We start from the raw sequence: 114,496 nt of genomic DNA on the forward strand, positions 1-114,496 counted from the left end.
CAATTTAAATGCTTCAAATCATTCAGACGCCTGAACCTGAAGGGGAAAGTCCAGACCTGCCAGCAAGGAGCTCGCTGCCTGAAGCCGTAGTGTATTACCGCTCCGTATGACGTGTAAATGACAGGGTAAATAGTTATATGTCTCTATATGAGGTGATTTATTGCTTTTTATCACCAGGCTCTGGAATAAACACATAAAAAGATACTAATAACACGACCAGGTACAAATACAGGGTTAAAAATGTCATGACTGAATTGACCGGAATGAGCTGTAATGGTTTTAATGGACTTTATTGGGTAAAATTCATCCAGATTGATTCTTGTTACATGAATAAAGACGGGGGCATGTGAGGAAGCGGGTAGAAGGATCATACCCCAAGTGCATTGAAATAGAAATTCAAGTCTTGTGTTGTCAGTCACCCCTGAGAGCTTCACTCGGTATCAACACACGAACACCTGTGACACCCCCCTCACGTGACCCCCGAAAACTGTACACCCAAGTTGAAGGTTTACCTTTAAAAGTGGCTAGAGTGACTGCGGGTCCGAGGGGCCCGACCACCACCACTGGCAAGGGTGAACGTTTACGCTTCTCGCTCGGGCTCAGACTCGGGGTGCATGTTAATGTCAGGTCTAAACAGGCCAGCCACAGAGGCGGGGGGGGGGGAGATGGGGTTCTTTAACTCACAAACGATCTATTGAGGTAGAAAACAAAAGCTTCTACACCTGGATGCACCACAGCCCCCCGTCTCACAAACCCCAAACTCGCACCCCCAGGCGTCAGAAAGTAGGACTCTGGCTTGATAAGTGCTGAGAGAATACAGTACTGCAGGGCTGACCCTTTGAGGGAGCTTCTAAAGTGCACCGTGACTGAGAACACGGATCTCATGGTTCAGTTTTTCAAACCTGCAACCCCTCCCCTCTACCGAGACCACCACCCCTGTATCCCTGCCCGGATCATCTCGTGCAAAGCGAGCATTGAAACAGTGAAAACACCTAGACGGGAGCACAAAAGGCATCCAGTAGCCTGGGATGGATCATCATCCCATCCATCCTGGCACCTCAGGCTGTGACAGTTCAGTTTTCCCCAAACAAACCTTCACAGATAATGACAGGACAGTACATTTTGGGGGGGTTTCATGGGTATGGTGCCAGAAAGGGTGCGAGGGCCGTCGGTTGCGACTTCGATCAAACTTGGGCGTAGCGATTGAACAAAGCAAAGTCGGAAAATTCAAAAACAAAAAAAAAAAAAACGCGCCGGGCAGCTCAATGCGTGTTGGTTCAGCATCAAAAGTGGCTCTCGTGATTCCTGAAGATGTGAACATGGAACAAATCCTGAATGTGTTCCAACTTGCACCTTCCCAATCGCATCTAATCTGCTGACGGCAGGCTTGTTTATTGCAAGTTGTGCAAAGGTACTACATGGCGATGCGCTATTCTTTTTAAGCGCGGGAGGGGAGGGTCGGGGTCAGAACTGCTTTCGTCAGATATATGACTTGCATAAGAAAAAGACTGGAGTCGGGTTCGGATACCAAACAGACAGTTGTGCGGGAGGAGCGGCGGGGGGGCTACGCAAAAACAAGGCCGAACATTGCTTTGTGCAAATTTAAGTAGAACGACGACGACGCAGTTTTTCCCCTCTACTAGGGTTAATATGACAATACAGTAGGTGATCCCTCGTGTGTAATAACACTAATAACTCTACAATCCGCTCACAGGAGTGGAGATTTCAAATGAAATAAAAACTCGGGGCCTGCTCAACCCCAAGAGGATGGTCAGCTGCGGACCACAGCTGGGAGCACATTCTTGATGACAAGTGTGGACCTAAAGAACTCACTGTAGTTCAACTACAGGCTATGGCTTTACCCCTGAGGACTTGACGAGCGTCATAAGACGGATTCCTTTGTCAGGAATCCGTTATCTGCGGTGCGGAGATAGGCGAGTGTTAGCGCTCTGCCGCTTATCTCCCAGTCGAGCGAACTCAGCAGGCCAGGGAAAAGGAACTCGACCGCCGGTAACCAGATACCCTCGGTCTGGCGTCATGTTTCACCCAGTCCAACCTCGCAAATACAATGTTCACTTCGCACGTGAGGCAGGGAGTTGGGGGTGGGGTGGGGGGTTCGATTTCCTCGCCCGACTCTGAGGGTTGGACGTGTAAAGAAGATAAAACACAGAATTACATAAAATATAATCTTCCATAATCTGTTCTTAAATACAAGTGTCTTCATTAAACTCTTCCTGATGATAGCGATGCCTCATTTCAGACAAGCTAACAGCATTTCGTCGGAGGCATCTTGATCAGTTTCCGGTGGAAGCTGGCTGGAGGAAGCGAAGAGATGGAAAAATCTTGGGCACTTAGCTTCAAGAAAGTGGAGGTGACTTGTTTTGGGGACGAGGTGGCGCAGAGTTGGAGTGGAGTACTTTGCTCAACAGAGCTACCCTCCCAATCCTGCACTTCCTGTCCCCAGAGGGAGGAAATGAGTCTTTGTCCCTGTGAGGGGTAAACAAAGTCAAGCCGAAGGTGGAGGTGGTGGTGGGCAGGGATACCGGACACCTATTAGGGTCCAGAGAAGGGGAATTAAACCGGGATTACATCTGGGATTTGTGGAGATGACGAGAAAATACCATCCTTCTGGGGTATCGACGGTTTCCTGGGTGTCCTCCTTCAGGAACTCGAGGGAAGTCTTGCTAGGAGTTCCTTGCGGAAGGTGCCACCACAGCTAGGCTACAAGGGAAACAAGAGCAGCGCAGCCTTACTATGGCAGCTAATCCCGTCAACTGCTCTCTGGGTTACTCCACCGTAATCCTGTCACGTCCGCTTCCCGGGTCACGTGGATTCGTGGCTCAGCTTGAGATACACGTGCAAAGTCAGGAGTTCCCTTAGTGCTGTTTCTGGTGCTTTACAGGATCCCCCTTCGCCAGCTCATCCCTCTGCGGGCCGTAGACCCTGTTCGCGTGCCAGGAGAACCTGACGATGATGGAGATGATGGTCATCTGGAGGAGGAGCATGACGCCGTAGGTGGAGAGGGTGGTGGGTCCCGGCGGGCGGGAGAACGCCGGCCGCAGCACGGTCGGGCTCAGGAGGACAGCCTTGACCTCCGCCTTGATCATGTGAAGCTCGTCCAGGATGGAGAGGAAGGTGCAGCAGTGGAACCATTGGTGACTGTGGCCCCAGATGTCGAAGCGTCCGGGGGCCAGCCGCTCCGGAATCTTGCTGATGTTGAAGATGGCCGACACCAGGAGCCAGAGGCAGTGGCGGTAGAAGAAGCTGCGCATGGAGGTGGACGCGGCGAAGGAGGAGGAGGAGGCCGAGTAAGGAGAGCGGGTCAGGAGGCGGTAGAAAATGGGGGTGGAGGAGACGAGGAATGGCAGGAGGAAGACAAGGGTGCGGATGAAGTAGCGGTACCGCCTCCACTTCTGGCGGGTGCTGCAGCAGGACAGCAGGCAGATAATGGCAACAACGCACGCACTCGGGATGTAGAAGGTCTCGAAGAACAAGCGGAACTCTGAGGTTGCATAGGAGGACCCTAGGGGTTCGGGTGCGAGGCCCGGACCGGAGCTGTTGTGCGACCTGGCGTCCACCAATCCCGCCCGCGGGTGGATGTAGTAGTAGTACGCCAAGGAGGAGCCCACGGTGTAGGCGCTGATGGTGCCGTAATCCACAAAGAAGCAGACTTCCCTCACCACCAGGGACATGGAATTGAGCAGGTGGGCCATGCTGCTCGCCATGAGGAGACAGAACACGCCGATGAAGTAATTCCACAGCGGGTAGAAGAACGGGTCGCCGGCTGGCGGCGCCCCCTCCCACTCGAACACCTCCACGAAGTAGTAGGAGAAGATGAAGACGGGGAAGAAGTGCGTCCAGAAGTTGCCGGTTTCATTGGTGGGCCTGAATGCGGACAGCAGGCAGTCCCGCAGGCTGTAGTTGGGGAAGCGGTAGCCGGTGAGGATGAAGTTCTCGATGACTCTGGGTGGAACATCGGTGTGGCTCAACAAGGGAAGCCGCTCGCCGCACTTGAGGAGCATGGCGGCGTCCTTCTCGAGGCTGTTTCCAAGGACGGCGTTGGGATCTCCTGGGATCGGAGCGGAGGGCTGTCCAACGTTCACCGCCGCCGAATGGCGCGGCAGAGGTGCACTGTGGGATCACAGTGGGACGGGCGAATTCAGGTCACCTGCTTGGTTAATGTTTCCCTTCGGTTTCCTTCCGAGCAACCGCTCATGTGGCAAACGTGGACCGTCCGCTCACGCTCATGCATAGCGGTGACAACACCAGAAGGTCACTTGGTCCAGTGTTACTGTCACTCCTGAGTCCTTCCTGCGTGTCACGCTGCCAAATCCCTGCCCCCCCTCCCCAAACCACCACATCCTAGATCCTTAACTCCAACCCCCTCCGGTCCGTAGCGTGGAAACTCCGTGGTAAAAGACGACAGTGCACATACGCACGTCCGGAACCGGCGTTTTTTTCTTTTACGAGCCGGCGGGGGAAACGCGGGAGACCGGCCGGCTTCCAGCGGTGCAGCCGGGGAAGTGAGGACGACCGTACTTGACAGGTACCCGGAGTAAAGTCACACATGCAGTGACAGCGCTGCACTTCCGGTTTTGCCTTTCAAAATAAAAGCCGGTAGATGACGTAACACCTGAAAGCGGACGTCGCTCGACTCGTTTTTTTCCCCTGCAATATCATCGATGACCACAAAATGCCACAACTTCGATCGGGAAACCAAGAAAAATAAACATAAGTTAATCATTTCACGGAATCTACCGGATCCCGCGCAAAATATAAAAAAAAAACAAACGAGAAAAAAAAGGAGGAAGTTGGTTTTATTTTGAAAATAAATTTTATCGGCTTCCGGTCCCAAGAGCTTCAGTCTTCATGCGGCGCTGCGGCTGATCCGATGGGGGGGCGAACCGACGACGGGGATCCGACGAATGTGCGTGTTTCCGTGGTAATGCGTGTGACAGTTATGTTGCAAGAGGGAAGGGGTGAAAGGGTAAGAGAGAGAAAAGCGGGCTAAAAGTGGAAATAAAGCGTGGCGGTGGGGGCAAATCTTGCAAAGTAACGGTATTTGCATTCCCTGCTCGAATGCAGCAGTGTTGAGTAATCTCTTCGACCAGATCCAGAGTGTATGTGTGTGCGCGCATGCGTGTGTGTGCGTGTGCATGTGTTCCTCTTTTGAAGCCTTGTAACAAAACAGGATGTGCGGTTCGCTTTGTTTCGGTTTTTTTTTTTTTGTTTTTTTTTTTTCGCCCACCACACACTTGGCAGGCACCACGATGCCCCGCAGCGCCATCTTGTGAGGACGTTTGTGATGATGCATGCGCGTGCATGTGCGTGTGCGAGAATCTTGATCCACTCATTCTGCAACCCTTTTTTTTTTTTTTGACATCTTTGATTTCTGAGTCCTTCCTCACGATGACACAGCCATCCCTTCGGGGCGACCCTGAAATAGGCCCAGCATTACCATCGTCATGTCCTTTCCCATCTCTGTTTGTTGTCCCACAAATTGTGTGTCAGAGTCACTCTACACACTCTATTTTTGCTTGTCGTGTAAATAAACTGAGCACAGCCACACACACAAATGTCGATAAACCTGAAATACCCAGATGTACATGTCTCTGTATGACATGAGAATGAAAGAGTGAATGGTTGTATATGAAGTGTGAATGAAAGGACCTTATTTAGCCTCACTGTGTTTTCCCACCCATGAATGAATACCTGCAAATACCCATCTGTAATTCTAGTTACCGGTCTATAGGTACTCTAAGCTCGTAAAGTAAGAATAACGTAATTACCGGGGGGGTTCCGTGTTTCGAAGGTGCTAAGGTAAAGCTCAGGTTGCCCCCGGCGATACCGCTCAGTCTGACGCCCCAGTGCGCTTCTTAAGTCTTGTTAAGATCGTGCAACCGGGGGTTCCTGGCCCTACAGCGCCACCCCGGTGGGCGTTTCCAGAATCGCCACTTTGATGAGTGTGTTTCTGCCGCGCGGCATCACTTAGATTTCTCGCCGCGCCTCTCAGACGGCGCCTCCTTTCTCCTCCTTCCGCCGTGGCGCCTCTGTTGCGGCCAGTAGGTCTTCCTCGCTTGTGCCCTCTCCTTCTCCAGCACCACCGTGTCGTCTAGAATCTCCAGCCCGGGCAGCTGGCTGATGACGTACTGCCTGTCGGGGGGGGGGGGAGGCGACAAGGTTCAGTAATTTGTTCCTTTCTTTGAGCTGCAGGAGCTGTTAGTGCCATTTTCCATTTTTTTGTAATTTAGTCTCAGATTTGGATATGATATTGTTTAAATTATATTTTGGTGATTGTTGATTATAGCATGATTATAATTACTTTATTGTATTTGCTTTTTTGTTGAGTACATGCTTATTCATGTATTCTTGTTTAGGTTAACCAAATAAGGTTAGGAGCGGGCGCTGAGCTATGACGTGATCAGTTCGAATGTGTATAAAGGAAAAACGGTTTGATACCGGGCTAATCTTGTAAAGGACGGAGCGAACACACTGTTTTCTACCGTCGTCAACAGTAAACACACGTAGAGACCCGTTCTTTCCGTCTTAGAGTGGTTAAATGAGTGAATACTTTGGCAAATACTTAGAGGGAACTTTAGCCACTACAGGAGCCAATACTGGGGCTTCAGGCGGGGTTTGACCTTGGCCTGTCAATCACATGAGACAATTTAGTAAATACATTCAGGAACTAATTTATCCTTTATTAATCCCTGTAGGGAAATTTGTTGTCTGCAATTAACCCATCATGGATAAACCATGAGCAGTAGGCTGCTGTCCACCGTTGCCAGGGGAGCAGTTAGGGGTTCAGAATCTTGCTCAACAACACTTTCGACACACTAGGAGGAGCAGGGAATCGAATCCGGAATGTTCAGTTCCAAAGACGGTTGCTCTACCTCACATCAGAGTTCCGTTCCTGAGGCGCGACATAACGGTATTTTCGCCCTAAGTTTGAAATTACATAAATCAATAAGTACCTATGTCGCTCACCAACACTTAAATCATAACCTAGACCAGTGGTAGGCAACACTGTTTTCAAAGCTGCATCCGGTTCTTTGATTCCTCTGATGCATTTTGGAGTTTTGAAAAATTAATAACAACTATTTAATTAAAATGTATTTTATTTTGTTCATTTTTAAAATTTAATTTTCAATTTGAAGATTATGGCGATCTTGTAACATCCTGAATAAAACATGTTAAAATATTTTTGTCGTAGTTCATAAGTGACTGCAGGCGCCAGTAAAAGGATGACGGCGCACAGAGAGAGGATGGCATTTTTGGTTTGCTGCCGGAGGATAATTTAAGTTTGGCTTTTTTTCCCATCAATACAAGAAGGACTCAAATACACATTGAGTATTTTGCTCAAAAGTAACCTTTTACCCATCGTCCTTTTTTTTCGTAGTTCAAAATATTTTGTTGCATGCAGAAATGTAGTTTTGTTTCTCTGCAGATGTTCATTGATTTGAAAAAAAAAGGGCAGCAAATTTTGTCTATACACCGCATGAAGGCAAAAAAAAAAAAAAAAAAACATTATATGCCGTGTTAATTCATTTTAACTTTCAAAAGAGTTGTGTGGCTCCCAGTGTTTTCTTTACTGTGGGGAAATAGGTTCAAATGGGTCTTTGGGTGGTTGCTGAACCCCTGGTTTAAGAAATGAAAACACAACAGCAAAAATAAAGGCTTAAGCCTGGGAGACATGAGGAAGGGGAAAAAGTTTCCAAAAGAAAGCAAAAATAGCACAATCCAATATGGCGTATAATTGTTTGCATAATATATTCGTCTGCGCCGCACACCAACTGGTTCCCACCCGAAATTTGGTTTGACGTCACAATCCCCATACGCAGGAATGAGAATTTCTTTATAAATGAATGGGGCCGGGTTGGGTACAGGATTTAGGTCAAAAAGATCGCCCCCCCCCACCTGGGCCTCGCAGCAGGCAAGGCCTCGCGCATGCAAAACATGACGTGTGTCACATGACCGCCCCTGAGAAGCGAGAAGCCGTGGAGGCTTCGAGGTCGTCCATTCATCCCCTTACCCGGTTCACGGCGGGTCCAACTTCTCCAAAAAAAAGCACTGGAAGTTGACCCACCTGCCTTGAAGCCTGAAAGCCGATGTTCTGCCAATGCTGTAAATTTGAAATAAATCCTGTCCCAATTTGTCGATTTGCACCGGAAGACGGTTGCGGCGATTGAAATTGTAATTCCTCCCACCGTCCCATGACGTGCGGTCGGCCAACTGAGGACTCCGAATTGCCCCTGTGACCAACCGGCTCCCATGCATGAGTTAAGTTCTCCCCGTTGCCACGGTGATATGGACAGTGTTCTCGAGGCAGGGCTGATCCTTGAGATCGGATGTCAGCAGAACAGGAACCGACAAAGGAACGGAGGTTCCTCCAGGGAACGACGCCGTCACATGACCGCTGCAGTGTTCCATCAGCCAAGATGCCCTTACAACTAAGTAATCATGAAGTAACTAAGTAGGTGAACAGTAACTGAGTAGTAGCTATGCACTCAAGCTGCAAGTAGGCAGTAACTAAGCAAACAGTTACAAGAGGTAACCAGTTACCAAGTAGTACGAAAACAGTAACCAAGTAGGTGAACAGTTACTGAGTAGTAACTATGCAGCCAGTAAGCAGAAATTAAGCTGTAAGTAAGCGATAACTAAGAAGTGGGTAAACAGTAACTGAGTAGTGACTATGCAGCAATTAAGCGTTACCTAAATAAGCAGTAACAAGTAAGTAAACAATCACCGAGTAAGAACTACACAGATATTTAGCGGTAACCAAGCAGTAACTAAGTAAACTAACCAAGCAGCAAGTAGGCAGTAATTAAGTAACAGATCAGACCATTCATTCATTCTCTAAATCAGCTTTACTCCACAGAGGGTATGGAGCATACCAGCACCAATCACTACTGCCCGTGGTGGCGAGAGGCAGGGCCTAACTAGGACTGGTCACCGGTTAGTCACAGGGCGTGCAAGCAGGAAGCAGAAAGCTCACCTGTAGTCCTTGTACTGCGTCAGACTCCCGCCATTGAAGTAACTGGGCGCCGCTTGATTGTTCATCATACTGAGGATCCTGCAGTCGACATGCCCATATAAGGACCTGGATGAAGGGACGGAAAATGTGCACGAAAGACGGGGGAAAATCACAGCGTCCGCCGGCTCACTTGATATTGGGGAACTTGCGTCGCACTTCTTCCACGAACACCGGCAGGTTGTGGATCTTGTTCTTGTTGATGCACAGGGCGTTGACGCTCGCCATGTAGGGGAACTTCACGTGCGACGTGTAGTTGTTGCAGTCCAGGATGAGCGTGCTGAGCCGCTCCAGCTGACCCAGCAGCGCCGGGTTCCAGTAAGGACAAGGTGAAGGACAACAGGCGCCTCCTGTCTGCATGCCGAAGTGCCCTTTGGCAAAGACAACCAGTAGCACTTTGTATGGCAGCTATGCGTGGGAATGGGTGACTGTGAAACTACTACTTTTGAATATTGAGTTTTAATTAAGATATTTCAGTTTGTTAATTTTTAAAATGTAATTTTGAATATAATGATTATGGCGATCTTGTAACATCTAGTTAAAATGTGTTTATATTTTTGTTACTCTTAATAAGCAACAATACTCGCCAGTAAAAGGATGACAGCACACCGATAGAGTAACAGCATTTTTGATTTGCTGCCGGTTCGGCTTTTTTATCATAGATACAAGAATGACTCAAATAGACATTGGGTATTTTGCTCTAAAGTAACCTTCAACCCGATGTCTTTTTTTGTAGTTCCAAATGTTTTGCATGCAGAAATGTAGTTTTGTTTTATCTGCAGTTGTTCATTGAGTTTAAAAAAAAAAAAAAAGCAACACACATTTTGCTTATGCATAGCATAAAGGTACAAAAGAAGTTATGGCATGTTAATTCATTTTAAATTTCAGAAAGGTTGTGTGTCTCCTGGTGTTTTTTTTACTGTGAGGAAATGGGTCCAAATGTCTCTTGAGTGTTAAAGGTTGTCGACCCCTGGCCTAAGTGGACATACTGTAGCTTATCCTTGGGTGTCCTGCCATGTTAGCATCTCTGTATGTTTGAAAAAAATCCACACATCAAGAGTGCTCCAGATTTAAATAATTTATTTTACATAGAGTAAAGGAATGACAGCATGAGGATTCGAGCATCATATTTTGGTAATCATGGGAAGAAGAGTAGATTTGTGCTCGAAACATTATGGTATAAGAAATTTTCTTTACTCTATGTAAAATAAATTCTTTAATTTGAGCACTCTTGATGTTCAGATTTTTTTTTTTTTTCCAAACCTTCGTGTGTGTTTTTCTTTTTTCTCAAGCATCTCCGTATGTAACATGGCTAATAAATTGTCAGTGGCTTACTGCTAGCTAGGCATTAGCCTGCATTAGCATGCTTTAGCTTAGCGTTTTGGTTTCCCATCCTACACAGAGTGATGGTCAGTACACGTCAAACTTGACGGGAGCGGTCTGGTTTGTTCTCTTCAGGAAAGGATACTCATCCAGCAGGTTGTAGCTGAGGTCCAACACCTCCAGGGTGTCCATCTGGTTCAGGATGGCATCGTATGGGATTTCGGTCAGGCCCTGGTAGGCAAAAGAAAGCCACTGAAAGCTGGAGGCGTGGCCCGTCTGACTCTGCTGGCTGGAGGTGTGATGATCCATCCCAAAGACGAAGGAACTCCGTGGCTCCTCTCCGCCTTGGGACAAAAATCCAAGCTGCAACGCATCCAGAATTTCCAGTTAAATGAATCTACAAAGTCAGCACACTGGTAGTACAGTACTACCAAGATAGTCCATTGTCTTTCCAGTCCCATATTGATGAGATCACCTGGTAAGTGTCCTTCTATTATTAATATCAATGGGTCCCACCCCTTCCTCTCTTTGTCCATTCTCTTGTCACCCACTGGATAGATTACTACAACTTGTTCTGCCTGACAATTCCCCCCACAAAGTCCACTTCCTCCAGAATTCTGTGGCTGGAACCCTCCAAAGAGAACACCTCCCCAAGTCCATCTGCTGCTCCGCTGGTCTATAGAATCCGGAATTCAATGTTTCCACGCCCTGGCCCCGCCATACCTGTTCCACCTCTCCTCTGCTCTCTCCAGTCTTCATCCACCACTCAACTTGCTTAGTATTATGGGATACAGAGCATTCACTAGCTCTTGAACTCACTGTCCCCCTGATATCAGACATGCCGACTCTCTTCCACAGTCCAAATCCTGCCTGCTCTCTTTATTCTCCATTCTATCTTTATGTCCTTGTAATGTCACTGCGGAGATGAAACGATGATTTCATTTCGTCCTGCTGGAAGACGCGCGGGCCAAACCCATGACGGAGCCTCGCTGGCAGCGGGAACGAAGTATCCTCAGACAGATATGTCACACCCCCGGGGTCGCTGTGTTCCTTGTCTCATTCCTCTCCTCCCCCTGCAGGTTCAGACAATTCACACCTAATAATGCACACCTGCTTCCTATCTCGAATCAACAACCCCGGTGTACTCAAAGACTCAAACTCCTTGCTTCCTGTACCCTGTGTTTTCCCAATATGTGAAGATCCTGGGGGATCCTAAATGATTCCAACTTCTTGTGCTCCCTTTCAGTCCCTGACACCCCTGCGCTATGCACTCCCTATACATAAAGATCCCGACTGGCTCCATTTGCCCCTTGGCTGACCTCATGTGCTACATTGCCAACTTCCTGGCTCCCTTGCACCACTCCCTTCTCCCTGTAATCTAGCTGATCTGTATCCCGGGTCTTTTGAGTGAACATCACAAGATATGAGCATTTTTCCGTCCATTCATCTTCCACTCAGGGTCGCGAGGGGATACCGGAGCCTATCCCAGCTGTCATCGGGGGAAAGGCGGGGTACACGCCGGACTAATGTTCCCCTCTAAATTGCGCAACTGTGCAATTGCGCACTGCTCACACACTCTCACAGACAACATTCACTCACTCACTGTTTCACAAATTTCCCAATTTGTTCCCCCGCTGCATGTTTGTGGACTGTGGGAGAGCCTCGGTAAACATCCAAGCAAAACATGCAAACTCCACACAGAAATGTCCCCTTGTCTGAATCGCCACCATGAGCACTTTATAAGTCGCTCTTATAAGGCGTCGCGGGAATAAACACGGCAAAAGAATTGACAAATTCCAGACTTTCCCCTGAAAATCATTTCTGTGGTTCATCATCAATACAGTGGTACAGTGCCTTTATACCATAATTTCCGGATTATTGAGCGCACCTGAACATAAGCGTCACTGGCTAAAAATAATAAATGAATACATGTGCACAAATATAGGCTGCACTTGTCTATAAGCTGCAGGTGTCCACGTCGTAACATGAGGTATTTGCACAGAAATATATTTTTTTAACATCCATAAACACATACTGGAAATGCTTTTTTCCGAACAGTGCCTGTAACGTGGCTGATTAATGATAAATAACACAAGGAGAATTTAATCCGTCCATCCATTTTCGATCCCCAGCTGACCGCTATCTTCCTACTGCGCACCAAATCCATTAAAGTCGTCTTCTTCGATATCGGAATTGATCAGCCTCAGAATTTCACAGTAATTTCATTGATCCGATGTGATGACGTTAAGTGTTTTGTTTGCATGAAGCTCGTAAGCCCCCAAAAAAATCCATAAATTAGCCACATCATCATTTAAGCCGCAGTGTTCAAAAAAGTAGGGTCTCATAGTTCGGAAATTGCAGTAACTCCGAGAAATAACATGCATGCATTTCAATCAGCTTCGTTTTCCTTTTAAGAAGAAATTATCCAGCTCTTTGAGCCGCCCTACCGGACTGCCATGGGTTACCTGGAAATGCAGAGCTTTCTTCAACATCGCAACCTGGATCTCATCAGATCTGATCACCAATGTGGCAGCGAAGGAAAGATGCACCAAATCCGATTTGACCGTCCCGCCCCATTTCACAAATTGTCTTTCTGCAGCATATTCATGCAAACATCGATCCCCGGCTTGACTCACCGATCCCAGCGTGGTCCCAGTCAGGCAAACCTCTGATGGCCTCCAGCTCAAAAAAAAAGGCCTCTTTCATTCCTCGGCTGCAGATCACATGACGGGAATAATCACATTGCTGCTTAATCTTGTGTTTCACAGGACCTGATGCCCTAGATCTCACTGTTGGTTTAGCTTCTCTCCCACCAAAAAAATCAAGATAAAATTCATAAAGCTGCGGCTGTGACCAACCAACACGGAGGCGTCAAATCAATGTTTCGGCTTTCAGGTTGTCCAACAAACTCAGAATTGTGAAGAATACACTGTCTGGGATTACTAAGGACCTCAAGTCTCGCATCAGCCTAGGGCAAGACCTCTGCCCGTTTACGACTTTGTAAAACAGGAAAGAGACCATCAAGCCAATCACTTCTTTTTCCAGCTATCATGGGACTCCTGCTGCAAATGATACACAGCTTCGGCGTTGTTTCCTTGGATGTCAGAGTGCGTTGTGTCTTTGACCCACTCCACGGCTTCCCATGCATGCAAAGAGGCGCTCCGTCTCTGCAGAAGTGTCAATTTGGACGCAAGATTCCAAGCAGGCCCATGTTACATAACCTAAACGGAACTTAGGATACTTCTCTTAGCATAAGACATGATAAACGGTGTGTGTTCGCAATCATCTTAATACTTAATTGCATAATGGCCATGGGGTTGATAACCATCACAGTGTGCTATTGATTCTAAACCACAGGGAATAACTGATGGGTAGAAAAACACAAAAACAACTAAATAAGGTCAAGGGAGATTAATTCTCCAGCAGTAACTGGCTCAACTGTTTGATAACAGTTCGAGTTTGTTAACTGCATTCATTCATTAGAGAACCTGCTTGTGCAGTAAACAGAGGCAGGGGAGGCCGGGCCTCACCTGTCATCATGGGAAGAAAAAATATGTAAATGAAAAAATAAATTAAATGATTATATTTCCTCAATGATTTGTACTAAAAAGTTACTTTCTACTTAACTTCACCATTATTAATTTTGTTTTTCAAAATCGCTGAAAAAAATTCACATTTACGTTTCAATATGAAGAAGAGACGTGCGGTGACACAGCTGAGCCCACCATGGATTACACAATGATTATGCTGACTGGCATGCTATGCACTGAGTCTCTGTGTATTGCAATTAAAATTTTCAAACACTTTTAATATTAAAATAAACTGAAAGAACTAAATTTCCATGGTTAAGCTGATGTGTATAATGCTTTTCGTCAACAACTGTGAGTGTTTCTTGTGCTGAGCAATCATGAAACAATTGCCAAGAGACATTAAGTGAGGCACACAGTGATGGTGCCTCACAGTAGGGGGCACCACTGATCCCAGGGCTCCTTCTTACTACTCGGCTACAGAATAATAGAATTAGCAATAGCAAGCTACAGTAAACAGTTAGCAAGTCAAGTGCAGCCATACAGTCATTTTTTTCCCGATCTCACCGGGCTGTATAGCTCACAAACGGAGAGGGATGAATGTAAATCTCCTGGGCAGCTTTTCAACTTTTTGGTCCAGAAGGATCTCATTCAAACTGTTCCAGAGGCGACAAAATTGCTCTGGCTGGTGGTCACCGTTCTGACTACGACAGCATCGGCGGAGCGCTTATTCTCGGCATTGAAAAGACTCAAAACATACAGTCGGAACAGGACCGATCAAGGACGACTGTCTTCCCTGGCAGTGATTTCCAATAAGACAGAGAGACTTTTAAAACTAAAGAAAGATAAGGAAGACTTCTACAAGCAAGTTATCGATGCTTTTCTTCAGAAGGAAGGGCGCATGGACTTGTTTACAAGGAAAGGTAAGAGATAATAAAGGTTTTTTTTAAAAGGGGTTTTTTCCCATGCTACATTTTTTATATGTAAAGAATGTTGATATGACATTTTAAACAAAACACTTTAACTGATGCCAAGAAAATGGTGAAAAAGCTTCTCTGTAGGGTTCATATGTTTGTACAGTTAACCTGACTGCCTCGCCAGCCATAAACCTCACTGCATGTCATTGGTGGGAGCGTATCGTAATTGCTTGCTATTGGCCAAGAGGCAGGGTTCATCCTGGACCGGTTGATCGCAGGAACACATTTAGAGACAAACAACATTCACCCTCTCATTTCTCTCATGCATTGGGCTTGGCTGCCCATTTGGTAGAGTCTGGGAGATGTGAATAATTCAAATGTGTGAGTAGAGCTGTGACGTGCTTGAATGGGTTCCTTGGCAGTATCATGATTGACATGATGGCCAGCTGCATGCCCACACGCACTTTGCACGCCACTTTACCACCAAAGTAATCATCTCGCACTGGATGTTTCATTGAGTGACAGCGCTGTTCAGTGTGGTCTCAGAACAGGAAATGAACGTAGACCCATGTGGCGGTCTGGTTAGTGTTTTGCGTGGCAGCTCAACTGCGATTTGTGTATGAACACTTTGAAACTACAATAACCTATCCTTAGATGTTAGCATCTCTGTATATATCATGGCTAAACACTTGTGAGCATCTAACTGCTAACTAGGCATTAGCATTCATTAGGGGACCGGGGTCGCCTCAGCGGATCTACCACTGTCTAATCCTCTTAATAACACACCACCCGGAGGATCATCCTCTCCTTTCACATCAACTACCTTCCTATCCTCCTTCTTCTCTATCTGTCATATCATGCAAGAGGTATATCTTTTCAAAACATCTTAAGTGAACAAGTTTAGGCGTTTATTTAAAATAATACTTCCAGTGACAGTAAAATAAATGTAAAGCACACAGTATTTCAGTGGTTGTGTTAACCTGGTGAAAAATAAAAACATAATTACAGATGTAAAGGCAAAGTAAACCAGAGGAGAAGATAATTCACATGTTAAGTAAACTTGACAGGATGTTTCTGAGCCGGAGTCAGAAACCGTGAGGTCTTCGTTCCAGTTGAATAATTTGTCTTAAGTATCGATGCATATTTATCACTTGGGTCTTGCTACTTTGCAGATGATGCGGTTCTGTCGTCATCTGACCGTGATCTCCGGCTCTCGCTGGTTGTGGTCCGCGGCCGGGGTGAGAATTGACACCTCCAAATCCGAGGCTGTCCCCTTCAGGCTGGGGATGAGATCCGTCCAAGCGGAGGAGTTCAAGTATGTCAAGGTATTTGTTCACAAGTGAGAGAAGAACGGAGCGGGAGATGGACAGGTGGATCGGTGTGAGTTCGGCATTGATGAAGCCTCTGCATCGATCTTTCGCGGTGAAGAAGGATCTACCAGTCGGTTTCTGTTCCCATCATCACCTCTGATCATGAGCTACGGGTGTTGACTCAAGAACCAGATCATGGAAGGTGGAAGTGAGTTTCCTCTATTGTATCTGGACCCCTTGGAGTTGAGCTGTTGCTCCTCCCAATCCAGAGGAACCAGATGAGGAGGCTCCATCTGGTCAAGATACCTCCCACCTGTAGGAGACCCTGGGGGAAACCCTGGACATTTTGGAGTTACTACTTCTCTGGATGAGCCTAAGACCGCCTCAGGATTACCCTGAAAGAGGTGGACTAAATGGATAGGGCCTCTCCACTTCGGCTGCCACCCCAGAGACCCCACCCAGGATAAAGGGAAGGAAATGGATGGAGTGATCACAAGCTCATTTTCAAGCACAACACCATGAAATGCCATTATAAGTACCACTTCTTGGTTGCACGTGTACCAATACTTTAGGAAACGAGGTACAAAGTAAACGGTTATTTGACAAATAAAGTCATAACGGTGCTCATGAGTCATAAATAAAGTGAAGTCAAATTCGCACAATCACTGTGGATCCAGATTTTGACTAATTTCTATACTGTTATAATCAAACTTTGGTGGCACACACGAAGCGATGGCCTCTGCCAGTCTTGCAGCCCCTTGACTGCCATTTTGCCCGTCTCCACACCAGGACGCACTTCTGGCCCCTCCTGCCTCTGGAGCGAGGGGGGATCCTCCTCCAGTTGGTGTAGCCGACCAGCTCCATGTCTGTCCACTCCCACGTTCCCTTGCCCTCCCTGTCATTCAAGCCTGAGAGAGGGGGAGCGAGAAGCGAGTGTTCAGGGGTTGGGCTGAAAAGTTCAAATTCACACGAACGCCTGCTGTAATACACCCTCATAAAAGTACGGCGTTCCATTCAGGGGTCGCGGGTTGGTGGATTATCTGAAAGCAAAGCTGGGGACTTCTTGCGCTTCAGCGGAATGACCAGGTCTTGCTTTGACGATAACAGTTTTCTCGTAGGCTACGCACCTATCCAAAAGGGTTTCCTGCCGCTGAAGTCCCACAGCCAATCCATAGCCACTTTAGACACAACGCTGGCCAGTGCGCCTTTATATCTGAAAAATCAAAAATCAAAATCTCCACAACTAGAATCACACTAAACCAAGGCCACAGTCTCCAGGTACACCTGTGTTTTTTTTAGTCTTATCAACAAGGCAAAACGCAAGATCTCTGCCATATTGGTTACAATTACTTTTTGGAATTTGGGTTGCACTGTCTCTGCAAATGGCGCCACAAGCTTTGCATAGAAAATGGGAATTTCCTGTGGAATCAAAAAACGCTTTGACATTTGTCAAACTTGACGAACAGAGCGGTGGTGCAAAGGCATACCTCTCCCTGCAGGCCCTGTTAGCCTCGTTCCATGTGGCTTTGCGCTCCGTGCTGAGGATGTAGCAGCGCCCACCGTGGAAGGTCCAACCTTGGGGACACCTCTGCACGCTCGCCATCTGTGCATTAACAGCATGATGAGCAGATAAAACAAGTCTGACGGTTGAGTTTGATGAAACTCCCAATGGCGACATGCTAGCCGTTGACGAGCATGACCTGGTCGGATTGTCGCCAGGTTTTCCAGGAGACGCCGTCGCAGTGGAGCATCTGATTGCCGGTCTTGTTAAAATGCAGCAGACCCATCAGCTCGGGACCACAGGGCCTGGGGACAGAGGGGTCTGCTGCCACCTGCTGGAAATAAAGAGTAGATCCCATCATAACTAACAGATTCCTTTTTGGAGAAAGCTCATCGTTAGTGATAAACTAGTCACTTGTTGTGCTGCCAAAGGCTCAGTCCACTTAAGGTTATCTCATGACCTCACATCATCTGCTTAGTCCTTTGGCTCTCTCTTGCAGGTTCCCAGGGGGTGTGGCTTGATCTACTGCAGCATCTCACCAGATGTCCACCATAATCATTTCTTTTATGAATATTATAGCTATTACTGTATAATTTCAGCTTGTAGCATGTGACTGTCAGCATTGCTGGTATTGGTAGTAATTAATCATTGGGTCTGTCCCTTCCAACCCTCACAGCCCCGGCTATCTCTGATGGGTCAAAGCAGAAGGCTTTGGGATTTGTCCAAGGTTCCTGTCTGGTAAAAGACAATGTTTCCTTGCCTCTGTCTCCAAATGTTTGCTCCTGGGGGAATGTTGGGTTTCTGTAGATCATCTCAAAGAATGTGATCTAGACCTGCTCTACACAACTGGGTTGTGATTTACCACTATATAAATCAAATTTGACTTGACTTATGATCAATTACACAGCCTTATTACGATGAACAGTGTGGGAAGGAGGAGGGCAGATTCACATGACTGATCTGGAAATTTTGAGTCACATTTTTTGTTTCTCATTAGCCTGTCGAAACCTGTAAGAAAGCCAAAAGTGCCACTAGGGGATGCTGGGGAGGGACAGCCACCTAAACAGATGGATGACATTGTCATCCATCTGTTATCTGCAGTATACTATTCATCCTGCACAAAGCAGCACTGGAGCCAACCCCATTGAGCATCGGGTGAGAGGCGGGATTAAACCTGTACAGGTCATCTGTCAATCACAAGGCCACCAATCGAAACATCCAGTCGTTCACTTTCTGAACAGGAGTGAATGAGCCTACCGATCCGGTGTTTCCAGGCTTTGTGAGCCTTCTCTGAGGAACGCGCCTTGACCCAGTAAGCACAGGAGGCCTCTGTCGCTGTGCACCAACATGGATGCCAGCTTTCCTTCCCCTCCTGGTTGGGGACACGTCTTCCTCCAGTTGCGTCTCCATGATGCCATGATACTAGAATGACAGGCAATGGGTTAGGACATCACAAAAAGCTGTGCAGTTTGGTAACCGCCGCGGCTGCTCACCGTGTAAACAGTATCGGTGCCATTGTGAAAAATCGATGATGGCGTGATCTGAAGGACAAAAGGGGTTTAACCGACAAGGAAAGCTAATGCTAAAGAAGTCTGAGCTTTTGGAAAAGGAAAAAAGAGGAGTCACGTACCGTTTTCTTATTGCCCGTAACTTTGAGTTTCTTTTGGGGATGGACTACTCGTGGCCCTAAAGTGCTGTCTCCACGAGCCCAGACACCTGGCTCATTGCTGAGCGGTAGCTTCTCTAGAAGGATGGCCCCATGCGGTCGCGTTTTGGGATTGATTGCTTTTCCTCCAAGAACAGGAGCTTTTTCATCCTGCTTGAGCCCACAGTGGTCTGTGAAGTGTATAAACACATACAAATTTGCACTAAAATTACTATCTACAGAGAACGGTAGAAAATTGGTACACAAACATGGCCTCTGTTAAAGGCTGACAAAAATTTCAATGTAATATTTGGTGGTTGGACAAGTGCGTAACATGCAGTGTGACAAATTGGCAGTAATCATCATTACCTAGTTTGGTTGTGTTTGAAATAAGCAGTTGTTTTGTAGTTTTGTCATGTTAATGTGTTAAGTTAGCACGCATCATCTCCAATGCTAAACCCAAAGATAGCAGGAAGTAACTGTCTTACATAGCAGCTACCAAGTAGCATTGCTTCAAACAAAGAGACTTGCTCCTCATTTAAAGTTTCCAAATAGTTGTTTAATCTAGCATAATTATATGATGTTACTTATAAAACAACTACCCTATTTTGCAGACCATAAGGCATATTGCATTATAAGGCGTAATATTAATGGTTTATTCTTTAGCAGTTTCTCTACTCTCATGATCTACTGAGTGACTGATAGTCTTGAGTTTGAATTCCGTTTCATAAGCATGTCTCTTAACAGTTGTCATTTTTGGGGTACTCATACACACAAATGTACAGTGATATGTTTAAGCACAGTATGTATCCGGATTACAAAAAGTGGCAGAGGTAAGCGTGCTTCATACTGTTTCTGATGGCCTTATAGCGAAACGACATTGTTGCTTACCAAAGTCGCACAAAAACGTTAACAGATTTTTGAGGGCAGTGTAGCACATAGCATTGGTTCAAGGTCAGCAAGCACAAGAATTTCAGCATAAGGTGCATTTTTGAGAAAATTTGGGGATTTTAAGTGTGCCTCATAGTGTGAAAAATAAAAATCTACACATGAATTTAGTTTAATTTCACATCTAGGCAAGAGGTAGGAGGCAAAACAAGGGGTTTACCTTGGTCTCCAGTCAATCACAGGGCCACTCCCTCCTCATGCCTTAAATATACATTTTAATCTGCTGCTTCTGGTGAACCCCTTCGTGCAGACACAGATGTTTTCTCACCTCCTCCGGAGTCCCGGATGGTGACTCGAGCTCTCCTGATCCTGCCCATCACTGTGCCCTCTGGGGAGATCATCTGAAGTTCAAACGTCTCCTCTGGCTCCTCAAGGTTATCCTGCACGACCTCAATGTGCCAGCTCCTCCTCAATGCTCCTGTGTGGACAAAAAAGGTCAGAGGTTGTTCTGCAAGCTAGTGCAGAGAAGATTCCCAAGACATTGTCTGGAGCCATCTGCACGCAAGATGTTGCTATCCCTGATACGTCTGATGATGGCAGTAGCCAGAGCACCATGTCTGGGGACAAAATGTGACGGGATACTTCCTTTTATCCCGCAGGCAAATTAACAGGATCCATCTGTCGGGGCTTATATATAAGGGGCAATAGTTTGATTGGAAACCCATTGGGGCACCAGTTTTTTTTGTCTTACCGGAGACCCTAAATTGTCAAGATCTGTAAATAGTTGTATGTCTGGATATATGGGCCTATGATCAACAGGTCTGGATCGAGCCCTTCCTCCTGCCTAATGACATCTGGAATAGCCTCCAGCTTCACACCACCCTGATTGCAGGACAAGCAGTATAGATGATGAATGAAAAAAAAAATTGTACTTATTGATTGCAACTTTGGGCTTGGCTTGCCGAACAGCCCCTGTTCTGTTGCCCAGGACCTAATGTGGCTTCTTGCCCTGCAGCTGGAATGACCCGCACCTCACTGTGGACCAGCTGCATCCTTGAAGGTGAATACATGTTATCACTGCATGTTGAGATTGTACCTGGATCAAACTGGATGAGCAAAGAATGGCTGGTGATGAAATCCTTCCGGGCTGTTGCAGTAACCTCTTTCACCTGCAGTCAGGAAGTAGCAAACATCCAACTTTTATTAAAAAGTAGCCAGAAGCTTGATTTCCATCCAAAACACGCACAGACCTTTAGACTGATATAGGACGACTCCGCCATATTTCCTTTACGAACAATCCCCACCGAGAGACTCCCTTGACCTTCGCACACTGAATACTCCGGTTGAGAGAACTCCACGCTGGACCAGCTCAGTTGAAGCCTATGAGGAAGTCAAGAACCATTAAGATCATCCTGTTCAAGCAAGAGGCCAAGAAATCTTCGGGATTTCGCTGCCTTACGTGTGAGTGGGCCCAGCATTCCCAAGAAGGTCGGACACTCTGAACTCCAAACTGTCCGACAGGGACTCCTTCTCCTGATCAATGACATAGACAACGGTTCTCCTGCTCAGGTCGCGCTGGGAGAAACGTTGTTTGACAAAACCACCTGCAGGAGCAAGTACAAGATGAGATATTTGGTTGAAATAGAGCAGTTTTCAACAATAGCACCACTCTGCTGACCTGTTGTGATGTTTTCCAGGTAACCAAAGTAAGGCTGGCGAACAATGCTGTAGATCAGCTCCTCCTCTTTGCTGTCCTGGCCCTGAGCCTTGAGCTCCAAGGACGAGAGGAAGATGCCATATCTTCCGCTTGCCAAAAGCTCTGCCTTCCAGAGGGGAAGCAGCTTCACGATCTCGGGTGGTGGCGTATCCAAAGGCTTGATCTGAAATTGGACAGACCTTGTGAATAGATTGTATCGACCAACTGACTGAGAACCGTCGGGGGACAATTTAAACAACAATAAACATCTAATGTGGCTCAAAGGCATCACAAATGTGCAGTTGTGCTTTTTCAGGAACAGCAATAGTGCTATGTCACCCCCCCCCCCCCCCGGTTTCATTACCTCAAAAATTCAAACAGTTTTTAACCACACACTATTTGTGAGGGAAATCAAGCTCCTACTTCCTCTCACAGATGAGTTCCTCAATGTTATGTCAGCCCGCACGATGAGATGGTCTGATCTGAATTTGTATATTGCTGTCACATGGGTGAGTTTAACTCTTTGCATTCTGTGATAAAAATCATCTTAATCATGCATCTATTTTTTTCCAGCATAATTGGCCACTCCATAGTAAGGAGAGAGCTTCTTCTCTTATTATTTTTGTGCTTTTGTACAGACAACTTTAAAATATCCATCAGAAAGAGCAATTCTTCTTTTGGCTATTCCCTGAAGGTGTTGCCACAGCCAATGAACCTCCTCCGTCAAACCCTATTTTCTGTCATTTTCTCTTTGGACTTCCTCCAAAGAGAGGAAGTCCAGGTATGTCCAAAGTCCGGCCCGTGGGCCAAATACTGACCGTGATCAAATTTACACCGGCCCGCAGCCTCTTTCATAAAATCAGTACTATGTGGCTGCAGCACTGTTGACCACAGAATAAAACAGTGTACAAAAAGCTATTTTCATCAAGAGATGGCAGTAGACCTGTGGCCACAGGAAACATTGACTCTTGTCACAAGGGTCAAAGGGCATTGTGTGATCCTTTCAAAAATGGTGACTATAACTCTAAAAAGGAAAGTTGACAGCGAGGGACGCCGCTTTCAGGACAAGTGGAAATTGGAATATATTTTTCGCCAAAATACGAAACAACTATGTCTGCCTAATATGCCAAGAGACTGGCTGTTTTAAAAGAATTCAACATTAAGTGGCAGAACCAGACGAAACATGCAAACTACAACAATCGAACTGGGAATTGTGGCGAAAAATCAAAGCAACAGGAGGCTGTTTTAACAGCACAGCAGCGCTTTTTTGCAAGAGCCTAAAAATCAAATGAAAAAGCCACAAAGGCAAGCTGCGAGGAAGCATCACTGATTGCCAGGCTCTGCAAACCTTTTCCTGAGGGTGAATTTATTAAAGACTGTGTGATGAAAATAGTGGAGAAAATCTGTCCAGATTAGAAGCAAGAGTTTGCTAATGTTTCCCTTGGTCATAACACTGTGGTACGGAGAACTGAAGATGTTTCATCTGACATCGAGAGACAATTAGAAGCAAAAAGACCGGTATGACTTTTTTTTTTGTTAGCTTGTGCTGAAAGCATAGATGCCTCAAAGAATGTCAGGCTGAATGGTCAACCCTCACACATTTTCACCTCACCAAATATGGCCTTCTTTGCAAAAAGTTCGGACACCCCTGGTCTAGGCCACCTGCCTGGCATTCCTCCACCAGTCAATCCAAAGAAGCACAATCCCTTGATTTCTGTTGCACTCACTGTCACGGCCTGTTCCTGATCTTCTTTATTGCGTTTCCCTTTCCTGCAGGTGAGTTTTGCACAGATGAGCTGCTGCACATCTGCTTCCTAGCTCTCCCATCACCAGCCCCAGTGTACATAGAGTCCCCGTTTCCCGAGATCGTAGGGAGGTACCCTATGTCTCTGTCCATTTCATAAGAATGGGTTCAAATTCTCACACAGGTGTGACAAATCAATGGGGTACACATTTCCTCAGTTCTTGTGGGATTCTTCACCCACATTAGGAACTCCAGATAGGTGATTGTTGAGCTTCACTGGGGAGGAGTTGGAGGTTTTGGACCAATACTAACAAAACTGCACAAGACGGCAAATATAGTCGGTAATTCCTTCGATCTCAGGTTGGTGCTTTGTGTGACAATGTACTGCTGATGATATGTTTGGGTATTTGTCAGGAGGTTTTTAAGAATTAGAAAGCCAGAGAATTCCCTCCCTAACGTACCTGGATGGTGAAAAACACAGGTTCATTGAGTAACTGTCCATCTAGCAGAAAACCGCGACTGGTGGTATCGGCAGCTGTGAAGGAAAATCGGTCGATTTGTGAAGGGCCTCCATCATTTTTATAAGTCAACTCAAGGTCCTGAATGTCTTTCTGGGTGAAGTTTGAACCAGTGGATAGTGTTTCTCCACGCAAAAGCAGCATGCCATACTGAGGAGGCTGCCGAAGCACAAAGGTAAGGTCGCTGGGAGGCGTGTCGGGATCAGACAGGGCCAGGCAATGTGGACCCAGAATCATCGAAAATCCTTGGGGAACAGCCAGGCCGCTGTTGGAAGACAAAGACGGCAGAACGCGGTCCACCATCTCCACCGCCACCTCAAAGCTTCCGTTTCGGCTCATCTCGCCATTACTGACAACAAACCTGGCAAGACACATAGAGGACACGAACAAAGCTATAAATGGTACCACCTCAAAGCCGGGCCAAAAGCAAAAATAAAGTAATAATATTTGAGGAAACACATTTAGGTATGCCATATGGTATAATATACACATTTGGTTAGTGAGGATATACAGGCGAGTACACGGCACAAACACAAACTCTGAGAGACCCCGGATATTAGTGCCACATGGGACCTATTTCTAATGGAGTACACCTGTGGTTACTTTCTGATTCAGAGTAAACCAGAATTTTGTATCTTTGGGCTCAGGCAGGTTGCACGACAGCTGAAGCTGCAGACAAAGTCCTCGCCAAATAGCTGAGTATAAGCTTGTTGCTTTTTTCCATCCAGCCTGAGATGAAGTGACAGCCTGGTGAGACTTGCAGTGACATTTGGACAGAAAGCAAAAGAACATCTTTTTTTTTTCGGCTGCTCCCTTAAGGGGTCACTGCAGCAAATGAATTTCCTCCAGTTGACCTCTCACTTTCTCACTTTCTCTTTGCGTCTTCTAAGCAGTTCCAACATCAGCATCTGTCTATCAATATATTCAATATCCCTCCTCTGTCCATGTCCAAAACATCCCAGACTTTTTCACCAGAACATCTAACCTGTGCTGTCCCCCTGATGGACTCATTCCTGTTTCTCTCCATCTTCCTCATTCCCAAAAGGAACCTCAACATCTTCATCTCTGCTTCCTGTCTCACTCGATGCCACTCTGTAAACTATACAGCATCACTGGTCTTATCATTCTGCTCCACCTTCCAGCTGATATTTTTATTACGCCTAACATTTTTCTCCACCCATTCTAATCTGCTTGTCGACTTCTTCTCCGCACTCTCCAATACTCTGTACTCTTGACTCCCATAACTTAAAATCCTTTATCTCCGCTCAAGGTCCCACTTGGGTCCTTCTCATTCAAACAAATTTACCTTACCTTCATTCCATTCCTTTCCAGGGCATACCTCCACCAATAGGGATTTTAGGGTGCTGAATTTAGTTTTTGTATCTTATGACTAAAGTTGTAATGTGAATAAATGAGCTGCAGCAAAGGAGTATGTCTATCTTGAGGAAGAAGCTGTCATGACCAGGACACTGGGCTAATTGGTAACACCCGTTCCCTCAGATTTTCCTTGATCATCGCCACCTGTACTCAATATCTGTGCAGGTATATATGGTCAGTGTTTCTCTTGCTACCATGTAGCTACATGTCAAAGTAAGGTTTGTCAAGTTGGGCATCTTTGTTTGGTGACTGCAGCCCCACCATTGTTACTGATTTTCTTTTGCCATCTGTCAGCTTTCTTGTTGGAAGGGATATTATTACAGGTTATTTAGTTAAAAATTTGCCTTAAATTGAGCTGTGCTGAGTTGTGAGTGGATGCTATATGGTTGCAAACAAGAACATACTAAACCGAGAAAAAACACCCTTTCTTTAGAAATAAACTCATCCACCAGGGTAAGATGTCCCATATTAGAGTTTCATCTGCTATTTGTTTAGGCTGCTATAATCATTTGCCTTTATCCAACCCTATTCTCTGCATCTTCTTCTCTCAAGCCAACAAACTCAATGTCCTCTTTCACTTCTTCCATAAATCTCCTCTGAGCCTCCTGCCTGGCGGTTGAAACTTCAGGATTCTTCTCTCCCTCCTGCCTCTGTCCAAACCAGCTCTGCCTCCTGTGATTTCCAACTCAGATGTCACTTAGAGTCTTCAAACTTTGCTTCCATTCTTGTTTCTACTCCTATCACATTACGCCTGGCAAACTTCTACACCTGATCCAGATAAAAAGAAAATTAAATTCAATTATACTGCATAATCTTGCACATTGATGCTGGAGCCAATCTCAGCTCTGTGAGGGGCTGTTTGACCTGGAGCCTAGCTGTCAATCACCAGGACACATGTAGAGACATGAAAGTATTCACTCTCATATTGAGCATTTGAAATCGCTAGTCAACCTATTGCATGCCTTTGTGCTGCGGGAGGAAGTCCAAGAACTTTGGCAGTCACAGGTAAAACATGCAAACTCCACACGGTGAAAACCCCAGGGATTGAACGGGGAACCTTCTTGGTGTGAAAGAGTGTCTTGTTTTGCTTATTTAATTGTCTTCATTGTCTTGTTAACCTAGCATGACACTGCTATTGTACTGTTGAATAGCTTGGTTGTGTGATCATTTTATTCTAAAACATGAACGTTGTGGTGTTCATACTTTCACCTTGGCTACACTGTGCTCATGAGCAAAGGGACATTCGACAATGCAGGTGGCAAAGACAGAACTTGCGATAGAGTTTGAGTATCGGCTAAACGTTAACATTTTCTCATGTTGGCCCAAAACCCGAGGCATTTAACGAGTGAGATGCAACAAGCCTTCTGGACTCACTTGAAGGTTTCGATTGATGCTCTGGCTTGGTTGTCGTGCACGTAAGCCACAAGGTTTGCCGCAACATCCAGCTGGCTGAAGGCGGAGATGACCAGCCCTGGATTTTTGATGTACTCGATGTGTCCGTGAACCGGCGGATCGGTGATGACATACAAAAGCTCCTCAGGCTTGTCCGTGCCGTCTGTGGCCAAGAGTACATCCGTGCTGAGGATCGCGCGATCGCCTCGGCTTACATTCAAGCGCTTCACGAAAACGGCAATATTTCCTGCGGAAAAATAGGAAACCTTTAGAGTTTAAAGGGAACCCATAGTATCATCCAGATGTTGGGAAGATGCGAAGGCACACACACACTTCAAGCATATTGAAATAAGGTAGACATTAGGAACAAATTGCATTACCTTTTTCCAGATCTTTGACAGAGATGTGGAAGCGTTGTGGAGGTGACTGATTCTTTCCATCCAGTAAGTGGAAGACAAAGAAGTCCTGTGTTGAAGCACTGCGCAGTCGTCCTGTGTGCACGTAGCGCAGAAGGTTCATCTCCACCATTTCCTGGGTGCAATTTCTGCTGCCTGTCAGAGTCGTCCAATCTTCACCTTGCTGAGACAGGTTAAAGGTGGAGGTACAGGCCTTTTGGATGTGCATGAAGTTTTCTTTTTTAACGATGGCTTCTTGATTCGGTGGTACAAGTATTTATATTCATAATGCTAATTTAAAGAAAGAGCAGTTGTTTTAAATCAGCATGTTTCATTCAGGCATTTGGATGTAGAAAAAATAGCGTGGGCTTGCTTCGTCAAGCTCCTCCATTGTCACTGACACGGGCTACATGCTATTAGCCACCGTCAAAGCACTTTATCCCGGTAGCAATACTTTGCATTGCAAATTTTAGCTGGCGCGGCAAAGTCAGAACAACACTGCACCAACCTTCAGTTGCAGCAATCCTTGGCTAGGAACCGTTTCAAATACATAAATGAGCTGTGAAGGCGGGGTGTCAAGGTCCTGAGCAAAGAGAGCAACACTGGAGATGACCCTGGCCTCTCCTGGCTCGACCTCCAGCCCGTTGTTCCTGAAGAAGACAACTTTCTCTTACATTTTCACAACATTGAGCAGAAAATTTGACATAATTTGTGCCTCACCTTAATATATGAGGTTCTTCATCGTTGACCGGAAGAACTCTAACCATAACCTCTCTGAGGAGCTGGTGCTTGCCATCGGTTAGCTGGATGGTGAAGCGGTCCTCCACGGTCTCGGAGTCATCATGCACGTACATCAGAGAATTACCTGCGTGGAGGTGAAGATACAACTAGTAATACTCATGTCTGCAGTACTTTAATCAAGAAAGATCCTTCATGTACCATTTGTAATATCTGCCATTGCAAAGTCCGTCACCGTGGATGGAAATTGGGTCCCATGGTACTCTGCCAACGATCTTGCACTGCTGTGATGAGCAATGCTGCCATGTTGAGGGGCTTTAACCAGGCTGAAGAGCAGGGGATTCTTAGGAATATCCAAATCCATGACATGTAATACAGAGGAGTCCAACTTCCTTGTTTCTCCTTCAAGCACCTCACCACAAAAGCAAATCAGTCGTTACAATAGCGTGACCATCCTGGTGTCTGGTATTGGTTTGAGAAACTGAGGGTGAGAACGTACTGTCATGTTTCGAGCCACAAACTCGGGGATCTCGTCATTTGTAGGGTTTATGATGATATAGAAAGGCGTGTGGGCTGAAGTGTGTTTGCTGTCTGACACACACACCATCATCTGGTCCTTTGTTGGCTCTATCCTTTGGTGCCTGGACTGTACGTAGTTCACATGACCACTTATTATGTCCTGGTATGAAAAGGAGGCTGGAGACAAAGGAAATAGAAAAATAAAACCATTTCAAATCCCGTTGTTCCTTCACCTGTGAGTATATACAGTGGGGCAAAAATGTATTCAGTCAGCCACCAATTGTGCAAGTTCTGACACAAAAAGAATGAGAGAGGCCTGTATTTGTCATCATAAGTACACTTCAATAATAGAATGAAAAAAAAATTCCAGAAAAATCACATTGTCTAATTTTTAAAGAATTTATTTGCAAATTATGGTGGAAAATAAGTACCTGGTCAATAACAAACATTCACCCCAATACTTAGTTTATATACCCTTTGTTGGCAATGACAGAGTTCAAACGTATTCTGTGAGTCTTCACAAGGTTTTCACGCACTGTTGCTGGTATTTTGGCCCATTCCTCCATGCGGATCTCTACAGCAGGCTGTCGCTTGGCAACACGGATTTTCAACTCCCTCCCTCCCTCACATCAAGCCGTTTACCTATTGCAGATTCAGTCTTCCCAGGTCAACAATTTTGTTTCTGGAGCCCTTTGACAGCTCTTTGGTCTTGGCCATAGTGGAGTTTGGAGTGTGACTGAGGTTGTGGACAGGTGTCTTATACTGATAACCAGTTCAAACAAGTGCCATTAATCCAGGTAACGTGTGGAGGACAGAGGAACCTCTTGAAGAAGTAATTACAGGGAGTGTACCGATGATGAAAATTGAAGGCCTCTCTCATCTTTTCAGGGGAAGAACTTGCACAATTAGCGGCCGACTAAATACTTTTTGTCCCAGTGTATCGTAAGCCTTACCTATGCTTATGCCCACATTGCTTTTCTCAAAGCCTGGACTGGGCAGGATGTTTTCAATGTAGCCAAACTGGGGTGGAGTGATCAGATGGACCACCAGCTCATCCTGGATAGTGTCCGCATCGGACACTTTTAAATGGGACCCCGTTATCTGGGCAGTCCCACCCTCATCCACCTGAAAAATATCTCCTGCAAACAAGATGGGACAAAAGCCTGAAGTTCTCTTCAATGCAAGTTGGTACTTGAAGTACCCAGACCCAGAAGTCCAACCAACTTCTGAACATCATGCATAATATGGACCTACCTGTTGCCATTGAGGGCGGTTGGCTGTCAACTGGGTACACGGTGATCCGGAGGTCGTATGTAGGTAGACTGTTTGTCAGGTGGTCAGCTCCTCTGCCTCTGGCGGAATTTCCCCCACCGCAGCACAGAGCTGCATCTTCCGTTTGCTCGTCAGAAATGACAAAGGTGACGGTGTCATGGCGAGGCACAAGTCCGATCTCCAGCCCTTAAAATGCAGTCCAGAGCAAAAGGACATTTCAGCTCAGTGTTTTAGTATTGTGACACATACACACATTGTCTTAGAAGACTGTGAAATGCCCTCTGAAAAGATCTCAGTGATCTGACTCACTGAATCCCCCAAAACTGTAAATCATACACGTACTTGGGTTGGTTATAAGCAATTGCTAATTGAGCTCAAGGCTATTTTATTGATTGTAAAAGTGTAGATACAGGGTAACAATACACAATATTCAAATCTACACCTGGTTGTACTGGATATAATTTTTTAAAAGAATCAGTTCCTGTTGATCAAGAGTCTGGTACCAAACTGGTTTTATACTGGAGACAATGCGTAGTATGCTATTTGGACTTCTGGTCATATTGAACTGTCCATAAACATCTCTCATTCAGTCCCTCATCTCCCGCAATGTGTAAGATGCACTGTCCTCTAACTCTAGCTTAATTTTTGAATGTTAACAGGTAGCCAGCTTTGAGCCTGGAATGGGTTCTTCTAGTCTTTTCTGCCCCACCTGTATGTCTGTAGCTGATAATCCCCTCAATGATGTCTGCCTGGATGAACCTGTCCACGATGACTCCGCCTCTGAGCACCACGCCGTGGTACGGTTGCCGGGCAATCAAAAAGGCCAGACTGCCATTGTCACTGTCCGCGTCAGTGGCGTAGATGTACTCGGCTGTGATGGTAACTTCCTGTCCCTCGGCGCAGCTTAGGACAGGCTTCAAACCATCAACCATTACCGGGACCTCATCGTTGACGGGTGACACCTGAAACAGTGGCCAGGTTTTCTCTCCGGTGTCCCAGTATTGTCTGAACAGTCAACTTCTTTTTGTATATTTCCTCGCACTTACATTAACCAAGAGGGTAATATTGACAGAATTGGCGCCGTCTGTCGCAATCAATCCAATGTTGTCCTCCACGGTTTCTGACCCATCGTGAACGTACCTGAGAGAAGAAGCAGGAAGTCAGTTTCGTAATGTCAAGCGAGGTTCTTTATAAAGCAAAGAATCATGCTGTCTTGAGGGCATGGGCTCCAAATGTACAAATATTTGTTGTGTCTGAGTAAAGGGATTTTTAATCATGAGTAAACCGTGATGACTTACCTCACTTTCAAACTTCTCAGGTCACGCACAGTGAAAGCTTTGCCAGATTTCAGCGGCAGTACGCCAATTTGCAGAGTCCCATGCTGTGGGTACCTCCGAACCTCCAGCTGTAAGGCCTCCTCCATGGAGTCAACATCCGACAGCAGCAAATTATCCGGGCCCAAACGGCACTCCCCACCCTCGTCTACCATCAGAGGGCTGGTGACAACCTACAACAAGGCATGTTTCTCTGTGTGATTGGCTCAACTGTCATTTCTATTTCAGTTTGTGTGGTTGGATGCCACTCAGCTGCACCTGCGGGGGCTGGTTGTCCACCGGCATCAGGGTGACGTTAAAACAAATCCCAGTGACTGTTCTGCCAAGGTGGTTCGTCACGGAGAGTACAAACTGGACCGGCTGGGGGTAAGGACCGATGTCCAAGGCAGGAGGCATATACGCCACCTTCATGAAGTTTACAGCATGCTGGGAACAAGCGCACAGATAATACTCATTTCAAGTTTCTTAGGTATTGTGCTCTTTTGGCCCATTACATTTATCAACACAAAAAGGTCTCTTGAGGATTTGCGAATCCTGAGCCAAGGAAATAGAATAGTGTATTTTTTTCTGATGAAGTGGAGATACTCTACTCTGTTGCCTTCATGTGAGACAACCAAATGTGTCTAAATAGCATAAGAAAAGACCATAATCAACCAAAAATAGTCCCAAACACTAGAAGTGGTCGCCCAGCCCAGAGTTTGATGCGTCCAGGTTTCTTCATTTGGTTTGACCGATCACAGGTGTGTGATCCCTCATCTGCCGTTAAATTTCTGATACACAGCCTTTCAGTCCTTAAAGAAATCTGCTAAAACCAATCAGGAAATATAAACTCTAGGAACTGAAGTTTTTTTCAGCACTCAAAGGCTGTGAAAGTTTTGCAGTTTGGCCTAAGCTTTAGAAAATGTCCAATTAATGGCTTCCGGGTAAGGTTGGGTTGACTTCTTTTCCAGGTCTCTTCATGCTTGTGGTCCCTCCAGGTTTAGAACTGTAACAGAGAGACTTACCTGTGTGAAGACCCTCAATACTGGTGCATTTGAGTCCTTGGTAAATTTTGGTATACTGTCCACCAAAAACAGCCTCCCAGCATCTGCATTCATCCTGATCATAAAAAAAACAATTGTGTTAAGACTGCGTATAACATATTGTGGTCCTAGCATGTTCATGCCAGAAATCATTAAGAGACCTGTGAAGTCCTGTGAAGAACGGCGGCGTGGTAACCGTGTAAGTGAGCTCGCTGTCCGGCGACTCCAGGTCCACAAAGTGAAGTTGCTGCCGCGTTATATGAACCACCTCCGTCTCCTTGATCACAAGACATCGGCTGGCACCCGGGGCCTCTTTGGGCGGTTGGTCCGGCACAGGCTCGATGTGAACCATCACTACCTGTGCAACAAAAAAGCAGATGGAAAATCACCACTGATCCAGAGTCCTGTTTGAAGTGCAAGTCTTTGGTGGACTTCCACTGTTGGTGAGTTATTTCCTTGATGTTTTTTTTCCATGTGTGATACCATGAAAACCGGGTAATATCAATTTGGGACTTGGAAGTTCTGCCAAAGTGGGTCCAATTTGATGCATCATTTCCAGGCAGGTGGGATAGATGTGAAGAGCCAGTTTGAGGAGCTGGAGTTTGTGGAGGGGATCGTTTGGAAAACTGTAAAGCTGCAGTAATTTAGATATAAATAGGCAGACCAGGTGATATAGGTAGTATGGGGTCAGAAATACAAGGGACATTGTGGGATGACATCCAGCTTTATGAATGACGGAGGCTGTAGCAATGGGAAGAACTTCAGCTCTGTTGGTGTTAGGTTGGGGAAAGTTTGAGGACAACCATGATTAGATCCCAATGAGGCAGACAGAGAGGGGGGAAGTTGGAAGTGGCATTGGGTTTGGAGGACATGTAAAGCTAGGTGTCATCCATTTGACAATTTATGTTCTTCTGTTTACATTATGCACAGCCAAGAAGGAAAATTCAAATGATAAATAATGTAAGATTTCTCCTCAAATCTCTCATGTCTTAAGAAATTATGTGCTTTTTTTCAGCAGTAGTAGAAGTAGTTGTTAAAAAACAAGTTTTACCCACTTGCGGCTCTGACAGGTTTGGCGGGTCGTGGAAATCTGACAGCACAATATCAAAGGAGTCCTGAAACACCTCATTCCCCAGATGTCGGTAATAAATACGAGATTGGAACAGGTCCCTCTGCAGGAAGTGGTCAATTGGGTAGCCTGGATGACACCGAATTAAAGAGGAAATAAATTTACAATCAAAAACAGTTCAAGGTAGGAGACAACTGGTTTATATTTCATATTAGCATTTGTATCTCCTGACCTGTCTGCCCAGAACCTGGGATTTTTATCACCTCCCCCGCCTGTGGAGGCCTGGTGATGTTAAAAAGGATGTGGTCATCGCTGGAGTCCATGTCCGAAGCCTGGAGCGTGGAAGCCCTCAGCAGAGCTGTCTGGCCCTCCGAAACCTCCAGCAGCATGTTGGTGATGAGGAGCGGTGGGCTGTCGTCTTTAGGCAGCACCTTTATGGGGAACTTGTGCCTGGTTTGATGGCGTCCATCGGTGATGCGCAGGATGATGAAATCTTTGGCGAAGTCACTGTCGTCGTGATGATAGCGAACAACCCCAGCTTTGATGTCGCTGATCGTGAACACGAACCCCTTCCCCCCTGGAGTTTGAAAGCATCGCAGAAAGTAAGAACACTGACATTTGAGCATCATTTCATGTAGGACAAAGGAAATTTGTTGTCAGAAGGATCAGCATTTGGCTCAAAATCTAATGACTCTTTCTCATTATTTGGCAGTTTCTAGTAAATTGTTTTGTTTTAGCGATACAGTGGAACCTTGACTTACAAGTGCATAAACGTACAAATTTTCTGAGATACGAATTGTAACCCAGCCAATCTTTTTGGGGGTTTATGAAACGAACCATAATCTGAGTTAGGAGCAAGTGGGATGAGTATTTGACACCGACGTGGCCTCAACTGTCAGTGAAGTGGTGTTTAAAAATGCGCCAGTAAATGACACATTTACAGGGGATTTGGTGCTACAGATGGCGGAAATATCAACGGACAAGGTGATCGGAAAAGTCAATAGAAGCCAGTCAGGGACGGTTTAATCATTTTGAACAGAGGCATGCACTCCATTGCTAAATAAAGTTTAGCCATAATGTGCAGCAAAGTGTGCAAGTTAAATTCAGCAACACATTGTTGCATTAGGAATGTTGCCAGGAAGTTAAGTGATATAGCACAAATTGAAAAACTCCCCCAACCTCCTCCGCCCATCTCCTTCTCCCCCGCTGGCATCTTCATCCCATCTCCCAAGGTACTACTACTCAGTACATCAGCAGTACCCAACTCCCGGGCCGCGGATCAGAATAAATACTTACATTATTTCTATTTTCTTATTGAAAGTACTTATTGAAGTGTCCAGTACCTCTGACAGTCAGACGTCCATGCTGGAGTCCATCCACAGTGATGATTCGAACAGCATTCATGTCGTCATTATCCACAATTTGGAGCTGCTCCCATGTGATGGGGCGGGACTGACCCTCTAACAGACTGAGACCTGGGAGACCAATTGTTTATCAATTAGAAAATCTGAAACTCTCCATGAGCTCCAGTACTTCTTCAATACAACACTTGCCAGGCCATATTCTAAAGGACAGAGGAGCTGATGATCAATAACTGCCATGTTTGAATGAACATGAGTGTTTACTTCGTTGTGAAGGACTTCTCATGGTCATCAAATAAAGTGTAAGTCATTGATTATAAGACTATCAACGCTCATCTCCGTGACTACATAACTTCAGAGGGATCCTATGTTTCTTGTTTTGCGGACATACCCATGTTCCAAGACACTCGCGGTGCATCCGTATCTGCATTCCGCACGGATATGTGAACAGTCACTGGCTGGCTTTTCTCAAAGAAAAAGTCATGGACCTCAAATTCCACCTAAACAGACAGAAAACAGAACTTATATTTGACTATGTGATTGAAAATGATGAATATTTGTATTACTTACAGATCGCCAACAAATCCAACCTCATAATTCCTGCGCTGAGTGTGAGAGGAGTTTGGGGGTTGATAACCAATGAGCATGTCGTTGAGATCCAGCCAAGTGAAGGAGGACACCGGGCGAGTGTGATCTGACAGGTGAGTAATGAAGCCGTCCGAAGGGGGTCTGGTGATGTTGAAAACCAGCAGCCGTTTGGGAGTTTCCTCATCCTCGCCATCCAGCGTGGCGGTGGAAAGCGGCGTGAGGATGAACTGGTCCACCTCCAGGATGAATGTGGACATGAAGGACGGCTTGGGGGGCTGGTTGTGCATCGCACCAGTAATGTGTACAGGTATCCAAACCTGTTCAGACTGGACAGACACCACCATAGTAAGGAAAATTTTAAAAAATTATACATAACTGAAAAAGGGATGCATGGTGGTGCAGTGGTTAGCACTGCCGCCTCATTACATTACATTACATTACATTGCATTTGGCAGACGCTTTTATCCAAAGCGACTTACAATAGAGGACATAGGGACTGCAAATACACTTGCAAATACACGATGCACAGGAAATATACAGAACAGTAAGCTTGGGTTAGTGAGGTTTTTTTTTTTGACAAAGACATACACAAACGTACACACACACACACACACACACACTGCATAGCCTAACTTGCTGCCTAACCTGATCTGGGGCATCAGCGCAGATGTTCTCTCTCTGAAAGAGAAAAGTTTTTACCTGTTTCTTGAAGGTTGAGATAGATGATGCTAGGCTTGTTGCTTCTGGAAGTTTGTTCCACCACTGAGGTAGTAGAACTGAGAACAGTTTTGCCTGAGATCGCTTAGAGCGAGCAAAAGGTACTGGTAATAGGTTTGGCAGGTCATGGCAGGAACCTCTCTCATTGACTGACACTAGCTTAAGGTGTACCCAACAACCATTCCCCCTCTCATTTACACATCATATAGGCATACAATATTCACTTTCTTATCAACATCTGGACAATTTAGATTCTCCAATGCATTCATCTGCGTGCTTTTGGACTGTGAGGGAAATTGGAGAACCTGGAGGAACCCTAGACAGACACCACACAGAAAGGCCCCCTGTCGGAATCCGGCTAGGGACCTTTTTGCTCAGGTGGAAATGGTCACCGAAGCGCCATTGGGGTGCCTGGAATTGAATTAGGATCCTGTTTTGCCAACCCTACTCTTCTTGGAATGGCACGGGAGTGAAGAGAACTTTTCTCTTTCCGCAAGAAAGTAGCCCTATGGCACACTCTTAGGGCAACATACAGGGATTGAATAGAACAGCCGACCAGCAGTCACAACCCAATGGCATGACCATGATCATATCTGGGGAAAAAAAAGGTTGAGGATGAACCTCCAGACAGAATGCAGGTAGCCACATTACCTTGTATACGTTTCCGCTCCGGGTATCCTTTAGTTCCAGTCTGATGACAATGTAGTCGGTGTCCGGAGACGGCGGGTTGACATGCTGGTACTTGAGACCCATCACCAGAAAGTCATCACAGGGCTTGCTGGTGAACTTGACTAGCTTGAGGCCTTTCAGACAGGCTTCAGATTTGCACATTGCCCTGGCCTGGTTGTCTGGAATGTGATGCCAGAATGTGACACACACAGCCTCCTTTTGCATAGATTTCTTCAAAATGGGTGTATTTCTGGTGGTGTTTCCATTTGTTTGCCTTCAAGCCTTTTGGTTTGAGTATCTTACCCAGCTGCTGGCGTAGGTCGATGAAGCTCTCCGGCTCGTCCCCCCGCTTGGTGGCTTTCTCAGGCTCCCCCGTTACGAGTTGGCCCGCGACAGGCAGGTGGTTGTCGAGGCTGCTGAGATGGACGCTGCACTCCAAAGTGACCTTCCGCTCATAGTGGAAGGACACCACGTTGCCATCCACAGCGTTGGAGAGGCCATAAAATTCAGAAACCACTAATTTCTTGGGCCCGAGTCTGACAACGCTACAGTCGGGTTCGATGATGTCCACAAGGAGGGTAAACTCCTCGGTGTACGTCTCTATCTCGGTAAACCTATACAGAGGAAGACAATCTACATAGTCTGGCATAACAAGAGAAAGGAGCTGAACTCCACCTTTCCCGATTCTATCCAGGGGTCATACCTGTAAAGTCGAAGTCTGACTGTGTCCTCCTTTAACAGCGGGCAACCATTGTGGACATATTTTATCTCATCAGCCAGATAGTGGCAGTCGAATACCTGACAAACAGTCAAATTATTATTATTTTTTTTCTAATTGGCTGCATCTAAAATCTAAAAGACACCTCTTGAAAGCAGTCTGTGGTTGACTTTTTCTTTCGAGAGGGATTCTTCAGTTACCTGAGGCATTAATTTCCCCACTCGCTGCGTTATAGGTTCATTCAGCACCACTTCCACCTTGCATGTGTCCTTCTGATGGGGAATATGGAACTGCAGGTCTCCCTCCTGGATATAAGCCGACTGGCCTCGTTTGACCTTTAAACCCCTGTTGACTTTCACAAGGGAGGCCCGCGAGGAACTGGCAACTCCCAGCAGGAGCAAAAGAGTACAGGTCAGGTGTAGTCCCATTGGTCCGGTCGGTTGACCGATACGATACCTGGACCACTTAGATCCCCGAATGGCCTCAAACTGGAGGTCGCCTGTCCATTTTTTTGGGATGCTTCGGTGACTGCTCGGCTCCACTCGGCCGTGTTTTTTGTTCTCTTCTTCCCACGTGATCAGGTCAGAACTGTGAGAGACATTTTTAAACTGTTTCAGAATCATAAATTAGGAGGCTATAAGGGAAAGAACAAACATTATTATCTCTTCTTGTCTAAATTTTCTTGTCATGGCAACTGGGGTTTTTTCACTTGAAGATGTTTCACCCCTCATCAAAGAGGCTTCTTAGAATCTTATGACCTGTGGGGAGTTTTGGAATATAACACGGAAACGTCCCACATCTTTAAGGAAAGAAACTCAAGTCCAGTTGCCGCGACAAGAAGATTTCAACAAGAATTCACCATGACCTGGATGACTGAGAACCTCCACAGACTAATGGCAGCTTGCTTTTGCCTGAGGTGAGGTTTAACCTTGTCAATCAAAGGGCCACATACAGAGACATTCAACTTTTCTTTCTCTTATTCACATCAAGGGACCATTTGGCATCTTCAGTTGGTCAACTTTTTGGAGTGTAAAAGAACCCGGAAGGAACCCATGCAGTATCGGGACATTCTCACTTGAGTCCAAAATGTTTGCATTGGTAGGTCTGGTAACTAGATGAGATATTTCAGTGAAACCAAAGTGAAGGTCCTTTTGCACTTTGCCTTTTGACTTAAACACAATTTTACACGCAATTCTAAAGAACATGCTGTTGTTGTTTTGTGGGGTGGCTCGGTTTATAGCAGGGGTGTCAAACTAATTTCTCATCGCGGGCCACATACGGCCTAGGTAGATGTCAAGTGGGCCGGACCATTAAAATAATAGCATACTCAGCAATAAATGACCAAAATATCATGTCTTTCCTCTGTTTTGGTGTAAAGAAGTACAAGGACATAAGGAAAATGTTGGAATTTAATGAACAATCCTTTTACAAAACATTTCATGAAACACCTCACACTTCCTTAGACAAAAGTGCAATTTACTTTTATCATTCACATGTATGCATTGCAATCATGTGATCCCACTGATCTTGCAAAGGCACAAAACTTTAACAAGTAATTGGTATTGAAAAACATAGTAATGCACTTTAAGATTAAATGAGACATATAAAGAAAGGGATTTTTAAACTATTTACACATGTGCATATAAAATCTAAACTGAATCCCTGCCTACACGCTCCGAAAAAAAAAAGAGTGCTATTAAATGTGTAAGGAAGAAAGTATTTACCTGTCCTGTAAATGTGTAAACTTCATACATGAAACATAAATACATATACAATACATACTGAAAACGCATGGAGTTGCATGAACAGTAGAATTCCACCATACTCTTTAGTAGTGAACCTGGTGAATAAAATTAAATTGCACATTTTCGCTAGCAATTAGCTAGCTGGCTTTTACCAGCTGCGTCACTGATTTCTCGGCTATGGGTGAAAGTGAACCGCTGTTTCCTCAGACCCGCCAGCAATTCGTTGATCTTATCTCTTCTCAGTTGTCTTTGCAAGCTGTCATATTTTTCGCGGTGATGAGTCTCGTAGTGGCGCCGTATATTATATTCCTTAAATACCGAAACTTGTTGCAAACACGCCAAGCACAAAGGTTTCCCGTGCGTCTCCGTAAATAAATAGGACACTCTTTATCTACTTTTCTCTGTTTTGATAACGACATTTTGGCTAATGAGGGAGTAGCGGGGAGGTAGAGAACGGGGTAGAACAACGTCATAACAAGCAGCAGGTGGTACATTGATAACGTCTGCTGATTGGTCCGTCTCAGTGATGCGGTTGTCGTCTACTCTGACAAAATAGTGCGCCCCCTCGCGGAAAAGTCTCGAATTGCATTTAATCCAAAAAATTAAATCCTTGTCTTTTATGCATTTTTTCACTTTCAAATTATCCTGCGGGCCTGGTCGAACACCCTTGCGGGCCGGTTCCGGCCCGCGGGCCGTATGTTTGACACCCCTGGTTTATAGCAATGCTAATTCCATTCCTGGTTTGACTCCAGTAGAATAACAGTGGTTCTATATTAGTGTGCTGTGAGAGATCATCAGTTGTGCTGTGGAAAAATGCCCACTTTCACCTAAATGGTCCAAAAAATATTTATTCAATACAAGTAACGTGTCTTTGTACGCCTATCTATGTGGGCAGAATGCAGTGACAGGTAGAACAATTAAATTCCCTTCCACTAGATCACCACAGGCGGTGAATGAACCTGTACTCAGTCAGGACCCTCTGGTCCAGAAGAACATTCTGACCCGAATGAGGGCCCAACTATAGTGGTGGTCAGAAGAAAGTAAAAAAAAAGTGAGTTTGAAACAATACAATGAAAGTAGATTACGTTTGGATTCACTTTTACAGAGGAACCAACCGAGCAGACTCCGTTCTGCCTGGTGTACAGGAAAAAGCCGCCCCACAGTGCCATGGTTCGAAACGCCATCGCCAAACACCCTTTACTTCAAGATAAGAACATGGGCTATTTTGTTCATCTGTGTAAACAGATTAAGAAACAGACAGTGTTGTTGAACATCACCAAGACAAGTGAGAGAGCTCTGAAAGTTAGCTACAAAATTGAACTCATCGCTAAATCCAAAGAGCCACAAACGGTGGCAGAGACATTAATACTACCTGCCTGCAAAACCATCGTGGAAGAAATGCTCGGCCTTGTTAAAGAAATAGCCCAAGACTGCAGTTTAATTCTGTTCCATTGTTGTTTTTGACATTTATTTAGTGGTGTGCCATGTGACTTTTCTAATGTCAAATATGTACCTTGGCTCAAAAACGGTTGGGAAACACTGCAGTCCACTAAATAGTCCGTAGATGTGAATGAGAGGGAGGATGGTCGATTGACAGGGTACTCTTGCTACACTTTCAATCCATCAAAATATCCGCTATTATTATCCTCAACTATTTTCATGTCAATGCCCGAGACAAGTTCTGAAACTCTGAAACTGGGGGAGAGGTCAAATAGATCTACTCCTGCTGACAGGTTGCTACTAGAGACAATGTATGACGGGTCTGACTGAAGCCTCGGTAACGTGTTAACTTGCCATTTTTGACTTGCCGGTTTTCAGTCACTGTTTTCAACATGTTCGACATGCAGACACCAACATTTTGAAAATTATCTCTTTGCACACAATACCAAAGAAAACATCGATTACACTGCAGTACATGTGCCAGGCCGGTAGCTGATGGTGAGATTTTGTGATGAAGAAAGATAGTTGGCGATAGTTGATAGTTGTGATGGCGAGATAGTTATTGCTTGTTGTGACGCTGAACTACAACTAGGGTAAACTCCAAGAGACTGTAGGCTGAAAGTCATGCCAGTCCAAGTACTCTGGACTACTCTGGAGTCTACCATTTCGGTTATGGTTGACTGTCCGGCACATGGAACTAACTATGACCTTGTGTGCGGGAACATTTTAAAAGACTTTTGTTTGCCCTGTCTCCATGGAGATGGAGACAGAGGTATCCTTCTACACGTGTGGATGGACAGCCACGACGCAAATTTTCACCCAAAACTGCGATCGTGCAAACAAAGACAAGTCACCATGGTGACGCAAAATTAATTATATGATTGACATGTTGCAAAGAATACCCTGCTATTGTTTATTTCTAGTGGGTTTGGAGTAGAATCACTCCGAACATTGGCGTCTTTACTGGAGATGAGTTTTTATTTCTACACCAGAGTTAAAGGACCTCCAAGTATAAAATGGTATTGAGCACAAGCCAAGCCACATCGAACCTTCGCCTCATTTTTCATCAGTCACCCATCATCCTCACTTACGTGATAACAGATTGCCCCAGTTTCTAAGTTGTGGGAAAGGATGTTACCCCGCCACATTCCGGCGGCATTCGTCTTTAAGCGTTGGCCCCGTGCAGAGAGCACTCGTGCCGAGGAGCACCTTGTAATCAGGCGTGTTGTGGCACGACACCACGGACAATAGCTGCGTCTCAGATTGTGCTCAAAGAGCGGCATGCGAAAACAGAAAAAGTAACCGCTTTGGTGGTAAAAGGAAAACACTGTGAGATTGTACAGGTCCAGTCCAGTATCAGGATTAAAATGTGTATGAAAGAAGTCATCTGCATGTGTGCTGGAAGTTGTGTGTGTGTGTGTGTGTGTGTGGGTGTGTGGGCGGGGGGGGGTCCCTTGTGAAGCTCCCTGAAGGTCCTGTCAATGTTTGCAGTTGATCCTTTTCCTGTTTTGGCAAGGCTTCATGTTACAATGCTAAATAATATCAAGTCAACTGGAAGCATCCTGGGAAGACAGCGTGTTTCCTGTCCAGTCTGGTTCTCTGGATTTAGACTAGATGACCTAGATGATTAGAGACCATCAATCTCAGCAGACATTTGCCATGTTTTATTTCTTAACAAACAATGGTTCGGGCTAAAAAAGATTCGGAACAATCATATGTTGCTCATAAGTATTTGGTGATGTAGCTGATACACCACATGACAGCAACAAAGTAGAGTTGTCCTGAGCCTTTACCCGAGAAGCTTATACCCTCCACTGTCAATCTGGCCATTAATTTCAGTAAAATTGGCAAAGAACCCTATCTGGCTCTCATTCTTTGCCTCCAAACAAAAGCCACGGGCAAATCAAGTATGAGGGGTTCCGGAGTCTCAGACTGCAAAACAAGTTTGTTTACCCATCATTTCCAGGGGAGTCAGATGTCAGTGGCATGAATTAATCTGTCCTCTAGCAACACATTGAGTCACGAATAACAATAAGTGAGTTTCATGCCTGACATTGCTATCATGTGCATAGAAACAGTCAAGAACCTGAAGCAGAAGGAGGTGTGTCTATCCTGTGTTTTTCAACCGAGATGTACTGATAGCAAAAGGTGAAAATCCTCAGGTATGATTGGTGAACTGCTTCTAGAATGACAATGTAACAGCACCAGCTTTGCTATGTGCTCGTACTTGAACGGATCCACGATTTTTTCAGCCTGCGGTCGCCATGCATCTTCAAGCTGCTTCAAAACAGCAGGTGGCCAATGGTGTAATGGGATAAGTACAAAGTACAGAGGAGGTCATGCGCAGGAGGAGGAATGTGCACAAATGCAAGGAAACAAAGGTAGCTTTCAAAATAAAAGGTTTGGCTGCTTAAAAAAGAACAAGGAGAATGATGCAGAGGTTGTACCAGACAAGGAGGGGTGACAATATGAGGGCAGTAAATAAAAACATGGCTTAAAACACAAGCAACTGTATTTGAAAACAGGAAATTGGCATAGTGGACAAGTCACGATAGACAAAAGAAGCAGGAAACACTCTTCAAAGTAAAAGAGGATACATTTGGAAAATCATGATGGAAGCTATAATGCTAGGAGAACAACAATGGTGCACTTTGTTGTCAAGACCACACAAACCAAGACCAAGACCATTCATACACATACTGTACATACTGTATATGGAAGTTAGCTCTTGTCCAAGCCAGCTCTCCGAGCTTTGCCTTACAGAACTTACACTCTGCCAAGTCGTTTTCAAGTAAGAGCAAAGGTGCACAGGTCATCATCCCTTTTTGTTTATACAATCATGTTTAAATATAAATCAGTTGTGACAGAGTCACTTTGTTCAATGCTTAGACCCTCAAAGAGTTTTCAGATCCATCCCAAGACCATCCTCAAGTAGGACACCACTGGCTTTTTGGTGTGACCACAAGCACCGTCTATAAAAGTACCTCAACAGCAAACTCATTCACGGGTAAGCGTTTTTTGAAAAATAGTCAACGCCCTTCATTCCCCAGGTCTGCAGTGTACATGGTTCTTCCCTGATGGTTCTGCCTAGCGAACACACCGATGCCAGTGTTGAAGAGGCATGGGGATGGACTTGTTTATCTTGAATACCTGATTAAGGATCACGCACTACGTGATTGGACCCCTTCTACTAGAGCCACAGTTTGGAGGGTAAACAAACATAGAGGACGAACAGCTCGCTGTCACTGCTGTTAGAGCAGCAATCTGGTCTTTCCTTCATTACTGTAAACCAATTTGCTTCATCTACCTACTCCCTCCATAGTGGTTCATCATCTCTGTTTTGATTTTTCCAGCCAAATCCTGTCTTCTGAGGCTACTTCCTGTGTTCTGCCTCCTCTTTTCCATTGGCTATTGGTGGCGTGTGTTAGTAGTCAGGTTGGTGATCAGCAAACACTAGCTTATTGTCGGTTCAAAAATTCAAACATACTTGACTGACAACAACTGAGGTCGGGTTTATTCCCCTCACACTTTAACAGGTTTCTGTCCATGACTAGCCACACCCATTGTCCTCAACTTGTCTGGTGCTAACTCTGCTCGACTTGAGAATCCTTGGTAAAATTTGGTAAAACATCTGGCGATGTGTCCTCAGCTTTTGGTTGTAACAGAATTCACCGTAGCCTTTTTTACATCCTTTTTCAAGGGTTATTTAAATGTCTTTTGGATGGTCAAGAAAAATGTATGGATATTATAACTAACTGTCTGATTTGGGGTTGTAGCTGAGACTGGAGGATAACTGGATCAGTGTAGATACTTGACTTGTGTATTTTAGGAACCCTGACAAGGAGGAGGTATGAAGAATCTCTTCCCAGATCCAGGGAAGTTCTTGACACATTGTATGAATCCTGTCTGAATTTCTAGTTTTGGGAGTCGACTGCAGCTTTGTTAACAACAGTTCTTCCTGTCAATCAAAACAGTCACATTCACCAGGTGAACTCAGAACATGTCACCGTTCCAAACTTAACTAATATAGTGTGATGGGTAAAAACTAACAGTTCAACTGTATACTTATCAAAATCTTCTTGTCGTGACACCTGGACTTGAACTTCACTTGAGGATGGTTCGTCCCTCATCTGTGAGGTTTGTTCTTTTCAGAACTGAACAAGTTCTGAACCAAACGCATGCAGGAGGTTCATCGGAGACCCTACATTGTCCAGATGTGAGAATGAGAGCGTGAATGGTTGTACGTCTCTATACGTGACCCTGTGATTGATCGAGGGTGAACCCCGCCCCTCTTGCCCCATGACCGATCCAGGTCTGTTTCTACTCCAACCACTATATTTGCACAGAATAGTCCCCTCGCCTCCCGGAGTCTTGGTTTAAGTACTCCTATACCAGCTGTTTCGACCAACCTGCCATCTAGGAATTCCGACCCCAGCTGTCTCGCCAAGCAAGGGGAAGACTGTGGAAACTTCCTGCTGTTCAAGGACAGAATTCGTCTCTCCTCACCTCTCTCTCTTCCCTGGTAACGTCGGAGAATCATATCAGGACAAAACACAAGGAGGGGACACAGCTGGGAACGTCTGCCCCAGACCCAGACCCAATAATAACGGGGTCCATGGCAGCAGTGCAATTTTAAAAACAAACAAGTCAACCTGCCAGAAAACAAAGGGTCTGGCAAACAACATCTGGCTGGCGGGTCCAGAAAGTTGTGAGAACTGCATCTATTGTCTCAGAAAACTTATCAGTTAATGCACACCGGAAGTGATAATGTCTTCAAAATACCCTCTTGCACCAATGTGGGGTAACTTGAACTGGGCTGAAAGATGAATGAGTTACAGACTGTGATGAAAAGCAGAGATTAGTCACAGGAAACAAACACCCAGAAGCGAGTGGTGGAGGGGGAAAATAAATTAAGGAGAAAGATCCCCAGCGGGGATCACAAAGGCACAAGCGAACATGTCTTTACCTGATCTGGCGCCTCCTCTGCTACTTCTTCCGTTTCCCTCTGCCCTCCGCTACTTCCAAGAACGACTGCCTCATCGACAGAATCTGCCTCACCCCCTCCACCTCTTCACTTCAATCTCCACCCCCGGATGAGTGAGCCAGAGTGAGAGAGAGAGATACTGAATGCAGGAAGAGAAAAAATGGGGAGACTCCCCCCCCCCCCTGGATCGGCGCAGGGAGTGGAGAGGCCGACACCGGCCGCCCAGATCAAAGTTCCAAGAGAGGAGCCAGGTGGTTGAGAAGAACAGCTTTGTCATTACTGACCTGGAACCAGCCGAGATAAAAGGCTGAAATGTTTAGTAATGAAAGGCAAGACATCATCTGCGTAAGGACAGACCCTGCTGTGGATTGTAAATCTGTATCTGAGCCAGTTCCTCCCTCTCCAGGCCACAGGAATCAGATAGATGATCTGAATCTGGACCAGTAGCAGTCCCCTACCGAACTGGATCAAGCAGCATCGTGACAAGTTAGCTAGCTCACGCACCCGCTTCTTTTTTGGCTTGAACAAACGAACAAACTTCACAGTTTTTAATTTGAGCTGACTCACCTCTGTGCTCCATTTTAAGCTCCTGACACATTCGCTTCATCCGGTATTCTGATACTGAGCGATAAGACAAAGGTGCACCCAATTGCAAGGTTGGCCATTTGATTCCCGGGTCCTCGTATCTGCACGCCAAATTATCCATGGGATGATGGTTTGGTTAGCGCCTTGCATGGCAGCTTGCAATTTCAATCATACTCACTCACTGAGTTATTCACTCACTCAAGCACTAAATCAGAACGTCTTTGTCCAGTTATTGGTTCTGATTATTAGCACTAGCCTTAGCATTAGCTACCTGTCCAGCTACATTACCAACTGCCAGCTATTGTCATTATTATTACGTCTTTAGTAGCCTCCTCACACTTGTATCTTCCCCTGCTCCACTCTCTCGCTCTCTCTCTCTTTCGTCCCTTTGCAACTGGTTAAAGGAGATGGCCGTCGACCTCAAGTCGACCTCAAGTCGACCTCAAGTCGGCTTCTGAAGAGGACCTTCTCCATAGAAAGACCTTCAGATAACATCTGCTGGGATTTTGAAGGGTTGCTGTAGCTCAGTTGGAAGAGCAGGTGTCTCTCCAGTTTTGGGTTCCATCCTCTACCTTGGACGAGGACCAACTCCCAGCGGTCTGGCTGGCGCCTTGCATAGCAGTCCCAGATCCAGTGTAGAAGCACTTTGGCACTACAAGGTGATGAAGGCATTTTTTTTTTCATAGAAAACGTGGACGTCAAATACAGATTCTGCGCTGAAATCTGATTTTTGTGCCCGGTCGGTGCGGGTTCTGCTCCTCGTCTTTTCTAGACCGTTCTCAGGTATTGTAAGGAGCACTGTTTTTTCACTCCGCCGAATGATTTTTCGAGTCAGCGGGTCTTCCCCGGCGATTCATTAAGCTAAAGCATGGCGGGAGCGCCGCTCATTCCAGAAAGGAACATTCCTCAGGCTTCATTAAATCTGGGCAGCCCCTGCAGTTTAAGCAGACTGGGGGGAAGAAGAGACGCCGCGAAGGTTAGGAGCTGAAACATCTTAGTACAGAATGCTCCGAGGGGCCTGTTTGGGAGTTTTCGGTGTCCTGCTGGTCGTGCTGCTGCTGTGCTCCGTCACAGGGCTACTGACGGTGGACCGCCGCCGCGTCGCAGAGGACGACCAGGAGCTCGGTAAAGCCATCCTGGAGATGCTTCACATCGACAAGGTGTCTGCTCGACACAAAGCCAAGCCGCATCCCTACATGCGGAGGATCTACCAGCGCCTGGATTCGGTGGAGGCTCAAGAGTTGGTGGGGTCGGATGGAACTCTGGTCCAGAGTTTTCGGAGTGTTGAGGGTAGGAATTTAAAAAAAACTAAAGTTCCTGTAATTTGTAAGACGTTTATTGCATATTTAAATGAACGTGAGCTTAAATTTCGACTCAAGCGGAGAAAAAAGCAGTTGTTTAAACCCTGAGTGCCATCACTTTTTCAGCCTGTGTGTTACTTTCAAATGATCTACCTACGTTAAAATGCAAAACATGTATTTATTCATAAATCTGTAAATCGGCATGCTCAATGACTACAGTTTGGCACCACTGATGCTAGTTGCCGCTGCCACAAAGCGTTATCTAACTGCTGAAATACTCTGACCAGATCAGACAGATCGAAACCTGTGCTATTTGTGCCTGATAAAGAAAGCAAAATAGGAAACTGACTTTACATCCTTTCACATGTCATGTATGAAAATGTAGCTCCACATTTCCGCTCTTGGGAACGGTGATGGTCAATCGACAGATGTTGTTGTGTACAGATGTGTTCTTAGAATGTGACATTGTTGAAAAAATTGTGGTTGTGGAAGTGGTACATTTACAGCTTCTTACTCGGTGTGGCTCCCCCACTTATTTTTATATCCTGTAAGTTTAGTGTAAATGAACTGTAGGTTAGCCAGATGACACGTAGCTTGCTAGTTTTGCAGTATCTGGTACCAATGAAAGAGCACGTGTGGTGTGATGACTCGCAGGCTCTATCCTGTTTTTTGTTTTTTTTTTGTTCTACCATCACTACCTTGGCCATCCACTAGTAGGTTGCGATTGACGTCTTGGGAAATGCTGTTTTAAAATAGAATTTGGGAAAGCAAAGTCTCATTGAGGACTTTTTGTGAGGCTGAAAACTGGGAGTGACTTGGGGTAAGAAGTACTTCTGCTGTTAAATGTGCATTGGGGAAGTTGTCTTTAAATGTGAAAACAATTGTCAAATCATATTCTTTTTCTTTTCTCTTTGCAATTCAAAAATCAATAACCTCAGGCACTGTTCCACTGTTGCCTTAGCGATAGCGTCACCGGAGAATGTAAGGTTTTTATCACCACTGTGTTGCAGTATCTTGGATACTCTACGGGGTGTTTGTAAAGTAGATATGTGGTCACATGAGTGTCATCATCCATCACCAGACCCCAAGCCATTGTCATCTGTTAAGGGGGTTTTTCTTGGTTCTGCTGACAGTTAATAAGGCAGTGACTCCATCTGTGGGTGAGATGAATTGCTTTCAGACTTTTTCACCCCTTCACCATCACATCTCAAAGAACTCTTAGAGCCCGACCAACTGGTCAGTTCTCTGCGCGCCAAGGGCTACTCATGGTTCCCTTGGTCTCTGAAAGCACAGCAGGTGCTTGAGCATACAAGTACCGAGCTCCTCTCTTGCGAAGACATCTTCCAATCTCCACCCTGAGCGTGGACACCATCCCTTTGTTTAAGATTAAGTTGGAAACCTTTCGATTTGAGAAAGCTTGTAGTTAGCATTAGCATAGAGACCAGTAACACTCCCATTGGCTTACTCTGCTAAGGGACAGGACTCATGATAGGGACCTAATTTCTTCTCCCACATCCTTGGTCATCGCTTGATCTACTGAAGAGTCTCACCAGGCATCTACCAGTTTTATTTATTTTATGAATATTAGAGTTATTAAAGTATCATTTCAGCTATTAGCATGTCGCTGTTAGCGCCACTTGTATTCGTACCAATAGATCCATCTGGGTTCCGTCCCCCTGCCTCTATCCTCCTCTTACTTTCTATATTTGTGTCTCTTCCCATCTCTTTCAACTCTTACCATTCAGTCTGACCTCACGGGGCGGGTGGTTTAAGTTGGAGTCAAGGCATCAAATTATGAGATTTTCATCATTTAGTCACCTTTGTCTCCATGAGTAAGGGTCTGAGCGGGGACAGTGATGATGTAACTAACCAGAAATCATGTCGAAAGTCTCGTATTGAAGGACCCTGTGATATAGACGCTTTATAGTACAAGTTTTGCCCTGATGGGGCAACTCGTGTCCCAGCCTCGGGTTTGTAGTCGTGTCTTATGAGCTCCCCTGAGATTCTCATATGTTTGCATCCTCTAGGTCCGCACCAGGCGTCCTCGGGTTGGATCTGGTTCAACGTCAGCGGGCTGAGCCCGTCCATGTCGGGGGCGGAGCTGGTGCTGTTCAGGAAGACCCTCCACCCGCGTCCCCTTAGCATGACAGTTGCCCTCCACAGTGTGCTCGTGTCCCGGGGCGCACCGAGGGAGAGCGCGGCATTGGAGGAGAGGCCCCTCATCCTGAACCAGAGGCCGCCGTCCGGATACGACGTGTTCAACGTTTCGGCCATCCTGGCGGTGGCGCCCCTGGAGGCGGTGGGCTTCCAGCTCCGCTACACCGACGAGAGCGGCAGCCTGGTCCTCCACGAAGCCCTGACGCAGCGCATGTACTGCCTGAGCAGGGGCGCTCTCAGCGAGCCCTTACTGGTGACCTACCGGATACGTTCTCTCCAGATCTGACCACTGCCATCCACTTCTGTATCCTTCCACCACAGCCTCCCCTAATATAGACCCCCGGATCCATCCCCGTCAGGTCTGGGGAAAAAAAAGCAAATAACCAACTAAATACAATTGATAGAAATCGCTAAATGAAAAGGTGCTTGCTTTTAAACCTCTAGGTGGAGCTAATGAGCTAAATATAGCCAGTCATAGGTTTACACGGACACACACATGCACACTACAGATTAAACCTCGAAAACACAGCATAATAAAGTAAAATTGATTAAGATAATTTATAAATTGATCTAAAAGCGATCAGATTCAAACAACCTACAAACAGATTCTGCAAGAAATGATCCGGCAATGATAACTTGTTTTTCTCAATGGAAAAACTCACTCACTTTCCATTCTCTCTCCCAAAGAGGAACTTCCACATCTTCACCTCCGCTACTTCCAGCTCCTCTCAGGTTAAATGATACCAAACCATTAATTAAACAAATACATGTTAATATAACCTAAAAAATAGTATTAAAATTATCATTGGAAATAATTGCATGCCTTAATTGGCAATTTAGTTTCTCATTTGTTTATCATTAGAGCGGTCCGCTGTCAATCACAGGGCCATGTGACTGACACAAGGGCCACTTGATAGCCTTAACCTTAACCTTGACAGTTTATATTTTATTGTATTTCTTATTCTCCCTCCTTCCTACTATTATCTATTATTGTTATGTTTTTCTTGAAACTTTGGCACAACAATTTCCTTCAGGATAAATAAAGCTGTTCTTATCTTATCTTATCTTATCTTATCTTATCTTATCTTATCTTATCTTATCTTATCTTATCTTATCTTATCTTATCTTATCTTATGTGTGGAGACGTCCAAGAATTTATTCTAAAAATTGCTTCAAAACATTTTTTTAGAAGCTTTTTATCAATCAAAGAAAAAGGCCTTTTTTTAAAATCAAACGGGTATGAGAGCCAGAATAGGATCCTGAAATGGATTTAAAGATTACAATCTGGGACTATGCTTCATTGCTAGAAAGGGGGGAAATCAATTATATATGTGTTTAACTGTAATAAGCAGTTATTACGCCGTCATTGGACCTGGATTCACAAATTGCTTTTTTTCTTGAAGTAAAACAACATGCAGGCTCTGTGCAATGCTGACAGAGTACTTTGTGTGTACTCTGTAATACTACTTGACACCCCCATTTGGATTTCTGCTGGATACACTCATATTCGTCGTTCTCCTGCAGAGAAACCCGGAGGTTCTGAACAGGAAAGGGACTGCTGAGTGTGTTCCTGGATGTCGAGGGGGTTGGGATGACCTGACCCCCCCAAACTGACAGGAAAACAAGACGGGAGAAACATGCAGTGTGTGTGCGTGGGTGTTTAGAAAAGAATATTATGTGTTTTATGAAGGTTTTATTGTCCTGGAATGAATAAAACTCTGGTCAGGGGACGACCGCTGGTTTATTTGCTCCTTGTCTGATTATTAACTTGACAAGTACTATTTATTTAGAAGAAAGTGATGACAGAAGACCAACATAAAATAAACCAAAAAAATCACAATACGAGCTGGCATTTTCCTCGGGTGAATTAATAATAAACAAGTCATCGATGAACGTCAAAGCAAACATTATAGTTACTCTGACAAGGAAAAGCTCAACGTCAAGTTAGCTGAAAACACACAAGATGTAGTTACTTTAAATTTCAAAATAAAAGTATGCTCCTTAATCACGACAGAGCTAATTGTGCAAAGAAAACTGATATGGTTTAAAATGCACGTATGCTATTATAATAAACCTATTTTATTATATTTAAGACAAAAATGCGATTTAAAGAAGTTTTGGCGGACTTGAGTTGAATATTGAACTTTTATTTTGAAAAACCAAAGCGTCATCGGAAGTTTTTTGCGCTTTACTCAAGCGGTGAGAGGTCGTCGCCCTCAGAGGGGTGAGATTCACCATGACAGAGAGAAGCGGGACAGGTAGGACACTAAAATAACAATATAAGAATAGATTATAATGATTCAAAATGAGCCTGAATTGTTTTAGAATAATTAAAAATCACAAAATAATACAGTGAGCTATTAAATGTTATTTTTGGGGGGGTTACATGTTTGTGGGATTTAAAGGAGAACTTTTTATGAAATAAATGTCCAGAACTATCTTAGAATGAAATAAAATAAAATGGGCACATGCGGTATTTTGCCTCACAACGCCCTCGGATATCTATGTGTCTGAATGCATGTGAATGGATCAAAATACTTCAAATTAATGGGAAAAAAAAGCATTACTTTGCATTATTGAGGTGTCCTTCGGTTTCCCTGGAGATGCCCGAAGATGAAATTTTTAACATAAATGACATAATGCTCTATCTGTGGACCAGACAGCGCCTGCGGTCCGGCCCAGGGCGCAGAGGGACTGGACGGTAGTTCTGGAGACCAAGGTGCCTCCTCCGGACGCTAACACTCCGTTGTTGAGGGTGTTTGTGATTTTTCACATAATTGTGTGTGTTTGTGTCGAACAGGTGGGGTTTTCAGAGAAGCCAGTGGCCTGGAAGAAACTCTCTCTGAGGAGGTCGTGCCCAAAGGTCAGTCATCTTTGTTGCCCATGATGGATTTAAGAGTCATTGCTGTGAGATTGACAGACTGCACCAAATGTCACTCATTTCTATTTATCCTCTATCCATCCTTCAAGTATTCACAGTTGCCTTAAAGGCCTTTAAAAGTACGCTGGATAAAACGGATAAAAAATTAAATGAGCACAATCAAAAGGTTAAATGATGTTTCCTGAATTTTTACACAGTTAAAACACAGTTTTTATAGTTATTACACAGTTATAACACAGTCACAAGACACCCGGGAGATTCTTTACCCATAATTCATCCTTTGAATTTAGATTTTTTTTTGCGAGAACACATCAGACCGCGGACAGCCGTCATGTGAGAGAAGGTTTATTCATATGAAGGTTTATTCATTCACCCGCGGAGTCACTGATTAATCTCCCGGCTTGCTGGGTGTCAGCTGACGATATATCTTAGTGTCACTCAGAATCCGCTCAGGCTTTCAGTCATCATTTGGGAACTATGAAGTTAAAGTTAAATCTTGCATCTTCCTTGCTGAACTGCGGCTGATTTGTTTCCTGGCTGACCCTCCTCACCGTTATCCTCCTTGTTAACTCTCAAAGTCACTCATTCTTCATCGTCACTGCTTCAAAAGTTAGAATTTGGGCAATCACATCAGAAAGGCAAAATGTCATTTATTTTTTTATTTTTATTTTTTTCATCTTTTTTAATTTAATCTTTTTTGCTCAGTTTCAAATTTCACTCAACAGCAGTTTATCTTAAAATCAAAGTCAATTATTATTATTATTATTATTATTATTATTATTATTATTATTATTATTATTATTATATGTCTCCTATTATTATTGAATTAAGAGTTTTAGTTACTATTAACCCTCATATTGTGTTAAGGGTCAATTTGACCCATTGGGTCAATGGGTGAAATGGGTCAAATTGACCCTTAACATAATATGAGGGTTAATAATAGTAACTTTAATATTAATAACTATTCATCATAGTTAATAATATTATTAATTATTAAATTAATAGTACTATTATCCATCTTCTGCTGCTTATCCGGGGTTGGGTTGTGGGGGCAGCAGCCAAAGCAGAGGCCAAGACTTCCCTTTCCTCGGTCACTTGGTCCAGCTCTTCTTTAGGGATCCAAAGGCATACCCTGGCCGGCCACGAGACATCGTCCCTCTATTTTGCCCTGGGTCCTCCCTGTGGCCTCCCCCCAGTTGGACCTCACCAGGAAGGTGTCCAGGAGGCATCCTTATCTCTAGGGGAAAGCCCAGACACTCTATGGGCAAAACCCATTTTGGTCACTTGGATCTGTGACCTTGTTTTTTCAGCCTGTGAGGGTAGGAATGTAGATCGACCGGTAAAAATCTTCACCAACAAAGACCAGCGCAGGATCTGCCTCACCGAACTTTCGCTCAATCCTTCTCTCACTCGTGAGCAAGACCCGGAGATACTTGAACTCGTCCACTGGAGGCAGGACCTCTTCCCCTGGTACTGGTCATACAAGGACCACACAGCCCGTTTTACAGGGATCATTTTCCCTACAGGGGAACTGCCTTTTCCAGGTTCACAAACGCATGTAGACTGGTCGGGCAAACGCCCATACACTCCTCTCCAGCACTGCCGAATAGACTTTTCCCTGGAGGCTGAGGAGTGAGATCCCCCTGTAGTTGGAGCACACCCCTCGATCCCCCTTTTTAGAGACGCCCAGACTTCCCAGACGCACTGCCCCCACCTTCCATGCGATGTTGCAGAGGCGTCTCAGCCAGGACAGCCCCACAACATCTTGATGTCAGCAGCCCCACCCATCCCCACTGAACACAGTGTTGACAGTATACTGCTTCTGCCTCCTAAGATGCCAGGTGGTGAACCAGAATCTCTTTTGGGGCTTCTGGAAGTCATTTTCCATGGCCTCACCAAACTCCTCTCATACATGAGCCATGTGCCACTTTGCCTGTCAGCTGTTATCTGTCTCTGCAGCCCTAGAGGCCAAAAAAGCTTGGTAGGACTCCCTCTTCAGCTTGTTGGCAACCCTCATCACAGGGGTCCACTACCGGGTTTGGGGGTTACCACCCCAGTAGACTCCAACCACCTTAGAGCAACAGCTCTAGTCTGACACCTTGACAATGGAGGAATTGAACATGGTCTGCTCGGACTCAATGACCCCTGTCTGCCTCAGGATGTGGTTGAAGCTCTGCTGGAGGTTGGGGTTAAAACTTTCTGACAGGGGACCCTGCTGGACATTCCCAACAGACTCTCTGTTGGGAAATAATAATTATCAAAATAAAACTTGAAATAAAATGACTAGCGTGACAACAAAAATGGCAGTAATGATTATAATAATTGTGATGATGACGATGATATCGATAACAATATTAGCAATAACAATATTAGCAATAACAATATTAGCGATACGAGCAATATTAGCAATACGAGTACATCTACTACTACTACTACATCTACTACTACTGATAAAACTCATAACAATAATGGTATGATAATAATGATAAAAATAATAATAACAATAACAATACCATTAAATATAAAAATAATGATGATGATAATGATGATGGTGTGTTTATTTCCAGCCCTGCTGCTGATGCTGGACATGGTTCAGGGTCCTGATAGACTTCCTGCAGATGAAGAGTGGCAGGAGTGGCTCAGAGGAAAACTGCGCCTCCTGCAGGCTGACAGCAGCGACAGTCCACTCAGGGTACGTCAAAAACCTTCCCGTAACGAGATAAAATCATATGGTTATTTGAGAAAGTGCATTAATCAGGATGTACCATTTTGCAAACAGTATCCAGAATTGTGTTTTTGTGATGTATTTTTACTCACAGAAGGTTGATAATTGTGTGTATCTGTGTGGGTGTGTGTGCCTGTGTGCATGTGTGTGTGTGTGTGTGTGTGTGTGTGTGTGTGTGTGTGTGTGTATTTTGCGCAGGAGTTTCCAGCTCACCTGGCCTCAATCAGCAGCGAAAACAAGGAGATTTTGGTGACCTTCAAGACCTTTGAGGATACATGGCACTTCATGACATACCACGCGCTTGGTCAGTTTGGAAGCCAGCTTTGGCCATTAACCTCACATACACAGACACATACACATACACGCGCGCCTCAGAAAAGCATCATGGGATAGAAAAAGTATGAGACAAGTCAAACTTCTTCAATCGCTCACCAGTTGCCTTTGACAGCTAGCTTGTTGCCTTTCCTCAACAGCAAGGTGGTTGTGTTTTTCAGGGCATCTCACCATTACAGAAGGACAAGCTAACTAGATACAGCCATGTTTTTGTGCATAAAACACCTGCGTGACTGAATTAGAGCTTTGCTGCTGCATTTCCTGCCCTGCTCGGGCATTGCCTCACAGATTTAAAGAGGTGCTATACACCTAGTTTGTTAGGTGGTCGTTTCCATTGTACAAATGAGCTCTGATTGGATTCGCTCCCCTCCAGGTTTCCTGGGTCCCTGTATGGAGAGTCTGCTATTGGACGAGAAGTCCTGGCTCAGGGCCGTGGAGAAAGATGTTGGCATCGAGGTATCTGTCAAGGAGGAAACTCTTCAGCTTCTCTACTCAAGCATCCTCATGCAGGAAGGTGGGTGGGCTTCGAGACGTGTGGTCGTCAACTTTAACAGCATCCAAGCCAGGGGCGGGCAAACTACGGCCCGCGGGCCACATCCGGCCCGTCGGTGTTTTTAATCTGGCCCGCCAAAGATTGGTACAGAATTCATACTTGATGTGAATGATTGAACGTGGGAGCTGAAGCAGGAAATTATTTCATTTTTGGAGCTACTTGAGAACACTTGAGAATTTGTCCACAGAAAAGGCTAAATCACAAAGCCATTTTGTGTCATTCAGCTCAGGAATACTGACACGTATGAACGAGCTGGACGTGAATATACAAGGGAAAACCTGGTTTGTGCATTAAATGCAAGCAAACGTCAGAGCCTTCAAAACCAAGCAGGTTTTATTGTCAAAGCAAATGTCAGACAAGTTTGATATGTACTGTTAACAAATGAGTGCCTTTTTTTTTTTATATGTATCATATCTTGTGCTGTCCCGGCCCGTCTGTAGAATTTCAAAAGTCGATTCGGCGCCTGAGACTAAAAGTTTGCCCGCCCCTGATCTAAGCACTCGATTGATTTTTCACCGCACAGGGAAACTCGTTTCTACACTGTACATGTACCAATCAACGCTTTGAATCTTGAATCGTGGACAAGAAGTTTTAATTTTTGGATTTCTGAATGAATGATATTGCACATATCCTCAGGGTCATTCTTTGCCAGCTGCAGTACCGACCAGATGTTCGACAGCTCCACCTCTGGAGGAGACCTGTACCTGGAGCAAGGAGACGTGGCCCAGTTTGAACCTCCCTTCCTAGGTTCGGGATGGACCGTCCTCTGTTTGGCTGACGGAAGACGTGGTACCGCCCCCAAGCCACTGCTAGAGCCTGTCCATCCCTTCCATCAGTGAGTCAAAGTAGTGCCATAAGCAGTACTTTGTTAGTACTACCTCTTATATGCATACAGTCGTGAGTACTTCCAACAGCTAGATTGCACTACGGTTTGGTTTTCTTTGCAGTCACATGATCCATCTGCCTGCAGGTGGTTTCTCAAGTCCTGTGCAGAGAGCATCCTGGTTGGTGATGGAAAACCTGCCTGTAACTTCCCCCTGCTGTTCGGTGAGTGGATAACATTACAGTTCTACTACCTCCCAAGATCCCTAACAAAGTCAGACCACTTGCAGCAACCAAACCCAAGTGGAGCCGGTGTTTACTTTCAAGCAGAATTGATATTCTGTAATATTTCTGGTGGATGAACAGACTCGGAATCAGTACCAAGAAAATCCGATGCTTAATGAAAAGCAGTTTCACACTGGAGTGATATGAAAATGTGTAGAAATGGAGTGAAATCTGCGTGAAAATGTTCAAATGCAAATTACCTGATCAGACCATTCATCATGGATCGTGCAAGATTATCCAGAATAGAAAAAGGATTTCATCGGTCAGATCTACATATTACAGAGGGGGTGTTCCTATGTGCCAATGTTAAGTGCTAAATTTGGCTTCATTTTTGGAGCAGACATTCCCCCCCTTTTTTCGATCTTTTTGTTGGGTACTAGCTAATCATTAAGGTCATATTAAAAGTATTATTGCACCAAATCAGGAACATTGAAGCGTAAGCTTTACAACAGGAGATTCCAGAGCTTATAGCCCTTGGGTCCAAAGTTGGGACCGGAAAGAACGATCAATTAAAATTCCTTTCTAAATAATAAATAATTCACTCTTCCAGCCAGAGGAACTTGTGAGGCCATCGAAGAGCATCCCGCTAAGGGTTCAGACGAGCTCAGCATGGCGCCCGGTGATCGAATCAGCATCGTGGGACTGCTGGTCCCGTGTTTTGATTGGTTCGCAGGGCTAAAGGAAGGAACGGGAGAAGTGGGCCTGGTCAGGACAAAGCTGGTCAAACCCTGCAACGATGCTCATGTGTGAGTAGATCCCATCTTTCCACCAAGCAAACAAAGTTGAGCCGTATCTTCAAATATATTTATGTATAAATGTGTAAAATTTGTTGACCCATCATACCTTTAGACTTATATCTGTTACTCTGTTCCAGCGCAGCAAACATTCTTCTGGATGAAGAGGAGGGTTCTTTTTTCAGCCTCAGAGAGGAGAAGGTCATTGAGGAGACCACAGCTTTCTTGAAGAGGAAATGTGAAAATGACACCAGTCACAGTTACAAACTAGGTAGGATTTTGCAATTGTCAGAAACAAGTCCTCTAGTCTCAGTATTCAATCAACTCAGCCCCATTTTTTGGTATTCGGCAGCTCAATGTCACACAGGTCATGCATATACGTGATATATTTCACCTCCATCACTTCAGAACAGGGATTTTAGTGGCACAGATCAGATTTTATCTTCTTCCTCTTGTCGTGTCCATGAAATGGAGCGCTCGGCTTGCTGTCCCTGCTCAAGTTACATAACTGTAAACTCAGACTCCTAGAACCATAGTGAAAATTTCAGATGACGGAAGAAGCGTGCTCCTTTTGATTTCCCAGCTGGGCTCCTGTAACTGGGAACCAGCCGTTCAAATCCCCTCTGTGCATCCACGGGTCGCTATCAGGGTTACGCTTCATCCATTCAAAGTTAGGACTTGCAAGGGATCTATCCCAAAATGGTTGATTTGAAATGAAGCCATATCTATAAATGTCGAATTGTGTGATGTCCTTTCCTGTGTCGCTGAATCATAGACATCATCCTGGATCCAGAGGTGATAAAGTCTGGTAAGTTCTGTTTCTTAGAATCAACATATATCTAATGGCTCGGTGCTGTTGCAAGAAACCCAGCCTCTTGATTTCAACGCTTATCTTCTCACGCAGACGGTTCTGCAAGCAAAGCTGATGTTCTTTCATCTGACTTGAAAAGAAACATACAGAGGATTCTGGACCAAGCAAGAGATGTACCTTTGCAGGCTGAGACCAGGACATCAGTTCAGGAGCACCCAGTTGACCCTCCTGAACCTGTGAACCCTCCCCGTTTTACTGTCAAGCCAGTTGTACAAGAAAACAGCAACCCAGAGGACTTCATTCTACTTCTGGCATTCCTAGAAGGAAAAGACTACAAGGTGGAGTTCGGGGCCCTGTATCACAGGAACCCTGAACTTCTTGTCTCCACCTTCACCGGCCACTCAGATGAGGATGATTTGATAGCCTTCCTTGGTGTTGCCCGGGAAACTGCAAGGAAAAAGGGTCTCTTTTGGTCTCAAACTCGCTCGTGCTATTTGCTGGGTAAGCTGAGTGCCCGCAGGTCAAAGTTCAGCCAAGCCCGGGTTTACTTTGAAGAGGCTCTAAGTTTACCACAGGAAAGCTTCACAGACCTGCGACTGCTCGCTAGCATCTACTCCAACCTGGCCGCCATTTATCTTTTGCAGAAAAACACAGAGAGTTTCTTTGCTATGAGAGACCGACTGGTCGCTTTGTTGATGGGGATCCCGTACTGCTTGGAGTTCTTGACGGACAGTGCTACTCTCAAATACATCTTGAAGAAAGCTATTCTATCCCATAACAGCATGGCTGAGGCACGGGCTTGTTTTCTCCTGGCAAAGCACCACTGGATACGTGCCGAAACTTCCAGAGCTGTTCCGTATATTGAAAGACTCCTTGTTCTTTGCGTTGAAGGTGAGGGAACGAGGTACATTTCACCGAGCCATGGATACCTGACGCTAGGGAGGCTCTACGGTGAAATGAGCCTCCAACTGCTCAGCGTCAGCTCTGCCAGGAGAGCGTGTTTGCATCACTCTGCCAGTCTAACGGAGGTCCTCAGCTCTGTCGCTCTTGTGGCAAGCAGTGTCCAGAGGCTGAAAGGGATCCCCGAGGAAGAAGAATGTCTACCGGCTCAAACGGCTCCATATTTGCAAGTATCGTTGTCCTTCATTGGGACACCTGGAGGAGGCAGCAACATATTCTATGTGCTGAAGCACCAAGTGACACTTTGCCTTTGTCAGTTGTTCTACAAGCAGTGTATGGTTGGAAATGCCGTCCAACACCTCCAGACTCTCATAGGTGACAGTCCATCCTCACAGTTGCCCCACATTTCGGCCAAAGAAATCAAGAGCGCCCTCATTTGGCTGGCATGGCTTCATCTCAACAACAACCAGCCAGCTGCTGCTCTGGAAATTCTGGATTCCATCCTCGCCACCATGCCAGAGCACTGCACATCTCCTTTGGAAGGTCGGTATAGAAAGTAAGTGATGAGGTACAGGGCTTTTCGTAATTGCGTTATGATGTCTTTATTAAATGTCGTTTCACGCACAGGTTTGATCCTCAACATGCGTGGCATTACTCTGCGGTGTACAAGTGACCTGCGGGGGGCAGCAGAAAGCTACCGGGCGGCCCTCGACATCTGCCAGGAGAACGAGGACCAGGCGAACTGTGCCGTGGCTCAGGCGAACCTCGGTAACACCGAGCACGCTGCAGCACCCTAGATGGGTTTATTTTAACGCTCTGATCTGGTGTGTATGAATTCCGATCTTCACGAAGGGCTGCTGTGTCTGAAGGCGGGAGCTAAAGGTCTGGCTCAGAGGCATCTTCATGAGGCAGTGCAGCTCTTCTCCCTGCTGGACCGCGAGGGGCACGAGGAGAGTTTCGTGAAGGTGCTGCTGCAGCTCGGGCAGCTCTACGTGAAGCAGCGGCAGCTGGACTCGGGGAAGGGTTGCTACGAGTGGGCCCTGCTGCTGGCCATCCACTACGACCTGCCCCAGTGTACTGCACTCACACTCAGAACAAACATACACTGCTCAAAAAAATAAAGGGAACACTTAAAAAAACACATCCTAGATCTAAATGAATGAAATATTCTTATGAAATACTTTGCTCTTTACACAGTTGAATGTGCTGACAACAAAATCACACAGGAATGATCAATGGAAATCAATTGTATCAACCCATGGAGGTCTGATTAGGAATCACGCTCAAAATTAAAGTGTAAAAACACAACTCCAGGCTGATCCAACTTTGATGTAATGTCCTTAAAACAAGTCAAAATGAATCTGTGTTGTTTCCTGAGTGGACACTATGATTTCACAGAAGTGTGATTGACTTGGAGTTACATTGTGTTGTTCAAGTGTTCCCTTTATTTTTTTGAGCAGTATATTTATCATACCCTAAAAGAGGGAACTGAATCTTGTGTGCTGACATCTTTAATCTCCAAAGAGAACACGATTATTATTGGGGAAAATGTTTAGCCCCATTCTCCTTGTCAATAACTGTCATTAAATGTTGTTGATCATGTTTGTTTTTCACACATTGATCATCTGCAGGCCAGCTGGAAGCTACGCAACACCTGAGCCTCCTTTACAGCTGTGAGAGTCCCGATCTGGTCCAGTGCATGGTCTACCGCCAGCACCAGGTCCAGCTGCTGCACCACTCTGGGGATCGAGGGCAAGAAGGTGCTACTCTGGAGGCTCTCAGCCAGCTTTACTTGTCTCTGGGCACACACAGGTTTGTCCTTTTACATTGTCTTAAAGAATTTAGATTTTGGTTGGTTACGTCCAACGTCCATACTGGAAACAACATGAGGTTTTAGAGCGTCCACTTAGGTAGGATAGGTCAATGTTTCCTTTCACGCAAATCCCAAAGTTTCTGGCCGCGGTGTCTGTTTCAGAGCTTATCGGGCGGCACTCGACTTCACCAAGAGCAGTTTAGGTGTTTACATCGATCTGGGCTGCAGGGAAAAGGAGGCGTACGGCTGGTTGGAGGCGGGGAAGATCTACCACCTGCTGGGCCAGACAGAGCTGGTGGATCTTTACCTGCAGGTCTGACATTACAAGGATCCACGTGTCCTTTTCCTTTGCTTGTGGAACTGGTTGTTGTCAAGTGAATCACACTTTGGTGGTTGACCATAAATTCTGACCATAATTCTGGCTAATTTAGCAAAACTATGTGGTGACATTGTCGCAATCTATAACCATAAGGTCAACTTGAATGTGATGACTGCAACTAGATGCGGGAGGCAAAGATCGAGCACCCGATTCAAGCTCCCCCCTGCTTTCTAGGCCGCTCAAGATGTGGCTCAGAGTTTAGGAGACAACGGCTTCATCATGGCACTCCTGGAAGCAGCCGGGGACGTTTTCTTCAACAGCAGCCACGACCGTGATAAAGCCATCACCTTCTACAAGGTACTGCTGATCTTTTGAAACATCTTAAGCCATGGATGCAAAAAATAAAATCGAATTTCAAGTTTATGTCTATGCACTTTGGGGTCCCGAAAGCAAAATCAGACTTCTGGTGCATGCATATAGTTCCCAATGTTTGAACTGTTAGTTCCCTTCATTTTAATACCTTCTCTGGTATTTAGAAGTGACTGGCACAAAGGTTTAAAATCAGGACAGTTAAACCAATATTAGCTGGGTTGCAACTTTCAATTCATTGTTTTTACCAACTTCTTAATCGAGAATGTGCCTGAGCCCAACTTTGAAGATGTCGAGGACTTATCATTTACATGTTCATATCTGTCCCAATCTAGAGCAGTTCCTTTTCTACCAGTTAAATGTTCAAGTACCTGTAATAAATCATCAGTGTTGTCAAATGTAGCACTCAGATCGAACAAGACAAGTAAAGAGATAATAGCATTCATTAATTCATTCAGCCATTACAAGTGCCAATTGTCTGCAGTCAGAGTCATGCTAAGGCTGGAGCCTATCCCCGCTTTTATTGGACAAGAGGCAGGGTTGTCCAGTCAACCAGAGGGTCACATTAAGAGAACTTCCACCATTCACTGTCTCATTCACTTTTCTTGGCAATTAGGGTTCTCCAATTAACCTCCTGCTTGCTTCGGACACATTAGCAATAGCAATAAACAATGGCAGTTAGCCTCAATTTCAAGTGAGCATTTCCTCGATTACCATTATGCTCGGGAATAGAGCTACAAATATATTTACCCGGATTTAGTTGTTGAACATCAGCTATAGATTAAACTGTGGATTTTTGAGGATCCTATTAGTAGTCTGCTAGCTGTGTCTTGGAGGTTCATATTAGCATTAGCAAAGGATTTCAGTGCAAAAATAAGTTCTCTGCAGGGACAAGGAATGCTGCACTGATGAAAATGAATGTCGTAAGTGAATGAAAACCCCCTTGTGTTTGAAGGACCGAGCTCTGCCCATCGCCGTGAGGAGCAGCAGCGTGTCCGCCAAGCTGAGGCTGTGTAACAAGCTGACTGAGCTGTTGCTGAGTCTCAAACTTTACGGGGAGGCGGTGGAATTCGGTCAGACCGTCCTGGACATCTGCATCACTCTGGGTAGGAGCGACACAATGAGCTGTGGCTATTCTGCAAATAATTATTAAGCATGATTAAGCGATATTCCAAAAAAAAAAAATGAGTCTCTTGAAGTTGTTGCTGTATTTGCTTTGTTTTGCCTGAATTTTCTCAAGAATACAAGAATTTATCCAAACTACTCCCTTCAGTGGTTGCCACTGTCAAAAATGCCTTCATCTAACCCTCTCCCCCCTACCAACTAACTTCCTGTCCTCTTTCCCGCCATCCGTAAACCTCCTCTCAGGTCTTCCTCTAGACCTCCTGCTTGCAGCTCCAACCTCAGCATCCTTCTACCCAGATCTTCACCACCCCCCCTTCTGTCCATGTCCAAACCATCCCAGTCTGTCTTTATCTCAAAAAAACACAGGTGTTTAGGTTTAAAGATTCATATCAATGCCCTCCACCCGTCGCTTGCGTCTCGCCCCAGGTGAGCGCCTGAACGAGCGGGTAGCCTGCCACCGCCTGGCCTCCCTCTACCACCATCTGCAGCAGTTTGAACTGGCTGAGCACTTCTACCTGAAGGCCCTGGCTCTGTGTCCGGCACCGCTGCAGTTTGACGAGGAGGCGCTTTACTACGCCAGGGTTTATCAGACGCTGGGCGATATCATCTTCTATGACCTAAAGGTGCGACACGCAGCTGCTTCACTCGAGACTCTAAAGTGTTTATGTGAATGGTTGTTCTTTATATCTCTATAGTATGTTGATGTGCGGTGAGGACCATGGCTTGTGAAGCACGCCTACCATGAGGCAGGGGAACTGCGTGCCTCACTTTTTTTTATGTAGCCGGTACAAATATTGATCAAATAGGACAATAACATCGGTGTGACCGGGAGAGGGAGTCGGAAAATGTTTTCACAGTGGTTTTTTTGGAATTCTTCTTCTGCGTGGTATCTACAGGACCCCTTTGACGCCGCAGGCTACTATCATCTGGCTCTGGCCGCTGCAATGGATGTGGGAAACAAGCATTCGCAGCTGCACCTGTGCACCCGTCTCGCCACCATCTACCACAACTTCCTCACAGACCGAGAACTCTCCCTGTTCTTCTATAAGAGGGCACGGGCTCTGGCCGCAGAGCTCAACCTGCGGAGGGTCAACATCTCCCTGCATCAGTCACGTCTCTCAGCCTCGTAGAGCGGCGACGGAGGATGCTGTTTCATGAAGAAAGCAGCTTGATGAGCAAATGTTTAAAAATGGTGCAGAAACAAAATTAAAGACATGCTTTGAAGATACCGCTGATTCCAAAGTAATTGTGCTGTCAGGGTTTTTTGTTTTGGAAATACACGCATTACGATGAAGCTACATTGGAATAAAAACATTAAATATCAAAAGCAGTGAAAGTGAAACCTCTGCAAAATCTGAGCAGGATTTTAAAGTCGCCAACAGGACTTATAGTCGCCAACCTATGGTGTAGTAATCCAGTAAACCACACAAGACCCCCAGAACACCCATGTTCCCTGACATAGCTAACCGCCACAATCGATGTGGGTTTGAATGATAATATAAAAGTGTGGTGCGTTAATGCAGAAAGATATATGAGATGTTATAAAAACACCGGTGAAGTCTTGTTAGATGCTCTTACAAGCACCAAGATACTCTAATGTATCAGGTATTTAAACATTTTTATATGGTTATAATGTGTCAGATTTCAGAATGACATATATAAGCGCATGTATTGTGAAGATTCTGGCGTCATCAGAATCAAACTCAGATAGTTTAGCTTTGGTTAAAGTGGTTAATTTGGTTACCTTACAGCAGTGCTTCTCAACTATTTTCTATTACCCCCCCCCCCACTCACCGCAACTGTAAATTGTATCATTTTTCTATAAAATTGTTATAGGTACAGCTCTGCATAACATTGTATCCTTATTAATAGTAAAGAAAAGAAAAAAAAATATAGATCAACTTGCAACAAAGAATAACTTTATTAACATTGTTTTTTAGTCTGTAGTCTGTTTCATCTGTAATCAGAAAAGATTTATTTAATAATAACACATTTAAATTGGTCAGAAACACGAACTCAGTAGCACAATTTATAAAGCTCTTTAACCTACAAAGCAAAAATGAATGAAACTGTTTATGCAGATTTTTTTTTTTCACCAAAATGAGGACGTCAGGAGTAATGGCTACAATAAGCACGTTTTGCAGTCATGATACTGCAACTCTCAGCTCACAGTAAACACACTGGTGTGTTACTGCCAAGCGCTACTTCTGCTTCATCATATTTCCTTGTCATAGCTTTTGGGTGACTTTTTGACTCCAGCTCTGTGCTGTGTGTGAGCATGCTCGGTGCAAAAAACAAACCAAAACAAAAAAAAAAACCTACACCACACTCTGACAATGAGCGCACCTGTGGATTTGCAATTACACTCTATTCTAGTACAGCAAAAATAAGCATGTTCCACAGGGTCATTGCACTATTTGAGAAGCAATGCCTCGCAGGAAGACGGTGAAGGAGGAAACGCCACGAGCGCTGTAGTACACATACCAGCCCAGTAGTTGGCGATGTGATTTTGTAATTAACTAAAACACATGCATATGTAAAGACGCTTCCTGTCCGGGTGTTGCATTTTCCCAGGCTCAAAGGCATTTTCAAATACTTCTACACTAGCTGCCCAGCAACTAACTCTTGGTCGGGGTCTCATTGTTTACACCTGTTTCCTCAGATGGATTTGTCCTGATCGTCCCCACCTGGTTTGTTTTCTGCAATTCCTGTCCATGTTCTTATGGCCGGTGCTTCCATTGTCTACAGTGAGTCCATGTTGTTCCCATGTACCACTTCTTTGGGAAATTTGGGATTTCTTTGTTAGGTGACTGCTTTCTTTTGCACTGTTTGCACAATTTCCTCCTCATGAGTGACCTGGTAGTAAAGAGCGTCCAGTTTAAACTTTGTGACCCTCAATCAATCCTAGTAAGAGGTTTGTCCCTGGACACAGAGGCCCTCTGTTTTTTTTGTATATTTGCACAGCATATGTTTATCATAATCCGCTATCTTGGACAAGTCATCTGTTTTATAATCCTTTAATATCAGACTTCGCTGGGTTTTGATAGCGATTCAAGTCTTTTTGCAACCAAAAGGACATTTACCTTCGGGGAAGTTTAAACATACTGACCTACTTCAATACCAGTTTGAAACTGTGCCTCATCGATTTGGTGAGGTTTTCTTACACAACAAACACAACAGCGCTTGAGGCAGCACTTGTCGTCGCTCACTGTTGGAGATCCACGGATAAATCTTGAGTTCTCACGATCTCGTATGTCCTTTCAGACTCAAGTGTTTGTTGTGACGGAGAACCTCATTCACCCTGGTTTATATTACTTTTACTGTTCTCAGCATTTTTGTCAGTTTTATTTGGTTTCAGAGGTCAAATGGTTGAAATTATAGGTCTTCTGAACTCGTTATTTTTAAAAGATCAGATCTAGTCTCAATCGTTTATCCACTTACATCTGTGAGCTTTAAGCTCTGGAAGTTCACCAAAGTATCCCGGGAGGCTCATAACATACTGTGACCAGTGAAAGCATTAATTTGTTAGTGCCTCGCCTATTTCCCTTATTGTTCCTCCCTTTTGTTTTTAAAATCAGCCATTATCTCTTCTGTACTTTCCACTGGTGCATCTGACTGCGCTGCCAAGAAGATGTTTTGTTCATCACTGAGGCTCTTCCTTTCCTCTGGAAGCACCGCTCATAACCACATCTCTTCTGCTGTGCCACTTCATGTTTGCACGGACTCTTGACAAGTGATGTCCTAGAGAAACAAACAACTGGAGAAACTAGCCACTGTTGGGTTTAGCTTATCAGATCATGTGGAGATGTTCTGGCCATTGGGTGAACCTTGGCTATTTTAGTGAGATGTACATAGCCAAGAGGCTCATAGTGTAGATTAATTTCCACCAGGGTGGCTAACAGGATTATGGCTAACTTTGCTAGGATATCTGTCAATGACCATGTGGCACTACCCTTTATTTTTAATCTTTCTGTGAGCATCAGGAGGCAAAGCCAAGGCTCACTATGCTCAGTGCTAGTTTTTGAATTTTTCAGGTTAGGGATGACACACAGCAGTTCATTTCAATATCATTTATTGGGTTTGTTTCCTGTTAAACATACGGTATTCTGCTTCGGCTACTTCTTCATGCAGGTCAGATGGGATGTGGGAGAATCAATGCGATGGCTGGAATGCAAAACCTCCTATCTGAAAAAAAAACACTTTTTTCAAGAAATGAAAACAAACGTTTCATTTGATTACAGTATGGTCTTTGTTAAAGATATTCAAGAATATTCTATCGTTCACAGACTATATTTCTATGTTATAATTTAAAAACATATTACCACTGACAATGCAGTGTTTTTTTTCCCTAATTTTTTCTGCCTCATTGTGCACATAGGAGTTTTGCCATGTGACATTTATGTCAAAAGAAAGGGCGGGATTATCTTGCAGATAGACTGAAAATGTGGAGCCATCCCATTTCTCACCATTCAATGCAGAAACCCAAAATCGAAAAATTTGCAGATAGGAGGTATTGCATTCCAGCCATCGATTATGGAGGTTTGTTGGTGAGGCAACTTGGAATGTACCATGTGTAGGCCAGTAGGGAGGGGTGTATGTCTAGGTTTGGTTGGGGCTCATTTGGGGGAGTCCAATCGGGGTTTGCATGACTACCAAGTGTTTTAAATGCAGAATACCATGTGCGAAAATGAAGTACATATTCCATGAGTTTTTGTTTAACAGGTTTGTGTCCTAGCCAGAGCTCAACTGTAAAGGCCTCAGGAGAATTAACAAAATTATGTAGTTTGGACCTTGAAAGGCAAAACCAGGCCAGAGCCCATGGCCAGTGCCTAATCTTAGAAATGTCACCAATGGCAGCACTTGCTCAGGAAGCTGTCTTTTGAGGTTAGCAGCACAATCTTAACCACATTCAATAACGCAATCCATTGAGAATGTAATGACCTTCACCTGCTGGTTCCACTCCATCACCCAACACGAGAGGACTCCCCCTGAGCGCACCACCTTGATCTGCGCCAAAATAACTGGCCAACCTCTCAGACCTCTCACCTGCTTTAATGACACCCACGTTTTATAAACAGACGCAAGATCCCCTCCGATCAGTCCCACTTCCTACACCCGGCTTTCAAAAAGCTCGCCTCTGGTCACAGACTCCACTGCCCTGCTTCCAAACCCAGAGAAGGGCAACCTTCGTCCGCAGAACCTCATCGCCAAGCCATAATATTTATCATATAAAGGCCGATCATTTGTCCATAAGCTGCAGGTGTCCCCTTTTGAAACATGAGCTATTAACACTGCAAGATGTTACAGGAAAGATTTTTTTGGAAAACCATTAAATTGTGGTAACTATCACAACCACCAGTACATAATGCAAATGCTTTTTTTTTTTTTTTTTTTTTTTTTCAGAACACTGATCACTTTCAACTTGAAAGCTGTATCAAATGCATTTCTGCATTTTTTTTCATGATAGGCATGTGTGCAAAAAGCACCAGATGAAACTGTTTTATTAAAACTGTTTCATTTGTCCACTGTGACCGTGTTAGTGGAAGGAAGCTATTATAATTATCCTATAAAAATCCATAAATTAGCTGCTTCATAAGAAAAACTGCACTTCTCAAAGCGTGTGTAAATAGTAGCGGCTTATCTGCTGGACTTTACGGTATAAAATCTTGATAGACCTTTTCCTCAAACATCCATCACATGAATGTCATATTTTAAATTTTCAACAGAGCTGGAGAAATGACCTGAGAAAATATTATGCTCCTCCTTCCATAAGCTCGACTAAGATTGTAGTCCTGCTGAAAAATGAGGCCTGCGTTTCTTCATGTGAGACTTCTTCAAATAAACACACCCATGGCTGGCTGAGATACATGTGCCTCTCGTCTGGCCAAACAAACCTGAGTGACCTGTTGTCCCCTCTGCGGCTTCCATTAGAACTGGTCTCCATCTGCCGCTGCTCCTCGCCATCACGTGACCGTGTGTTTTTTTCCCGCTCGTATACCATGTGAGGATCGGCTTAAAGATCCTGGGAGAGGCATTTCTGCAGGGTGAGGTCATTCTGGACTGAAGTGAAACTTCAAGATTTTACAGACCAGGTCTTGTTTATGTTGCTTGGCCCATCATTCCTGATGGCTTCGGTCACATTTGAATCACCGCTGAAACTCCAGGCATGTATGTCTGTATTGCAGCTTATTTGGCAGTAAGTTAAAGATATTATTCCTATGTTTAGTCAGATTATTTTAAACATCTCTGGAAGTCTGGACTTGACCAGTGACCGTAGGAGGCAAGGACAAGTCTAGGATCAGGCCTTTAATGGGAACATTCATACAATAACATCCTTCTTTAAAATAGTTTTCAGAGTTTTCCAGTGCACTGCCAAAAAGATATGCAACAACAACCAAATCTATGGGGAAGCAGCTCCCCCAAGAATGTGTCATTCCTAAACTCAGTCATACATTCATCATTGCAAAGTTTAGATTTTAGTTTGGGGACCAAGTCTGAACGTATTCGCTGAAGGCTACAAAGATCACAAAAACTTCAATTCTGATTACAGTCCTGTCTTTCCACTTAAGCTGTTTCATTCAAGGGTAGCCACAGCCAATCACCTGCCTCCTCAAGCCAAGCAACTTCCTGACCTCCTTCCTGGCAGCATCCTTCTACCCAGATCTTCACCAGCCCTCCTCTGTCCATGTCCAAACTATCTCTAAGTTCAGAACATCTAGCATCTAACATCCTCCTCACTCCCAAAGAAAGCAGCCACATCTTCATCTCTGCTGCCTCCAGCTTTGCCTCCTCTTTTCCTCAATACCACTGTCCATAAAGCAGACAATAGTTTTGATCAGACCATTTCATGCAATAAACCCCGAGACATTATTATACCAGATGGGAAATGGAGTTATCCTGTTCCTTTCAAAGTACAGTAGATCCTCAGCTTATGAATTGAATTTATTCTTTGACTACATTCGTAAAATCTTGCCAGCACTTGTACTCGGTGTTCCTTCACCAAGTCAACTAAAGTAAAGCCTTTTTGCATGTGAGACCCTCGCTAATGCGATCTCCAGTCTGCTGTCTTTCATTAACAATCACTTTTTTTTACTTCTAAGACGAGAGAGATCCTCTTTGTTAACGTAGTCCCCCTTTTTAGCCGTCTTTAGCGTATCTTTCTTTTTCAGGATCGTACAGATGGTTGATGTGGCCATGCCGTAGCGCTTGGCGAGATCTGTAGCATGAACGCTGCACTCACGTTTAGCTATTATTTCCTTCTTCAAATCGATTGAAAATCTTAACTTCTTAACAGCACCAGCACTTTTGACATTTTGGGGAGCAATAATGAGGGCTAACTTACTGAAAACAAGAATTCAAACAAGAGAACACATCAATAAACAATGTAAACAATGCAAAGTAGCATGCAAGGCTGCCGCTATGCTACAACGCGCTTAAAGTCTGGGAGTTTTTGCTAAGGTTTGTTTGCTGTTCGATTCGAAAATTGCTCATAGGCCAATTTTATTTGTGATTAGCATTGTTCGTAAGCCAAGGTTCTCGTGTATTAACTTTTTTTTATTTCTGCGAGCCAGTCCACGTCATACAAGGAGTCTTTGTCAGGTGGCGTCCCACAAGGTTCCATTCTCGGTCTCTGTATAGATAAATTCCCGGTAATTTCCTGTCGTATTAGGTCATTTCCTGACATATTCATAATCTCCCCGCTCTTGTGTTTTCAGTGTACCGCTCAGAGGCGGGGATGACATTTCCGCCGAGACAGCTCAGACGCACCTCCATGTCATCGTGGTCAAGCGATCCATAAAAAAAGCAGCTCTCGCTCTCAACCACTCCTGTTCTAAATTGGCTAGATTGTTCCATTTCGTCAGGGACTTGAACAACGCTCCGGTTGTAGCTGGTTATACGATGGTTGTTTAATATTCGCCAGCATTTTCACAGTGCTTGCAGCCACCTGCTGCGCCTCACTGTCCCTCACAGCTCGAATTACTTCAAGATTGACCTCATTCCTTCCATCCAACCTCCTCCAGGTTGTTGTGAGCCTCTGTTTTCAAACGTCTTTTTAACTTCAGATGGTATTTAAAAAGTACCTCGACTGGCAGGACTAATTTGCAGAAATATGCTCAAATGTTTGTCTCTAGAATGAGTTGTTAGAAAAGCACAAAGAAAATCACAATCTATTTATTACAGATTTTAAGGTTACCTATTTTAGCCATTATTTTAATGATGACGTATGGAGACTGCATTATGGCTTTTTGCTAGTATTAACTTTTGTTTGGTATGGTGTGTATATGGAAATAATACCACATTGTGCTGCTTTCGGATGCCATTTCCAGTCCAAGGGAAGCAAAGGGACAGATGCTAGTCTACACAGATTTGCAAATGACAAGAAGAGATGAGAAGAGTGGGACGTTTACAACTTCCTAAGGATCCGGGATGGTGTTCTTGCCGCGTCTTAACAAATGCATTTAGCCGAGCTAAGCTGCTGAAAGAGCTAGCAGTTCTAAACATACGCTAAGGCTAAATGCTATGCCAACAGTTTTCCTGCACAAGCATACAAAAGGTCCTCGGGAAACAAGTGAAGCCTGCTTGAAGAAACAGCAGAGGCAGGAGATGCTGGATGTTCTCCAACAAGGATGACAACATCCTGCTACTGCAGAAGTAGCATTTTTTGACAAAAAACTGATCAACAGTGACATGCGACAAGGTTCATGGCTGGTAGGACACAGACTTCATCACAATCAGACGTTACAAACATATGAACCTGACAGAGTAGCTTCTTCACCAGTTGATTGGCAGCAGTTAACAGGTTATGTTTAAAATCTCATATCAGCTTTCCTCACACATACAAAAAAATTCACATTTAATTTAAAAAAAGATATGGTCTTTCCTTATAAATGAAGTCAATGCCTTCTGAACATAGCATCGATAACTTGATCGGAAGTTGTACTTGTTGTCCGTCAGTATTTTTGACTCAATAGAGATCACTCCCAGGTAACAAAGTCGTCCTTGTTCTGTGAGGAGAAGAAAATATAATGTATGGCTGCACTTGACTCGCTAACCGTCGCTTGCTGTCACTGTATTCTGCAACTGTCGAGTCGCAAGAAGAATCCCTGGAATCACAAGCGTCTCCTACCATGAGGCAGGAGAACTGCGTACCTCACTTAGTGGCTCTTCGCAACTGTTTTATGATTGCTTAGCTCAAGAAACTAGTAACACACATACAGTTGTTGCCAACCATGACAAGCGATTTTTGAATAAAAAAACAATCTGAGCCAATAACTCCAATAACCTGGTAAAACAAATCCAACCGAGAACAGAAATATGTGACTGTCAAATTGGATTTTTACTTTTTAAGAATTCAACATTCATTCCTCATCCATGTCACCTGTCTTTCATGCAGAGCTGGGGGAGAGGTTCTCGCACTGGATTGGTCACCATTCACTCATGAAATGGAAGCGCTAACCATGCCGCCCCAAAAATACAACAATATATTAAAATAAAAATGCAGAGGTTAGCACCTCTGTCTAACACCAAGAAGGTGCCTGGTTGGATTCCTACATTTCTGTCCGGAGTCTCCTTGTATCCGTGTTGGGTTTCTCCGGGTTCCTCCCACGGTCCAAAAACATACAGTAGGTTCAGTGGAGACGATGTTGTCCAGACGTGACTGGTTGTATGACTCCATATGTGACCTTGTGACAGAACGGCGACAGGTCCGGGATGAACCCCGGGATAGGCTGCAACCCGCCCGCACAACCATCCATGCAAGATAAGATGTGTAGATCAACGGTTGCCAACCATTTTTGTAAGGGGAACAGTTAAAGGTGCGGGGGTTCAAATAATGAAAACTTTTGTTAGTTTAGAGTATTTAATCTGAATACAATGATTACACTATATATTAGGCAATTACAATGATTTTGCGCTATATCATAGTGCAAATAATGCATAGCGGTTGTGGAGCTTATGTGACACTTGTTGCAGTGAACTCGTAATAAAGGAAGGAATCTTGGTATTTTCTCTTAAATGCAGCTTTCTTTTCGCTTGCAGTCTGCAATGCTTCTGTGGTCTCATAGTTTGCTCGTTTGCGGTTTATTTGAGGCAACACTCAGGTGGAGGCAGTTTAAGGCGTCACCAAGGGTGGCTGCGACGGCAGTAAATGACTTCATGTTTTGTCAAAAAAAAAAGGTCCTCCTGCACTTGGAGTGCCTTCCTCTGGGTCAGGGGTCGGCAACCTTTACCACTCAAAAGGCTATTTGGATCTGTTTCCGCACAGTAAAGAAATCACCGGGGCCACACAACCCTTTTGAAATTTAAAATGAATTTACACGGCATTTAATGTTTCTTTTTTTTTTTGGCCTTATGCTATGTATAAATAAAATATGTGTTTTTTTTTAAATCAATGAACAGCTAAAGAGAAAATGAAATTACATATCTGCATGCGACAAAATATTTTGTACTCTGAAATAAGATGTTGGGTTGAAGGTTACTTTTAATCAAAATACTCAATGTCTATTTGAGTCCTTCTTGTATTTATGAAAAAAAAAACTCATGTAAATTAGGCAGCAAACGAAAAATACCGTCCTCTGTGTGCTGTCATCCTTTTACTGGCACGTGTCGTCGCTTATTAGGAGACGTAAAAATTTTCAACACTTCTTATTTAGGATGTTACAAGCTCACCATAATCCTCAATCATAAATGACGTTTAAAAATGAACAAACTAAATTAAAATTAATTGTAATTAAATACGCGTTAATTATTTTCAAAATTCACAGGGAGCCACATCAGAGGGTCAAAGTGCCGCATGCGGCTCCAGAGCCACAGGTTGCCGACCTCTGCTCCGGGCAGGCCGGCGCTGAAAGCCTGGTCGTTTTTTTATGTTTGCTTGACTGACCAATGGCGGACACCCAGGGAGGTGTGCACCGCAGCAGGCTGCACGGGTTCAGGAAGGTCACTGGAGCCTCAGGTGGCTTGCGCAAGGGGCACTTGTTGCCAAGGACGGGATAGATCCGCCGCTTGCGCTGCCAGAGACGACCACCAGGAGGTTCATTGAGCCACAGTGGCCGATCTGGACTCTAAAGGGGTCTGTTGTGAGAATATTTTTCAAAAATAACGCAATACGCGGTCAAACGGGCAATTTAGGTGATAGGTACCCGAATAGCAATGGGAGCGGGCCCAGTGGTAACCTAAGAGTTCTTTGGACAAAATTGGACAAAATCCGAAAGGAAAAAAACCCATACCGAAAAGTACATATATGCTTTTGTTTTGTTGATGTAATTAAGAATAAAGAAACTGTTGGAATTTCATGTTAGTTAAGATTGATAGATGACTTTACTAATCCCAACCAAGCAGAAATGAAATTCAAGCAGAAATGAAATTCACCAGCCCAGGTGCATCGAAAGACGATCCAGAAAGACGTCATCTTGGTCCTTAAGTATAAGATCTATAATCTTGCAGTCTTAGCACAGTCCTAGCTCAGTCTTTTCCTAGTCTTGGGCTTACAACAATATCAAATATGCTTGATATTATCACAAGTCTTTTCAGTTACATAACACAATCAACTACCAGTAGATGAGCTCCGACAAAACTGTAAAAGGAAACCTGGTGGACAAACAATCGCCGGAGCGGTATTGGCAGCAGAGACGTCAAAGTAGCGGCAAAGGACGTCCAAATTAATCTGGAGCATCCAGAAAGAGGAGCGGATGGTGGCGCTGTGGGCAAAACAGCCCTGCTTGGACGATGTCAGCTCTGTGACATATCGCGACCGAGTGGAGAGGGAAAAGTGATGTACTGAAATAGCATAGGCTCTGAAAATATCTGCAGAAAACACTATTGGTGGGAAATAGTTGCTGAAAGAATGTAGGACTTTTTTTCTAAATGTTTTCAAAGTCTTTACGTGTAAGATCCACAGTCTTTTTGAAAAATCTCAGCCTAGTCTGAGACCTGCCACTTGGAAGGACCACTGGAATTTCTGGACTATAAGCCACTACTTTATTTACATGTTTTGAACCCTGGGGCTTAAACAATGATGCGGCTAATTTATGGATTTTTGGGGGGCAAATGCCGCAAAAGCATTTATCGTCGTCCCATTGGACCAATAAAATTACTGTGAAATTCTCAGGCCGTTCAATTCTGACACTGAAGAAGACGACTTCAATGATTTTATTGCGTAGGAGGAAGGCGAAGATAGCGATCAGCTGCAGCCAGACAAAGCAGGGAAAGAAAATGGATGGATGGATGGATTTTTCCATTGTGTTATTTATTATTAATCCTTTTCATCAGCCATGTTATAGGCACTGTTCAGAAAAAAAAAAACATTTCCAGTACGTATTTGTGGATGTTACCAGTATGTATTTAGTTAAAATGTTTCTGGGTAAATAGGTCTTGTTACAACGTGAACACCTGCGGTTTATAGACAAGTGCCTCCTATATATGTACACATATATTTAGTTATTCAGTTATCAGCCAGTGCAGCTTATATTCAGGTGCACTCAATAGTCTGGAAATTACAGTAATAGGCATACATAATATGCTTTTCTCTGTGTCTCATACTAGCATGTGTTGTTAAAAACACACAAAGAATTCTCGACAAAAAACAATTTATAATATATTTTAACCCAGACTTTTGCCGACTCTTTCATCTTTGTCCATCTACATTTCAAAAATCATATGGACTTCTGTTTTCAGCGTTCTCCTCCTTGCTCACGTCTCTCGAGTCCAAATGGAAAGGGTTGCACAGATGACATAGATTTGCATTATACGGTAAAATTAACTGGACCGAGCCAACCTTATGACATCACTACCCAGACAGCGTTGCGACAAAAACAACACTGGTAACCTATGAGTAAAACGCATTTTTTTCAATGAGCAAGACACGTATCCCCTGGCTCTGGTGGTGCATCCATGATGGGCTAATTGCAGAGAAGGAATTTCCCCAAGGGGGATTCATAAAAGATTTTATATATATATATATATATATTACATATATTACATATTTAAAAAATCAAACCAAGAAATAAATGTGACTATTTATGCACAGTTATAGTAAAATATATGATGCTGCTTTAGTGTAATATACTAAATACTGACTTTTTTATGCCTTTAAATCCACTTTATTTTTACACCTGCTATCATCACGTTACTATTGTGTGATCTTACTTACAGATTTACAGGGATTTTTGCGCTGACTTAAACAGAAATTCATGTATTACATTTATTGATAAACTTCAGTTTTTATGCAGTTAAATATCCATCATCGTTTCACCTCAGCGCCAGTAGATTGTATCCGCGTGCACTTTATACTTTATGGTAAATGATTATTGTGCACTTTACTCTGAACATGCACTTCATTATAATAATTTTGTTAACTTTATGTCTGTCAGACATGTTGAGAAATTGACAATAAAACGGACTTCGACTTTACTAGTCTTTTCCAAATTTTGTCTTTAGATGTAGAATAGAATATTCTTTTAATCATTACACAAAGTGGAAATTTCAACCACTCATAGCAGAAAGTGGACAGTGTCAGAAAAGTTACCAAAAATGGAAAACTAAAAATAAACAATAGAGTGTTAACAATATATATAAACAAGTAGGACTTGTTTAACAAGTGGCACCTAATCAATATGTATAGATGTATGGTGGCTTAAGCAAGAACAATTTAAATCAAAAAACAATTAAAATTTTAAAAATGTAATAAAAAAAAAAGATAAGAATAAATCACTTTGACTTTTCCAGGTCTTGTCCTTGGAATAAGAACAATTTAAATACGAAAAAGAAAAGGGGAAAAAAATACATTTCAATTTTAATACAAAAAAAACAAACAAACATCGAAATAAAAGGGCTTTGACTTTACACTGGTCTATTCCAGATGGATGGCTTAAGCAAAAACAATTTAAATACAAAAAAAAAAGACAACAACAACAACAGGTTATTATTTAGAGAGCAGCATTCATGTATAAATCTGATTAAATCCAACTGCTTTATTTAGTTCGTGGAGACGAACGGGGGGACACTTCTGGGGGCCCCCCGGTTCCAGACCGCGCCTCCGTGCAAGCGCTCCGCCTCCTCCGGCCCCGGCGGCCCGCCAGAGGCGCTCACCACCCGCCGGGGAAATCAAACTCCTGCCCCGCGTCGGGAGGCACGGTTACGCGCGGCAGCTCCGACCGGCGACGTCCACCTGGAGATCCTGGTCCAGTGATGCGCAGCGCCGGAAGGCGGTCCCTGGAAGCTGTTTAGAGAAGGTGCGGGTGGAGGGACCATGCGGATCTTCCTGCTCGCCGCCGTCCTCCTGCGCCTGGAAGCGGCCGCCGACCCCGCGGCCCGGTGCCCGCAGCGGTGCGACGTCAGCACCTGTCCGAGCCCCGGCTGCCCGGGCGGATACGTGCCGGACCGCTGCAACTGCTGCCTGGTGTGCGCCCGGGTGGAGGGCGAGCCGTGCGGCCGCAAGGACGACCTACCGTGCGGCGACGGGCTGGAGTGCAAGCACCCGGCGGGCAAGCGGCTCTCAAAGGGCGTCTGCCGCTGCCGCCTGAGCCAGGAGGTGTGCGGGAGCGACGGCAGGACGCACGCCAACGTGTGCCAGCTGAAGGCGGCCAGCCGCAAGGCGCTGCAGCTGGGGCTGCCCGGGGTGGCGCAGGTGCAGAGGGGGCCGTGCGAGACCGGCACAGGTACGGTTAATGCGCTGCTCGACGCGCGCACACGCACATGCACACTCATGCACGGTGGCGCACACCTGGGGTTGCTCTCCCCACGCTGATCTGGTTTGGATGCACTTCCAACTCCGACCACTAGGGGCGCTATGAGCCACCTCAAACGCATATATTTTTTCTTTTCTTCCCAATTTTAGAAAAAGTGTTCCTTGTTAGTCTTTATAGACCCGTTGCCCTGATGAAAATCGGTAAAATGTATCCATATTTATATGGATACATTTTGCAAATATATGTATTTCTGCAACATTATTGGTCCTTGAATAGACAAAGATAAGTGAAGCTTGGTTATTTGTTTCATGCTGTGTTTTTGTGTGTGTGTGGTTTCCTGTTTTCCAGTTCATACTTTTAATTACATTTTTGCTCATTTGTCAGTCTTAACCGAATCTTATATGGGGATTTATTGTAAAGATGTTTTGTTTCGGGGTCTTTTTTTTTTTTTTTTTTCAATTTTATTCATTCGCTCATCATCTACATCGCCCATCTTGCAATCAGGGTAGTTGTAGTGGTTACGATTGGACGAGGTTTGGGGTTCACCTCGTATAGAGACGTACGACCATTCACCCTCTCATTCACGCGTCTGGACAGTCCAGGCACTCCAATGCATGTCATTGGACTGTGAGAGTCATTTGAGTTTTCTTTTGGTTTTCCCAGCAACTGTAATTAATTAAAGTAGGACGAGCGATGCAGTGAGCATTCCGCTTCTCAGCAGTCGGCTTTGTGTCTACAGGCGATAAGACCGCTGAGAGTTGAACGCTTTCCCAGGTTTTTTAAGGTTTTACTGCCTTCCCAGCGTCAGGAACGACCAGGATGAGTCACGCTGGCGTTTCAGCGTTAGCACTGCTTTCCCACGGTGTTGCCGAGACCCTCCCTCACCTCGGTCCGCATCGGCGCGGAAACAAAACACAAACATTTTAGCCGCTTTTAGCCGCGAGCCACTTCCTCGGCCCGACACCCAAACGCAGGCCGGGACCACATGTTAACGTTCATCCTTTCCAAGTTAGTTTTTCTTCAAATGCATCGATTGTCACAACTAATATGACATCTTTAACTTGCTTCAGGCTACTTTTCAGGAGCTATGCTAATGTCAGAATATTTTTACTTTCATTCATCAGATTTCTTGTGGGGCAGGGTTTAGGTCACTGGTTCACTTCCCACAGGGGGGCCCTTTTACTCTTTGGTAAACCCTTGTGTAGTTTGTACCAAATTTTAAATCCCACACTTATTCATTTCTCTTGCTGTTCTTCTTGTTAAAAAACAGCTTCATAGATATTATGACATCACAAATATGAAGCCCCTCAATTCCATTCAGTGGTTTTATTTGCTCGTCCAACCATGTCCAAGAAGTCAGGCTTTACAAGCAGGCGATACATGAAATCCACTGCCGTTCCTGAGATCGAAGGGCTGGCCTTCCACGAAAAGCGCCGATGTCAAAGACATAAGTTCAGATTCATTTTTTTTGTGTCACAGTAAGAAATAGACCTTCACAGATTAAATAAAATCCAGAGTATTTGGATTATTCAACTTCAGGCATCCTGCTCCCATACTTTCCTCCGGGGCTGCTAGAAGATTAGTGATAAAGATGAGTGACCTATTGGATCACCCTGTGCACTGATTTGCCTTGTGCAGCGCACGGGAAACACGCAGGAAGAGAGCCAGGAAGCGTTCAATATCGGCAGTGTTGACCTGCTCCAGCGTGTCGGTTGCGGCGCTGTCGGAACCTTCGGCGCCCCGGACGTCGGGCGACTGGACGAGGGTTCTCACTCCTATGGTGACCAGGGAGCCCAGGATGTAGCCCAGAGTCAGAAGAGGCATCAGGAGGCTGCAGCAAACAAGGAAAGCAGAGACGAACGCCAAAGCCGTAGCCTATACAGGCTCAAAAAGTGTGACATCACACAGGCAACACAGTGGAATCCAAAACACAGCGCTGCCAACTTTACTATTAGGTTGCCGTGGTGACAGGCGGCAAGGTAGACCCTGTAGATCTTTAAACCCTTGTGATGTTGATGGTTGCCAGGAAAATGTGGGAAATTCAAAAAGGATATAATTCCTCACTAAAAAATGTTGGTTCTGTCGGAAGCGGCTTTTGTCATTTGAAGGATTGCGGAAGAAGGAGTCAAGCCGTTTGACACGCCAGACATTGCGGAAATTGACTGTTCAACTATGACCCATTCAAATCATTTGAAGAGAAGATTATTGACCTTAACTGAGTGACCCCAGAGCTTACTGTCAGACGCTCTCCGATCCTCAGCATACAACGCCACCGGTGTACACGCCAGATGGCCTTGTAATCTTAGATCTCCTCTGGTCCAAGCTCTGATCAAACAGCAGCACCCCATCCAGGAAGTGACTTCATGGAATTGACCAACAATTAAGTTGGATTAACAGAATGTGAGTGAAACGCGTCTTCTGGTCAGTTGCCTTTTTACCTGAAGGATTGTCAAGGTTCCTTAAAATCATGCTGGCGATCGGTCGGAGTTTTATCCTATTCCTTGTTTCCGTCATAGCTGAATGCCTCATGTTTGTGCTTTGTTGCCTGCGAGCTGTTTTGCATTCGCGCCAATGGTCTCTAAGCATTTCAAACAAAACTGGCCAAGACCTCCATCCCAAAACAAAAAAGTAGCTTGCATGAAGGAAAGTTTTCATTCGGACTCCTGATCAGACTGCAACTGGTGAAGGTGGTGTGATGCATCGTTGCCATCCAGACATCCAGACTGGCTTTATTTTGACTTTCTGTGCCATGCGTGCCAACATAAATATCATGGAGAGGAACAAAATTTGCCAAAGCCTGCGGCAGCCACAGTGATCCCTTTATTAAACAATTGTACTTAATATGTCACATGTGCTGGCAAGGTGTGCCGTTAGGTTCTTTTTAGAAACGCAAGCGTTAGCATTGTCGCATTCCCCACACATGATTTGTCCTTAAACACTGTGTCCATGCGGTTCAGCCACTTTTGAGCAATTTTTCCCCTTCTCTTATCATGGGATGTCATTTGTTTTATTTACTTAAGCCACTAAAAAGGATGCAGGAAAGAAAACCACAGTTCACTAAATATGGGGGTTTTACTTTCATGCCACAGTGATTGCACCCATGTTGTTGCAATGCCACTTAAATGCAGGTTGGTTGTAAAGATTTACGAGACTACAAACGAGACCTATTGAGATTCTGTAATTCATGAGGCGCAGATGAAATGCCAGCAGAAATTTGGAAGGCAAAAGGGGAATGCAGGGTCATGCAAGTGTACAAGTGTGCAGAAGAGACCAGTAGAGTCTAAGCAGGATTTGTCAAAGAAATAGGAACGAAAGACCAGATTGTTAACACAAGAGGAGAATTGCAAAGAGAACAACAACCAACTCTACAGTCATGGCCAAAAGTTTTTAGAATGACACAACCATAGAAACATCTGGCAAACACCTAAAAACCCTGAAGGAACAGAATTTGTGAAATTCTCAAAACTTTTGTCCGTGACTTTATATCGACTATAGCAAAGCCGTTTGTCTGCTTGAGCCTCAGTCGTCCCTGGAAAGACGTGATCAGAATGGAGTTTCGCAGCCACATAGTCCATCTCCTGCAAATTGCTAAATGAAACCTAAGAAGCCCCAATTAGACCAGCTCATGGAGAGACAGAGTCGTTTGGCATTGGAAGAGTAGTTCTATTGGAGTTGTGTAGCAACAAGAATGCTATACAGCATCTATTCAGAAGATACCATAAGGACAGGGACACCAAGGGATCAGAGGATGACATTTAGATTGCAAGATAACACATATATAACTTGAGGTTTGCAGATGACAACAGGCTACTCTGCAGTTCTAAAAAAGACCTCATGGCGCTACTCGAAAAGGTACAGCAAGTCATCAAAAAGAAAGTCCTGGTGTTTAACAGCAAAAAGACAAAAATCAGTAGTGGACCAGAGTCAAGAAGATCAGGCAAGTTTCGTGTTTAAGAGCCACACTTGAGGAAATACGGGAATTTGTGGATCTAGGATCAGTGATTAAAACCAAAGACAACCGCAAACAAGAGATGACCTGAAGGCTAGCCACGGGCAAGAGCAGCTTTAAAGTTATGCAAAGCCACTGGCAGCAACCTTAAGCACAGTATCATCAGTGCTATTGTGACTTATGTGATCTTGAGCAATGACCAGACAAAGAGAAGATGCTCCAATCACTGGAAATTTGAGCATACAGGCTCTGGCTCAGAACATCCTGGCGAGAGCACTGAACAGCATCTAGGTGCTAGAGAACAACAGCACCAAGATGATGCTCTATGAGCAGATACCCAGAAGATAGATGACCTTCTTTGGCCATATCGTTTGTCGCAATGGCTGTGAGAAGCTGCTCACTAAGGGAAAAAGGGGCAGAACTTCCCAAAAGTGGACACAGCAGACACACCCTTGTCACCTCAAGAAGAGCTGAAGACCGCAAAACATGGCCCGCCCTCATCAAGGAGGCGGCTGTGGGTCGACTGACTCAAAAGAAGTTTGAATTTAGGGAAAAAAAAAAGTGAAACAAATATTTTTAAAAAGTATAATTACGATATGATTTTATATATTATTGGTAATTACCCACCTGTTCATGATGATGTTGTACCCCATCCACATCTCCATTAGATTTATCCTCTGGCTCCTTAAGACTCATTTGTGTAAAGGACCATAAAAAAGCCTCTGCTGAACCAGCGTGTATCAGATTTGTCGACTTTCAAAGAATCTCATGCTAACGCTCCGACTAGATGATGACGCTGTGCATGTGTGTGTGTATGTGCATGTGCCAGACAAAATAAACAGTTTGTGATTAAAGGGAAATGTTAAAAAAATTTGTCTGGGCTGCAGGGACTTCCTGTTTCCTGAACTGATAGAAATAAGTGTAGGTCAGTGTGTCTTTGTTTTTGAGATCAGACCTTCTGCCGGAGCGCACAAATATTTAGGGATAGTTCTCTACTCTGTATGTGTGAGGGAGGGGCGGGGGGCATTCCTGACCTAATTCTGGATGGGAGAATGTTGAAATAAATTTGATAATGTTAGACCCACCTACCTTTGAGGATTTTGTGTGTGTGTGTGTGTGTGTGTGTGTGAGGGAGGAATATTGAAAAGCTCACCAGCTGCAGTGTAAAAATTTGTTTACCCTACTTTTGGTCTTTCTGTAAACTTCAATGAAGTGAAAAATAGTCTCAAAGAAGTACTTTTACAGATTCATTTATTCATCCAGTCATCCTTTCATTACCCTGCACTGAGGGTTGCAGGAGGACAGGAGTCATCAGAGAAGAGGTGGGGGTCACCAAGGGCCCACATTTAGAGAAACAACCACTCACACATTTAGAGTCTCCAATGAACCTGCTTCATGGTTGTGGACTGTGGGAGGTCACAGGCTAATAATTATAATTATTCTCAAACCCGCTGACTTCGGCTTTAGGTTAAACTAAAAACTCCAGGGTAAAATCACAGACCTTCTGCCTCTTAAAGCCAGACTTGGCAAGCGCGGCGACTGCGGGGAGTTGCCGCAGCAACCGAGCAGCTGTTTGCTTTTTGACCCTCAAAAACTATGTCGGTGAGAAAACGTAAAAGCGTTTTTTTTTTTTTTTTTTTTTCGGATAGAGTTAAATTAAGCACATGAAGGTTTAAAGTTTGTTAAAAATGAGAAATTGGGCCGACAGGGCGTCGCAGTGTTTAGAGCTTCTTCAAAGCAAGAAAGTCCCCGGTTGGATTCCCACTGGGGCGTCTCTGCGTAGAGTCTCCATGTTCTCCCCATGATTGCATGTGGTTCCTCCGGGTTCTCTGGCTTCTTCCCACAGTCCAAACACATACAGGAGGTTCACTGGACACGTGTGAATGAGAGGGCGAATGGATTTATATCTCTATATATTCAAACCTTTATTTATACTTGTAAGACCACTGAGGTCTCCCTCGTTTTCAGGGTCGACAAGTTTACAAGCAAGCAGAGCACAGCGCAACAATATAGTGAGATCAGATTAAAATAACAGTAGATAAACTAAAAACAGGTGAAAATGAGATTAAATTAAAGGCAGTACGGAAGCAGTAGATAAGAACTCGAAACAAGTAAAAAATGAGATCAAATTAAAAAGTACAAGGGGGTGGACAAAACTAAAAACAAGTACAATTGGCAGTACAAATTAAAAAAAAACAGTAGATAAACTAAAAACAGGTGCAAATGTGATTAAATTAAAGACAGTACGGAAGCAGTAGATAAAACTCGAAACAAGTAAAAATGAGATCAATTTTTACTCAAAAGTACAAGGGCAGTGGATAAAACTAAAAACAAGTGCAATTGGCAGCACATACATTTTTAATCAAGTGTTTAAAAACAGCGGCAGAGGGGAGGGTATCTAATTTTAGGGTTTGTTGCAGAGTGTTCCATGTGTTGGGGGCATCAATACAAAAGGCTGTTTTACCCAGATCCGTAAGAGTAAGCCAACAGCTGGATCTGGCACTGTGATCGACCATTCCAAGGTGAACCCTGATTCTCGCCCAGCGACAGCTAGGATAACCTCCAGCACCCTGCAGCTCCCTGCAGGAATATTAGTATTAATAATGGACGAATGAAAGGGGAATTAATAAATTATCGCCGATTTTACCAGAAGATAATTTTGAAATAAATAGAAAAAAAATCACCGGAAATTAGACTACATAAACAAATGTTCGTATTTTATGTCGCACTTCATAAAAAGGTTTCAATAATTTGTGTTTTCTTTGGGGAGGGATTTTTTTTTTCCCAGGTGAAAATTTTAGATTGAGTTTAAAAAAAGCTCAGGAAATTGAAATGAAAGAAGTCGATTTAAAACCGAAGAGACGTTTTTTTCCTAGATTTCCCCCAAACGATGCTCAGATATTATCTTTAAATGGATCTACTACAGGAAAGCTTTTAGAATCCTCCATCCATCTTCTGCTGCTTAACCGAGGTAGTGTTGCCACGGCAGCAACCTTAGCAGAGACAACCAGACTTCTCTCTTCCCGGCCACTTTTCCAGCTCTTCTGAGGGAATCCCTGGGTTCTTACCAGTCAGCCTAGAGAAATAGTTCTTCCCCAAAGCCTCCTCGCCGTGCATGAAACACCTCCCCAGGCAGGGGTCTAGGTGGTAACCTGACTAGATTTTGAGAATAACACTTTCACAAGTCTGGTCCTTCAGGGTTTTTAGGTGTTTGCCTGATATCTCTATGGTTGTGTCATTCTCAAAACTTTTGGCCATGTCTGTACTCTAAGCTCCTGCAAGATGGCCAAGCTCCTCAACCCTATCTCCAACGGAGGACCGAGACATTTGTGATCCGGTTCTTTTGGTCACCACCCACACCTCATGACTGTAGGTGAGGATGTGAATTTAGATCCACCAGAGCTTTGTCTTTTGGCTCAGCTTCTTCTTTACTGTGACGGACCGATGCGGAGTTCATCACTACTGATGTTGCATCAATCTGCCTGTTGATCTCCAGCTCCATCGTAACTAGAAATACTTGACTCTTCCATTTTGGGCAAGATCTCATCCTAGACCCGGAGGAGGAACTCCCCCTTTTTTCCAGCTGTGGACCATGGCTTGGATTTGGAGGTGCTGATGTTCATCTCAGTCGCTTCCCATTGGGCTGTGAGCCTCTCCAGTGAGTGTTGGAAAGCACAGTCTGATGAAGACAACAGAACCACATCGTCTGCAAAAAGCAGAGAAGCAATCCGGAGGTCAACAAACTGGATCTCCTCAACGCTCCACAGAATTGAACAGAATTGGTGACAAAGGTTAGGCCTGGTAGAGTCCAACCCTCACTAGAGGCAAATCTGATTTACTGCTGCCGATGGACCAAGCTGTCACTCCAGTCATACAGGGATTGACCCATATCACACCCGTCACGGGGCTGCCCAATGGACACTGTCACATGCCTTCCCCAACTCCACAAAGAACATGTGGACTGGTAAGGCAACCTCCGATGCATCCTAGGGTTCCCTGCTGAGGATGTGGAGCTGCTCCGCTGTTCGGCGAGCTGGACAAAAAAACACACCGTTCCTCTGGAGCGACTATCCAGCAGACCCTAGAATCATTCTCAAAGTCGAATCAGAGAACATTCCAATGGGTTATTGAGGAAGTTGGGGTTATTGGAACCTAAGTGGGTGTTTATTTAGTTTTACGCCGCTGTAGTCGACGGTCAAGCGAACTGTAAATGTATCTTACAATTCAAGTAAGAGGCCAATAAAAACTGAACTGCATCCTTCCTACTGCTCCTTTCCTGCCATAAAGTGCGTTTTATACATTCCTGCAAGAAATTATACTCCATCATTGAGCATCTTCATGAAAGGTGCGTAGCCCTGCAAAAGGGAATTAAACAGGGACATTGTAGCACGTAAGCTACATGGTTCACACACATGGGGGAAAAGAACCTTGTAAATTAGCCCTCATAAGTGTCATTTTCTTTTTAGATGTGCCTTTGCATAATGCAAATCAGCTCTTCGTTGGCCGATGATTAAAACGGATTATTGTTTTCGCCAGTATAGGTCCGCCTCATGCCGCCAGCCCTCGCTACAAGTTCAACTTCATCGCCGACGTGGTGGAGAAAATCGCCCCTGCCGTGGTTCACATCGAGCTCTTCCTCAGGTAACGGTCTCGTGTGGATCGGTCTCTCAGACGCACGTCATGGATATAATGCAAAAACAAAAGGCAAACACAGATTTGTACCCTTCCCTGCATTTTTACTGTAGGATGAGTAGTAGGCACACACTGGAGTCGGTAGCTACTATTACCGCTGCAGGAGAAGGAATGATGTCATCTTATACATGTATGTGTGCATATATATATATATTATATGTATATACGCCTTTCCCAGTCGTCATTGGGCAACAGGCGGGGTTCACTCTGGCCCGGTTTATCACAAGGCCACATAAAAATATACAACCATTCATTCTCATCATTTAGAAACATACAACCATCCACCGTCATCCGTACGTCTGGACAATTTTAGGTCTCAAATGAACCTCCTGTAAGTTTTTTGGATGGTGGAAGGAAACCAGAGAACCTGGAGGAAGCCCACACAGACATGGGGAGAATATGGAGACTTTACACAAAAAGGCCCCCTGTGGGAATCCGACCAGGGACCTTCTTGCTGTGAGAAAACACTAACCACCGCACCACCCTGTCGGCCCGATTTATCAATTTTCACAAACTTTAAACCTTCATGTGCTTAACTCAAAAAAAAAAAAAATCGCTCGACAGGAGCTGCTCGGTTGCAGCGGCGACTCTCGCAGCTGCTGCACTGCCAATTCTGCTTTTAAGAGGCAGAAGGTCCGCGATTTTACCCCGGAGTTTAGTTCGTCCTAAACCCGAAGTCATTGGGTTTGAGAATAATTATCATTTTTAGCCTGTGACCTCCCACAGCCCGCAAACATGAAGCAGGTTCATTGGAAACTCTAAACATGTGAATGGTTGTCGTCTCTACATTGCGGCCCCTTGATTGACCAGCGGCCGATCCAGGGTGAACCCTAGACTCTCGTCCACCGCCAACCCTCAGTGCAGGGTAACGAAAGGATGCATGAATCACTCCACACAGAAAGGCTCCTTTTCAGAATACCACCAGGGACCTTCTTGCTTAGCAGAAACACTGATGCCACTGTGACACATAGACATATGTATATATCTACAGGATTCAAATTAGTTTTTATAGGTCAGCCCTCGGATCTTTCTTTTCTTGTGGCGTTGCTGTGCACAATTAGAGGTATTTTTCCAAACTGCAGGGGAGGAAGTGATCTAAGTCATCAGTCATTCTAAATTGCACTAACTTTTGTGCATATGGAAACTTTTGGGTCAGGCCGAGGAGAGAGAAAATCCGATTTGAGATTTGTCCAAACCTCCGGTCTTTCACTCCAGGTTTTTTTTTTCCCCTTCGAGTTCAAAATGCGCGCAAAGACAGGTGAGCTGAGACGCCGCATATTTTGTGGATAAAAGAGATCGGAAGGGTTAAAAACGCATTGAGTTGCTGTTGGCTTCCATCAGTGCTAGCTCCATGTTGACAGACAAAACAAGGGATCCGCTGTTGTTTAGATGAATCCCGTCCCTCTTGAAGAAAGTGGGCTGATCCCAGAAAACTGCGACGTTGTCTACATAAGTAATGCTCATTGATGAGCAGCGCTTCTTCAGCCAGATATGAACCTGGGCCACCAAGTGGGACGTGGTGTCGTCCAGGCAGGGCGAAGGGATCGGACCCGATATGATGCAGTGTTTGTGGGAGTCGCGGAGGAAGTTGATCAGCATGTCGAAGACTTCTTTCAGCAGCTGAGGGGATCGATTCTTGATGTCGTGCACGCCGACGTGAACCACCACAGTTTCCGTCGACGGGTATCTCTGTATGAGCAGCGGGATTTGGACCTCTATATCCAAGACCGTGGCGCCGGGGTAACAGAGCGTCTTGGCCTGGGCGATTTTCACATCTCGGACCATGTATGAGCCCACCACCAGGACCTTCGGCAGCAGTTCAGAGCGCACACTCCTGGGCTTGATGATGAAACTGTCCGCGCCTCGGTCATCGTCGTCGTCCAAGGCCCATTGCCGCTGACGAGAAGATGGGGGGCAAGTGGGCACTTTGGGTCTGGCTCCGAGCCGAAACCAGTGCTCCTGGGACGGCGTGCTGGGGGTTGCTTCGGGAGCTGTGGTTTCCGCTAACGGAGACTCGGTGGAGGTTGACTCACCGGGCCCCGTCTCTGCTGTGCTTATGGCTTGTGTAGGACCTGGCTGGATGGCATCCAGCTGCCTTTCGGCCTCCGTAGCAACACAGTGGTCGGGGCTCCTCTGCGATGGATCGGCGGGGGTGTTGCCACTGCATGCAGGCGGCTCAGCCATAGCTGATCAGCAGTTTTAAGTCAGAGGTGCTAATATGGCTTCACTATTATGCTAATTGCTGTGATTTTGATGTCCGTCTACCCCGGACCCCTGGTATTGCTGGTAACCGTTATGATCACACCACTGCCATCGTTGTGATGGCTCAACGGTTGTGGACTGCGGTGGCTTCGTAGGACCCCGTCAACACAACGGACCCGCATCATTATCGGAACACCTTTCTGAAAGCCAAGCTGTTTGAATGGTGGTATTCTCAAGACGATAAGATAAATAGCCCTCTCGTATGCAATTTTACGGAATGTGCAGATCCTCTGGACTTCAGGGATGCATCTAACATCTTATAATACATTGGAAATGACTGAGTTTGCCAAAAAGAAGCTTGAAGTTGTTGCCGTGGTGTTTATATAAGGTACATAGCATCTTGCCTAAGCCCAGTTGTCACTTCTAAGTCACAGCTTCCCCCTTTTAAAGCAAACGCACAGATGGCTGGATGCACCCATGGTTTGCTATTTTGCTGGCAATTGCCAGTTTCTTATGCCAATGTCACTTTCATGCACAATTTATACATAGCAGAAGGGATATACCTGGCCTTGATTTACAGAGTAGTTAGTGAGACTCCTTTAGGGAAGTCTTCTTTTGGGATCATAAAAGTTTGACAGACTTCATCGCTAATGCTGTGACATAACAGAGGATCTTGCTTTTCACAGAGATCAGGTGTCACTCAAGTTCACCTGTCTGTGGGTGGAGCAGATATTGGATGGATGAATGACGGCATATTCTCCGCCGCTGTCCATTATTACCAAAGGCATCCCTCTGCTGCAGGATGTCAATGTTTCGCTGTATGCCCACAAACCCTGGCGTTCCATCCCAAAACTTCTTCCATTCGAAGCAGGAAGAGCTGGACCTCTCCCTCTCTCCTGCCACTTCACCCAGCTCTTCCGGAGGAATCCTGAGGCCAGTTGTGAGACACTGTACCCAGCCAATCCCGAAACTGGACATCTGATGTACAACATATTATTGTTGTGCCCACTGTCAGAAGCTGAGTGGCCAGGCCTGCAGGGTCCCACCGGGCTGCTGCTCGAGGCACCATAAATAGACTCCAAAGATGAAATACTTGCATATGTCTTTCATACGGTCCCTGTCATAGCATCACAGCATCACAGTTTCTTTTTGCCTTTCAATTCACCCTCCAAGCCAAAGTCACAGGAACACAGGGATCGGTCGATCACCAGCGCAATATCACCAACACCGTCGGCGTCATTGGTCTGTCCCAGCTGATTGGGTGAAAAAAAGAGAATTGTCATTGGGCGGTGTGACGTCTTCGAGCCCGTCGTTCCTGTTCGCTTCCCGACTTCCTCCTAGCCAGTCAAAGTGTTGTTGAACAAGACTACATTCCTAACTGCTCCCTGGTTGCTGCTTAGTGCCTGCCCGCTGCTCCTGGTTGTTGTACTGAATGCATAACTGAATGTGACGAATCAAAGGGCGTTTTTCTTCCTTTTTACCAAAGTGGGGGTTGTATATTCTGTAAAATCCCCTTTTAACATGCTTCTGTCCAGATCATTGTATTGTCAGCATATGTGATGTAATATCTGTCACAAGAATTATCTATGGAGATGACCCTCTCAATGCCTCTTCTTCCTCTTTTCCTTTTAGCTCCTATCCATTCTCCTAAAGAGAACCACAACATCTTCATCTCTGCGACCTCCAGCTCTGCCTCCTGTCTTTTCATCATTGTCACTGTTTCTAGTCCATACAGCATTGCTGGTCTCACCACTGTCTTGTACACCTTTCCTTTCATTCTGGCTGATAGTCTTCTATCTCATATTACCCCGCACACTTTTATCCACCCATTCCAACCTGCCTGAACCTGTTTCTTCGCGTCTTTTCCATACTCTCCATTGCTCTGGAGTGTTGATACTAGTACTTGAAATCCTCCAGCGTCTTTATCTCCACTCCCTGTAGCCCCACCGTTCATTCACACACATATATTCTGCAACTAACCCTTCATTCCTCTCCTTTCCAGATCATACATCCACCTCTCAAGATTTCCCTCAACCTGCTGCCTGCTCTCACGACAGATCACAATGTCATCTGCAAACATGACCATCTATGACTAATGTGTAGAAATTGTCTTTTCTCCTCAGGGGCTCAGATTTAATCTGATTAGCTCGGGAGGTTCTCTGTTTGCAGGGAACAGATAGACATTAAACTACGCTGAATAACTTTGGGAAAACTTTAGTTTAAATGCCATGCTAATCTAGCTATTCAGTTTGTCTTTTTCACGGCTGTTGTATTTGATTGTTTGTCAACACACTCCACAATGGTGGTTGACATGCCATCAAAGACATACCTCTAAACAAATTCTCTGCTGATGTGACCGTCTATCGTTAAATTGTTATTATTTAGTGATTTCCCAATGTGTAGGCTAACGGGCAATAACAGTTAAGATAGCAGGGCATCCTGAGGAGTTGGCATAGCTCCCCAACTAATAACATTCAAACAGGGTGACTGGATTCGTTCCATTGTTTGTGTTATGTGCACATCAGGCCAGTCTATTGGGATCGTTTAAAAAATAAATAAATAAATGTAAGAGCATTTAAGTGTCATCTATGTTTGTGCCTTAGGCATCCCCTCTTCGGCCGAAACATACCTCTGTCCAGTGGATCTGGTTTCGTGATGTCAGAGCAGGGACTGATTGTCACGAACGCCCACGTGGTGTCAAGCACGACCTCGGTCTCCGGCCAACAGCAGCTGAAGGTACAAAAATGAATGTTCACCACTGTCCTAGATGTCACACTTCATCAGTCTGACGTTACAACACCATTTTTCTTCATCATTTAGTTGTTGCAAATTTGAATGCGATGAACCCGTGACATTATAAGCAAGTGCAATCAGGGACACAAGATACTGCTTATTAAAAACTGTTCAAGTCTGTTAAAATCTCGTTTTTTTGTGTAATTTCCATTCCCAAAAAGGTCCAGATGCATAACGGCGACGTATACGAAGCCAGTATCAAAGACATAGACAAGAAGTCAGACATCGCCACCATCAAGATCAACCCTCAGGTAAGGCGGTCTCTTCAAGCGGCAGGAAAATTTGATATCCCCCCTGCGAGGGATTATATGGTTCAATATCCTGATCTCAAGTCGAAAAACCCACACGTGTTTCTCTTCAGCACAAGCTGGATCTTATTTCTGTTGACCCTCTTTATCCCTCTGAGACCTTCGGTCGCAGCTTTCACGCCTCACATTCTCAGCTAAGATGCTTGTGGGGATTCCGTCACAGTGAGGTTTGTGTCAAATCACGCTCGGCGGTATGATTTAGGATGCGTGTAGGCCTCCAGTAATAAGAGCCTGCTCTTACTGCAACCTCTTGGTCCTTTGCTGATCTCTGCACTTTTAAGAGTTGAGGTCATCTGTTTTCCAGTGACGACGTCTTTGAATGTCCCGCCGTGAAAAAAAATATTGTGAGGGGGATTGAGCAACAGCGTAATTTCAGGGACTTTTGCTCCAACAAATCACTAAAAGCATACACCAAAAAAAAAGTCCTCACAAAGAATGACAAATGAATTTATAGCGTTGTTTATAACACTTGATGCTTGACCCAGTTCTGGAGCCGGCTGGTTTTTATATCAACCAAAGACTGGCTGAGACGTGTCATTCAAATGGAAATGGGACAATTGCTGTCACTGAGGTCTGTCGTGTCTCTCACACACTGCATCTAAGAAAACCTTCTGTTGCATTTTATGGAGAACAATAAGAAGTTTCTGGACTTCTCAAGGTTCAAGCGGTCAATGACACTGAGTCATCTTTATTATTTTCATAAATGAAATAAAGTACAGTAATAAAGTGAAGATACAGCTTTGTTATTTACCAAACCTGTGGAATCGGATGCCATGCAGGACACACTTAAGGCCTTTGCAGGCTGGACTACGTAATCCTGGCAGATCTTTTTAACCCCATGGTGTCCAAAAACTGTTTTGATTGGTCAGAAATTTTAAATTTTGAAGTTACTGCTGAAAAGTTTTGTCTTCCCCCACTTTTATGCTGATGCTGACGGTTGCACGGATTGTTTTGAGGGAGAAAGTATGGAAGGACGAACCATGAGAAGCTATATGACACATCTATTTAGCCGCATAAAGACAAGCAGATGAGCAGTAATTATTGGAAAGAGGATCCCGAACACTGAGCAGAGGCGAGCATCTGTCACAGTAGACGGCAATACTTGGGTTACAAATTGGCAAAAGTCAAACGGCTTACACGTACGTAGAGCGCCAAGAGGAAGTCGATCGTAGCACTCCAGCCTCACAATAAACGACCGTTCTCAAGTTCTTCACCTGAGTTTCTTGTGAAGTTTGAAATGTCAGAGCCAGGAGGGACTTTGTTCCAGTTCCTGCAGCCCCGGAAGCAAGAAAATAGTTCTCACTTCTGGAGTTCTGGTCACTTGAAGTCTTACTTGCCAACCATGTGTTTAACAACCATAAAACCCAGATATTCATGAGAGTCTGCAAGTTCAAAATATTCACCTAAACCAAGAAAAGTCTGCTGCACTGGATACCTCCAAAAACAGCGTGTTGAAGTTCAAGTATTTATATTTTCTATAATTACGGTTGTGACAGTTAGCATACTAACATTAGCTTGTGAATCGCTCGTGCCAAGCTCCCCAAATTTTTTTAATTTGATATGTATGTACTGAAGGACTATTTCACATTTGTTTCACTGGGTAGCTGTGGCTCAGTCAGTAGAGTGGGCACCCTTCTACTAATGGTTTAACTCCCGGCTCCTCTTGTGCACGCCATAGTATTGAAAGCCAGTGGTCCGATTAGCATCTTGCAATTTCTCATATCTCCACACTGGTTCGTGTTGTGCTTCCACCTAAAAATGTACACAACTCCTGATCGTCATAATGTCTGTGGCAGTTCTCAGCCATCCAGGTTGTGGTCAATTCTTGTCAAAATCTTCCTGTCTTGGCAACTTGACTAGATTTTCTTCAGTTGAAGATGTTTGGCCCTTCATCCGAGAGGCTTCTTTAGTTCCAATGGCCTGTGGGGAGAATATAACTGCCATGGTTGGGGGCAGGTCTAGGCTACAGTGAGAGATGATCGTAAGAAAGTAGGTCGAAGGCGGTTGTTTTGCTAATGGGGGTGTCGTTAGCTGGGCACAAAAGTACAACTTTTGGGGATTTACATGGATATAGAATCAGATATTAATCTAGGTAAATCTCCAAAAGTTAGGGGACAAAGGTACAATTTTGTTGACAAGAATTTACCATGACCTGGATGACCAAGAACATCCACAGACATGATGACGATCGTTACTTGTCTACATTTTGACGTGGAAGTACACCATGAAAGTCTTCCTCCAGCTATGGTTTGATGGATTATGATCCGGATAAAATTACAAGGGTGATATTTCAGACCAGCCTGCAGCTCCAAGCACAGCCAGCTAGCATAAACATCTTATGGGGAAAGTGAAACATACGAGGTTGGAAAATCACTTGGGCGACATGGTGCAAGGACGGACTTACAGTCAAGATAAACATCCCGCTGTGTGTTGCTTTCCACAAATCCTTTTGAAGAGTCTCCCCTCTGCTCTCCATGTCCCACTGCTCCGCTAGGAGGACGAAGGCCAGTGCCATTTGTCAAGGCCGCGCTCATTTTGACTGTGTAAACTTTTTGGACACCTCACTGCAACCTAGAGAAGCCCCTAATAGCAAATAGCTGCTGGGCAGCACTTATTTCTATGCCTTGATATTTGCCCTGAATGATCTGATGGCAAGCATTTACACCTACTTCCAGGTCTATAGTAGAAATTCTTCATCTTTTACCTTGTTTCAGGTCTCTAACTACACCTGAGGGAAATACATTCCTTCTTGCACTACAAATGTGTTCCTCATCTAGTCCCGAACTTGGCCTGGTTGCCATCTGGTGCTTTTTCAGCCGCCTGCTGGGAGCATTAACTGCCGGATCCCACCGGGTCCGTCTGTGTTTCCAGCTCTAATCGTGGCTACTCATGACAAGTATCTGCCGCTCCATTGAAAGTATGCGCGCGCTTTGTTTTGGACCGAAGCTGCATTAGTTTATACTGGGAGGGCAAAACACTGCTGGGTTCAATTAAACCACTGTTGCATGGAGAATGTGTGAAAGTGATCAACAACTGTGTAAGCGTAAGGTCTTCTGCCAGACAAATAAAAGCAGTGGATTTGCACGAAACCACATGTACCGTTTTCTTCACAATGGACATGAATCGTCACAACTTAGAAAGTCGTGGGGGAAATACGCTCATCTCCATAGTCTTGCCAGGGCGCAGCAGACTTTCTGCCATTGAGAAATGACTGGAAAGAAAAGGAAAATGGAAATTCATGCTACATTGCACATTCCAGCTATTTTTATTTCAAGGAAGTCTGTGTCCGTATCGTCCATTCCGCTGCGGGCTGTGTTATTTTATTTTTTATCCGTCCATCTTTCGGGAACAGCCTAAGCAGAGACCCAGACTTCCTTCTTCCCAGCCACTAGGTCCAACTCTTTCAAGGGAATCCCGAGTCGTTCCCAGGCAGGCTGAGAGACATAGTCCCTTCAGCGTGTCTTGGGTCTTCCCCGGGACCTGCTCAAGGCCGCCACCTTACCGTGGTTGATGTTTTTGCATGGCCGAGTGAGCCTCTGAGTTCACTTGTCAGGGGCTTTATGCCCCTGGAAGACCCTTGTGAATGGAACCAAGAGTGGATGTCCATTCCATTCAAGCCCATGTCTTGGATTTGCATCCAGCCGATCGAACATCGACAGTGTCCCCCTCTGGAGCCAGACCCTTGGGTGGGGTTGAATGTGCAAACCTGGTGTTCAGGCACGGCCAGAGTGGACAACACAGATCCCAAGGGGTGAAGTGCAGGGTGAGCTGGAAGGCAGGGACCTCGGTTGCGGAAGGTGTCCATTTTTTACCTCTTTCATAATGCGAGTGACAGCATGCCTGTTGGCAGATGTCCGAAAGTAACCTTAGGTCACTTAGGTGTCAAACTCAAATACACAGTGGGTCAAAATTCAAAACCGGCACAAAGTCGCAGGCTGATATTGATATTTATTGAAAAAAAATCTTCCTCCGGATATAACAATGAACCTTTTCATATGGACCCAAACCAGTTTTGTTTAAAAACTGAATATGGAGCAAGCAAAGCTTAACAAACGAAACACCGCACACATGCAAAATAGAAATTCAAAAACAATAATACCCTCAGGCCAGCCGACGGATCCGATCTGATGGATCCCAGTGTGGATCTGGATAGTCCAAAGGTTTATGCTGAGGGAGACAGCTTACCATTGTTAGAAGATCTAGCACTTCTGTGCTCTTTTCCCTTTGGAGGTCATTTGAAATGTGATTCCCTGACTGTCGAGGGAAAATAGAAATTGAGTGTGTCTTTTGTGGAAAGACCGGAGAGCAGCTGAGGCGATTCGGCGTAAGTGAGTAAGTAAAGGCATTACAAGGAACAAGGAATAACTGTTCGGACAGTGTTACGACTCTGTCTTTTGCTTCTGAGCTGGAAGGTTGGAACTGAACCCCTTCCACTTGCTTGCGTCTCAGTGACTGTCAAAGTTTGTAATTTAGCAATCGTGGTGCATTAGCCATAGTAGCGTTTCATGGCACCCAGTATTTCATAACTTATCATTATAAACCACTTAAAATCATAGTAAAAGGACTATGTTTATTTTTTGTATCATTTTAATGCAAATTCAAACTATCTTGATCTTTTTTATTTGGACTCACTAGCTGTATTTCTTTGATTACTGTTATTTCCTCCACAAGCTGCTACTTTTTTCACATGCTTTGAACACTGCAGCTTAAACCGTAATGCGGCTATAGTACGGATTTTTTGGGCTAACGAGCTTCATACCACCAAAATATTTAACCTCATCCTATTGGACCAATGAAATTACTGTTCATATATTAAACGTGTTTTTTTTTAATAGTGACATCCACAGAGATAGCAATATGGTCTCAATGCAAAGCATGGCAGCACAGTTAGCAGAATCATTGTGCAATCCATAGTGGGCTCAGCTGGTTGCTGTGTGACCGCAAGTCTCTTCTTCATATTTGAATGGTAAATGTGATTTTTTTTTTTTCAGCGATTTTGTAAAAAAAAAACAAAAATGGTGAACTTAAGTAGGAAATAATATTATAATATAAATTACTGAATAAATATAACAATTTAATAATTTTTTTCATTTATATTTTTTCTTTCCATAATGATAGGTGAGGCCCGGCCTCCCCTGTCTACTGACTGCATGTCACTGCATATATGTATATATATTCAGGTGCACTCAATAATCCAAAAATGATGGAAATCAAATGTACATAATACTGAGATCATCCATATTTAAGAATCCATGATTCAAATATCAACTCTAGTTGATACCGATGACCCGGATCTACCACATTATTGATTTCATTCAGCTGTTTTTACTCACATTGTAGTTTATTTGGTCCAGGAGTTGAATCATTATAGAGCTTCTCCAGAGAGCCAGAAGGGTAGCCACCTTTGACTTAAAGCAAAACAAATTTAACAAGCACCTGTGAGAGTCCAAGTTCTGCGATGCAGAAATTATATCCGCCCGGGGAACAATATGCACAGACCTCTGTGTCCAAGATACAGATTGAATAGTTATTATCCATCCGTGGGACCTTTTTCAGACGTCTTGAGTCCCATATCCCTGCACGTGTCCACGTTATATTTCTCTTCAGAGACCCTTGTTCCAGCCAGATTTTACAAGCACCTGGCCTCAAGCCCAGGTTGACCACAGACTAATCCCATGGCATATGGGCAACAGCACATCTGGGGCATCTAAAATTATACCATATCATGCTCATCGGTCACTTCATCAGCTTCAGTGTGCAAAATAATTGAATACATCAATTAAGCAAAGGTTTGTCTGTGTTTTTACATGTAGTCGAGCCTGTGGTGAGGGGTTCATGGTGCTGCATCTTGTTTGCAGTGGTGATGGACAGGCAGACAGATGAAGCCAGACAGGAATCTCCATGGACAATGATGTTTGCAGATGATATTGTGATCTGTAGTGAGAGCAGGAGGCATGTGGAGGAACTTCTTTAGAAGTGCAGGTATGTTCTGGAAAGGAGAGGTGTGTGGATGAGAGGGACCAAGGAGAATCATGAGGCTACAGGGAACAGGAGGAGAAAAGTGTCAAGGGTGATAAGAGCATGAAAGGAAAGGTGAGGAAGACTGAACAGCCATGTTGTCTAGTTTGGAGACACTGACTAGAAGACAGGAGGCAGAGCTGGAGGCAGCAGAGATGAAGATGAGGAGGTTCCTCTTTGAGAGTGAGGAGGATGGAGAGGGTCGGGAATGAGTCCATACGAGGGACAGCAAATGGAGATAAAGTCAGACTGAGATGGTTTGGAAAAGGACAGAGGAGGGATGTTGGAGATCTGGGTAGAAGGATACTAAGGATGGAACTCAGCATCACATCTGGCCTTGAGGAAGACATTATATGGATAGAGTGAACAAGGATACATGGCATCCATGGCAGGTGATCGGCTGTGGCGACCCCTGAAGGGCACAGCCCAAAAAAGAAGAATGAAGCCAGGGATTTTGACGTCCATGAGGTTTCATTTTTGTGTCCATCATCTGACACCTTCTGTATTTTATAGTCCTTTGTACTCCCGACCAGAATCGGATTAAATCAGCACCAATTATTCAGTGATCTTCTGAAGCATTTAAGGGTGGCTTGATGGTACAGCAGTCGGTACTTTCCCCTCCCAGAGAGAAACTCCCTGTTTGGATTGTTGTGGCCGGCCAGATTCTCGTAGTCCGCATGTTCTCCCTGGCGTCCCCAGCTCCCTCCCACGGCTTCAAAACAGGCTGTCGGCAAACTCAAGATGAAATGATTTGTGGGCGTCAATAAGCGAATGAATGGTCGGATGTGTCTATTTATGGCCCAGTGATTGACAGGTGACTGACCTGGGTTGAGTGCGCCCTCTCGCCCCAGTGTCAGCTAAGGATAAGCCATGACTGTGTGTAGGATATGAGGTATTAGTAATGAATGAATGAATAAAACTATGTAAGTGCACACAGAATAAGGGAGAGTTTATGTACTTCAGCTGTAATTGTGAGCACCATGCGGTGACTAGGGCAGCTTTGAGTGTGTTATTAAAGCTCCCGTGGGGAGGGGGCTGATTACATCTTCCCCCAGTGATGGAAGGAAGTTGTTGCCGTGCCGCCTCGATGACCTCAGAGACGCTCATACCAGATGGAGCCCTACCGCAAAAATGTCCTGTTACTTAATGCTGGGTTAATGTTGTTGTGAGGTGCAGGGGTTTAAAAATTCAGGGGTGACATGAGGTGACTTGCAACACTCGCTTGGGGTTCGATCTTTCTGTAAAGGCCTTAATATACTTTGACATTTATCGGTTCATAAGCGAGTGTGCCTACAAGCAGGAACAGAAGCCAGATGTTGGGTGAGAGGTAGCGTTACACCTGGAACACCAGTTAATGTGGCTACGTCCAACCATTTGGGTTGCAGGGTGTTCATTGGAGACCCTAAATTGCCCAGAAGTGCGAATGACAAAGTGAATAGTTGGAGTCATATAAGATAAAATAATACTTTATTGATCCCCATGGGGGAAATTCGTTTGTCACAGCAGCGTAACAATATCAACATCAATTAATATGAATAAAAATATAAATAGAAGAGACAAGGGACAGCAAGTCAGAGTTGTGTGTTGTACTGTTATACAGTCTGATGGCTATGAGCACAAAGGAGTGTCTGAACAACCAATCACCCGATTGGTTGTATGATGTATGACCAATAGGGTGATTTGTTGTATGTCTCCATATAGCATGAGATAGCACCTGCAACCCTGACATTAGCATTAGCAATGAATGAATAATAATGATAAGGAATGAATGAATGAAGGAATGACATTTAGTTGTCGGCAGTGCAGAACTAAGTGGAGGAGGTTTAATTTCAAATGTTTATCCACCTGTGCAGTTGTTAATAAACCTAGGTAGATAACCGCTAACATACCTGAGCAGTTGTAAACACATACCTCTGGTGATGTTTACACACCTGGGTGGATGGAAAACATGTTTTCTTGGTCTGTTGGGGACATCGCTCTCACAGGAAACTGGGTAGAAACCTAAAATCTGCTTCATTCATTCATTCTTTATCTATACCTGGAGTCAAGGTGGCGGGTTACTGGAGACTAATAATAAATGAAAATAAAGTTCTGAGGTTTTCATAGCTTCATTAGCTAGCCTTTCACCGCTAATGATGCATAGTGGGCGTGGAGCTTGTGTATCACCTATTATGATGAACCCGTAACTTTGGTAGGAATCTTGATATTTTCCTTTAAATGCATGTTTGATTTTAACGACAGTCTGCGATGCTTCTGCTTCCGTTCGCTCGTTTCCTCCCGAAAAAGCCTTGCCGCAAGCGTTGTTTCTGGCTCATTTTATTCAAGGGCTAGCTTGCGGTAGCTGATGTGTCAAATGGCGTGACAGAGTCAAGTGCGGCAGTAAGGTGAAGGCAGAAACAGTTGTTTTTCAAAATTAGATCCAGAAGGTCTGATGAAAAAACAAACATTTTTACCAAGACAGATTTTCTTTGTGGACCTTTACCAATGATCCACAAACCAGTACCGGTCTGGGGTCTGGGGATTGGGGAACCGCTTGTGTACGGCATGTGTGGCTCTTTTAACTGACTGATAGCGATGTTTATTTTGCAACTTGTTCAGTTCTTTTTCTCTCTTTCGCTCCAGAGACCCTTTACCTTACTTTCCCTGAACCAGCTGCACAGGAGCAGGTAAAAGGTTTTTACCCGAACAGAGAGTTCGTTTTGCTGCTATTTACACAGGGAAGGGATATTTGTGGAGCCATGTTTCCTTACAAAAACGTGGTTCCGATCGTCAGATGTAGAAATACGATGGACTGGCTGTGTGGACGCGAAGCCGCACATAGGCGGGTCACTCCGTGCAGAAAATATCCACATCTGCTTCCGAGGAAAATCAGCTGAGGGAGGGTTTCTGCGACCGAGGGTTGACATCACCACATCTGAGGCTGATCCAGTGAAGGAAGGGGGGACAGAGAAACACTCCGCCTTAAAGAAAAACCTTGACGGGGCAGTTTCAGGCGCAGCCCACCGAGCATGTGTTTCTACTCAGCCGTTCTCTGTCCATTCCTTCCTATTTCTTGCAGGATAGTTTCTCACATATCAAGTTTTTCTCTCTCGTGAACACCGTATGGCTGTTTTTGAAATCACCCAGCTGCTTTTACCATCTACACTACACCATTTGTATTTGTCCTTCTCCCCTAAGATATGGAAGTATCAATGCTCGAGTTTCCAGAAGGCCCGCCGGTAGGCTCGTTCTCCTGAAAACAGATTTTTAAAATGTCAAAAGAGTTGAACGGAGAGCAAAACAAGTGTCCGCCCATCGACTGATCTTGAGGAAAAGGAAACCAGACGGCGCAAAGCTAACCTCGTTCTGTTTGTTTTGCTTTGAGATGTTAAGGTTGGCACCGGCAGTGGAAACAGCTGATTGCTCATGTTACCTTTGTCACTGTTTACTTCTGCTGCCAGCTTTGCACCGGCTCGTTCAGTGCCCTCCCAGAAATGACGCAAGTCAAATAAAATATTGCTCGCTTGTTTTTGTTTTTTTTTCAAAGTTAATTGAGTGGTTACGTTCCCTTTATGTGTAATATGAAACTCCCTGGTTGGATTCCCGACAGGTGGACTTTAACTGTAGAGACAGAAAACCACTGGATCCGTATTTCCACTCTTCTGATTTGTCTTCCTTTCAGTCGAAGCTGCCGGTTCTACTCCTGGGTCACAGTGCAGACCTGAGGCCCGGGGAATTTGTGGTCGCCATCGGCAGCCCCTTCGCCCTGCAGAACACCGTGACCACCGGCATCGTCAGCACGGCACAGAGGGACGGCAAAGAGCTGGGCCTCCGGGACTCGGACATGGACTACATTCAGACGGATGCCATCATCAATGTACGTTCAGATGGATCTCCGTGTTGTAAACAGCCCTGACCCTTAAGGGTACTCAAGACCCCCAAGTCATCACTTCCCCTCAAATTAGATAAATCTTCCTCTTCTTTCGACTTTTCCCCTCAGGAGTCGCCACAGCGAATCAACTTTCCCCATCTAACCCTATTCTCTGTATCCTCCTCTCTCACACCAACTACCTTCATATCCTCTCTCACCATGTCCGTAAATCTTCTCTTTGGTCTTCCTCTAGACCTCCTGCCCTCAAATTAGATAAATATCATAATGCTATTAATGCACAATTTATCAAGGGTCGGTGCAGTGATGGGACACCAGACCCTGGAGCCCCTTTGAGTGTGTTCCATTCTCTCCATGTTCTCCTTCATGGGTCCTTTCCTAGTTCTCCTGCCCAAGTTCTCTCTCTTTACTCTCTCAACATTCTCCAACCCTGGTTGTCTCCATGTTCTCCAGCCTGAGTTTTCTCCCTGGTTGGATTCTTCCGGGTAGCCTTTCTGTGGGGGGTCCTCATGTTCTCCCATGTCTGCATGAGTTTCCTCCTGGTTCTCCATTTCCTTCCGTTGTCCAAAAACATGCAATCGGTTACCTGAAGACTCTAGATGTCCTGAGAAGGTGAATGGTTGATGACTTTTTGTAAGGCCCTGTGATTAACAGTCCTGAACCCTCCCATTAATTGTTATGTATTGGAACAACCAATGGGAATAATGACTGACAGTGATATCTGTCCTGTTGTCCTTCTCAGTACGGGAACTCAGGAGGGCCGCTCGTGAACCTGGTGAGTCTTCTGATCTTCCCGTCAGCTCACAAACATCTAGACGATTTTTATTCCCGACCTATGGTCTTGATGACCCAGTACTGCAGCATCGTTTTTGTTTTTTGCTATTCTAAAATGAAGTGTACATTTTGATGTTCTTACTCGGCACATTATTTCTTAATGATGGCTATTGTGCCTTGAGTGAACACCCCAGGAGATGATACACAACACAAAGACGTTTTGTTTCTGTATTTAAGGACGGCGAGGTCATCGGGATCAACACTCTGAAGGTTGCAGCAGGAATCTCCTTCGCCATCCCTTCTGACCGGATCACCCGCTTCCTCAATGACTCTCTGGACAAACACAGTAAGGGTGAGTACCGCGGTGGATTCGACCAATATTTTAGGGGCTGCCGTTCGTGCGCAACAATCAACAATTTTGTTTTTTCCAGATGTAAAGTTGATAAAGAAGCGTTTCATCGGAATAAGAATGTTGACCATCACACCAGCGTAAGTAGAACTTGACGAGATCAACCAGTCGGGTGTTCTGGCATTTAAAATTTGGTGTTCAACAAGGCTCTAACCCAAATAAAAATACTGTACATTTGCCGACTTTATGTGATTAAACTAAATAAATCAGCTGTACACAGTTCACGCAGCCATTTTTTAGACCAGGAAGTTTCTCTGTCTTTCAGTACCTATTAATTGAAGTGTGAACCAGAGAGCGAATGGGTCCACATAATTAGCGAGGATGAGGGAAAAAGAAATATAAACAAGCAATCACAAACAAGAAAAATCTAAAAATGGTAATTTAAAAACATGAACAGGAAATCAGGATGTAAGTTAGCAACTTGGGGTTTAAATAAGAGACACAAAGGTTGAGCGTTCGCTTGTCCCTGACAGGCTCATCGAAGAACTGAAACAGCAAAATCCAGACTTCCCTGATGTGATCAGCGGCATCTATGTCCATGAGGTCGTCCCCAACTCTCCTGCTCAGAAGTAAGACTCATCTATCTATCTATCTATCTATCTATCTATCTATCTATCTATCTATCTATCTATCTATCTATCTATCTATCTATCTATCTATCTATCTATCTATCTATCTATCTATCTATCTATCTATCTATCTATCTATCTATCTATCTATCTATCTATCTATCTTCTATCTGTTTTTATCAATTTTTTTATTTTTATGTTATCTATCTATCTATCTATCTATCTATCTATCTATCTATCTATCTATCTATCTATCTATCTATCTATCTATCTTCTATCTGTTTTTATCAATTTTTTTATTTTTATGTTATCTATCTATCTATCTATCTATCTATCTATCTATCTATCTATCTATCTATCTATCTATCTATCTATCTATCTATCTATCTATCTATCTATCTATCTATCTATCTATCTATCTATCTATCTATCTATCTATCTATCTATCTATTATCCGTTTTTATCCATTTTTTATTTTTATGTTATCTATCTATCTATCTATCTATCTATCTATCTATCTATCTATCTATCTATCTATCTATCTATCTATCTATCTATTATCCGTTTTTATCAATTTTTTATTTTTATGTTATCTATCTATCTATCTATCTATCTATCTATCTATCTATCTATCTATCTATCTATCTATCTATCTATCTATCTATCTATCTATCTATCTATCTGTTTTTATCCATTTTTTTTATTTTTATGTTATCTATCTATCTATCTATCTATCTATCTATCTATCTATCTATCTATCTATCTATCTATCTATCTATCTATCCATCCAATCAGCAGTCTGTCTGTCTGTCTGTCCCCAGAGGAGGGATCAGAGATGGGGACATTATCGTCAAACTGAACGGCCGCCCGCTGACGGCCACTGCTGACCTCCAGGAGGCGCTGCAGGAGGAGACAGCGCTGCTGCTGGAGGTGCGGCGCGACAACGACGACTTGCTGTTCAACATTGAGCCGGACGTAATCATGCAGTAGGCGCTCGGTTTCGGAAAACCTCTTCACGGACCCTGCAGCACGCCGGGGTGGAGGCCAGTGTTGACGCCGACCTCCCGGTCACGCACATTTATTTTTTTTAGCGCCGTGGACTCGAAGTCGAGCTTCCTGCTCGCTCAGGTATGTCGAGGAAGATGAACACCGACGATATCGTCAACGTACTTGACCTTTCCACTTTGACCCTTCACCCTGAAGCCAGTAATACAGACGTACAGAAATATAATGCTCATGGAGAAAAACAAGCCTGCGCTGTTTCTGTGAATTAATGACTTACAAAACGGTACCGGGACCAAACACACGTACACACACACTCGCACAAGCACACACGTTGTTGGGGTTTCCAGTATTATACGTATAGAAGGAAACACGGAATAGAAAATGCAGGAATACAGCCCATTGGAGTTTCTCTTGTAACTCGACAATTTAATTATTTAATGACTGATAGGAATATCTTTTATCTCCAATAATGATCTCCAAATTTATACATATTTTTTTACGATAAAGTATGTATCATATAGAATAATGCAATAAATAGCGATGAATTCTATTGAGCATTTTCTGCAGATAATGGTTAACATGATTCAAACGAACACAAAGAACTTTTTTAGAAAGTTTTTTAGATTTTATGATTTATCCCTTCATAGTGGTTGTAACTTTGTCCTCATAGCAAGAAGGTCCCTGGTTGGATTCCCACAAGGAGGCCTTTCTGTGTGCAGTCTCCATGTTCTCCGTGTCTGCGTCGGGTTCTCCGGGTTCTCCGGGTTCCTCCAGCATTCCGAAAACATGCAAGAGGTTCACAGGAGACACTAAATTGTTCAGATCGGTGAATGGTTGTGTGTCCCCATATGTGGCCCCGTGATCGACCCAAGGTGAACCCATCTCTCGGCCAATGACTATTTCCGACATGAGAATCAACTAAATTCTCCAAAGCGGCTGAATCAACCCGCCGTCTGTCCTGTTCTCACTCATCACCGATGCACATTTTGAAAATCGCACCAGGGTTGGTAACTTCAAGAAGGAACTGAGCGTACTCTAGCAACGCGCGAGCTAACAGCTACGTTCTCATCCATTCCCTGGCCTCCGGCGCAAAGACTAAACAGCACATGAGTTGTAGCTCCTCTTTAAAAGTCCAAACGCAAGTTAAGAAGATGTAAGACTTTCAATGTGGGGTAAAAACTCTCCAGTAATTAGCGGGTCTGTGTGTTTACATCGGCGCTTTACGAGGTTTACACACTTAAATGTCTGCTGTCCACCTCTTACGCAGAGGACGGCGGGAAAATGAGCCCACTTCTAACTTGATGAATGAGCCTTACGGAAAAGTTTTCCAGCTCTTGGTCCAATTTTGCAACTCTAACTCATGCTTGCTTTGTAAATCCCAAACCCATTTAGGGTAAAATATCATATTCTCAATATGTTTTTGTTTCTGATGGTTACGCCAAGCCAGGATGGTGCCGTCTGTTGAAACAGGGGTGCGCTGGGTGCAGGCAGGTTATCTTCTTGTTTTCATTGAAGCCAAAATGTTTTCCAGAAAGCGTGTTCTTCCACACAACAGGTGGACGCTGTTGCTGTTGATGCTGATGCAAACAGCTGGATCCGTTCAGTGAATATTAGCATCTGGATATCTGCTACATTAGCATCACCATGGTATCCAGCTGCCGGACGACAAAAACTTGTCTAAGCTGAAGGAATCAGAATTAATTTTGTCGAACAGTCGTGTACGCGGAAGAGGTTTATTCCTGAGGAGGTACCAGAAATCCGTCCCTCAGCAGATCTTAGCTGAAAGGTCCTGCAGGAACTCCATCCCTCCACTTGAAAAAACTGCAACTGCTCTTCTGAATCAATTATTGGAAAACAGGTTGTTTTTTTTTTGTGAATTTTCACTGTGCAGCTTTGATGAATAAATGATCCTCCACGTCAGACTCTGGTTCCATTCATTCATCATCATCGTCATCTTCGTCATCACTGTATCATGGCTCACCCAGGAATTTATGCAATGTATATACAGAATTAGAAATTTGTAATAAAAAATTATCAAAATACACACATATATATAGAGAGAGGGAGTGAGAGAGAGAAAGAGAATAGAATGGAATAGAATAGAAAAGAAAAAATAGAAATACATAATTTTATAATTATTATTATTATTATATAACAATATAATTATGTGTGTGTGTATATATATATAGAGAGAGAGAGAGAGAGCGTGAGAGAGAATAGAATGGAATAGAATAGAAAAGAAAAGATAGAAATACATAATTTTATAATAATTAATTATTATTATCATTATATAACAATATGATTATGTGTGTGTGTGTATATATATAGATAGAGCGAGAGAGAGAACAGAATGGAATAGAATAGAAAAGAAATAGAAATACTTAATTTTTTAATTATTAATTATTATTATATAACAGTATAATTATGTGTGTGTGTGTGTGTGTGTGTGTGTGTGTGTATAGAGAGAAAGAGAGAGAGAATAGAATATAATACCCTTTATTGTCATTGTATTTCAAAAATAAAGTGCAATTCTAATGCTGCTCCATGATGTAGGAAACAAAAGCAAAAGGGAAAAGTAAAATGCAACAGTATGCTACACAATATAAGAATAAAACAATGCAATAAAGTGAGATTTCCAGTAGGAGCAGTCTGTAATACTCCTGTAAACAGATGTTCTTGTAAACATGTTGAGATGAGATATATTGCACTTGTCCACATTGCTTGACTAAGCATGTAGATATAAATATAAGCAATAAATAAGACACTGCAAGTTATTGCACTTGATTGATGTTGGGAAAAGAATCTGGAGGTGTGTGGCTGTCAGGCTTACATAGGGATTTGTTTGTGGTGGCTGAGTGTGGTGATGGTTTTGGGAAGCTGTCTCTGATTCTGTTTGTGCAGCTTTTGCATGCCGGAGAATAGCATTTCCAACAGATCGCTGCTGGGTTGGGAGTTGTCCTTAATGATGATATATATAAATATATATATTATAGAAATATATAAATTATATATATGTATGTATGCATTATAGCCAACCCCTTCTGAACATATACTCCATAATGTATATATCTTGTTATGTATATATTTTAGTATCCATTTCATTTTGGATGTATACCGTTATATCCATCTGATTCTGTATTTATGTTGGCATACTGTGTTTATATTTTTCTTAATGTAAAAATGGAGATGAGTCCAACGATGGTGGTATCGTCTGCTAATTATTGCAGGCGTTAGGAGGGAAAGTTGGGGGAGCTTTTGTGTGTGTATAGTGCCTACATACTATATATAATTATAAATTCAAACAATATAAATATGTAGATACACAAACGCATAGAAAAGCAATGGAATGTAAATAAATGTATGTAAATAAATATATGTAAATGTAAACAGAATCAGATTATATAACAGTATAAATACAGAGTGAAACTGACTGAATACCAATGAATACGATGAAATGGATATAATGATATATGTACAGAAGGGGTTGGCTATATTTCATATATATAGATATATACAGTCACTCCTCCTTTTACAACAATGATACGTTCCAGCAACCACATCAATAAGCAAATTCCTCATTAAGCAAAGGATTCCCTTAATATCAACTCAAATCGTCATGTATAGGTAGTATACCGTATAGCCTTACAGTAAGGCTATAGTATAGCCTTACTGAAAAGCCTAAAAGTTAACATACAGTCGCTGAAAAGTTCCAAGTTAGCCAAGCCTAATGTTGTCAATTATTTGTCAGTTATGCCAATTTCTTCCAATTTAAACCGGTATACCTTTTCCTTTCTTACAGTACTAATGTTCCCTCAAGAATATTATCAACTACTACCAAAACATTAACAATCAGATTTTTCAGTTTAGACACACAACCTAGTCTGGGTGTTTTTTTTTTTTATTTTCTCTTGTATCTTGTAACTTTTAAAATATTCACGCTATCTTATATTCTCTTGTACATACAGGACTGTCTCAGAAAATTAAAATATTGTGATAAAGTTCTTTATCTTCTGTAATGCAATTACAAAAACAAAAATGTCTTACATTCTGGATTCATTACAAATCAACTGAAATATTTCAAGCCTTTTATTATTTTAGTATTGCTGATTATGGCTTACATCTTAAGAAAACTCAAAAATCCTATCTCAAAATATTAGAATATCATGAAAAATTAATTTTTGTTTTTTTAATTGCATTACAGAAGAGCTTTATCACAATATTCTAATTTTCTGAGACAGTCCTGTATACAAAATGAAAGCTCGGCTTCAGTTTGGGTTCACTTACACTCTTGACTGCTCTGCCACTGTACTCGATGCATATACATTGACATTGCAACTTTGAAATATTTTCGTTAGATTATTATTGGTCAAAGTCATAACACCCATTGTAACCCTGAGTTGTGCATCGTTAAGTGAGGAGTGACCGTACATATATATATATATATATGTAAACAGGGAGTCTTATATTTGTGTGTCAATATATATGTGTGTTTATGTATAGTTAGTTATATTTCTACTAGCACTGCTATAGTTTGGCCATATTCTGATAGCTTGTTCTTTGCCGGCCATTGGACCTTCTGCTAGGTCAACATGCCCAGAGTGCCTCCAATGGATGTCCAGGAGGTCCGAACCACCTGAGGGGATCAGCTTTATCTCAAATAAGCTCACTAAGAAGATCTTGTGGTCCTCAGCCTGGGCACTCTTCTATTTCTCCTCAAAATAGTCCATGAAAGAACTGAATTTCTTGTTCTCTTCTGAATAGAAGTCTCCTCTCAGTTCTCCAGATGCTGCTGCAGCCATGACATGTAAGACACTTCACACATTACATTACATTACATTGCATTAGGCAGACGCTTTTATCCAAAGCGCCTTACAATCGAGGACATAGGGACTGCAAATACGCTTGCAAATACACGATGCACAGGAAATATACAGAACAGTAAGCCTGGGTTAGTGAGTTGGTTTTTTTTTTTTTTTTTTTTTTTTGACAAAGACATGCACAAACGTACACACACACACACTGCATAGCCTAACTTGGTGCCTAACCTGATCTGGGGCATCAGCGCAGTAAAAAGTCCTGAAAGAGAACATTAAGCTCTCAGGTTTACATGAGGAAGCTAGATGATCTTAAAAACAGGTTGGGTTTAACGGAAGGGAAAAGATGGACACATAATAAGAGCAGATTTATCCTTGTTGTCTTTTCGTGTAAACGGGACTCATTACTCCAAGGAGATCCAATGCCATCTGGTTCCAATGAACTTGTTCCCGTCACATTCCTGTTTAACAACATGCCAAGTTAGCCACCATGGCTGATGTTTCTTCTAAGAACGCTGCTTGGTACTACTTGGTACTGCTGGGTACCACCCCCGAGTTGTTTTAAGACACTTGGATCTTTTCATTTTGACTTTTCTCCATTGTTAAGACTTGTTTGGGCATTCATACACACACTTCAGACAGTGTGTATTTGAAAGTTTCCCTTGCGGTTCAAGGTTCCTTAAACGCTGCACGGTTTCCTTCCGTAAACACAAGCCAACCAAAAGGGTATTCAGGTTGAGACAATGCATCCTGTCGGAGTGAAGATCACCACCGTACGTTTATGTCTCGCCACCGCCGCCGCCACTGGTGTGAATAGACCTCAAGACCAACTGAGAGAACTCCGACTCCTAACATCTTGACATTGCATCACTTTCCCTCCTTTTCTCCTTCGAATCTGGGTCACGAGCAGCGAGACAAGGGGCTCTTAGGAAGGAAACGTAGGGAACGCAGACATACAATACCTGGCTGTTTGGAAGGAGGCTAGACTCTCCCTGCGGACTGCCATAAACATTCCTTGGCGAAGCAAGTCTCGAGTTGGAATGTCAACCGTGCGGGGGGGGGGGGGGGGGGGGGGGGCGCTTGGCGGGCTTAGTGATAAAGTTACTGCAGACACCTTTTAGCAGAAATTGCCTCGATCAAAGTCAAATAGAGCCCATCATATCTGGAAAAGCCCGCTTCCATCTTCTTGCTCCTGCAGAGGGTAGTACCTGACGGCTCCCCAGGAATTATATACCTAAGGCAGTGGTTCTTAACCTGGGTTCGATCGAACCCCAGGGGTTCGGTGGGTCAGTCTCAGGGGTTCGGCGGAGGTCAAGACACACAATGGTGATGACATCACTGGCTGCAGGTGATCACGCTACATAGCTTGGCCTATCCGTGCTGCAGGGATTTTGGCGCGCTTAGTTGTAGTAACTTGTGACTGTCGTGACGGTACGTCATATGATTTCTTTCTTAATATTTTAATCCCTTCATACTAATTATGTCGGGCAAAAAAAGAAAGCGGTCGGAAGAATACGTACAATACGGATTCACACGTATGACGGAACGTGATTGGAATCGATGTCCTAACTGCATGATTTGGAATGACAAGATGAGCAATTCTAGTCCAGCACCGGCAAAACTAAGGGAAGGCTTCCTTCAGCTGCATGGAGATGGGAACTACAAGAACATAGTGCTTGCTGAATTCAAGGTGAAGGGAGCCAGATTCGATGAAAAGGCTACTCTGCCTGTTCTTTGCACCCATGAACGAAACGATCCTCGGTCCAATAAAGAAGGGTTCGGTGAATGCGCGTGTAAAACAGGTGGGGTTCAGTACCTCCAACAAGGTTAAGAACCACTGACCTAAGGACTACATACTGGAACCCTCTTGGAGGATCTGCCGCTGAAGTCTCCATGCCGGAAAGCACAGCTTTTGCCTCCAAGGACCAGTTCTGTGCTGGTGGCATAAGCAGGACCTCCACAATCGAAGGGATGTGGTCATTGTCTTACGGCTGGTTGGCTTCAGCAGGTTGTGCCTGAGACATAGAGCAGGTTGCCTTGGAGGGCACGCTAAGAAGGACTTATAAATAAATAGTAAAAGCCGGAGAGACAAGATGGAGCGGAACCACATCCCGCAGGCTCGGCCCACTCGGCCCGGTTGACCCTCTCGGGTTCACCGGAGTGCACGGTCTACCCCGGAACATCTGAGAAGCTCAGATCCCTTTAATACCGCGGCGTCCTGGAGAGGCGGCGATTGGATAAACATGCTCAGAAAAAAAAAAAAAAAAATTCCACGGGTAAACGTTCTTTAATTAGAGACCAGAATATTGGTTCGGGGCAGTTACAGGCGGCGGGGATGAGCAGCAGACACGCCGGCGTTTGGCTATAAATGTAGCATACCATGAAGATGAACAGGCTGCTGACGGCGACCATGATAGCAGGTTCTGTTTGGTTTCCTCAGAGCCCAGTTTCGGATTTCCTTCACAATTCAGAGTTTGAATTTTACAAAATCATCCCTAATTAAATGCGGCGTGACTGATTCCCTCAGTTTGGCTGCGTGCTTTGAACGCCCCCCCCCCCCCCCAGCCAGTTTCCTCAGTTTCCGAGCCCAACTGTAATTTAGTGTTGCGGTTTCTGGGGGCTGCAGGCTATAAATGGCCAGGGAATTGGGTCGCGGCATTCCGCAGGGGCAGGATCGCATAAACGGCTTTTTTGCCAGAGAAAGAAGACATCAGGTCAAATATTTATATTCACACGCCGGCTGCCATCATTGCTGGAGAGCAAACTGAAGAAGGGAGGAGGCTCAGTTCCCCGACTAAACCACACCTGGGAATAAAACATGGCCACCGCCACGCTTACGTTTCCACAAAAAGGCAGTATTTGTTCATTTGTTCATTTCTTAACATCTCCGATCCTGTGTAAGGGAGATTTTCACACCATTCACAAACGCGTGGTAAAACGAGCACTCCTGTACAGACCACACAAACTAACCGTGACCCAGAGACAAAGATCAAGAATGTTTTTCTTTTTTTTTTTTTTAATTTGTGGGTGTGGATAAGAAACCGATAAGGATCTCCAGCTCCTCACAGTGGAAGTTGGCGACCTCGGACCTCCCACCCCTCGGACTCCCCCGAGAACACCAGCAGGCGCCATTGTTTGACCCAACGTTTAAAAGACCACTTTAAAAAGAATAATAAGGGATCCAAACACACAGAGTAGTATTCTTAAAGGTAATTTGACTAATTTGAGGGTAATTCTGGCCTTTTAGGGGGTAATTTCAGTCATTTTCAATGAACGTCTAGGAAGTCCTGATATATTATTCACTATACTTCACTCATAGTGGTCCTTTCAGTTGTTTTGTATAAATAGGAAACATCATTACCTTTTGCCTTTTACCAGTACCTTTTGCTTGCTCTAAGCAATCTCAGGCAAAACTGCTCTCAGTTCGAACAAACAACCTTCAAGAAACAGGTAAAAACTTTTCTCTTTCAGGACTTTTTACTGCGCTGATGCCCCAGATCAGGTTAGGCAGCAAGTTAGGCTATGCAGTGTGTGTGTGTGTACGTTTGTGTATGTCTTTGTCAAAAATAAATCAATAAATAAATAAATAAATAAATAAATAAATAAAATAAAACTCACTAACCCAAGCTTACTGTTCTGTATATTTCCTGTCCATGTCCATAGTCAGAAGTGCACCTCCGCACAGAGAGGACAATGTAGCGCTTGATATAATGCCAATAAATGGGGGTAAAGAGGAAAAGCTTTAACTGTTATATTCGTTCATGATCTTTGCAATAAAATAATGTGAATACATTTCCTGTGCATCGTGTATTTGCAAGTGTATTTGCAGTCCCTATGTCCTCTATTGTAAGTCGCTTTGAATAAAAGCGTCTGCCAAATGCAATGTAATGTAATGTAATCATTAGAGGTGCCATCAGAAGCCGACGCAACCCTGAGCCGCCCATGTTCATTTACATTGTTTTCATTTCATTTTAAATGATATTACAATAATATGTAATAGGTGGTCAGCAATTCTGCCTCACAAGGCCCCCTGGTTGGATTCCCAACAGGGGGCCTTTCTTTATGGAGTCTCCATGTTCTCACCATGCCTGCATGGGTTTTCTCCGGGTTCCACCCATTGACCAAAGACATGCAGGAGGTTTACTTGAGAACCTAAATTGTCCAGATGTCTGGATAAGTTATGTCTCAAAATGATATGTGAATGGATCCAGCATCTCTGCGACTCTGACTGCAAAATAATCGGTATATATAATAATAATGCAAACCTTAGTTTAGTCTGATTATCGCATACTGAGGATGTATACCAGGGTTTCTCTGTTTCGGATGAATGACTGGCACAGGTGGCAGAGCGTTTTCACCAAAACATAGGCTATAGCCAATCATGGCCGCTAACTGGTGAGAGGCGGGGGTTAATGCTGATCCAATTACTTCAAACAAAAGCAATTCACTTTGCAGCCATCAGAAAAACAAACCAAAAAAACAGAGAAAGTTAAAACAGACACAATAAAACAAATAAAATAAAAACAGCATCCACATTAAAGCTTTCCCTTTTTAAAAAGTATATGAACTTAGCACAGACTGTATCTGTGTTTGCATCGAATGTGGCAAGGTGCGGCCAAACTTCTCACAATGTGAAACAAAGGTGTTAAACCTGTTGGATCACATGAAGTGAGGCTTCAGTGGAAGATATTGGGGCCTGAAGAAGCCTCCCAGATGAAGGGCAAAACATCTTGGAAGTGAAGAAAATCAAGTCCATTTGCAATGACATGAAGATTTTGACAGAATACAAACTCTGCTTTTATTTAGATTAGGCTTAGAAATATATTCTGATGTTGTTGTCATGACCTTCCAGGTTCATTGCAAAATGACAAAAAAGGGGTGTGTAATGCGTCGGTATGTGAAGAAAAGGGAAATTTCACATTTTGTCAGGCGGTTGACGTATTGGGAGTGAGGATGGGTTCTACTGCCTGGCCATGAATAGGAACACTTCTTAAAATCAATAATAATTTCCTTGGATTTAAAATGTTGATTTCTAAGGACAACACGGCCGATAAAATCACTCACCACTGGACTGTGATTAGCATCCTTGCTACTGAGGAGCGACAGACTCACAGAGTCAAAGTCAGAGCATGCTGACTTTGGCTCTCATTTTTATATAAAATGACTACAAATGGTGAAAGGACACAACCCTGGAGACAGACAGAGAAATTACCCTTACCCTGTGGGGTCAGTAAGTTAATAAGTCAACTAGCTAG

At 44.2% G+C, this 114,496-nt stretch overlaps 6 protein-coding genes across 8 annotated transcripts; 3 read left to right on the forward strand and 3 right to left on the reverse strand.

Moving 5' to 3' along the window:
- Positions 1 to 267: 267 nt before the first annotated feature.
- paqr9 (progestin and adipoQ receptor family member 9) lies at positions 268 to 4,355 on the reverse strand. Its single transcript, XM_086165874.1, has one exon. It carries the CDS (start codon positions 4,020 to 4,022, stop codon positions 2,877 to 2,879), a length of 1,146 nt encoding a protein of 381 aa, XP_086022000.1. The 5' UTR covers positions 4,023 to 4,355; the 3' UTR covers positions 268 to 2,876.
- Positions 4,356 to 5,161: 806 nt separating this feature from the next.
- LOC147223803 (leucine-rich melanocyte differentiation-associated protein) lies at positions 5,162 to 12,973 on the reverse strand. The gene is made up of 5 exons (XM_086166019.1): positions 12,820 to 12,973; positions 10,499 to 10,717; positions 9,165 to 9,346; positions 8,996 to 9,073; positions 5,162 to 6,153 (listed from the first exon to the last, which is right to left on the reverse strand). The coding sequence occupies exons 1-5, from the start codon at positions 12,844 to 12,846 to the stop codon at positions 5,985 to 5,987; spliced, it is 675 nt and encodes a 224-aa protein (XP_086022145.1). The 5' UTR covers positions 12,847 to 12,973; the 3' UTR covers positions 5,162 to 5,984.
- Positions 12,974 to 15,714: 2,741 nt separating this feature from the next.
- frem1a (Fras1 related extracellular matrix 1a) lies at positions 15,715 to 37,790 on the reverse strand. 2 transcript variants are annotated; one of them, XM_086165792.1, is made up of 36 exons: positions 37,472 to 37,790; positions 37,257 to 37,351; positions 36,857 to 37,167; positions 36,536 to 36,732; positions 35,170 to 35,493; positions 34,971 to 35,079; positions 34,562 to 34,693; positions 33,451 to 33,795; positions 33,205 to 33,347; positions 32,311 to 32,507; positions 32,132 to 32,225; positions 31,386 to 31,553; positions 31,092 to 31,300; positions 30,840 to 30,933; positions 30,503 to 30,755; positions 29,776 to 29,979; positions 29,475 to 29,660; positions 28,502 to 28,698; positions 28,204 to 28,414; positions 27,985 to 28,129; positions 27,773 to 27,914; positions 27,250 to 27,448; positions 26,852 to 27,116; positions 24,044 to 24,461; positions 21,821 to 22,022; positions 21,602 to 21,746; positions 21,393 to 21,522; positions 21,239 to 21,311; positions 20,471 to 20,620; positions 19,240 to 19,445; positions 19,103 to 19,150; positions 18,867 to 19,031; positions 17,809 to 17,943; positions 17,596 to 17,711; positions 17,236 to 17,321; positions 15,715 to 17,016 (listed from the first exon to the last, which is right to left on the reverse strand). In XM_086165792.1, exons 1-36 carry the CDS (start codon positions 37,697 to 37,699, stop codon positions 16,814 to 16,816), a joined length of 6,525 nt encoding a protein of 2,174 aa, XP_086021918.1. In that variant the 5' UTR covers positions 37,700 to 37,790; the 3' UTR covers positions 15,715 to 16,813. The 2 variants fall into 2 exon arrangements, with proteins under 2 accessions (XP_086021918.1, XP_086021917.1); XM_086165791.1 differs by lacking the exons at positions 36,536 to 36,732; positions 36,857 to 37,167; positions 37,257 to 37,351; positions 37,472 to 37,790 and having other exon boundaries at positions 32,311 to 32,503; positions 33,201 to 33,347; positions 35,170 to 35,484.
- A 9,199-nt stretch (positions 37,791 to 46,989) lies between these two features.
- On the forward strand, positions 46,990 to 50,574 carry LOC147223805 (uncharacterized). The gene is made up of 2 exons (XM_086166446.1): positions 46,990 to 47,315; positions 49,354 to 50,574. The coding sequence occupies exons 1-2, from the start codon at positions 47,030 to 47,032 to the stop codon at positions 49,767 to 49,769; spliced, it is 702 nt and encodes a 233-aa protein (XP_086022572.1). The 5' UTR covers positions 46,990 to 47,029; the 3' UTR covers positions 49,770 to 50,574.
- Positions 50,575 to 51,717: 1,143 nt separating this feature from the next.
- sh3tc1 (SH3 domain and tetratricopeptide repeats 1) lies at positions 51,718 to 64,392 on the forward strand. Of its 2 annotated transcripts, XM_086166067.1 has the most exons (20): positions 51,718 to 51,741; positions 52,143 to 52,202; positions 52,284 to 52,346; positions 54,932 to 55,056; positions 55,288 to 55,393; positions 55,796 to 55,936; positions 56,612 to 56,810; positions 56,946 to 57,022; positions 57,633 to 57,828; positions 57,957 to 58,087; positions 58,592 to 58,624; positions 58,721 to 60,070; positions 60,155 to 60,295; positions 60,380 to 60,601; positions 61,159 to 61,339; positions 61,503 to 61,653; positions 61,894 to 62,016; positions 62,984 to 63,134; positions 63,580 to 63,776; positions 64,050 to 64,392. In XM_086166067.1, the coding sequence occupies exons 1-20, from the start codon at positions 51,720 to 51,722 to the stop codon at positions 64,281 to 64,283; spliced, it is 3,903 nt and encodes a 1,300-aa protein (XP_086022193.1). In that variant the 5' UTR covers positions 51,718 to 51,719; the 3' UTR covers positions 64,284 to 64,392. The 2 variants fall into 2 exon arrangements, with proteins under 2 accessions (XP_086022193.1, XP_086022194.1); XM_086166068.1 differs by lacking the exons at positions 63,580 to 63,776; positions 64,050 to 64,392 and adding an exon at positions 63,397 to 63,573.
- Positions 64,393 to 77,091: 12,699 nt separating this feature from the next.
- Positions 77,092 to 106,337, forward strand: htra3b (HtrA serine peptidase 3b). Its single transcript, XM_086166403.1, has 10 exons — positions 77,092 to 77,810; positions 86,331 to 86,430; positions 91,287 to 91,419; positions 91,638 to 91,727; positions 101,464 to 101,658; positions 102,413 to 102,445; positions 102,682 to 102,796; positions 102,876 to 102,933; positions 103,327 to 103,422; positions 104,244 to 106,337. Exons 1-10 carry the CDS (start codon positions 77,402 to 77,404, stop codon positions 104,410 to 104,412), a joined length of 1,398 nt encoding a protein of 465 aa, XP_086022529.1. The 5' UTR covers positions 77,092 to 77,401; the 3' UTR covers positions 104,413 to 106,337.
- The last annotated feature ends 8,159 nt before the right edge of the window (positions 106,338 to 114,496 follow it).

The sequence above is a fragment of the Fistularia commersonii genome, chromosome 19, assembly GCF_037954325.1.
Source record: "Fistularia commersonii isolate RoL2024-O1a breed Wild chromosome 19, RoL_Fcom_v1.0, whole genome shotgun sequence".
In the NCBI taxonomy this organism is placed as follows: domain Eukaryota; kingdom Metazoa; phylum Chordata; class Actinopteri; order Syngnathiformes; family Fistulariidae; genus Fistularia; species Fistularia commersonii.

Excerpts from the sequence above, each read along its gene's own strand:
- frem1a (XM_086165792.1), bottom strand. The coding sequence starts at position 37,699 with ATGGGACTACACCTGACCTGTACTCTTTTGCTCCTGCTGGGAGTTGCC. Across the intron at positions 28,415-28,501 it reads TTGTGGCTCGAAACATGACA|GTGCTTGAAGGAGAAACAAG; the intron begins GTACGTTCTCAC and ends TTTTGTGGTGAG. Across the intron at positions 17,017-17,235 it reads CAGGAAACCCTTTTGGATAG|GCTTGAATGACAGGGAGGGC; the intron begins GTGCGTAGCCTA and ends CCCCTCTCTCAG.
- sh3tc1 (XM_086166067.1), top strand. The coding sequence starts at position 51,720 with ATGACAGAGAGAAGCGGGACAG. Across the intron at positions 52,203-52,283 it reads CGGTAGTTCTGGAGACCAAG|GTGGGGTTTTCAGAGAAGCC; the intron begins GTGCCTCCTCCG and ends TGTGTCGAACAG. Across the intron at positions 60,602-61,158 it reads CCACTACGACCTGCCCCAGT|GCCAGCTGGAAGCTACGCAA; the intron begins GTACTGCACTCA and ends GATCATCTGCAG.
- paqr9 (XM_086165874.1), bottom strand. The coding sequence starts at position 4,022 with ATGCTCCTCAAGTGCGGCGAGCGGCTTCCCTTGTTGAGCCACACCGAT.
- htra3b (XM_086166403.1), top strand. The coding sequence starts at position 77,402 with ATGCGGATCTTCCTGCTCGCCGCCGTCCTCCTGCGCCTGGAAGCGGCC. Across the intron at positions 91,728-101,463 it reads CCATCAAGATCAACCCTCAG|TCGAAGCTGCCGGTTCTACT; the intron begins GTAAGGCGGTCT and ends TCTTCCTTTCAG. Across the intron at positions 103,423-104,243 it reads CCCAACTCTCCTGCTCAGAA|AGGAGGGATCAGAGATGGGG; the intron begins GTAAGACTCATC and ends GTCTGTCCCCAG.
- LOC147223803 (XM_086166019.1), bottom strand. The coding sequence starts at position 12,846 with ATGTTGAAGAAAGCTCTGCATTTCCAG. Across the intron at positions 10,718-12,819 it reads AGAAAGCTCTGCATTTCCAG|CTTGGATTTTTGTCCCAAGG; the intron begins GTAACCCATGGC and ends GATGCGTTGCAG. Across the intron at positions 6,154-8,995 it reads ACGCAGTACAAGGACTACAG|GCAGTACGTCATCAGCCAGC; the intron begins GTGAGCTTTCTG and ends CCCCCCCGACAG.
- LOC147223805 (XM_086166446.1), top strand. The coding sequence starts at position 47,030 with ATGCTCCGAGGGGCCTGTTTGGGAGTTTTCGGTGTCCTGCTGGTCGTG. Across the intron at positions 47,316-49,353 it reads GAGTTTTCGGAGTGTTGAGG|GTCCGCACCAGGCGTCCTCG; the intron begins GTAGGAATTTAA and ends TGCATCCTCTAG.